The 144,179-nt window shown below is 33.0% G+C and overlaps 11 protein-coding genes and 1 pseudogene across 19 annotated transcripts in view; 6 read left to right on the plus strand and 6 right to left on the minus strand.

The window, feature by feature from the left end:
• The first annotated feature begins 2,881 nt into the window (after window positions 1-2,881).
• Window positions 2,882-7,603, plus strand: LOC128182927 (E3 ubiquitin-protein ligase TRIM39-like). Its single transcript, XM_052851706.1, has one exon. It carries the CDS (start codon window positions 2,882-2,884, stop codon window positions 4,760-4,762), a length of 1,881 nt encoding a protein of 626 aa, XP_052707666.1. The 3' UTR covers window positions 4,763-7,603.
• Window positions 7,604-13,359: 5,756 nt separating this feature from the next.
• On the plus strand, window positions 13,360-26,803 carry LOC128184041 (microtubule-associated tyrosine carboxypeptidase-like). 5 transcript variants are annotated; one of them, XM_052853342.1, is made up of 9 exons: window positions 13,360-13,455; window positions 14,575-15,050; window positions 15,450-15,600; window positions 15,905-16,073; window positions 17,750-17,917; window positions 18,172-18,899; window positions 20,096-20,143; window positions 24,636-24,670; window positions 25,904-26,803. In XM_052853342.1, exons 2-9 carry the CDS (start codon window positions 14,632-14,634, stop codon window positions 25,959-25,961), a joined length of 1,776 nt encoding a protein of 591 aa, XP_052709302.1. In that variant the 5' UTR covers window positions 13,360-13,455; window positions 14,575-14,631; the 3' UTR covers window positions 25,962-26,803. The 5 variants fall into 5 exon arrangements, with proteins under 5 accessions (XP_052709302.1, XP_052709304.1, XP_052709305.1 ...); XM_052853344.1 differs by lacking the exon at window positions 20,096-20,143; XM_052853345.1 differs by lacking the exon at window positions 25,904-26,803 and having other exon boundaries at window positions 24,636-25,033.
• A 1,076-nt stretch (window positions 26,804-27,879) lies between these two features.
• LOC128183458 (ubiquinone biosynthesis O-methyltransferase, mitochondrial-like) lies at window positions 27,880-33,849 on the minus strand. The gene is made up of 5 exons (XM_052852441.1): window positions 33,741-33,849; window positions 30,619-30,898; window positions 29,394-29,636; window positions 29,006-29,165; window positions 27,880-28,324 (listed from the first exon to the last, which is right to left on the minus strand). The coding sequence occupies exons 1-5, from the start codon at window positions 33,782-33,784 to the stop codon at window positions 28,149-28,151; spliced, it is 903 nt and encodes a 300-aa protein (XP_052708401.1). The 5' UTR covers window positions 33,785-33,849; the 3' UTR covers window positions 27,880-28,148.
• A 189-nt stretch (window positions 33,850-34,038) lies between these two features.
• LOC128183455 (arginine/serine-rich protein PNISR-like) lies at window positions 34,039-43,801 on the plus strand. 3 transcript variants are annotated; one of them, XM_052852439.1, is made up of 13 exons: window positions 34,039-34,176; window positions 36,999-37,112; window positions 37,664-37,876; window positions 38,131-38,225; window positions 38,563-38,649; window positions 38,916-39,054; window positions 39,362-39,561; window positions 39,960-40,097; window positions 40,233-40,344; window positions 40,986-41,039; window positions 41,816-41,968; window positions 42,342-43,476; window positions 43,688-43,801. In XM_052852439.1, the coding sequence occupies exons 2-13, from the start codon at window positions 37,040-37,042 to the stop codon at window positions 43,710-43,712; spliced, it is 2,424 nt and encodes an 807-aa protein (XP_052708399.1). In that variant the 5' UTR covers window positions 34,039-34,176; window positions 36,999-37,039; the 3' UTR covers window positions 43,713-43,801. The 3 variants fall into 3 exon arrangements, with proteins under 3 accessions (XP_052708399.1, XP_052708397.1, XP_052708398.1); XM_052852437.1 differs by having other exon boundaries at window positions 42,342-43,801; XM_052852438.1 differs by having other exon boundaries at window positions 37,664-37,849; window positions 42,342-43,801.
• Window positions 43,802-44,978: 1,177 nt separating this feature from the next.
• Window positions 44,979-51,813, plus strand: LOC128183457 (uncharacterized). Its single transcript, XM_052852440.1, has 6 exons — window positions 44,979-45,210; window positions 47,849-47,975; window positions 48,310-48,398; window positions 48,582-49,562; window positions 50,153-50,285; window positions 50,657-51,813. The coding sequence occupies exons 1-6, from the start codon at window positions 45,174-45,176 to the stop codon at window positions 51,435-51,437; spliced, it is 2,148 nt and encodes a 715-aa protein (XP_052708400.1). The 5' UTR covers window positions 44,979-45,173; the 3' UTR covers window positions 51,438-51,813.
• Window positions 51,814-51,923: 110 nt separating this feature from the next.
• On the minus strand, window positions 51,924-54,998 carry LOC128183459 (toll-like receptor 4). Its single transcript, XM_052852442.1, has one exon. It carries the CDS (start codon window positions 54,781-54,783, stop codon window positions 52,624-52,626), a length of 2,160 nt encoding a protein of 719 aa, XP_052708402.1. The 5' UTR covers window positions 54,784-54,998; the 3' UTR covers window positions 51,924-52,623.
• A 631-nt stretch (window positions 54,999-55,629) lies between these two features.
• LOC128183948 (low density lipoprotein receptor adapter protein 1-A-like) lies at window positions 55,630-81,697 on the plus strand. Of its 3 annotated transcripts, none has more exons than XM_052853192.1 (9): window positions 55,630-55,763; window positions 59,506-59,663; window positions 61,054-61,166; window positions 61,317-61,431; window positions 62,529-62,621; window positions 62,933-63,002; window positions 63,198-63,280; window positions 64,007-64,053; window positions 65,017-68,662. In XM_052853192.1, exons 2-9 carry the CDS (start codon window positions 59,565-59,567, stop codon window positions 65,168-65,170), a joined length of 774 nt encoding a protein of 257 aa, XP_052709152.1. In that variant the 5' UTR covers window positions 55,630-55,763; window positions 59,506-59,564; the 3' UTR covers window positions 65,171-68,662. The 3 variants fall into 3 exon arrangements, with proteins under 3 accessions (XP_052709152.1, XP_052709151.1, XP_052709149.1); XM_052853191.1 differs by lacking the exons at window positions 55,630-55,763; window positions 65,017-68,662 and adding exons at window positions 58,421-58,857; window positions 81,388-81,697; XM_052853189.1 differs by lacking the exon at window positions 55,630-55,763 and adding an exon at window positions 58,429-58,857.
• Window positions 70,460-77,020, minus strand: LOC128183947 (uncharacterized). The gene is made up of 3 exons (XM_052853188.1): window positions 76,294-77,020; window positions 75,556-75,684; window positions 70,460-71,986 (listed from the first exon to the last, which is right to left on the minus strand). Exons 1-3 carry the CDS (start codon window positions 77,018-77,020, stop codon window positions 71,595-71,597), a joined length of 1,248 nt encoding a protein of 415 aa, XP_052709148.1. The 3' UTR covers window positions 70,460-71,594.
• A 3,853-nt stretch (window positions 81,698-85,550) lies between the features above and the next one.
• On the minus strand, window positions 85,551-89,955 carry LOC128183949 (uncharacterized). The gene is made up of 3 exons (XM_052853193.1): window positions 89,221-89,955; window positions 88,130-88,258; window positions 85,551-86,557 (listed from the first exon to the last, which is right to left on the minus strand). Exons 1-3 carry the CDS (start codon window positions 89,945-89,947, stop codon window positions 86,160-86,162), a joined length of 1,254 nt encoding a protein of 417 aa, XP_052709153.1. The 5' UTR covers window positions 89,948-89,955; the 3' UTR covers window positions 85,551-86,159.
• Window positions 89,956-97,932: 7,977 nt separating this feature from the next.
• LOC128182918 (uncharacterized) lies at window positions 97,933-102,048 on the minus strand. Its single transcript, XM_052851694.1, has 3 exons — window positions 101,207-102,048; window positions 100,147-100,275; window positions 97,933-98,490 (listed from the first exon to the last, which is right to left on the minus strand). The coding sequence occupies exons 1-3, from the start codon at window positions 101,934-101,936 to the stop codon at window positions 98,096-98,098; spliced, it is 1,254 nt and encodes a 417-aa protein (XP_052707654.1). The 5' UTR covers window positions 101,937-102,048; the 3' UTR covers window positions 97,933-98,095.
• A 22,375-nt stretch (window positions 102,049-124,423) lies between these two features.
• LOC128186389 (uncharacterized) lies at window positions 124,424-126,063 on the plus strand (annotated as a pseudogene).
• A 12,252-nt stretch (window positions 126,064-138,315) lies between these two features.
• Window positions 138,316-144,179, minus strand: part of LOC128185761 (uncharacterized) — a 6,463-nt gene continuing 599 nt past the window's right edge. Inside the window, exons 1-2 of the mRNA XM_052855422.1 lie at window positions 144,158-144,179; window positions 138,316-139,095 (exon numbers count right to left, since the gene is read on the minus strand). The exon at window positions 144,158-144,179 is cut by the window's right edge and continues 599 nt beyond it. Coding sequence (XP_052711382.1) covers window positions 138,692-139,095; window positions 144,158-144,179 — 426 coding nt within the window. The 3' untranslated portion in view covers window positions 138,316-138,691. The remainder of the gene's footprint in view (window positions 139,096-144,157) is intronic.

Consider the following 144,179-nt stretch of genomic DNA (forward strand, 5'->3'; position numbering starts at 1 on the left):
CAATTATGTATTTTGTTTTAGTTAAATAGAATCATTTTAACAAGAGCTTGGACTTTTGGGTAGTTGAGTCAAACGGCAATGTGACGTAGGCCTGTCTATTTCATTGTAGGCCTCTCAGGCATGGCTCTTTGAAATCAACACGATTTGTCTGCCTTTTAAGCAAAGACTACGCAATCGGTGTATTATTTCGCTTGAATACAACGTCATTTTAACTTGACAGTGTTTTGACGTAAGAAATGGTTCGTTTCATCCTACCGAAAGTCCAAGATCTTGTTAAAATGGTTCTATTTGTACCAGACTGTATTTATGTATGACAGGTCATTTATTCTATTAATTAAAATGGTTATTATTGTTACAGCAGTACGTTAATCTCTTTGGTTGCATTGGCGAAAGGTCTTGTTTTATATGGTTGGGGATCATATTTTATTTCGTTAAAATAGTTGAATTCAGTTGTAATATCTGTATATATGCTTTTCAATTCGGCAAGGGTGTCTTATTTTATTACGATATGTTTTCTTATTGCAATAAGGCAGGGGGTTTAATGTGATTACAAACAATAGTAACTGTTACAGCTGTAAAATTTCGTTAGAGGCAGACTTTTTTGTATGGAAAGAAGCATTCCATATGAGAGAGATAAATTTCTATCATAATAAAAAGGATACCCCCCCCCCCCCCCAATTAAATCTGTGGACCAGAGCCTTCCTGATCAATTGTTGTCCGTCGGTCGTTCGTCCGTCCGTTCGTCTGTCTGTAAACTTTTCACATTTTTTACTTCTTTTGTGGATACTTATGGGAAGGGAGTTTTAAATTGTTAAAATAAAGGGCAAAACCCTTTTTCAAAAGGGAGATAATTGTGAAACGGTTGAAATAGGATGCATGTCTTATAATGTAAAATATCTTCTTCTTAAGAACTACCCCACCAGAAATGCCAATATTTACACTAAAGCTTGTATATATAGTGAGAATTCTAAAGTGTTCAAATTGTGACCCCAGACTATTACGCTATCAAATAAAGCTTTAAAACAGTAACGTCGCCAAAGCTCAAATTTTAATTCAGAATGTTTCTACATAACAGTCTTCTAATTATGATTATAAATTTTTCATTTAAAATCATTACATTCATTCTCATTCTAATTATAGAGGGGTTCTTATGATTTATCTATATGACTTGTATTCAAGAATGTCATTGTTCATTGTACATGTAAATAATAGAATAAGATTGTTTTTGAACAATTTTTGGGGGAACCCCCTCCTCTATCTCTCTCATTGCTGCGTGCCTGTCCCTCTTGCCCCCAACTCTAATCCCCTCCGGTGTTTGGGTGTACATCATGTAAACTAAGAGTAGAACTTGCGTTGTAACAGATTACACAATAAAATGTGATATAGCCAAAATGGCGTACTAGTCAAATTGAAATTCCCCCACTATTTTACATTTTACTAAGTCCAAACCTTGCGAATGTTATTGTTATTTAAGGTGGATCTTTTTACATTGAAATAGTTTCTGAAATAAAATATTTGATTGCAAAAGAAATCTTCGGACATTTTACTTCAGATATCGTCACTGTACTTACCTTTGATCTTTTAAACACAATCACCAACCCCGTAAAGTGAAGTGGTATTTATATGTAAAAATCGCGACTCTTGATTTAACATACTTCATTTCCGAAGTTGGTTAAGGTGGGTCGTGAGTTTGCTTTCGTCATCAATAGAAAAGCGTCAAAAAAGTTAATTTTTTTTATGTAATAAAGTTTAAATGCTTAAAATGAATTAAAAATGTTCATGGTATGTTTTCTCGTGAGATTTTTTGTGCGGTAAACCCGCGACCAACCTTTAGAGAAAGTGGGCAAGTAAAGTAACGATATCAGTAGTAAATTGCTTTAAGAATTTAAGAATTTGATGGTACTAATTTTTTTTAACAGAGTATGTGTGGAAATAGAGGGTTAATAAGTCCAAAACTGGCTAGCATATTTTTTGGTGCGCCGTAAACTTTTTAACACATATGGAACTGTAGCTCCCAGGTCGTCCATCCATTTTTTTTTCAGACCAGGAGCTACAAACATGCAGCCTACCCCCCCCCCTTTTTTTGCCAAGAATATATAGTATTACATGTACACTAGTATATACATGTACATCTAGTGTATATGTCCCTGATTTTTGCTTATTTGACTTATATACTTCTTGTGCATCATGCTATCTTTGATTTTCAAGTCGTTTTCTGTTGATTATAGAAACTATTTAATTAACACACTTCCGTGATTTAGCATAATATCATAGTAAAATATGACATGGGACAAAATCAATATTTGCGTATTTTAAGAATATTATCCGAACAGTTATACTTTCTCTCAAAATTTTGCAGAAACTGTGTTTATTGCGGACTTTTCTTGAGAGCAAGTCTTGTGAACTACGAGGACCACTGGATTTATTAAATAACATAGCAACTGTATATAAAGAAAACATTCGAACACATTCGTAGGGGTGTACGTACTATTGAGTACTTAATACATGTACGTTAATTGAAGTTAATTTGCTGTGTGCAATACCTGAAAAAGTGTTTAATGAATTTAAGAAGCAATTGAAACGCTTTTTATATAGCATTTCTTTTTTAATATATATACAGACATGTTTTCAAACTCTGTTATTTTTGTTGTTTTATTCAATAAATGGCTTAACAGTGATAAAATATATAAAGAAGTAAAAAAAGGTCTTCCTTAGATACCATTACTGGTCGGACCCTACTAAAATGTACACCACACAATATCTATAGGATTGTACACCAGGTGTGGCCGATTTATACCTGTAAATCGTATACACCTATAAAGTGTACGAAAGTGTTGATAAATCAAACGCAGCCATGCTGTCTACTTTCGGTTTGAACAAAATGGCTGAATCGACTAAGAAAAACTTGAACCAAAGCAAAGAGATTTCGACATGTCCAATTTGCTTTGAAACTTATAAGACTCCAAGAAACCTGCCATGTTTGCACACATTTTGCCACAATTGTTTGGCCTCGTACATTATTTCCACGTGCAAGATCAAACAGAACCCGGTGGGATTTCCATGTCCGATTTGCAGACGTTTTGTACCCGCGCCAACATTTACTGCAGAGATAGAAAAGTGGGCTGAACTCATGCCTATCAACAGAATGGTAAATATGTTAAATGAAAAATACTGCGATGCATGTAAGCGAGCAGACGAGGAGGAAGTGGCCAGTGATTGGTGCAAGTCATGTTTGGAATCCCTCTGTGGTCCCTGTGCAAAGGCTCATAAAAGAAATGTACTGTCCAAAAATCATGAACTAATTTCGGTAGAGAACTTTCAGAAAGTGTCCAAAGGAAATGAAAATTATGATTTAGTCAATGTATTCTGTCAAGAGCATAGCAATCAAGTAGAATATCTCTGTGTTGACCACGAGGAGTTATGTTGCTCTCGGTGTGTGTGCACCAAGCACAGGAAATGCAATCAAATTGATGCCATTGAAGAAGCTGCAGAAAATCTTCGAAAATCCGAGAAATTGGAAGCTTTATCTCAAGAAATATCAAAATTTGAAGGAATCCTTATTAAAGCTAAATTAGAGACAGAAACTACCATAGGATACATTGACGATACATCAGACAAAATAAGAGAAGAGTCAACAGATCTTAGAAATAAAATCGTGAACCATGTTGATGCACTGCTAGAGGACCATCTATCTGATCTGGCTAGAAATGTCAAGGGACAAAAGGATATGTTAACCAGTTTTGGAGATGCTGTGTCAGACAGGCAGCTTTTGATGGCTCAGTATTTACAAACTTTGAAATGTGCAGAGAAAACACCTCCATCTGTTCTTGTACAAGAATATTTCAAGATCAAAGGGCAATTCCGACACGTGACAAGATCAGATCTATCTAAATGTAAATTAAAATTGAATGCAGATGTTTCCAAGGACTTGACAGGTATCCTAGAGGTTACAAAGTTTGCAGATTTAAAGACAAAGACAACATCTATACCATTGAGTGGAATTGACATGACGTGTGCTACCATGAAGTTGGTTTGTGAACTGGATGATTCAAATGTTGGCGTTACCGGTGGTTGCTTTCTACAAAATGGAGATATCATTTTGGCTGATCACAACCACAGTCAATTACTACATTACAGCAATAAAAAACTTGTACATAAAACAAATCTTGGATTTCAACCACAGGATGCAGTTTGTCAAAATTCGTCTGTATTGTTTGTTTCAAAAAACATTTACAGAAGTAAAGGATATGTTGGAAAATTTAACCTGGACAGATTTGAAAATATTGAAGGTCAGATGATTACAAACAGTCATGTTAATCAATTAGCTGTAACTTCGGGGTATGTATATGCTGCTTGTTCAAGTTTTATTGTCAAATTTGATTTAGAAGGAAACATTGTTCAACGATATGATGAGGTTGAGGATTGGACCTACTCGGTAGCAGTTAACAACAGGGATGAAATTATCAGCTCAAGTTGTTTGACACAACATGTAACTGTTATGGAAAATTCTGGAAAGAAAATGTATTCATATTCTCATGAAAAACTTATTAATCCACGTGGACTTAATGTGAACTTTTCCAGAAACATATTTGTTGCAGGTCAATGGAGCCAAAATATACACGTTTTGACGCCAAAAGCTGAATTATTGAAGATTTTTGATGTTGCTTCACCCAGGTTTATCAGATTTAAAGAGAACTCTTATGTGTGTTTAGTTGGGTCTGGCAACAGTACAAAAGTGTATGAATTTCAAGAAGATTTGTAGTCATAGTTTGTGCTTCAAGCAACAAATCTTAGTTATAAATTGTAAAAGAGCATTAGCGGAATGAAACGTGATGTTTGCCAATAAAAATTATTGTGCATGTAAAACAAGAACTTTAGATGAAGTAAAAATTATATTTAATAGATATTGATACTGATATCAGGATAATGGGTGTTGTAATATTTGTTTATTAACATGATACTGATATCAGGATAATGGGTGTTGTAATATTTGTATATTAACATGAATTTGAGGTTTCGGCAAGTTTCATCTCTGTAGACTTAATCTTAAAATGTAGCCAACTACACATTCATGAGATATTTTTGCACGTTAAAAAGTTAAGTCACTTTATGAGTTAATGTAACGTTTAAGAACAAATAATTACATTGTACATCATAGTGAAATATAACCACTAATGTTATTCTTATCATTAAATGGTTTCAAACTGCTTAATCATGATCCGAAGCTTAAGTGACTTTAATCTAGTCCCTGCGGTCATAGAAGGGTCTTCTCCTCTCAAGGGTCATATGTTATAATGTGAATGAAGCAGAGGCCTATAGAAAACAAAATTAAACATGTTATAAATTACCTTAGTAACTAGTCTTTAAGTCTACTCTAACGCGGGTTACATATTTTTTCTGCAATGTCGCTACCTTCATATACCTTCATACACTTTCATATACCTTCATGCACCGCATGAATCGCCAACAAAAAAAATTATTGTTTAAGTAATCCATACAATGGTAAAGTGTTTAAATTACATGAATTAGCTTGAAAGGGGGAACAAGAAACCTTAATTCAGGCTTATCATCAAATGCATTTTGGCTAAAAACAATCATGCAAATGGTATCCAAATTGATTAAAAAATTAAGTAGGGATGTCAGTTTTATTCAGATGGTCTAGTTGATAAATCAAGGGCTTAAGATGAGCGATAGTCGAGTACTCGTTGATTTAATATTTGAAATTGCATTTCCTTTTCAAAATAAAATAAAGCTACTTTCACATACGTAGTATTATTAACCCAAAAACATCTAAAACCTATGATTAAGTGTATTTGATTTAAATTAAAGTAAATTTTTAAAAATTATTTTATTAAATATCCAATAGAAAATGTTTAGTCCTGCGACACATTATTGAGCTAAATTATACAAATCGTCCGCATCACAAATTTCTATCAACGAACTGAGTTCATAAATTAACGTGTCTTTAGAATCTATCATATACTACCTGTTCAGATTTTAAGATCAAGCTTAATTTGGAAGGAAATTTTGTTCAACGATATGATGAAATAACTTGTAGCATCTTGACCTATTTTGTAGCAATTATCAACAGGAATAATATAATCAGCGCTAACTCTTTAACAATCAGTTATGAAGAGTTCTGGAGAGAAAATACGTACATATTCATATGAGAAATTAAGGAATTTAAGAATTAATGTGAACTATTCCGGAAACATATTTGTTGTTGATCATTTGAGCAATAATATATACGTTTTGACATCCAATGCTGAATTACTTAAGATTCTTGATGGTGCTTCGCCCAGGTTTATCGAAATTCAAGAAAACTCAAATGCGTTTCTAGTTTGGTCTGACAAAAGTAAGAAAAATCTGTATGAATTTAAAGAAGATTTATGATCACATTTTGTGTATTTAATTTCAAACTCCAAATGAATAAGAGAGCAATAATAAAACAAGATGTTGATATCAAGAAAAGTCATATTGAAAAGACGTGTCCGAATACTGATATCTGAATAGTGACTGTTGTAATATTTGTATAATTATTGAAATGACTTTGATAATTCTATTGTAGGAAATCTTCATTTGTATTGTGTAGACTTTTGCATAAATAAATAACAATCAAGTACACATTCATGAGCCGTCTATTTTGGCTATCTTAAAATTATATCATCTTTTCAGTTAATACATGAAATATTTTTATTACATTGTACATCATAGTAAAGTATAGTCATTAAAGTTGATCACTACCCGCGTAAAAGGCAATGTCTGCTATATTTCGTTTTCTTCGCCGCCATCCCTATACCCGGGCCCTTATATAAAACATTTCAAAGAATTTAGCTGTTGAGGTTCCATCTGTTGGGACGTTCGCCTTACATCTCCATGTTTCATAGACACAATAAAGTTACCAAATTGTTTCGCACTTTTACCCAGCCGAAGATTTCTTACATCAGAACATCACTGTAATATCATAAAATTAATGCAAGCCAGAAAATGCACATAAAACAAGAAATAAAAGCGGAAAATCTTTGATCACGAAAAGATTACAACACGTACGGCGGCCATGAGATTCAGGTGTGTGTCATTGGAGCAATAATATGCACGTTTTGACGCCCAGAGCTGAATTATTGAAAAATTTTGATATTGCTTCGCCCAGGTTTATCAGATTTAAAAAGAACTCTTATGTATGTTTAGTTGTGTCTGACAATAGGACAAAAGTGTATGTATTTCAAGATTTGTAGTCATGTTTTAGGCTTTCATTTTCAAGCACCAAATCTTACTTATAAATGACTAAGACAGTACTTAGCGGAAAGAAAGGCCATGCTTGCCATTAGAAATTAAGGATAAAACGATATCTTGAAATCATGAAAAATCGATCATTTCAAAAGACATCAGACTTGTGAATACCGGAATCAGGATAATACCAGTAAATGTTGTAATATTTGTACATTGGCATGAATATGAGATTTCAACAACATAGTTCTGTTTTAAAGAATTTCCATTATGTAATGTATACTAATTCTTAGTTATGAAACAAAGCTCACATTCCTAAACGGTCCTTAAAATAAAATCTGTCAGTGAAATATTTTAATAACTTTGTACATTTTAGTGAATAATTGTCTTAACTTATCTGATTTACGAAGGTGTTGTATATAAGTATCTCAAATAGATCTTTTTGTTAGATTATAAGCAGTACTTGTTTATATTATCAATAACTACTTTTGATTTTGTACTCTTGATTTAAAAATAATGTAAATTCATATTTGTTCAGTCATTTAATTTCACGCTAAGTTTAGTATCACAATTAAACATATTTCCCAATCAACCAGTTACCCCCCAAAAGTTGCTGTCTTGTGGAGAGGGCCAAGATTATATTATTGGAGACAAAATGTATCAAACGTCTGCTGGTTTCCGATCCAAAGAGGTAATTTTTGATTTACCGTTTATAAAATGCAGATAATGATCAACAAAATGGTCAATCTCCGCATGAACGGTCTCTCAAAGTTAATGTATGTTAGTATATGTGTGTATAATTCAATGGTAAATGTCTTTACAAGAAGTAGTCTGTTGTCCTCAACTATGTGATTTTTCAAAAGGCGACATACCTGGTACACTATTTTAAACAATAATATTCACCATGCGAATAAAAAAAAAATATTGCTAATGAAAAGGGAACAAGACACTATGATTCAGACTTAATATCGAAGGCCGTTCGGCTCTCTGCAGTCATGCAAATAATATTCTTTTTTGGGCTTTAAATAAGGAATCATTCTTTGAGTATTATGAGGTGATAATTTTGGTCGGGGCGTGATCAAATCCAATAAAGCCCGAAGGGCTTTATGATAGATTTGATCACGCCCCGACCGAAATTATCACCTCATAATATTCAAAGAATGATTCCTTATTACTTATATTTATATAATTTTAGCCATCGTACGATTAAATATTTAAATATAAATAAACAAACCCCGCTGGCGCCTCGATTTGGCGTCATTTGTATTATGAGTTATATAGTACAAAATCGATACGTAGTGTTATCACAGACAAAGACACTGGATAATGTAAATATAATAAAGTAGATGTTCATAGATATGCATTGTGTTCCATGATTGCAAAATAAATTTTACTGCTTTTTTCATTATGACTTAATTTTTAATCATTGACAATCGTATTTTCATTGATACATTAAGCACTATATGGAATTGATTTAAATATTTTTACGTAATGTATTTAAGTTATAACATGGTCTAATCTTAACCAAACATGCATTGATGGTGCATCTGAACATACCTATGGACCTTGCAGACTTGGACGCTGAATATGAGTCATAAATCTTATGCAGATGCTGGAGTAGGTTAAGGCTTTTGAAGCAGGTTAAAGTTTCGTAGCACTTGTGCCCTGTGATTCTTAACCAAACTTGCTTGGGTTGTACACCTTTTGATATACCTGACAGGCCCGAATGCTAAATCTGAGCAATAGATTTCGAATGCTGAGGTTTTTGGAGCAGGTGCCCTTGGATGGTCCTATCCAAGTTATTATTGGTTACATATCTATATTCAGCAAACTTGTATAATAACTGATGCATCTTGTGATACTGATGCACATTACAGGCTTTAATGCTATATATGTGCTGTAGGTTTCGGATGCTGTAGGAAACTACATGTAGTTTTAAAGCAAGTTTTTACCTCACACAAACATAACATGACCTGAGGGTGTGTCATCATTTTGACCGAAGGTTATTTGTGCAAGGTAAAGGTCATTGGGAAGAAAAAGTTTATAATTTGTGTCTGCCCTATACCTTTTATATGGAGAAACATTGGTTCGTTCTTCACATAAAGATTGCTTATGACCTGAGGGTGGGTCATGATCTTTCCCAAAAGTCATTTATCAATTTAAAAAATGCATAATTCATGTCTTCGCCATATTCAGTATATTGTAATGGAAAATGATCATAAGCTTAAGCTTGACACAAACATTGTCTGTGATCTTATATATACCCTGACCTTTTGTTAATTGTACAAGTTCAAGGTCAATGGAAGAGAAATGGTGCATCCTAGAGAAATAATTGAGTAATTATATTTTCTAAGCGGGGGTGTCAATATTGTGAGCTTCCTCACAGTACCTCTGTAGTTAGTTTTATCTTTGCAAAACTTGGATTGCTGATGCATCGTTCATGCTGAAAAATTGAGTGATAGGTTACAGATGCTGCAGAAGGGTAAGGGCTTTTTTGGAGGAGGTCACACGTCAATTTAAGCTAAATAATGGTCCTTTCTTAATTAAACTTATTTGATTGACAGAAAGAATTATATTTTGTACGAATATATATAGCACAGAAGTATCCGCAGAAATATTGACCGAAATATTGATTTGGGGGGGGGGGGGGTGGATTCAAATGAAAGAAAAGGTATCGGATCCCCCCTCTTCTGAATAATGTTGTTACATCAATATGAATATATCTATACACACAAAACATTAACCTATCACTGTAAGCTACGTGATTCCTTTCCGTAATGCAGCAACCCCCCCCCCCCCCCCCCCCCGGATTAGGATTTTCCTGATTTTGGGAATTACGTTTTTTTTTTGGGGTTTTTTTTTATGTTTTGCTAGTCAAGATTTCTGAGAATTATTCAAGCCCCCCCCCCCCCCCCACTTTTAATTTGCTTCCGACGCCACTGTGAATTAACTCAGAAAATGATATTACAAATACGGGTAAATTTTCATTGGAAATTTGCTATATATTCAGTTCATATATATTAATGATTTCTCATAAGAGAAAGTATAAAATACTGAATATATGTGGAGTTATTTTCGCCCCATGTTATTTTCACCCTTCTACACAAATCATTTAATATTTATTCATTTGATGAGATATCGGCGCTTCTGATTGGTCGAAAAATTTCTTTGATACCTGCATCAATAAAATTTTGCCGGATCTACTTTTCTCAACTGTTCTGATCTAACACTATTTAGAGAACGGGAATTTCCAAGATAAACACTGTCAACAAAATGTAAAGTTGTGTCTGTTTTATTGTCAGCAAACAAAATGCAACCTTGTGAATATAAAAAAATGAAAGTTTAACCTTCAGAAATAAACAAAACACATTATTTGATTCACGAAATAGAGAATTGAGCGTCTTCTCGCGATTTCGTCGGCATAAGATCAATCAACATTTACAGCGAGGCTGGCTGTTCCTTTTCCAGGAATATTGTAACGAACATATAGGCCTATAAACTTTCACGGTAACACTTCTGTTCAAATTTGGTAACGATGATTTTTGAATTTACACACGTACACCATCTGTCATCAGAATAAGCGTCGTAAAGAAAAGATATGAGTAATGCATCAACGCAAGCGGCAGAAATACCATTTACATTTCAACTAAGTACTTATTTTTGTCTTTTGAAAAAAAAATATGATAACATGCAAAAAAATTCACACTATATTTCTTAAGAGAGTGAACATAGAATACACTAAGTATCGTGTATGTTTTATCGTAAAAATGAACAATGTCCTACGGACCCAGTTTTACGATAGAATGCGTTCCGTGTATTGTCTCTGTAGCAAAGGTGAAAAAGTGTTGAATTCTTCCATTATATAGATTCATTAATTTTCTCCAAAATCGTTCCGGAGCGATTCTGCAATTTTTTGCTACATTACGGGTATATGGGATGCAACCAACTGTAGTGAGGGCCTTTCCCGAGACACAGATTTTTCAAACTAAGGAAAGAGTAGTGAAATTAAAAACATTATTGTAGGCTTATAGCTTTGTTATGTAAATGTCAATAATACGGTGTGTCGATGTACCTATTTCGTAAATGTCCGATATGTAATGTCAACCCGTGCACGCACGGGTCAAAGTCTAGTAAAGATTAAAAATTACGATATTTTCAAATTTTCTATTCTTAACGGATTTCAAATGTTAATAATCCATATTAAACTGAGATATCGGCTTCACGTTGCAGGAAAAAGATAACTTATAAAAAGTATAGTTCTAAAAAGAATTTGTACATGTAATGCTGCGTTTTAAATTCCAAATTTTCAAATTATCGAGTTATTGAAAAAACTATTTAAAGGGGCATGGGCACGATTTTGGTCAAATTTTATTTTTCTGTTTTTATTATGTACAATGCTTAAGGAATGCATTTCTTTTGATCAAATGAAATTTGGGTGCCAGTCGATGAGTTTGAAGCAAGATACAGGGTTCACAATTCTTCGTCATGTAAACAAGGCTCATACGTGCCCTGTTTTTGTTTACATAGGTTCAATATACTAGTAAAAAATCTTTTACAAGCTGATTTGTCTATCTTCTTATTCATTTTAAGCAAAAATAAACAGTTCCTACCGTTTATCACATTCATTTTAGGTCTAAAACTGGAATTGTCCCTTCAACATTTAAAATGTAAACAAAATCTTTGTTTACATAGCAAAGAATTGTAAGCTCTCTAACTCGCTTTTAACCCAACAAATAACGCTCAAATTTTGGTTGCCTATTAAAAATGCATTACTGAAGCATTGTAAACATTAAAATCGAAAAAATAATTTTTGACCAAAATCGTGACCATGCATGCCCCTTTAACAAGAAATTATGTGGGTGCATAAGATGTGGATTCGACGGGAAAATGGGCGTGTATTTTTATTAATGATTTTACTGTTCAATGTTTTGAAGAAAATTCAAATATATTTATTTACAGAATAAAAATTTATGTGATTTCCGTTTTTGAGAGTCATGACTCGGTTGCTGCATTATGGAAAGGAATCACGTAGCTTACAGTGATAGGTTAATGTTTTGTGTGTATAGATATACATTTGTATTTATATTGATGTAACAACATTATCCAGAAAGAAGATGGGTGGATAAGGCGCGTAAAATGCCCATACGCGGTCGGCCAGGCTACTGAAAAATTAAAGTATAAAAAGATCTGATGGTTTTTTTTTAAATCATTTAAAACAATATATATTTAACAAATCATTGATTTGTAACCTGTAGGTATGTTCAATACTTGGATTATGTTGACTCAAACAGGCGTATTCGTATCAAAACCTGCAAATACTGTCATTTTTTAGAACTTCATGGCATTTTCTTTTATAGAGTTGGGTCTGTGCTCCATATTTTTCTCATAATCTATTTAAAGTCTATTGGAAAACAACCCGATTTCAATCAACAAAAACGTGGAGAGATGACCCACTATACATTAAAAATATCATTTTGTATCCCAACAATTGAACGTTTTGAAAAAATAATACAAGTCCGGTAGTTCGTGGCCTTAGTCACACATAATATTAATTTAAATAGCCCACTTCGTTGTGTCTGAAATGCGGCTCAGTGGTTAGAGTACCTGACATAAGCTAACCTTATATATCTAGGGTTTTTATGTTACGTGTTCGATACCACCAAAATTTCCGTCAATATTTTTTTTCTTATTTTTTGTTAAATATATTAAAAACTGACTATATAGTTAGAAATTTTGCTTTTGCAAAGTTGTATTATAATATATTTGAATAGATTTAATTGGGGAAAAATAAATTCAAAATTGTATTTCACTACTAAGCCGAATGGGCATTTGCGCCATCTTATTCCCCCATCTTCTTGTTTGAGAGGGGGGGGGGGGGTCCGATACCTTTTCTCTCATTTGAATCCCCCCCCCCCTTCCCCCCTTGGACCTTTTATTTTAGTTATCATGATTATTTCAGCTTATGATTTTTAATTTCTGTCACATGCTAAATATTTTTCTTTCTAGTTTTAATTTTATACAATATATTTGCGTTAAAAATAAATGCATAAACATTTCGAATATAAAAAAAATTAACCATTTGAGTTTTCTTTGGTTACCGTCCCTGAATGTGAATCTGTGACGTCATTCTACTTCCCTTAGCGACTCTGTTATTTAGATATGGCGGCAGAATTTTATCTGCAGAGTGAGCGAAAAGATCGAAGGCAATGAACGATCAACGGTAATAAGGTATGTCAGCAAAAAATAACCAAACTGTAAAGAAAAACTAGTTTACATATATAAAATCCACTAGATAATAGGCTGTAACATTTGCTTTAAATAATGTTACCCACTAGAGTCCTGCAACGAGAATATTTTTATGCTGACAGCTCTAATATTTTTAAGCGGGAAAAATAATTAGGGCTAATGCATAACTTATTTGAATTTTTGATATTTCATTATGGCATGTTGATGAATGCCAGGTTAGAAAATTTTGTTATAATGATATATCCTTTATATGAGGGGTGCAATTAAGATGTAGAATAATGACTGTGATTTGATCCTATACTCTGTCCTGAGTTTTTGCTTCCACCACTTTTTGCTTGATATTTCAATAATACGAAATACCTTTGTGCTGAAATTACGTTCATCCACTAATATAAAAAATGCCCAGATGATCTGTTTTGAAACTCCCCCTCTACCGCTTCAGGTTTCAATACACATCCCGAAATTGAAAGTCTACGGAGATTTTGCATTGCAACAGCCATTAATAAGCCCGGATGATAACGTTAAAAAATTGCGCGATGTATTCCGAGTGTATTCCGAATGGAGAAAAGATGTAAACATTCCCCATTATAAATCTCCGTAAGGAATATGTTTTCGTTCCTGTGAATTTTTCTGAGAGGAAAGGGATAATTGTTCAATGAAAATATCTTGGATATATTCCCTTTTAACGATTTCAACTGTATTTCTTTCACAGGTATGTGTAATTTTATTAAAAATCATCAAAAAGCGGTGGAAGCAATAACTTGGGACAGACTATAGGCTCTTAGCCCCAGAACTGTAGCTCCACTGTGAGGCAACTTGGGTTGACGGAATGTGGAGCTATAGTTCCATCCATACAAAAAACTGTATATTTATTGCGCACAATTTTAATACCAAAAAATTCCTGAGAGATTTTACTACTACGTACGCTGACAATTTCACTTTACAGAGCTGATGAGGGTGATTTTTTGAAAGATATTCAGAGGCAAGGAAAGTAATGATGACATAAGGGGGAAATGTCTCAGGAATTTTTGGTTATAAAATTTTCATATATAATATATATATTACTGAATATATCATTAAATAAGACCTAAAATTTTCCAGATTTTAATAAGACCAGGAGTGTGGCTGTTGATCCATCAATTTGCACTGGATTTCACAATGACTAAGAAATACCAGCAACGATCTTCGTCAGGGAGTAAAACCACCAATATAAAAAACCTCGATCAGCAGCCGGCAAAATTCGCAACCGCAATCTGTCCTCTTAACTTAGAGGAACAAAAAGAGCGGTTTTTGAAACATGGAAGGCTCCCGAAGTTTGTGATGAAAGGCTCTGAAGAAGAAATTGAACATTTGTACCTCAAAGCCAGCAACCAGATTAGGTTTGATTTATTTGGTGAAGCTGAGCACATTTTGAATGTGGTGAAAGAGAAATATGGAGATGGCCATACATACTTGGATGTTATGTATGGTGAAAAGATAACAAAAGACGAAGCGAATAATATCCTGCTTGATTACCTCAAGGAAAATAAACTAGATGGTGCTATGAGCCTCATTTGGTGTACAAACTTAGCAGCAAGGTGAGTTAATTAGTCAATAGATTTATTATTTACATTCAATACTGTATACTTTGTAGTTTCAATTGTATTGAAGCTTGTTAATAGTATCCAAGGGCATTAATACACGTAACCAGTCCATTTAGATAATAAGTACTGTAAATTTGTGGACCATTGGTCCTACCCCAGCCATTAAAATTTCTTCCTTCGATGATTTTGTTGATTTACCATATGAAAATTTACTTGTTAAAAGAATTCTATAAATTAAATTTGTGCTCAACAAAAATTATAAAACAAAAATTAGACAAATTCTTATCTTTTATAGATGTATCGGTGCACCATATGTAAATTGGTAATATTTTTTATTTATCTGACTGGCTTTTCATTTACAAATTCCCTGGGTTTTTTTTTTATATCACCCAGTGCTCGTATGATGTGGGTTGGTCCTCACGCTAAATACAACAAACCAGAGGCCAGAAGTTACTCCTTCTGGATAAAAGACACAGATGATAACAACTTTATCAGGCAATGGGGCATCAGATGTCTGGCAGATCACGAAATAGGAACTCATTTTGTATCCTATTATGTTGGCGTTTCTCAGAGAGAGAGAGAAAGAAAGATTTAGTCTTTTTTTTAAAGCTCTCAAATTATCACAACATATTTGTCATAAGTATACAATCTATGTACCGGTATTGTAAAATATTGATATAGTAATGTTTTATCTTCTGTAATTTTTTTTTCACTTTAGAGTTATTAATTTAGAGAAAAAAGTCTTTGAGTAATGATATTATAGATTAAAAGAGCTAGTTCAATCATAAGTATAATGTTATAGTTGATCAGGAGTGACGAAATTATCTATCAAATTCCTGAACGATCAGTTTCGATCTTTCAATGATGGCTTACAACCATGGTTCATGGACAGGAAGCGTTTCGGTGTGCGAGGTCTTGGAAGCCTTGAACAGCTGCGTACAGAGGAAGGGCTGGCTTGTATCAACACAGTCCTCAACGCCAAAGTCAGATACCTGTGGAGCTCTGCCCTTCAGTACTGTGAGTATAAATATTTCTGTGTTGCACACTGGGTAAATAGAGGGTTCCAAATTCTAGGATTTGGAAACTTAGGCTCTAAATATGGGTAAATAGTCACCTGCTAAATTGCTAAATGTCTTAATCATAAAATTACACAGTGTTAATTAGGTCCATAACTTTAAGGAATGAAATGATATACTATCATCTTTTATTATTACCCCGCAAACGAAGTTTAGGGGGGTATATTGGTTTCACCCTGTCCGTCCGTCCGTCTGTCCGTCTGTCTGTAGACGCAACTTTGTCCCCCCTATAGAATTTTTTATTACTGCATGGAACAGTTTGAAAATTTATACATATGTTGAACACCATCTGAAGATGTGCACCTGCAATTTTTTTGAAGATCAGACAAGATTTTATGACAGTTTTCATTTTCTTTATTCTATATATTGTACACTAATGTTGAAAAGTAAGGGAGGTAATCCTTACAGATTTTATTAATTAATTAATAGTATTAAAACACTCAAAAATATATTTATATAAATACATCCAGATGGAGGTTTTTGTCTTTATGTCTTAATTAATAAAAAAAAAATTTTTTTATAAGTATTCTATCAACTGACAATGCAAAGTTTTTGTTTGTCAATGATAAATTCTTTGGAGCTAATAAGAACATCAAAGACAAGTGTGGCTGAATTCATTTGTCCCAAGGGAGCCATTATCTGAGCCATGGTTCAGATGGAGCATGTGTTTAGGGGAAATTGATAATCTGTAAAATGGGTGATGGTTTTGGGGCTATTTTAAAACTGTTTTATGTAAACCAAAAGTTCTATCATTATAAGGAAATAAATAATATCATTATTAATAAAGAAGTTAAACTATTTTTAGAGGTTGTTTAAATTTATTTGTCAAGTAAATTGATGAAGTGACCCTATTGGGCATTAATTTAAATGAAATTCAAAATTACTGATATGATTGTAGTGTTTTGGCAATTTTAAAATTGTTTGTAATATTAAATTTTCTTTTTTACATATTTTTACATAGTATGGTAATTATGGTAATGTTTTGGGAGTTTATTAAACTTAACAAGCTCATCAAAGAAAATCATAGTCCTATGGGATCAATTTTCTGATATGGAGTTCCATTGTGCCATAGGAGAAAGTGAGAAAAATTTGAAACAACTAATTGCATCTGTCAAGACTCTTATTAGAAAGATATTGAAAGTTTTATCAACAGAAGAGCATTGCTTGGCTACTGGTATTTCCATTTACTGCAAAGGGAGGGGTTATTGTCATTTTGTTGGTTTCTCTTTAAAGCAATTAAGTTAAAAAATATATATATCATCAGATACATACATTTGTAAATGTATTACTGTTATAGGTATGTATTTACAGTGAAATTTTGACAATTTTGATTTTAATTTTTCTTTGTTAACTATTTTTTTTTTTTTTTTTACAATTCTAGAATTTTTTTTTTGTATGTGTTCCAAACCTTTATTATTCATTTCAATTATTTGTCCCTTTTTGAAATTAGCCTTGCGGGGGTATTAGTCCCATTAGGACAGTTCTAGCTTTTTTTTTTTTGGGGGGGGGGGGGGGGGGGGGGGTGGGGCGGGGGTGTGAGCGGGGGCATATGAATTTATGTCATTACATAGTACTGGAACATATTTGTACAGTGTTGTATGAATCCTTTGTGTCTAGATGCGGCCTGTAAATCAGCAGAGATGACCTTCAAGCAGCTCTTTGATCACCTCACTCTTTTTGTCAAAAGTCCCGACCACAGGTGGCGCCTCTGTATGCGAATCAAGAGAGGTCTGATCGATCCCAATGACCTCGGAGGTTATGGCAAAGATCAGTGTTACTTTGAGGGTATGACTTAAACATTCTTCGCTTCTTCAGTTTTAGGTATTAGAATATTGCTGCCATACTTAATATTGTTTGAATATCCAATTCAAAAATATGTATGAAAATTTTATGTAAATGATTGTTATTTGATTAGTTGGAAATCATTTCCTTTTCTCCCAGTCATTACAATGTTTATTTAGGGAGACAACATTGAATGTTACCCTACAAGCTTGCAATATTCAATGGCAATTTCACTTTCATCATCAATATCATTGTAGGTGCAGTGGAAATTTTACGCAACATTGACAACATAGATTTCCAGGTTCTGATGAGTGGTAAAATGTGTGTGGACGAGGTGTCCCGGTGTAAACGTCTCGCACGGCAAGACTGTATCCGACTGCCGGCTTTCATGAGAAATGAGAATAAATACAAAAAGAATCTCAGGGCAATAGCAGCTTTGAATGGTTTAAACACTGTTCGGCCATCCATACAACCTCCGCTAGCTTATATACAACGTCTTAAGAGGGGCCGAAGAATCGGCCCCGAGAACTCTCGCAAGGTGAGAAAAAAATATAGAAAGGGGAAAGGTGGTAAATTTCGGGTTAAAGGTCAAAATTCTGATAGTTTTTCATCAGAAGCTACAGAGAGTGATTGTGAAGATGGTAGTTGTACTAGTTTGCACTCTAAAGTGGAATCGGAGGATGCACGGAGTGAGCAAAAAGTGCAGAGATTCCTTATGGAGTCTCGAGTAGACAGTGGGATATCTTCCGACCACAGCCTGCCTCAACATGACGCAGGTCTGGATCCATTTGATGCTAAATCCGAACGATCGTACAACAACAATGCAGTAGGGAGCGAGTCGTCCCTCACAACTTGTTCATCCCCGCCCTTGTTGTCTGGGTCAATGTGGAGCTTGAAGTCCACCACAACAACTACCAACAGCAATGTCTGCACAACGGTGATTCATGAGGATGAGAATACGGAACAGTGGAGCAATCGGTCTGAGGTAAAGCTGCATGGTGTGCAGTCTGACAGCCGATTGTCTGGGTTTTCTTTTCTAACTGATTTTGATGTGAAAAAGTTGAAGTCAATTTACCCTGCAGCAGGCTCTGTCAATAGAAATTCAGAATCTCCAGAATTGTGCTCTAATATATGTCGCGTAGTTAAAACCGTGTGTGAATCAGGCAGAGAAAATTTCATATATCCAGAAAAGTACAACTTATTAGATAGCGAAGAAAATTTTCGATCCTCCAAATCTGCCATAGAAAATGTTTTTACTTCATGTGTTCAGTCAGTAAGGGAAGGCCTGCCTTCTCCTCCCCCTAAACTGTTAACAAGGAGGGCAAAATCTGCCTGTAACAGGCTGCCCTCAAATTTAAAGAGAAACTAAAGTGTCCATGTGCCAAAATTTGTCTTTCTTTCTTTATTGTAATGTACAATTCTGGAGAAAATGAATTGCAGAGATTCATATTCATGTTTTTTTTTTCATCAGGAGCAAATACACATTTCATGACACAAGCTCTTGGCGTTATGATTTTTTTCTTAACTTTGCTGAGCATTTTTATTTCAATTAACACTGCGTGTATGAATAATTAAAGGTCTTGAAAATTGATTGACTCATTAAATCACTTCATGTGTCATCAAAGGTGTCTTAGCTAGATTAATTATGAATGATTTTTGACACATTTTTCTGATCTAAACTAAATGTATATTGCAGATATTTTTAGTATAGATTTTGGTTATGATGTAAATCTTATTTAAGTCGTCTTAATATAATCTTAAGAAATTTTTATGAGAAAATTTTTTGTTTTAATTTACAATTTTTTTATGCTATATGCAAAGAAAAAAAAATTTGAATGACATTTAAAATTGATCCTAGAATTTTTCACCAGTTTTGTACTGTGTACAATACACATTCTGTCTAGTAAACTTAATTGGTCAAATATAAATCACAGTTAATTAAAAAGTGTCTTCTAGTGATAAACAATTATTTTTTGAGAGTGTATTAATGCATGTAATACCTTAATCTCAGTCCTAAAATAGCTAGATTTTACCAATAATTGAACATTAAAAACTTATTATTTATCTGTTTTAACTAAAAAAATTTGATTTAAAATTATATTATTGTTTGTTCTTGATTTGGATAGGTCCCATAGATGCCACATAATAGTAAATCTAAAATGTATATTGGACATATTGTAGAAAAGTTTACAAAATGTTGAGGTAAAGTCACCTAATTTTTCATCATGGGTAAGTTTCTTTTTTTTTAACATATGTGGGGGTATCTTACTTTAGGAACCAATTATCTGTGGTACGGTACTCTAGATGGTATGGGAATTTTTTTTTTGTACAGAGTAGATTATTCTTATGCAGGTTCCGCTATCTGAATTCTGAAAACTCAGTATAGAAACCAGATAGTGCTTTTATTGAAACTGTGTCATTTTTCTATTCACTCTTAGCTACAGGTGTAGGGTTTTACTAATTACACTATTTATCACCAAAAAAAAAATGATATGAATTCCATATCCATTCAATTGCAGTCTTACTTTCGGGAGTTGTCTTTCTTTTTTGAACTTTTTTCATTTTCATTCAGTTAATATGTAGAATAATTTTAATTGATATGAATATAACATTTCACATCTTTACAATCTCCATTATATCTTTGTTTAAAGAGAATTAATAATTTTGTTGGATGGAAAGGGTGGGGCACTAAAAAAAATTATAAGGGATCCACGCAGTCAGTTGAATTTGGGTTGAGTTCTATATTGGTTGCATAAATTCTTATGCACCAATTAATTAATTGTCTTTACGGTGTTGCATATATTTTCTATTATTGTCATTTATTTTATTCTTTTACTATTAATGAACCATTATTACCAGGAAAAAAACCCTATTATTTTTCATTGTGCATGAAGATACCTCTTAACTATCACTGTATAAATTGGTTAATATAATTAACTCATATGTTACATTATATGTGAATTTACTTGGATGGTTTTCAGTAATTAAGACTTTACATACCACTCTGTTCATAAATCTTCTTTGCCATGGAATACTTTTGATGTTTATTATTGTAACATTGAAGCCATTTTTTAAGTTTATTTTGATAATTCTTTAAAATTTATTATATCAGTACTGAATTTAGTTATATGTAATTTACTTCTTTATATGTGCTTTAAATCCACCTACCGCACCTTTTTTCTGTTTCATTTTTACTTTAAAAAACCCAGAAGAATTCCATTCATTGATCACAAGCAACATCTTTGTACATTGTACATGCATGGCATGTGCATATTGTTATGTTTAGCCATGTCTACGTAAGAAATTGTATGACAGGGAGGCCCCATTCCTCTTCCAAATCCAACCAATTCCAACTTTAGAATCTACCTTGGCCGATAGAAAAAATTTTTGCTTTTTTTTTTTTTAAATTTAGTGTCAATTGCTCATCATATATTCAAACATGTACAAGTCTAAATTAGATTTGTAATTATTAAACAATCTTGGAAATACATTCATCATTATTATAAATCCACAAACTTATACCCATATTTCAATGACCCCACCCTTTTCAATTTTTCTACTTTTCTATAAAGCCTCAAGGGTGTTCAAAGGGCGAATAAGATGTATATTAAATGTGCAAGTAAAATGTATCAAGATTTTTGTGTGAATCAGGTTTTAGAAGAGTGTTTTTAAATCAATTACATTTTTGGTATAAACTGTCTTTGAATATACATGTATTAATATAGTACACTGTATAAGGAATTTTAAAAAGTATTCTTGTATTAAATTGGTACAAGTGATATACTGTGTATATCAAGTGGGTGCTTTAATAAATTATCTTTAATGTGAAATAATGTGTCAGACATATTCACATTTTCCTCCTTTACAAAAAAGTTTGATTTTTTTCTTTTTCTTTTCTGAGGTTTCTATGTAAGTTTTTCAATCTGTAACATTTTAAAATTATTCACACAATAACAATTAAGTGACAAAAACAAATTGTTTTTCCTTACAAACTCAGGTTTAGTGGGTTTGTAAATTTTGTTTGGCAAAAAATTACTTATATAATTTTTTTTATTAATATGCTTATTGGTGTTATATATGTTCTGAGGATAATGCATCTTTTTCATTAATTAACAGTGTGTGTAAATGTACTCACAATTTGGAATTTGAATTAACATTTAATGTTAATTATTAGCTCACCTGAGCTGAAAGCTCAAGTGAGCTATTCTGATCACATTTTGTCTGTCGTCCGTCTGTCCGTCTGTCCGTCCGTCTGTCCGTCCGTCCGTCTGTCCGTAAACTTTTCACATTTTCAACATCTTCTCAAGAACTACTAGGCCAATTTCAACCAAACTTGGCACAAATCATCCTTAGGCAAAGAGGATTCAAAGTTGTGAACATTAAGGGTCACACCCGTTTTCAAGGGGAGATAATTAGAAATTAATGAAAAATTTCGAGAAATTTTCAAAAATCTTCTTCTCAAGAACCAGAAAGCCAGGAAAGCTGAAACTTGTGTGGAAGCATCCTCAGGTAGTGTAGATTCAAAGTTGTGAAAATCATGACCCCCGGGGGTAGGGTGGGGCCACAATGGGGGGTCGAAAGTTTACATAGGAATATATAGAGTAAATCTTTAAAAATCTTCTTCTCAGAAACTAAACAGCCAGGAAAGCTGAAACTTGTGTGGAAGCATCCTCAGGTAGTGTAGATTCAAAGTTGTGAAAATCATGACCCCCGGTGGTAGGGTGGGGCCACAATGGGGGGTCGAAGTTTTACATAGGAATATATAGAGTAAATCTTTAAAAAATCTTCTTCTTAGAAACTAATCAGCCAGGAAAGCTGAAACTTGTGTGGAAGCATCCTCAGGTAGTGTAGATTCAAATTTGTGAAAATCATGACCCCCAGGGGTAGGGTGGGGCCACAGTGGGGGGTCGAAGTTTCACATAGGAATATATAGAGTAAATCTTTAAAAATCTTCTTCTTAGAAACTAATCAGCCAGGAAAGCTGAAACTTGTGTGGAAGCATCCTCAGGTAGTGTAGATTCAAAGTTGTGAAAATCATGACCCCTGGGGTTAGGTTGGGGCCACAATGGAGTGTCGAAGTTTTACATAGGAATATATAGAGTAAATCTTTAAAAATCTTCTTCTCAGAAACTAATCAGCCAGGAAAGCTGAAACTTGTGTGGAAGCATCCTCAGGTAGTGTAGATTCAAAGTTGTGAAAATCATGATCCCTAGGGGTAGGGTGAGGCCACGTTGGGGGGGGGGGGGGTGTTAAAATTTTACATAGGAATATATAGAGTAAATCTTTAAAAATCTTCTTCTCAGAAACTAATCAGCCAGGAAAGCTGAAACTTGTGGGAAGTATCTTCAGGTAGTGTAGATTCAAAGTTGTGAAAATCATGACCCCTGGGGGTAGGGTGAGGCCACATGGGGGGGGGTGTTTAAGTTTTACATAGGAATAAAGAGTAAATCTTTAAAAATCTTCTTCTCAGAAATTAATCAGCAAGATGATTCTTTATAATTGTTAAGACTTTGGCTCCAGGACAATTCTTCGGCCTCACAAGAAGGTTCAGAGTTTGATGTAGCAAAATATCCCATATATAAACAATTGTAAAGGATCTTTTTGAGAACTGCAATACTCAACATGTGATATGACTATAAAATTGAAGCAGGCAGCTATTTTTTCATTAGAATCTTTTTGTATTACTGTTTTGGGTTATTGCCCTTGATTTATTGATTCTTGATTATTTTAATTAATGCATCCACTGTTAACCAATTATTGTGATGATTATTTTTATACAATAATAAATATTCAATGTATATAAGTTGTTTTGCATAAGTAGTTTTGGGTTAGGCTGGATTAGTTTGTTTATTTTTGATTTCCAATTTTTGGATACTATGAATTATTTTAGGCCGGCACATATATAGGGACAGTGTCTATTGCTTTGTAGCGAGCGACTGTTTGGGGTTAAACTTGAACAGGTACGGAGAGATTGAGGGTGTTAACATCCCTGGTCTATCTAATCTTCGTGTTTTTCTAACCAACGATACAGAATGTGTGGTCATTTCTGCCCTGTATCGCATTAATACAAGTGTGCGGTCATACCTGCTTGTATTGGTGGTGATTGCGGCGCCTGCGTTAGGTTGAGCTGTTGGCGCAAGTGTGCGGTCATCCCTGCTTGCGTTATCTCTGCTTGCGTTAACGTTTGTACCTGTTGAGTTGCGTAGGTGTGCGGTCATCCCTGCCTGCGTAACGTTGAGTCCCTATATATGTGCAGGAGCGGTGATTAAAGTCTGCTCTTGTAAATATTGGCAGCAATCAGGGCTATCCGAGTTCCAAGGGGGAAAAATGGATTTTATTTATACAGGATCTACATGTATTAATGTACATTGTCCAGATTGTATTATGACTCCATTAAGCTGACTTTATCATACCTGTTGTTCCTCAGGTGAGCGATGTGGCCCATGGGCCTCTTGTTACAATATATGGTAGCATAAATAAAAAATAGAAAGCTTACTAAATAGAAAGTTAATATGGTAATAAATATGTAGTGCAATGAAAAGGATTTGCTGTGCATAGGCATGTATAATTAAAATGCTTAATTGTTATGTTAATTTATAAACTTTCAAAACTAGTCATAACAGGACTCTGAGAACTTTGAATGAAAATTTTCTTCCCATTTGCACACAAAGGCACTTTCTAACAAAAATCTAAATAAAGGGCCTTTTCATTTCTTTTTCAGAAAATTAGCTGCTGGCCACTGAGATTGCTATGCAAGTAGGTGGTAGTGAAATTTTGTTACAGACTGTAGCAGCCAGACCACTGAGTGTGGTAGTGATTTTTGTTTCATCCTGTAGGAGCAAGTGCCTAGTTCTCATCACATTTTTACATATGTGTGATTTTTTTTTTCAAATGATGTTAATCACATATTCATTCTCCTGTCAATTCTTACGTGCCAAAAAAAGCCTTTTTCTGATTTTCACTGTCCTGTACATTATTATAATATAACCTTGTCTCCAGTATGTGACAAAAATAATTTCAATGTTCAATACCACATCAAAAATCATTGTAATCATAATTTCATTCACCATTTTTTCTCTTCCTTTTTATCTTTCTGTCTTTTTCTTCTTTTTTTTCGGGGGGGGGGGGGGGGGGGGGGGGGGGGGGGGGGGGGCTGAATACAAAAGTATATATCCATATTTTGTTGTAATTAAAAAAAATTATTAATTGCCACACAGTGAGGATTTTATTCTTAATCTATAATTTAAAAACAACCAATCAATAACCCAGGTTCAAGAATATATAAGTACTGATTTGTATCTGGTATTAAAAACACTCCCACCTTCATTTTACACAACAGAAGGGTATAGATTTAATTGCATTTTTTCTGTTTTTAATTTGTGTGAAAAAAAATAAATAAATCAAATTTCATTTTATATTTTAGTTCTGGTACTACTCTGGTATCACTCGTGTCTGATATGTTGAAAATTAAGCTAGCTAGACTTTGCATTCTAGTGTAAATAGAAAATTTTTCTCTATAATTCATCATACAAATTAGAACTAAAATCATACTAATTCTATTTAATTTACACTTCTATTATCTTTAACATATACAGTACATAGCAATTTAACTATATAATTAGTATCTAGTACATAATGATTTAATTTTTTTGTCATATTCTTGATTGTTTAAAAGAATTAATATTGGTCAAATTTGTACCACATTCTTTGCTTATATATATGCATAATATTGATGTATATACCCGGTAAATTCTGTTTCCAAAAGAAATTAATTGTTTAAAATCACCATTATGTGCCAAAGTTTACATAAAATTTTGTTTTTAATATATATAATTTTGTAATTTATGCAGCATTGAATATATCATAGATGTATATTTTTTGATTAAGTGATATTTTAATTATAAAAAAGTGATTGACAGATTTATATACAGATTAATGTGCCTTTATAACTGCTTAACAAATTTTGAATTATGCATTTCTTAATTATAGCCAAGAGTTACCAAAGAGTGACAAACTGCCACCGATCGGGGCGAATAACAAAAACTAAATGATTTCCCTTGTCCTTCCCGTTTTGAACGGTATATTTTTGTATTTTTTGTTTGTGTGTGCCATGACAACATTTTTTACTTTTTTCATCAAAAAGGAAAACTTGTGAAAAATTCCTATAGGAGTGGGTTTTTCTCATTATTTTTTTTTCTGTTAATTTACTCAGAAACAGAGAGTTTGTTTCAATATTGTTTGTTGTTGTTTTTCTTATTGTCAAATTGTGTGCAAATGGCATAGTGTTTGTTAATCTTATATTAGTCTAAACGTTAGTCTAATTGTAATATTAATTTATATATAGGGTTCATTTTTTCAGTCGCACTATATTTTTTTTAGTGTGTTTGTTAATGTCATATATTGTTATTTGTTGTAATTATAGTTTATTATATATACAAATTTATTTTTAATTAATAGTTATACATTTAGGGATATCAAGATACGACGAAAAATGGTTTTTATAATAACAATTGTACTTTATTTCCAGCTAGCATGTTACTAGCTATATATAGTACCCATTACAAACATGTATGTTCCATTCTCTGTGATATTTTGATATTGAACAATATATACATGTTTTGGTACATACATTACAGTACATATTTGTTAAAGGGTATCTGTAATTTTTTAGTCATCTTTGTTTTGAGAATCTATTTCCGTAAATTTTTGTTGTTGCAGATTTGAAAAATTCTACATATATAATACATGTATACGTGACAAGTTGATTATACATTTTTTGAAGACAAAATGGATGTTATAGATTTGAAAAGTCTACTTAAGGAGTTTTACATGGGTAGCAGAGTAATAAATTGAAATATTTTGACAATAAAATTTAGTGAAAGTTTTAAAGTTTGTCATTTTTCTTTACGCATTCTATAGAGTTACTCCCCTTTATAAAGACTTCAGCACATAATGGAAGGCACAATTTTAATTTGTTCTTTGAACAATTATCATATATATTACATGTAAGATCAATTTTAAAATCTTTTAAATTTTCAGTTGATAACTTTTAATTCATATATATTGAACCTCGATCAGTAAAATGGAAAATCATCCCATCATTCAGAGAGTCTGAAAGAAATCATCTGAGTGTAGTTCATAATTACTACATTTATGTTTTGTACCAAGTTGAACACTCCGTCAATAGCTATAGGTATCACACCGGTAATCAACCAATCAAATGATTTTAGTCAATTGTAGCTTCTGATTAATTTTTTTTTTCCTTGACTGCATTTTACAGAAAAAGACAATTTACTCCTATCCATCTTAAATTTAGGCAGATCGAACCAGCCCACATTGGCGATGTTACCAGATATTTCATTGGCTACAGCCAGTGATTGGTGGCACATTATATGAGTATACACTGTATATATATGTGTGTATTCTTTTTAGTATTTCTGACAGAGCAGAGACTTCTGCTATATTAAGTACATCATGTATAAACAGGTGCAATCAGAAATTTGCTAATACGCTTACCTTTCAAAAAATCAATTTTTTACACCAATTCTCATTCAAACTATATATAATAAGTTTATAGTACATGCACATAGTAGTCACAAGATGAACCAATAAATAGGATGATTGGAAAGTGAAGGATATAATTATGAACCAGTGAAATCTTTCGTTTGTTTTTAAAAAATTCTGTTGTATAATTCATGTACTGTGGAATCATTAAATTTCATGGGGGCGAATTTTCATGGATTGCCTATATTTTACAGGTTCGTGGGGACGTAATTTCGTGTATTTTCTTAAACCTACAAAGGATATATGACTTTATTACCCTAATTTATTAATTCGTGGATGCGAGGTACATGTACCCATGAATTCCACGAAAATTGAGCCACCACGAAATCTAATGATTCCACAGTAAGCTTGCTAAAAGGACTACCGGTATGCAATAAAAATTTGTACAAACAAAAAACATTTATTTCAAGATTAAGAAATAAGCAAATCAATACATACATGTATATAGCCTGTAATAAATGGAAACACTTTGGGTTTTTTTTTCATTTTTACTGTTGAACATCTAAAATTATTATGCAAGTCTTGCATATGTAGCCTGCAAAACAAATCCCAGTACATGCACTGCACTTCATTTCTCTTGATACTCCATTAAATACTTTAAGAGTATAAATAAACTGGTCCATGCAGTAGTCTTTTTACATAAATACTTTTAGTTTTCTCATCATTAAAGCTAATCACTTCTCTCAACTGAATCAGTCATGTTTTCTTTACTGGAGGTTTCGGATGTTTGTGGATGTAACTTAACGGCGTGTAATCCGTAGTTCACACTGGAGTTGCTTATCCAACTCCACCTGCGAGTCAGTGGATTGTACATCATGCCATGGATTAGGGTAGTGGAAAATCCACCTGTGAATTAAATGTATTCCATGATTATAAAAGTTTATGGAGAATCAATTTATGAAGAATCCTTTGGCACATCTATTTTTTTCCATAATTTTCTGTAAATTACCGGTAATAAATTATTTCAAAGTACAGATGTATGTATTAATCTATAACTTTCAAGGTCAGCATCCAGTTTCTTGAATCCAAAAAATTCAGAGTGCATATACCTGTAGGCTGTACCAAGTATTTTTTGAACTTCAACAGAAGATCTAGTGTTGCTCTAATTTGATTAACATATCAACTAAAACTGTCAATCAAATCAACAAAATGCAGCTCTTTCAATCAAATAACTAAACTAAGATTATTTGAAAAATACAATGTACCATATACCGGTACACTGATAAACGGTAATCAAAATAAAATATAAATCTACTCTAAACTTTAAAAATATCAGAAAAGCATTTTGGGGAATTGAACCAACTGATGTCCTTTAGCCACCTTCACCAAGACTATATTTCATATATGGTACATGTACGCTATTCAGTTTAGAAATTCATTTACAGGTGTATGCTATACTATCAATAATTAATATCATATGCTTACAGATATCGAGTTTTGTTGGGGTTTTTTCGGTGTTTCTTGTAACAATAATCTAAAAATATGTATACATATAAACAATATTTTTTTTATCATAAAAAGCCTTACATTTATCCAATAGAAACTGTAAATCTTCGGGTGAGATAAACTTTTCCCAGTCATGGGTTCCGATGGGCACGAGCCGTAAAAGATACTCGGCTGCTAATACTCCTGTCGTATAGGAGAGAGCAGTTTTGTTTATTGTGGTCAAGAAAATGGATCCACCAGGCTACAAAAGAAAGTGCCTATTGTACAATCTTAATACAATCATGCATAACTACAACAATGATTTAAAATCATCAGAGTACTGAAACCACTGATTGTCGATTTTGTTTATAAACTGCTTCATTGTTTACAAAGCGTTAACTGCCCCAATCAAGTTTATAATTATTTAAATTGGTTATCTACTGAGATCATTCAACAAAAACATAAAGTTAAAAAGGTGTCGAGATCATACCTTAATAATCTTACAACATGAAGTTAAAAAGGTGTCAATATTTGATACATGTTCCACCACTTCAGACGCCACCACCGCATCGAATGCCTCTTCATTAGTCTCCACCAGATCCTCCACTGTTGCCTGAATATACTTCACACTCCCACAGATAGATGGATCCTCTTCTAAATGGGTTTGGGCGACTCTTATATTGTCTTCCACCATGTCAACCCCAATCATATTCGCTCCCAATCTTGCAAGAGGCTAGAGTTATATGAAAAGATTATTTAGGAAGTATACATTTATGTGACTTTAAAGTACTGTAAGATTTCAAATGAAATGCAAGAAATTGATATCCATATCTGCGACACCCCTCACAGAATTTAGAATCTAGCTATTATTTTTCTGACAAATGTGAAACATATTTACATTTTTATAATGGTTTAATTAGCATATTCTCTTAATTTGATATAATATAAATGAACTGCTGAATTTAGTACTCATGTAAAAAAAAAAAAAGAAATATAGAGGTCCTGCTTAAACCATATTTTTTTAATACATGTAATAAATATTTTTAGTAAATAAATAGATATAGTGCCCCCCCCCCTTTTTCGGGCTCTTTAAAAATTGCAGAAAAAGAACAGAGTTTGGCATCCATGTTTGAAACTTTTTATTTGACAGAACATAAATAATTATATATACCGGGTATATTTTGATTAGTTGTTAGTTTTGTTGAGATTGTTTAATGAAAATTACATGTGCACGTGTAGAACTGAAAAGGAAAAGGAGGGGAAGGATGGGGTGGTTACAATAGAGGAACTACTGTAGAAGCAGATAATCAGAAATATTCGTTGGGGATTAAGTTTCATTATTTTCATTGACAGTATAAATCAACGAAATTAAATCCATGAAGAATTTTCAACCCAAGTATTAATAAATACATAGTTAATACGCGATACCGGTACATTTTAGGGATTACGGTGTGACGAAACTGAATGCAAATGCAAACGAAATTTCGTTTGGTTAAAAAACAACAAATATTCCAACCCAAGGAAAATATGTGCTTCTCCAGTAAATCAGGAAGTGTTTCATGAATGTATATTGGTATGTTTCAGTTATATTGATAATTGTGATAAGATGAAGAAAATATGTGAGCTTTTCAACACTTCTTTTCAATATTTCTTTTGGTTGAAAAGGGTAGAGTTAAAAGGGCAAAAAATATGGAGAAATAAGGAGAGAAAGATACCTCTGATAATATGCCTCCACCACTCCCTGCATCCAAAATTTGCAGACCCAACAAAGGTTTTGTGTGTAACGGAGGTGGTTGATCTTGTTTTTCTACTAATGAATTTGTTATCCATGGTACTCTTAAAGCATTAAGGGCATGAAGAGCTTGAAATTCCCCCGTCTCGTTCCACCAAGTATGTGACAATTTTTGGAATTTTTCACGTTCTTCCTCATCAATTGTACTCTGGGCTATAGGACGGGCGTGGTTTGAGTGCCATCTTTTATTCTGACTTCCTAATCTACTCAAAATAAATTATATAAGAGATGAATTGCTAAAAAAAATAGTTTATTTACCTATTAAAGAACAGTTCTTAACTGGGTTGAGATTTGGCTTGGTTCGAAACCTTCACTGACTCTCGGACCAATCCTTCACAAAGTCATGTCTCCGACTGGAAATTTGGCACAAACTCTGCTAGCATTTCATAGTTTAATGGTTTGTGGATAACTGCAAGTCTTACCTGCCTTAATATGCAGCTCAAGCATCTACTGTGGTTTCAGCAATATTCGTTGAATATTAATTTTCGTGGATTTCGTTGTTAAGTTGATCCACGAAATTAAATGTTTATTGAAGTTCAATTTCAAGTAACATTTAAATTTGTATTGATCGGATCATTGGCCACGAATTTACATATCCTTGAAACTAAGGTTTTCAGAAAATCCACAAAAATTGGTACCCACGAAAATTTACCCTACATTTCTCACCATAACAAAATGCACTGTTAATTATTAAGGTACATTTAGTGTGCTTGATTTGATTAAAGCGACCTTTTCTGTATCTTTTTAAAGATTTCCCATATAGTCATAAATGACTATTGTTAATTAGCTTCAAGCTTCCTTTAGATGATTAGCCAATATTGGGCACAAAAATCAAAACAGATCCACATGCTGGATAAATTGTGAGAGACTCTGAGTAACACTTCAATGGTTCATTAAGATGAGAAATGCAGATTTAATTGACAATAATTGCAATAAATAAGTAGATGTATGTTTGAGCTGCAAAATGGAAATAAGCAGGAGATGATAATATGGATATGTGAGAATACTCAGAATAACGAATATTTCAGAGAAAACAAACTAACCATATTAATATATATATCTCTTCAAAGCATTCTTGCAGAATTTGTCAAGCGAAGCAGCAGTAGTCATAATGTATGTAAAGTATGGAACCGTTAGAGTCATGAATGAATATTAAATATGCACTTTATATGAACTTCAAATATGAACTTTGCAAGTATGTTACAAACCATAAAACATATATTAGCAAGCATTGTGACCGCTAATGACAACATTTAACGACAATGCCTGGATGAAGAGAAAATTTAAACTACATCTCTGGTTGACATTCTAAATTTTCTGTCTTCAGAATCGTACCCATAATTCTGTGTTAATTGCATGTGGTTACCAATTTCATGTTTTCGTGAGAACTGGCAAAAATTAATTTTAAGGGCTTCATGCATCAAATAGGTAAATAAAACATTCTTCTCGGGAAAGTAAATTTTTTTAAAGAAAACTAGACGACAATAAATCTGAAATGAAATGTGATATCACAATCACTTCCTAAAATGGGTAAAGAACTCAATCTGCATACCAGATATAAACAAAATTGAAAGAAATTGTACCAGAGATGCTACTAATGATTATCCAAGTTCTCCTCATAAATTAATCAAAATATAAATCATGATCATAATAATTAAGATTGTGTTTTAAAAAAAACACAGACAAAATATGACTTTATTTTTTTTATTTTCATCAATTTTTTATCACATTGATGAATTCCTCAGTAATTTTACATTTGTTATTTTTTTTTAGTAATACAATGACTTGTAAACATGTACGCTGCGCTAGTCCCAACAATCATACTGTATAACATTTAACCACAAAAAGCAACCCAAGGTTTGAACCTAATTCCCAGACATGAATTTCGAAGGACTGTTTTGAGATTTGGTGAAGGCATAAGTCCAAATATTAAGCCAAATGTAGGACAGTTTAATTTTGGTAGAGCATACGATCCAAAAGAATGATAAATTATAATTTTCTTGTATCATCACAAACACATACAAATATGTACATATCTAAAGTTCAAACTATCACAACATATATCACACAAATGGAGCAATATCCGTTATTTAATGAGTTCTGAACCTTAATCAGATCAGCTGCAAATTCATTATTGTGATCAGGAAAAAGAACAGACAACAGATTCAACAAACAAATTTTCTACGTCTAATAATGCTCTCTAATGTTTTCACCCGTGATGCTATGCCAAAAATGGCCGACATTTAACACGTAATTTACTGTGTCTTGAGGCTTTAAGACATGTTTTGAGTACCGCACAAGCTTTATTGAGACCCAAGAGATTTGTTACATACTTCCACACCTTTATATTGAGTCGAGATACGTAACAAAGACAAAAAGGGTCATGGATGATGTCACAGTGCTCTCATTTAATATTTCCTGCAATAAATTAAGAGGTGGACCAAACATCTGTAATGCGTGTACTAGCTATTTCAATATAGACTGCGATACCTGCCTCGTTGACATATGATTTGTTTTTTATTATTTATTTTTTTGATATAGAGATTATATAAATACATGTATATACTATAGCAAGAGTCATGCTTTACTGTCATATCGATCCAATTTTAAGCTAATTAAGTGCATGCATGGTAAGCCGTTACTTGAGTATATGAGAAGGGAGGAAATAAACAATAGGACATTTCTAACTAAATAAAAAGGAACAAAGAGAAAAATTTATGCAGATATTGCATATTGTCAAACCATTAAATTTGAAAGTGGGAAATTACACACCTACAAACAGGGACCAGTCTCTCTCTCTCTCTCTCTCTCTCTCTCTCTCTCTCTCTCTCTCTCTCTCTCTCGGTAGGGGTAGGGGGTTGCGCTGTATGTATCATAACCATTAAAATTAGTACCTTTTGGCATACTTATTGTAGAGAAATTCGTAGACGTTCGTTGATACCTAAATAACACTAAGTTGACAATGATGCAAGGTATGTGTAATTCTTGCTGCGCTTTTTACAACGGCAGCACCGTAAAACATATTAAAAAGTAATGTAACCTTACCTTGAAGTCGAAATAATTCGACAAATGCACCTCTTACTAAACATTTTTTTTGTCAGTTTTGATTATAAAATAAAAAAGTACCGGAAATAAACCACTGCTCTTTAAATTTCTGAAGAACGGTCAGTCCTTCGAATTCCGCACTTAAAAAATGTCCTGTGGTTGTTCTTTAACCCTTTAAATTATCTATATTCATAATGTTTTGAATTAGAGGTTAGAAAATTGTTACTAACATAATTTGAATAATTAAATACATTCTTGGGAAATTCAGATTTCGGAATTTGAAGATCCACAGAAATGGTTCTCTAATCAAAGGGATGGACACATTTGCAATTCTTGATTACCCTCTACTGGCAATTGATAAACATGGCCGACGCAGTGGAGTTCGTGGTAGATGCATGTCCGTAGTTAGACTGTTATTCCATTTCATAGTTTTATGGTAATATAGATTTTACTGTATTGTTCTACTTTTTTAAAACAATTTCACAATTGCTTCGTGTGCAAAACAGAATTGCTAAGGAAAAGTCCTTGGAACATTTTATGTCTTTTGCATATTTATGAAAAAAAAACCAAAACAATAAGCCAAGAAATCACTCTGCAGTCTACTACAAAGTGATGAAAAATGGTTTTAAAATTTTATTTTAACTTTTATAACAAGAAAATGAGGATGAGCACCGGTTTTCTCTTTAAAGAGTTTTTCACAGGTTTGTGGATTAGCTACCACCAAATTTTTGTACATGCAGTACCAACCAGATATAACTTAACATATTCTCTTTTGAGAAGTGGACAGGCATAGCCTACATCCACTTCTCTTCGCAAGCCCTCATGTTTTGATTCTGGAAAACGTGTAAATGTCGGAACCAAAGACGGTTTACACTTCGAACCATGTTTCGACTCCAGTTTCCCTGAATTTTCGTAACAGACGTATTATTTCTATATTCTAAACCTAAATGCATCCATATATCACAAACAAATCACCACTAACCCGCTTTCAAATCATTTTCTCAACCTCTACATTCCGGGTTTAAATTATGAGATCACTCGCTATAGGTGGTTTAAAAAGTAGAAATTTTAGAGTCGGAAAAAACGGAAAATAGTGTTCCGATTGTAGACTTTAGATTAAAGGTATTGTTCTTAAAATTTACAGAGCTATATAGAACGGTTTTACAATTTAACACAAGTTAAAAAAATGCATACGATAAAATAAGTAACTTTGTCACATAAAACAATGAAAACTCTTTATTTTAATCTTTCTTGTATGCTATATTAATCAATGTTCGTTTTATTGTTTAAAAAGAGATGTAGAACAAAATTTGTCACCATAAAAGATGGTTAAAAAGGGAAGAAATACCACTTTGTAATTATCTGACTCAGTATTTGTTTGTATGTTGTAAGATTAAGTTGATTCAGTTACGTTTTTGACATTATTGTCTTAAATAGGTTTCCAATTTTATCCGAAACATAAACATTTAATCTGCGATGACCTAGATAAACATTTTGATACACAAAATTTAAACCCGGGATGTAGAAGTTGCGAAAATGATATGACAGCGGGTTAGTGTTGATTTTTTTGTGATATATGGATGCATTTATGTTTAAAATGTAGAAATAATAGGTCTGTTACGAAAATTCAGTGAAACTGGAGTCGAAACATGGCTCGAAGTGTAAACCGTCTTTGGTTCCGACATTTACACGTTTTCCAGAATCAAAACATGAGGGCTTGCGAAGAGAAGTGGATGTAGGCTATGCCTGTCCACTTCTCAAAAGAGAATAAACTTAACAGAAAGCAGGCACCAACCAAACCCATGGTCTGCTTTCTGTGTCTGCTCTGATTCTGCTAGGGCTGTCCCCAAACAAATTAGCAGACCCGGAGTAAACCCAAAGGTGATGCAGAGCAGACCCAGATTGACACAGAGAGCAGACCCTGATTTCAGAAACAGACCCTGAAAGCAGACAAGGGGTCTGGTATAACTTGGTATCGGGTGCGTTCGCCCCATCCACATGTTCGCCTTAGTCCGTTCGCTCTAGGTCCGTTCGCTCTAATTATCGTTGGCCCAAATAATCGTTCGCCTTAAACCTCGTTCGCTCCTTGTTTATAAAAAAACATTTTATAAGTTATTTCATTTACTTTAACAGTATTTTTCCTTCATCTAAAAAGAGGTAGTTGGTATAATTGTAAGATTTTATTGGCGTAAATTGTCGATAACCATCTTCTTGTTTTTATAATAATTCACTTGGTGTTTTTTAAACAATTAAAGAATTTGAGACTTTAATTGGCTCATTCAGAAGCTTAGCAGATGATTATCACCTATTCTATCTTTAAAGAATTTACATATAACACAATCCTTTGATCTGTAAATGGGATATATACGGAAATGGAACATGCAACTGTATCAAACTACATGTACTGTCAACCATGGTGATTATTATGTAGAAGTAGAAAGGGCGGTATTGTTTTTATTAATTATATATGATTGTATCTTTCAAAATGTTTAAATTGACCAGAATACACAAAAATATATAAATTAATTAATCCTATATAAAATTAAGGCGAACGGACACAGTGTGAACGGCGTCAAGAGCGAACGGACCTAGGGCGAACGAAAACTAGAGCGAACGGCGTCAAGGGCGAACGCGTTTTAAAGCGAATGAACAGCCAATCGTATAACTTACAGACCTGTCAATGAGAAAATTGCGTTGACCAACCAGATCGAGCATTGGCTAATCAAATCTCTTGTTGACAACTTATTTGTAATCTAATCATTTTACAGGGGAAATCGTCGTTTACAATTAATATTCTAGAACTTACATGTAGAGATGGTTTAATAGAGTAATTCATTCCAGAGTACTTGATATCAGTCATTAAGGAATCATCTCTAATTCGTAAAATTCAAATTTGTTTTAAGGAAAACACCAGAACATTTGATCATCTCTTTTACTTCTAAAACTATATCTGAACATTATAGAAACAGAAATAAAAGGTTTTTACAGCTTTTATGGATCTTTGCAAAGCATATTTTTTACATTAAAATCTATATCTGAACATTAAAGAAACAAAAAAATGAAAGGATTTTATAGTTTTTATTGGTATTTGCAAAGCATTTGACACTGTATGGAGAACATGACTTTTCTACAAACTTCTGTAAACTAATGACTAATGACAAAATTAGAGCATGAAAGGATTTGTTGTTTGAAAAGTTTTACATTTTCATAGTCTATTTTGCCGATTTGCTGAGATATTTTTAATTTATTTACTTTAAGGTATTTGTCATAAACATTCATTGAAAAAGGAGACCATAAAAATGTGGGCAAATCCATGGGGTGGAGGTGGTCCCATTCAGCAGTCAGCTTTTCAAGGCATGCCCAATGACCAAGGTAAGTTTAACATTTTGCTTTCAATGTTAGTATTGTCAAGCACGAGAAGAGGACAGATTACCAGTAATGTTGGTTATTTGAATGACATGTATAAAAATGTAAATTAGTGATCTTTTATCAGAACAAGGTACTTTCTAGTTATTTTCAATATTCATTGAGGGTGAAATAAGCTCATTTAGTTTGCATTCACCGATTTACAACTGATGCAAATAAGTAAATGAAATTTGGCATGCATCAAATGTCTCTGAAATTCAAAATAAATGTCACTCATCAACCAACAGAATGTTTTGAACAACACAATCTTATACATACTATTTATTTATATTTTGCATCAAGACAATGATTTATTTATCGTCATATTTCAGTTCTATTATTAACCCCCCCCCCCCCCCCCCCCACACACAATTTATAAAGATATAAAGAAAAATATGAATCCTGTGCACGAATATAGGCAAAATCAATGTAAAAACTCCAAAAGGACTGTAAGTTAATATGAAGTATCAATTTGAAATGCATATACTTGTATCAAATCAATTTTCACATCTTCACAGTTGATTGGGCTGCACTTGCAAAGCAATGGATCGCCCAGAGGGAAACTGTAGCAGAGCATCCCCCGGCCATGCCAATAGGAGGGGCTCCGCCTCCCCCACCTCCCCCCGCTAATGGTGGGCCAGGGGGTGACGACATGGACATTGAGGGGGACAATGAGAATAATTCTCAAGACTCCAACAGCTACGGTAATATGCCAGTTTATCAGAGTCAAGGTAAATTTGGTTGTCTTTTAACTTTATTTTTAATAGTAATATATTCACTGCACAGAATTTAGTAGATAATTACGTACAATGTTTCAATAATCATATTTCAAGACTCTCTTAAGTTCACTTCTGGCTTTCACCAGAGCCCCATGGATTGTTTTTAAAGAAAAATAAAACACTTATTTTTATTGTTTTATCGTATGTCACTTTCTGATTTCTGCATGATACTTCACTGGTTTTACGACATCTTTCTATTATTTCAGATTACAACTCCCAGGGCTGGGGATGGAATGGAGCTCCTAACTGGAATGTTAACATGGCAGCAGGGTGGGGAGTAAACCTAGGCGAGGGCAGCAAAGTAATCCATCTTAAATTTTTGTTCTTTAACAATGAATATTGTGGAACTCAATTGTCAGTCATTCAATTTTTTTAGAAATAAGGATATACATGTATTTCTGAGGTTTTGTCTCCTCTAAAAATTGCCAATCATAGATTCAACAAATTTGTTATGGGAATAAAATGTTGAATTATTAAATATGATGCAATATTAAATGCTTGAACACTGTTGAAAATAGATTATTACATGTATTAGAACAAGGCTATACATGTAAGTTTATGTAGAAAAAAAGGTAGTGTGCCCATATTAATCATTATTTAAAGAAATGAGGATTCAAAATGATAGTTTATTTTCACAGAATCCGCAGAGTTTTGATTATTCTCACCAAGGGAACTTTCCACCAGCCTTTGATTACAACCATGGAGGAGATCAGTTCAATTTCCAGGCATGTATACATAGATATTTGCATGTTGTTTTTTGCCAAAATTCTTTAAAATGTAATGTAAATGTAAAATTAATGTGCCAAATCCATGCAATGAGTTATGGATTATAAAACAGCTTCAATTTAGAATTAAAATATTAAATTTATTTTAGTAATGCAAGCTTGAAATCCATTGTCCTCAGTGTCAAATAAGTGCTTGCAAGACAGAAGAGGGGTTAATGCCGATGTTTTGAAATAACTATTGAGCTACTTTAATTTTTGTTTTGTAGGGAAGCGGGGGGGATTACAATCAGTACTGGGAGGGACAGGACAGTGAGGACTCTCAGCATAGCCGACCGTTCACAGGCAATCACCGCCCAAACAGATACCCCACTCCCCCGGGCACCGAGGACGAAAACAGTGGACTAGGTCAGTTAGTTGTCAACTATAACATGAGAAAGCATAGTATGCCACAAAAAAATTAATTACCTTGTTCTAAGGGCTTATGTCTGATTTAACAGTGTCTATTGGCCATTTTATCTATAAATGAATAAAAAAAATATGCTCACGTATAGGAAATGCAATGTATAACATCAGTTACTCTTCAAGGAAAAATAAACTAATCTTTATATAGATGGTCTGTGCTGAAGATGTTCTACTTAGTAGCCAACTAGAATTGTATGATGTGTTATTTTGAACACCATATTACCAACAAACCCTTATTTCTTGTTAATAGATGCAGCCAAAAGGAAAACCCTGCCTGCTTGGATCAGAGAAGGTTTAGAAAAAATGGAGAGAGAAAAGCAAAAGAAGATGGAAAGAGAGCGAATTGAACAGGAGAAGAAGGAAGCAGAAAAACGAGAACAGGCGGAGAAAGAAGCAATGGATGACATGACGAATGACGGCGAGCCTCACGTTCCAAAGAAGAGTCGATTTGTAAGTGAATGTGTTGTATCCAACTTATCGAAGAAACATTATGGTGCAATGATCACATGAATATTTGGTCACTGGTTTATATTTCATGAGGGCTACTGTGTTAATGTTTCAATGTAGGGTTGTTGGTTTTTTTTGGAGAAAAGCCAAGTCCAAATAAAAGAACGTCATTTTATTTTTTGAGGTGCAAATAAAAAAGTAACACTTCAAGGATGTTTACTGATTGAAAGAAATTTGGGATACTATATATAATAATAAATTGTAAATACACATGAAACGTAAATGAAAACATTAAGCAAGAATATTTTCCACTACTTAGATTTAGTATGATATTAAAAATGTGAGGACAAATGTTTGTGTGCATAATTCTTGTTTTTAAAGTGTTGTTATTTTAATTGAAGGATTCGGATGATGAAGAGGATCAAAGTTCATTACCTCCAACACCTGTCAAGGACAGGTCAAGGTCACCAGAACAGGTCAAAAGGAGAAGCCCTTCTCCACAGGAGTTTAAATCAGAGGAGGAAAAGCAGATGGAATTTGTGAGTATTTCAACTTAGTAAAATTTAGTGATCAAACTTAATGTGGGTTTTTTTTTTTATTTTAGTTGATCAATTCCAGGTGTACATATATGAATCATAAAACTGTATCTTTTGTGATGTTTTTTCTTCTGGCAGATGATGAAAGTGAGGAAAATGTTGACAGAGATTCTGTTGGATGTGACCAACTCTGAAATAAAAAGTGTTTGTAAAGAGGTGTACCTCAAAGAAAAAAGCAGGGCCTCCAAAGGTAGAAACGATAGAGGACTCTGTAGTCTCTATTTCATGTGGTATTTGAGTAAGGGTGAAAAGACATATTTTGGACAATATGATATAAAAACACTATTGTATATGTGCCAAATGATCCATTGGTTGAACAATGTTAATGTGTGTCTATATAAACTTGTAACAGTTAGTGTGGCACATACTTCAAATACACTGAGCCTCAAATCTGTTGAATTCAGTCAAACAATAGAGGATCTGATTTGGAGAATGTTTACTTTATTACCACTGTTGATATTAAGTCTTATTTTGAATAAATATATCTGTTTAAGTACAATACATGTATGCATTGTTAACATCTTGGCTAGGAGGGAAAAATTGATGTTGAAAAGTCATGGTTGATGACATTGAATTAATGAATGGTTTTAAGGGAAAATCAATTAAAAAAAACTATGCAGGAAAAGGAGAGGATGAGGTAGTTTATCGATGAAATTATCCTAGCCGAGGTGTTTTAACCAAATTGTTTTTCAGGAGTATTTTCACAGCGTTAAAAGAAAGAAAGAGAGCATATAAAGGGAGTTAATCCTCCCATACCCCCAGCATCTAGTTTGTGTAGATAATGATTTATATGATGAGGAACTAATCATGTTTGTATAATTGTACAAAAAGCTCCAGCAAAGCAGCTCACCAAGTCTACTGCTTTAGCATCTTTGACTGGCTTGGGTAAGTAAATCTGGAATTTTTCTTGTTGCTTGCAAGTGGTAGCAATCTGAATGTCCTTGTTTGCAATCAAACTTCCATCACTGAGTTAAACACTGAATGTAATTATAGGTCTGATCCAGGTAAATTGAAATTTTCTTGCTACCTGTGTAGTAATGTACCGGTACATCTTTTTTTTCTGTCAATCATCTTAACATGCAAAGTGATCAAAGAGTCTTCTCATACATGTGCTATCACAGTTGATTTGATTCAAAACATGCAAAGTGATCAAAGAGTCTTCTCATACATGTGCTATCACAGTTGATTTGATTCAAAGCAAAAAAAAAATTATTGCAGAGTATTTGACAATTTGAGAAAAGTGTTTAAAATTGTTTATGTAAATAGCATTTATCTTATATATATATAAAAAAGATTATATTAAGGTGTAAGCTTAAGATATATTTTAATATCAATTTAATTTGACGTCCATCTTCATAATTAAAAACAACAAAATAAATTCCACTGTAATTTAAAAGAATTTTTAAACCAGGATTAATCTACCTGATAAGCATTTATTTATCATCGAGAATGATCCAGCTGTCAGCATTTCATTTCTTGTAAAAGGGGTTTTGAGTAGTTTTCTAGAACATCATTCACACCATTTTTAATTTTCAACATGTAGTTCCTAATAATAACTCACTGTCAATCTATTTGTAATGCATCATCGAGCTTCCATGTAATTGTATCTGATAACGAGTGTCTGATTGGAACCCTGTGATGATTGGCTAGTGTTGTTGTAGGTTTGACAGGCTATGGCAGTGACAGTGATGAAGAAGAGGAGGAGGAGGAAGAGCCGGACTCGGATGAGGATCTTGAGGAGCGGATACGTCAGAAGAAGGAGGCATTTGAACGCAAAATTAAAGAAGCAGGCATTTATGATGAGGATGAACTAGGTACAGATAGATATTATTTTTAACATTAGATTTACATCTTGATAATCCCTCACAAGGAGATATATCATGACTGATTGTGTGTGTGAGGAACTGTGGATGTGTAGTGCGCTGCATAATTATGTATTTCTAATGTGTTACCTTTATTCAAAAAGTTCTTTTAGGTAAGATTGAAAGAAAACCTTAGCACATAAACTCTTAAATTTTGCATACTTCTTGATCATTCTAATCATTTAAACCCTATTCTTTAATATTTTTGTTTACAATGTTATTGGGGGAATTATTTCTCACAACGTCTTACATTAGCATGTATTTATTATTTGAATTGAATGTTTTTCTTTTACTTGTAATCGTTGCAATATTATATATATTGTAGAACCAGAAGCACCAAAAATTTTCAAGGATCCCATCTCTGACAAGCACAGCTACCCATTCCAGAACAAATATAATGGAATTCCTGGCTTGGATGTGAAATCTGAACCTGAAAGTAGTTCAAAGGATTCAAAAGGGAAGACGGAGCGACCAGCAGATAAAACTAAAAAAGCAAAGAAAAGTAGGCCGACCTCAAGCAGTAGTTCTAGTGCTTCGGGGAGTTCTAGTGAATCTGATTCTGACAGCTCGAATAGTTCATCTAGCTCTTCCAGTACTTCTTATGACTCAGATAGTTCTGTCAGTGAGAGAAAAAAAAGGGATAAGAAAAAGAAAAGGGAATTAGAAAAGTCTTCTTCTAAAACAGTGGGGAAAAGAAAGGAAAGGGAAAAAAGTGGGAGTAGTAGGACTGGGAAAAGTAAAGATCTGGAATCAGATCATAAAAAGAATAGGGAAAGAAGACAGAGTAAGGGGGAGGATTTAGGTAGGAGTTATGGTAGGGATGGGGACACACAGAGTAGTAAAGATGACAAAAGCAAAAGGAGAGATTCACGCAAAGACAGTTCTAGAGGGTCCCCCAAGAGGAGTGAGAGTAGAGACCGCAATTCAGAGAGAAAGAAGTCCAAGAGAGAGAGAAGTAGAACTAGGTCCAGGTCCAGAGATAGGTACAGAAGTAGGTCAAGGGATAGGGGGAAAAATAGGAGTGTAAGTAGGGAAAGGGAGAAAAGATACAGAAGCCGTTCAAGGGACAGAAGTAGGTCAAGGGAAAAGAGACGTAGTAGAAGTAGGTCAAGGGACAGGAGACGAAGTAAAAGTAGGTCAAGGGAAAGGCGGCGCAGTAGGTCAAGGGAAAGGAAAAGAAAGAGTAGAAGTAGGTCAAGAGGAAGGGATAGTCGTAGGCGCAGTGACAAATATCAAGATGATAAGAAGGAAAAACTCCGTCACTCAACGGACTCTAAGAGTAGTAAATCTAAGTCGAAGAAACGTAAAAGGTCAAAGTCCCAATCAGACAGTGATGATGGACACAGGAGCAAGCAGAAGAAATCGGGGAAGAACCGGTCTAGGAGTCGATCTGGTGAACCCAAATCCAAAAAATCTGGTGGCGGTAAGAAGTCCAGACACAGGTCTAGCTCCAGCTCAAGGTGGGAAAACCTCTTCTTATTTAATTCTCTCTCTCTTTCCACAGTTGGTCTAATAGATATATAGTACTTAATATGTTATTGTCTATATGATGTACATTATTTTTGCAGGAATATTTATTGATATAACCTGTTTATTTTTGATAACTTACTGGTAAACGATAACGTCTGTTCATTACCCTATATTCATTAGTTTGGGTTTTCTGCATTTCAGGTCCCTGTCTCCAAAGAGAAAGTAGAGTGCATCCAGATATTTAGCAGTTTTCCTACACCATGTGATTTTTCTGTTATAATTCTTACAAAAATAAAATTTGAGTCTATAAACATTTGCTGTTGTTTTGTTCATATTAAGGAGGTGCAAAATTCCCAAAATAAAGCATGGCAACGGTGTATTAGAGATATATGACTAAAGATGAATTTGTTTACGAAAGAGTAGAGTATATATGCTGGCTTTGAGGTGAAGTAGTTAACATGAACCCTCCTCAGTGCTGGATTGGACAATCCATACACTCTATATACAGATGAAGAAATTATGTAGTACAGCTGCTGGTGATACATGTAATTGTCATAGGAAATATTGTTGATGGCGTGTTTGTGAAAAACAATTCATTGATCTGCAATCGTTCAAAAGGTCTTCGTGAATTGTAAGAAATTAATATGATCTGCTGTAACTTAAAAGTAACTGATGATCATAAATGTATTTAATCTTGCTTATAACTAATACATGTATTGGTATATTGTGTGATATGCACAAAGAAAAGAAAGATCTCAGCTAAGATGCGATGTAGTCCGGAATATATGGCTTTTTTTCTAACTTTTTTAAATAACGATTTTGATATTTTATGTAAAATAATTTTAAAGCATTAATATTTTATCAATTAGGACCAAGCTACAATTTATATTCGCGGAAATTTAACAAATACTGCCTTTGCTGGGGTTTCTGGCATACGAATCATACGTTGAGTCATCGTTCTACGTTTTAGTTCATGAATGTTTTACTTTTAAAGTGATATTTTAAATTAGCAAAGATTAAATCGCCGAAACACGAAACCTTTAATAATACATGATTAGAAACAGCCAGACTGAAATCTACCCGCCCTGTTTATCGATTGGTCGAAATCTACAGCGGCTGAAACTGACAAGAAACTGACAGGACTAAAAATTGACACGCCCTCTATCGATTGGTCGAAACCTACAGCGACCTAAGAAAAATCACGGATTGCACGAAATAATCCTCAATCCTTTAAGAAGTCCCACAGGAGACGATTTGGCTGTTTCTTTTAGCTAACGTAGTTATGTACACTAACATTTATTTAGTGAATTTTACTTTCTTTTCATGATAAATTTATTAATTAACTGAAAGAAAGATATTAATATAATAATTACAGTTTGGCATTTAACCCCCCCCCCCCCCCCCGTAATAAACAATAAACCCCATAGGAGGCAGTCGGGCCCCCACCAACAGTTTTCTAAAACGTTCGAGTCTCTATAGAAGAAGTAGCATTTCCAGTGTTGACAATAAAATATGATTATAATTTGTACTGTCATGATTTTAGAATGAAATGAATTTAAAAATTCCTTATTCCGGAAACTAAGGTTCCGTCCTGGCGGATTTTGATATCCGATTTACACACTTTGTGATGACGCGACTTTCGTCTGCGGAAAAGTAGAAAAAGTGGCAGGTTTCAAAATAAAGAAGAATGCCGACTCCACCCACCAAGAAAAGAAAAGAAAAGGGTACACATAGCTAGAATACTCTGTGAATATTGATCTTAAGATATGTATATTTATATATACGAAGCGGATTTGAACCTTTTCCTGTTGAATAACCTCGGAATATTGTTTCCAGCATGGAAGCAATATATAAACAAAGCAAAGGGAGAGGGGTCGAAAAATTGTGTTCAGAACACGCTGGCCAGCAATATCTTAAAGCTTAGTTATGTAGTTTAATTATAAACTTTATCCAAGTTTGTTCAGAGTATGACTTTCCGGATATCAACATTATCATATAGAGGCTCGAAGGAAAGGGGATCGTTCGAGTTCGTAATCGTGATAAGCTTTTTTAAAATGTTATAATGTAATCAAAGATAACCTAAAGGCCCAATGAACAGTGTGGCATAAAATGTACAACATTTTAGTACAAATAAATGATTTGTATTATACGTACAGCACACTTGTGCATAAATTGCACATGCTATACATGACTACAGTCTGTCCCAAGATATTTTTGCCGCATATTTTCTTAAATTATTCAATATTTATAAATACCTCTTGGTTCAGACGATTTTCATTCAATAGTATGAAAAAATCCCAAGATTTCCCCTTTTAAACGCCCCCTCTAGCTTGTCGGGTATCAGTACACGGCTAAAAATAAAAAGTCTACGAGGTTTTTCCATCGCCAAGGAGATGAAGACGCCCGAATAATAACGTTGAAAAATTGCACGAGGTGTCCCGAGTATTTCCGAATGGAGAAAAGATGTCAACATTCCCCATTATAAATCTCCGTAGGAAATCTGTTTTCGTTCCTGTGAATTTTTACGAGGGAAAAATGATAATTTATGAATGAAGTTATCTTGGGAATTTTCCCTTTCATCGATTTTAATTGCACTTCAGTCACAGGTATGTTTATTTTTATTAAAAATCGTTCAAATATGCAGCATAAATATCTTGGGACAGACTATACATGTATATAAATTATTTCTTTCACTTACTTTTTAAAATATATGGCTTATATCTGCCAGCTGAACTTTTTACATGACTTTAAAGAGAAAGAAATTGACAAATATTAACAAGCCAAAAAACATGATCTGAGCGAATTTTACATTACCATGAATTGTGAGCCCGTAGTTCGCTTATAACTTGACAGCCGATACTCAGACTTTGATTGACTGTTAGAAATCTAATGCCTTACTGTAGCATTGTACACAGTAATAAATGGAAAATTTGACCAAAACCGTGACCATGCGTGATTTTTCTTAGGTCGCTGTAGGTTTGGACCAATCGATAAAGGGGCGTGTAGATTTCAGTCCTGTCAGTTTCAGTCGCTGTAGGTTTCGACCAAATGATAAACTGGGCACGTGGTCTCTGGATACTGGATATCAGTCTCGTAAAGTCGTTATACTACTGTAGTTTGTCCCAAGTTATTGGTTATATCACTTGTTGATATTTACATATCAGTGTCACACCAGTGAAAGAAATACAATAGAAATCGATGAAAGGGAAATTATCCAAGATATTTTCATTGACTCATTATAATTTTTTATTCATAAAAGTTCACAGGAACGGAAACAAATATCTTAAGGATATTTGACATCTTTTCTCCATTCGGAACTCACTCGGAATACCTCGCACAATTTTTCAACGTGTTATTCAGGGCTGTTGCATTGCAATATCCCCGTATACTTTCTATTTTTTATCTAGCATTGTAAATAATGACAAATAGAGTATAATAAGATAACTGTTTGACCAAAATCATGACCATGCCCCTTTAAGGTCAGACAACAGTCACGACACGTTCCTCGATTTTAGATAACTTTTTCTAGAAATTTGTCATTGATTTCCTACTACTTTGACAAGCTTTCTTGCAAAAGATTACGGTACTTTTATTACCAGGCATTTTTGCAAGATACTAGAGTTGGCAATTTTCTATGTAATCTTATTGAAAATGCACTTGAATTGCTGATATAAAACTTTTTGGCATATACATATATATTTATAAAATTTTAATCATTTTCAAAAATGATAATAATATTTTTATTTGTTATATCATCTGGCTGTTTTGAAATTTTGAAAATTAATTATCATTTTTCGAGGAACGTGTCGCCTGACCTTAACTTAGGTTTGCCATTTTTACCTCTAAATCTGTTTTCATTTGTAACGGGATTCCGATAGGAGAAATAGTGACAAAACAGACCGGGGTTCGAACTCGGGCCCTCTTAATATCTTGTCAGGTGCTCTATCCACTGAGCTATTCTAGCCCTAAAAAGGTACCGTACTTGGAGTATTTTATAATTTTTATAATTGTTGGACATTTTTAATTTACAATATAAATACGAAATGCACGGACTGACCCCACACCTCCAAATATGCCCATATATGGATAAAAAATAATGATTAAATGCTTAAATATCTATGTTTGAGAATGGCAAAACGTTAAGAATCATAAATATAACTGTGTTTTTACGTTTACTTTTTCTATAATAAACGACATGATCTGATTATAGATACATTATGCGTTAAAAATGCAAATGTTCCTCTACTGTCACTTATTCTGGTTTTTGCACAGATTTTCGAAACATTAATTGAATAAATTAAAAGTTATTTTAGCATGTATGCCTGTTACTACAATGCATGTGTGAAAATTACTCTTATACAGATCAACATGAGGATAAGAAGGAACCCCCTGTCAGCCCTTTGAGTGCTTTTATGCTTTATGCCAATGACGCCAGGCCACGACTAGAATTGGAACACCCCAATATAAAGGCCGTGGAACTGAGTGCGAAGTGAGTTTCCATATAAATGCAGTTTCATATTTTTAGTAAAGTATTCATGTTTGAACTTAGTTTGAACATAAAGCCCCATTTAGTAACTGTTCTATTTTAGAAAAACAAGTTTATGTAATTGTTTTTAGCTCACCTGAGTTCGTTGAACATTGTTCCTCGGGTAAGCGATGTAGGCAATCATGGAAGTTTTGCATATACACATATTTAAAAACTGACACAAAACTACAAATTTTTTATGCTTTTTTAGAAAAAGGTGCTTCATACCTATCTAAAATTGACATATTTACCTTCATATGCATTATGATGATACAACTTTTAGGCTCTCCAATTTCAGATTAGTAGAATCCTGGAATGATTTGCCAGAGGAAGAAAAAAGGATTTACCATAATCGCTCCGATGAGTTGCAAAGAAAACCGGGTCCAGGTAAGGAGAAAAGACGGATCTGTGTATGTACATAAATATTCTCATATTCATTACCACGGCTTTGTATAGTTGTGGTGCTTCGATGGATTGATTTTGCATTTCTTGTAACAATGATGTCTAATGCAGTTTCTAAACCTACAGTATTTATGTAAATGAATTAGACCATTCATTTTTAAAATACAGATTTTGGGCGGAAATCACATGCAACACACAGACAAAAAGAAGAGCAGAAGTCAAAACGAAAGGGCCCCGACCGACCAGAACATTGCATAATTGTACCCAATGGTAAAATGAAACTTATAGACTCTCCATTTATTCAGAAGTCGAAGCGAAGAAGGTATGAACTGCCGTACAAGTATCCCCGAAGCTCGGAGTACCACCAACCACGACCCAAACCTCCAAAACTCAACCCCATGAAAAGGCCGCCCGCGCCCCGCCCCCTCATCCGCAGTTATCCCACATACAAGGAGCGGATCCAAATGATGGAGCGTGGACTGTTTCACAAACAGGCGCCGCCCCACATCGGCGTCTTCAAACGAAGTGAAGACAACCCAGACTTGCTTATTGTGGACGATTCAGGACAGACCACAATAACGTTTCCAAGCCTGGAAAAACAGAACGGCTATTCAAAGGGCTACAGTTATGGGCCTCAAGTTCCTGGTCTGAACGGTAACAATTTCTTCCATCCGAGAATCATCGGAGCCGGGCCTCACTTTGCTCAGTATCGAATGGCGTCGTCCCCAGTGAACTTTATTCCGGGGATTTATCCCCAGCCGTACCAAGCCTACCGTTACCCTTACCTACCTAATGTTCACGGGCCGTACGTTCAGGCCCCTCAGATTTACCAACAAGCCATCCCCATCCCCACATCTCGGACCATGTTCTCGGAAATCGAGTGTTCCCCGACCACCACCGGCTCCATCACCGTCCGGTACGAACCCGTGGCCACGGAATCGTTCGAGAATTTCGAGATCTCGGACGAGGACTACTTGGACCACGACCCGTTTCTTAACCTCGATTTGAATGAGGACGACCTTCAGATAGAGGGGGACGAGGTGGAGTTTGACATGATGGGGCTGGACTCTGACCAGGAGGGACAGAAAGAAGAGGAAGTCTGCGACGATCTGGACGACATTAACCCGACCATCGCTCCGTTTGAAGAAGGTGTGGTAAAATTTATAACTGTAAGCAGTAGTATGCGGACATCGTCGGAAATCCACAATTATAACGTTTTATAACAGTTTTCCGTTGATGGTTTTAACGTTTTAAAGCGGAAACTTGCCATGGGTTTCCGATGATGGTATTAAGGTGCTAGGTTGTAGATATCTTACTTCTGTAATTAAGGTGGTATAGAACACCTCTCGATATTAATGTAGATAAAAGTACAACTTATAAAAACCCCAGCAGGATTCGAACTTGTGATTTCTACTTAATTAACGCTTTATCCCATTGCGCTACGCTGTTAGGTAACAATTTAGTGAAAGAAAAAAGTTTATAAAATTTTGCTAGATTTTATTTTTTATTTCGATTGGAATATACGTCACAATTTGAAAATGGAGGTGTCCCATACCACTTTAAGTTATATTATGACATGCATTTAAAAATAAACAGTCTGTACGAAAAATGTACGATGTAGTTAATGCAGATTAACCTCTATATCTCTTGGTGAATGTTTCACTTTAAATTTAGAAGCAATTTTCAAGCAAGTGTGTGAACTGTCCCGCGAAATAACTATTTTCTCTAATTGTCTGAAGGTATCGACCAGTACTTGTCTGTGGATGGACAGCCCTACGTGATGATACCCGTGGACATGGATGTGGCCAAAAAACTAGGATGGCCGATCCACATGCTGCCCTCTGTCCCTCAGTGGCTGTCCAAGCTTACGGAGTAAGTCCCAATTTATCTTTTGTAATCAATTGAATGGCTCTTAGAATCTTGGGCCATTTTAACAAGAGCTTGGTCTTTCGTTGGGGTAGAACTACATGTATCTAGATTTGCTCATCAAATTTTTCTGATTTGCTAAGAGAAGCTCATCAATATTCAGATTGTCAAAATTGGCTAAGATTATGAAATTTTCTTTTCTAAGAAATATTTTATAATTGAAAATATAATTTCAAAAAATTTTAAGGTATTTAAGGTAGATATATGATTTGTTGACTACCAAGTCTTCTTAAGCTGATAATGTAGTGTTCGACATAAACCTTAAAATCCTCTTCATAACACGGTTACTTCTAAAGTTGAAGCATTTTGTGTTTCAGCAATGAAGTGACATCATCTGGTATTTCCAGTTCAGAACTACTTTTTGACAGCCTACCCCAATTGGATTCTACCTCACCACAGCCACAAAATAACCTCATTTTGAACGATTTCGAACCTCAACAAGAAACTGATATAGCAAGAGAAACAATTAGAGAGGAAATGTTGGGATCGCAATCACAATCTCCAAAGAGCCATTTCGAAAAAATGGACTCCTCCGAGTCCAATATGGATCAGGATCAGTTCGACGTCGAATCGATGCTCAGAAACGACGCTACGTGTCGACTCAATGTCTGCCAAGAGGAGAAGATGCTGCCGACAGCCACGGGAGAAATGATGGACTGCTGTGGCGATAGCAAAGCTGAATTCGTGTCGGCGATACCCGACGAGCGGGGAGACCAAGGAAGGCCCGTTCTGACCAGTACTCCAAACCAAAGCCCAGGGAGAAACACGGCCTCCTTAACGAAGCCGTCCGACATTGAACATTCCCCTGTGAAATCTTGCCACTCGCCATCCTGCTCCTCCATTGAATCGCCTGATCAAGGCAGCCAGCGTAGACGCAGGAAGCAAGAGGAGGAGGCCCAGCATTTTAAAGACGTTATCCGACAAGAAACGCACTTTGATTCCAACGGTGTGAAATCTGTGAGCTGTGGCTCCGCGACGAGGAAACCGTCCGTCATTCTGGAGAGTCTGCTAGAGAATTCCGACACGGAAATGGAATGTGGAAGCGGTGCTGACGGTAAACGGGAGGGGTTCATGGAGAAACAAGATTGTCCCAAATAGATTGTGTTTATGTGCTTTAAAGTCGCCATGATTGTCGAAAAGGTACATACATGTATATTAAGTCACTGTGATAATGAAAATGTGTAACAAATCTGTGAATCATTTTGAACAATGTTTATAATCCAAGATTATACAATTGGGATTTTTTTTAAACGTAAACATTTAATTGATACATGTAAATACATGTATATTTGATCGTTTTACGCTTGATCCTAAATATATTTTTTCCTGTAGTACTACTTATAAATGTAAAGTGTGATAAAAGTAGAAAACAATAGAACATACTTGTCTAATAAAGATAAAAACTGCAGCTATCCAAAAAAGCGTATGCAATGAATTCAACAATAGTTTGTATTTATTCAAAAACTTAATTAAATAAATGAAAGATGTTGTTGTGTTGTCCTTTGAACTCAAAAAGGGAGACATAATCTTTTATGCAAATACGTCTTAACTGATAACTAATATGGTTTAACACAGTGTTAACATTGACAATAGTAAAATGTACTATCAAGTATCATAAATCACAATACTTTCAAATATGTTGAATATAACCACCAAGATAATAAAACGTCAGGAGAAGTGTAGTTGAAGGACTCTCGATGAATTATATAAGAAAACGAAATTCTAGTTTAATCATATCGGAAGACGGTAATTATTATGGAAACGCGGCACTTGTTTAACATACATGTACTGCTAAGACAAAAGCGGTACTTTTAAAAAAAACCAACTCGATCCACATGAGCATTCAATGTTTATTAGGATGGTTTAAATAATTTTAAAAACAAAACAAAAAAATAAAATTTGTAAAACGTGTTTGAAAGAAATGTTTAACTAGAGGGTGAAACTTATCATATTCAATTCTAGTAGGATTTTTTATTTGATGTACTAGTACGAATACTAGAAATAATGAGTTTCGGATAAGCACGCCATTTTTTGATTAAGGAGAATGATGTATTGTCAGTCTTTGCAAGCTATCAAAAATGGAAGTTTTCTTGCTTAATTTCTAAACAAGCAACTGAATGTTCATAAGATTCTCAGTTAACCTGCCACATATGATACTCATGCATACAATTCGATATGCATGATACACATGATTATTAGATGATTCTCATATAAAAGGTAATCCATTTGAGAATCATATGTGGTCAAAAGTGCCGATGTGTATGGAACAGAAACCAACATTATGTTAATCCTGGGCGTTCTCTTGTAAAGCACTACAAAGCCTTTGCCAGAACTCCTCGTATCCATCAGGGTCGTCAGGGTATTCAATGAAGCAGTCTCTCTTTAAGAAATCCGAAATCTTCTTAGGATAGCCACCGCTACAAACCTCGGGAAGAAGAATAAGAATGACGTATCTCATGGATTTCCTGACCTCCACTCCTTCTACTCTAGCCATGTTCAGTTCATAGTCCCTCCAAGCGGATTTCAGGTATCGTTTTGAGACGACACATATCGTTTTTCTGCTCTCTTGGATGGAGCGCACGATCTGTTGGCATTTGAATTCACCTGGTATGAAGGACCGATCTCGGATAAGAAGTTGAACGCCGTTGTCTTGTTCTAATTTCTGAATCATGTCTTTTATCACGAAGTCCCTGTCTTTGCTAGTGTAGGATACGAACGCATCGTACAGGAACAAATCGTCGGATGACGAGGACAGCAAGTGGCTGTCTCTAGCTCGCTGGAACAGGGTGTATCTCATGTACCGAATTTTCCATCGGTTGCGGTAAAGAGCTACACCAAAAATGACACTCAGAAAGCAAGTCCCTGTTACCGATATGATTATGTAGTAAAGGGTATACGATTTGCATTTCTCTTTTAGCTGGCTGATAGACTTGCTGAATTGTTTAAAATTAATGTTCATGTAATCTTTTTGAGCGTTAGAGCACGTGTATAGATCAATATTTTTGAAATGGGCTCTGTTTACGAACATCCATTCCAGGAAATTTAAATTCTCACAAGTACAGAGTAATTTGTTGTTCCTCAAATTGATAGATAAGTTACCTCTTGCAAGAACCAAATCTAGTTCCGCCATTCCTCGCGGCGATATTGTTCCGATTCTGTTTTTGGATAAATCAAGTGTCGTTAAGTTAACCATGTGTCCCATTGCAATACACCAGTCAGACAACAGATTATTGGAAACATACAAGTGATTAATACTCCTCAGATTTTTGAAAAACGGAAATGGTAACGCTTGTAATCTATTGTACGAAATGTCTAAAAACTGAAGTTGACGTAAGTTTCTAAATATTTTTCCAGTTAAGTCAAACTGAAATCGCGGACCAAGGGCATTTTCTGCTAATTTAAGTGTCAGTAAACCAGTTAGATTTACACCTACGTCTTTACCGATGTTCGCACAAAAGTTCTTTGACATATCTAATACGGTTATGTTTTCAACACCATGCATAGGCCCAATCCACGAATGAATGATATTGTCTTGAAGATACACTTGCCTAACTACGTTTGGCAAGATCCGAAATTTGACCACCGTTGAAAAAATTTTGCTCGAGTTTACGTACAATGTGCGAAGAGAAGGGGGCGCTGAAACGGAAATAAGCCGCCCCGATGTGTTGGACCATAAAGGATATTGCAGATCATTTTGACAATTACCGGGATGATAAACTGTGTCGTTTTTTAAAATGTCCAAGTTTTCTTTACATCCAGAAATGGTCCTCAGAAACGGAAAAGGGCTGTTCCTTAGACTGGCGTTAATAACTTCAACATTAACGAGTGAATGATACTCCAGAACATACGCCGCGGCTATCAAGCGGTTCCTTGCGATAGAGAGCCTCTTGATGGATTTTGGTAAGCGGGACAGCACGCACGGTTCTAGTGTTTCAATGCGATTAGTGGCGATACTTAGTTCTAGAAGAGACGTGTTGTCCAGGTGTGAAAGATGATGTCGTTGGAGAATGTTGCTTCTTCCGCCAGGACACGATATCTGGTCAACCTTCAACACTTTGATGTTTGTCTGGTTTAACCCGTTTGTTACATTTGGTAACACGGCTAATCCAAGATGTTCGTTATTGGAGATGTCCAGGTACTCGAGTTTTCGTAAACTCGCGAAAGCGCCATTGTCAACAGTTTTCAGAATGTTGGATGATAAATCCATATAAAACAGGTTATCTAATCCCTCAATTTTGTTAACATATGTAAGCATGTTACCCGACAAGTCAATGCAGTCCACGTTCGGATGAAGAGACTCTGGAAACGTCTTACGCTCGCACCCAGAATAGTTAGCCAAAAAACTGCAATTAATTGAAGGCTTTATCTCCGTGTAACAGAAAACACTAAGAACCACAGTTTCCAGCCAGATCAGAAATATCCAAAACCCGAGAATACATCTCATCTTGAATGTTATTGTACAGGTTGGAGGCTCGAGGTCAGTAGTGTTGTTGGTTTGTTTTTTCTTTTTTTAAATACACAGATAAGACGAGTGTTTGTCCCTGGGACGGGTTTCCGTTGATAAGCTGTATCAGTGCTTAGTATGGGGGGAAAACATTAAGCAAATAGTTTTAGCAATCTGCGTCACTATGTTCTAAAAACCAAAAGAAGGACACGTAAGGAAGTTTTTAAGGGAAATGATGTGTTGGGATTTAAAAAAAAATATCAGATATATACTTTTTTTGTTCCTAATTCTATTCGAAACTTGTGAACATATTGTTCATGAGTATGCTGTATTATTTGCATGACACTAGATACTTGCATGTATTTAATGATCAACGTTTTACTTCCGATACCGATGTTTAAGCCCTTAAGATTATGATGTAATTGAAAGTTCGTCCAGGTTTAGTCATGATATGAAGTTTGTATTTATACTGATAAAGTGTAATGACATACTCGTGCACAACTGATGAAACTCGAATTGTATTCGGCCTCGCTAAGGGTATAAACTACTAACGAAAAAAGGGGAATTTCGAAAATATTATTTACGGAAGATAATCAAATAGTTTTCACTTATATTCTCTATGCCACGTAAAAGTAATTGATATTTGGGAACTGACATCGTGCGTAACGTAACTTCTGCATAAGCTGTTGAAAGAAATGTAACGGATAGAAAACCCGTGGGTTCTGACAATGTATAGAATGCCGAACCAAAGTACATTCCATGATGCTAATACATAATTATATATCTGTAGTTGTGTTTGATCTCTCCGTATTTTTTCCGCATGCACTCGTCATTTAATTTGATCCTGACTGACCGTTTGAAATGTAATTATATACGTGCACCTTGCCAGCTACTAGTATCTTCAAAAGAGCAGGCACATTCTGCTGTCGGGACATTCGTGTCCCCGTAAAGGGAGGCTTTTTCACCCAGAACTCGAAAAAGTAATAGAATGTCCATTGCTATATTCCTCAGAAAGAATCGGTGAGCATTTGAATTGCGTAGTATGTTCGTTTTCTATTACATATACACTTTGATTGACATGTTGGTTTTAAAATCAACTATCTTTTGTGTATAGAATTTTTCTTCGTTTTATAGCTCACCTGAGCCGAAAGCCCAAGTGAGCTATTCGGATCACTTTTTATTCGGTGTCAGTCTATTCGTATGTCTGTAAACTTTTGTATTTTCGACTTTTTCCCCAAACCACAGGCTAATTTCAACCAAACCTGGCACAAAGCATCCTCAAGTAAAGTGGATCCAAATATTTGTTAAAATAGAGCGTCACGTATCGAGATAATCAAGAATTTTTGAGAATTTGTTAGTATCTTTAAAAAATTTTCCCCAAAAAAACCAATTGGCTAGAAAAGATTTAACTTATGTGGAAATATCATCAGGTATAGTGCAAATTCAAGATTGTTCTCTTGGTGTAGAGTGGGGCCATATGTGGGTGTCGAATTTTACAAAGGAATATATTTGGAAAAAAAAACTTTGAAAATCTTCTCAAAACCATTTGCATAAAAAACTTTAACCTGTGTTAAAGCATCCTCAGGTAGACTAGTGTAGATTCAAGTTTGTTCAAATCACTATCTCAGGAGGTAGGGCGGGCCATAATGGGGGGGTTGAATTTTACATAAGAATAAATATAGACAAAGCTGAAACTTGTTTGAAGGCTTTTCCGGGTTGTGCATATTCATGTAGTTTAAATCAAATAATGATCCCTGGGTACAAGATGGAACCACATTGGGAGTAGGGGACAGTGTGGTTTACAAAGGGATAGAAAAAATCTGCTGTACTAAATTGTCAAGATATTTTGAATTTGATACTGTAATGCTGATTTGATCGGCTATTGTTGCTCGGGTGAGCGATGTGGCTCCTGGGCCTCTTGATTTTAATTTGAAATGAGAGGCATGAGTGCGCCTTTGAATTTTCGGGAAAAAAATGAAATATCAGTTGATCTTTAATAATTAACTGGTTCAATTAAAAAATAAATATGGTGTTTAATTTCCATTTTCCTTTTTCGCCGAAGAATTTGTATTGTTTTATATCATTCAGATGCATGTATAAATATGTCTACTTACTCTCTGAAACCCATGGCGAGTGTCGTTTACTCTATGGCCACGTGTTTGAGTTGTTTTTATTTTCGTTTATCAAGTTTTATACCTGTATACTTTCTTATAAAAGATTCTAAATTTAATAAATAAGAAAAAAAAATTAACGGACCTCTGAATCTCTGTCATTTCTTGATCAAAATTCAGAGACCTGTAGGAAAGTATAATGCGAGTAGATCTCAGTTAACTTTTACTTGAAAAAAACCTGAAAAAGACACTTAGGAGATTTTTTTAAAAAAATCCCATTTTGTGCATAGACGAATCATTCAAAACGCAATTATATAATATGAATCCCTTACGTTTCCTTGCACTAGCTAAAACTATTACGCTACATTTATATACATGTACATTTGATTCACGCCACTTAAATTAGAGTGGACATGTAAGTGTTAAGTTCTCTCGAGCAGGGTACACCCAAACTCAATTAAAAATTTTAAAAGTGCATTTTTTAGACAATTTGTACACAGAATAAGTAATATAAAACGGCTTTTTTTTAAAATTCACACTTTAATAATCACATGTATCACGTACAATTAACTAATTATAATTGCTATTTTTACCTCTAAATGCTTTTTGGTCATGTATTTTCGATGTGTACTCCATCCCCTGATCCAAATGCATGTGAGTGCAGATGATTATACATGTATATGACCGCCTCATGGGTTTCATCATAATCATGGGGGGGGATGCTTCCCCCCCCCCCCCCCCCCCCGAGGTAGATGTCCAATTTAAACCTACCACAACACAAGGTTTTCATTTAACTCCATACCTAAGCCAATTTGAAAAAGCTACCTCATATGCAGGGTTTAGGAAATTTTCCGCCGGGGGGGGGGGGGGGTAATTTTTGGTTGGAATGGCCTAGCTTTTTTCGGTAATGTGAATTTTAATATAAATAATAGTTTGATTTTTCCAACTTGTGAGGGTCTCCATTGTAAACCAGCGCCGCTCTGTGATGGTTATCCCCTAATTTGAAACCACTGTCCACTTGAAATGACCATAGAGTCATGATTGATATTTTGGTATGGATACATTGCCTATACACACTGTCGTATTTATAGCACTTACAGCACTAACTTTGCTTGCGAGATGCTCATTTGCACGTATTTAAGCCCCGCCCTAGCAAACGATAACTTAGTTTACATATTGGTTATAAAGGCTCCTTTGCTTATCATGAATATTTATACGCAGATTTAATTCATACGCAGATTTAATTTTCTTTTTGATGTCAAGAAAAAGATAATTTAAATTTCATCGCAATTGTGTTGGATCATCAGTCCCCTCTAAATAAAAAAAAATATATGTTTTAATTAAGCACAACTGTTGATTACTAAGTCCAGACAATTAGGGTGTTCACTGTTTGAGATGCAGCTGAAAATAGCGGACGAGAAGGATGACGGACAACCAATGACATCTTAGTGACTCATTTATGGTAGGCTACCTTCATCATATTCAGTTATAAAATGTGTTGTGAGCCAAGGTCATATTATACAACACACAGTGAGTTTACTGTCACAAATTCAATATACGTTACACACTAACATTTTACAATTAATGTAATAAATCGTATCAAGAAGCTGCAGCTGCTGTAAAGGGATGAAACAGTAGCTTAGCGGTTGCCGTAAGTATTTGCTCTGACCGAATTCCAACTTAATTGCATCGGGATCGAGTGTCTTGGTTTACTCATGTCTTTAAAACTCTTTGGCAAGCCAAGCTTAGCAATCAAAGCGTCAAGTGTCTGTTGGAAGCATTTTGTGTGTCATTCGGGTCTCGGGAGATAGCCTGATACGGGCCGTCACATTTTCGGTGATTTAACATTAATTTCATGAATGGGAACCCTGTTATGATTGTGCTGTGAAAGAAGTAAACATGGAGAAGCTTAGAAAGGCCATGGGGCGTAGCCCAAACACAACCAAGGAAAGCAGACACGAAAGTAAGAAACCGCCGGCTGAACTTAGACAGTGTTAGACTCAGAGGACAGTTGTTCTTTCGAAAGTAGTAACATTTATATCTCGTTTGTACAGTACTGTTTTGTTACAGTTGATCATATCGTGACTGGATTTTTGATTATGTCTTTGATTTCAGGTTTTTTTAGTCATGTGGGGAGCCTTTTGAAACTTTAGTCTTGTTTAAGCCACTCCCAAAAACTCACCTTTTGATATTGTAGTTGTTTGATCCTTAGGAACTGAGGATATAAACCTGGGTTGATAAATGAGAAAGCAAAGGAATAGAAAAACAGGGGTCTTGGGTTCAATTCCTGGTCTAGCCACTAGCTTTCCTTTATTGCGATTGACCTGTTCCATGGGTCATTTAACTTACTTATACATACATATATATGTAAATAGGTAATTTGCTACAATGGTCAAGCAGTTGAAAAAAAGAAGTAGAAAATAGTAAAGGGAATTAAAAATTTTAAGTAAAAGAAGTAAGTAATACACATGTAGGATTGTCATAGCCATATTTTTTTTATCCCCCCCCCCCCAAAAAGACAAAAATGTAAAGGTTTAATAAATAAAATCTGAAGAAACATATTTTAATTAAAAACAGTTTTAAAAATATCTATATCAAAATATGATTGCAGAGTTGGGAGAAGGCTGGAATGAAAACAAGGAGGCGGTGAAAGACGGAATTACCTTCCACATGAAATATCTTGGATCCACCCTTGTAGAAGAGGAAGAAGACAGTCATAGCTATGGAGATGGTGTCATCACGAAAGCACTGCAAAGCGTCATTGCAATGGTAAATGCTTTTTTGAAGTGCTTGGTTTTCCATGAAATAACACAGAGTTAAAACAAACTGGCCTATGTATTCAAGTATACAGTTAATGAAGTGATTTTTCATTATCTGTTTTGACTTTTGAGTATGACTGTTATAAAGTGATTGAAAACTTTTATGTAAAAAGGTAAAGCAAACCTTAATATTTTTTCTACTAGTATATTGATTACAAGATTATTATGGATCAGTACAAGAATATTTTCTAATTTTTTTTTGTAATCCGCCATTCCAGAAAAGTAAATATTATTTGCCTCCTGGTGTAGAAAAAAATTGATAACAACATTTTCCAAATTCTAAAAGTTTGATGCAAGTATTCTTTTTGCAAGTTATTGAAATATATTGTTTGAATATATATTTACACTATATTGTACCTCATATCAATTCATTTAATTGTCCTTATTTTCTAACTACAGTATATTTAGTGGGTTTTTTTTTAAATTTCACATCAATGGACACACTTGTAGTGTAAAAATTGGAAAAGACAACTAAGAAACAGAGAAGAAATTATAGCCAATGAAATTCATTGGGTCAAAGCAGAAACCTTTTCTTAGATTTATTTTAGATTTAAATTCCTTTAATGAGCATGGATCAGGGTGGTTTAATCTACCAGATATACTGTATTCAGCATTGTAGTAAATTCATCTTAAATGTATATGTGTTTTATTTGGGGATGGATTTCTTTGTGTATGTGAGAAGAGTACCAGTAATTGTGAGCAGTTTTGCTAGGTTAAGTGCTTAAAATCTCATAAAGTTGTTATTATAGATATGAAAGTTGAATAAAAATACTTCAGATTTTACAAGAATAACAAATAGTGTCCGTGCATGTATCATACTTCCTTTTTGAAAAATTACTTGCAGTACTGTTCTCTACTTATGAAAGCTAATACATGTACCACATACATTTAGAATTCTTTTCCTCAAAAACAATCAAACCGGCTCCACTTTGAGCATTCCCCTCCTCCCAATTTCTTATTTTCAGGCTTTTTTTTCAAACACCACAGCCAGGTTATGGAAATTGTTAACTTTTTTTTTAAAGTTAGGAATGAAAGATTTTTACAAATGTTATTCATTCAACAACAAACAATCCTGATATTTTAGTCCATTAAATTTCATATTAGATAACTGAATCATTAGATTTGTTGTGCAGACCTTGTGAAAATGTGATAATGTGTAATTTTAATGGTTATAAACTTTTATATTGTTTTATTTATTTCCAGCTATTTACCTGATATTAAAATATTTTATTTCTGAATTTAATTATTTAAAGTTTATAACCATTAAAATAACACATTATCACAAAAAATTTCAAAACTATGAATTTAAAAATTAAGTCTCCGGATTTTGATTGGTACAGGCAAAATCTTCAGGGAAAAAATTACCGAAAGTCGCACTGACTGTCTCTGCGAAAGGAATACAGATCTGTGATATGAGCAATAAACAGGTGCTTGATGAGATATCCATATATAGGTCAGTGCAGTGCCTTGCATTGTGGAAAAACATCATACAATTAGTGCCATTTAATAAATTAAGCTCAATTTGATTCATTGTCTTTGAAAATCATAGAACTATTTTTAAAAATAATAGATGATTTTGATTAAAATTCTGTATTTTTTTCAGGATTTCTTTCTGTTCTGCTGATAAAAACTTTGACAAAGTGTTTGCTTTCATGGCCAGAAATTCTGTGAATGAGACCATGGAATGCCATGCCTATCTCTGTGATAAACCCAAAATAGTGAGTAGAACTTCATTACTGCTAGAAAGAATAATCCTACTGTGACCAGGCTATGCTCAGGTCACAGTGGGTCCGTATGAAATCTGTCATTTTAACGATTGAACATTCTATCTACATTAATTACTGCCACCAGAGCATGTTTAATATTTTTGGTAATGCAATCTCACAGTATATTGATATAAGATATGCAGCCTGGAAGAAAGATACAAGATTCATATTTATTTGATGTTTTTGGAAAATACTAGTAAGTCAAAGGTTGAAGTAAACTACCAGAGTTTAAATTTGGTACCTTATCGATGTTTTTAAGCAATATGTGGCTTGAAGTCATCAAGGACACTTTGCCATGAAGTGAAATATCGCTGGTTCAACGCCCACTGTGATTACATGTACTTAGTATTGTGTGTTGTTGTGTCTTTAAATGAAGGAATAAATAGTATTTATATCTGCATCATTTCAGTTCATTAATTTAACTGAAAATGAATACCAGCTTATGAGTGAACATGCAATGGACAAGTTTCCTATACACGGGAGTGTCCATGACTCATTCTTATAATTAATGGCATCACAGTAACTGAAATAAAAGGATTGAACTTGCCTTACATATAATATTTTTTGTTCATATGGTGAATCATTCATATACATATTAAGAAAAGTTTCCTTTTACCAATTCTTGTGCATTCAAGTACACTGTAAAGGAGATGTATTATCAATATGCATGGTTTAAAGAGTTTTTTTTTTATATTTATCAGAAAAAAGTTGATTTTAGTTTTTGCAAATTTATTACTGTTTAAAAAGCATGTAAAAATATGTGCCAAGAGATCTTTATCTTTGCTGTAATGAAGTATAAAGGAAGTAAAAGAAGGAAGCCAGATGGTTGTGCAAGTGGTTGATAAGATTCTTGGTGACTAAGATTATCATGAAGAGGTATGACTAATAACAGGAAAAAAAAAGGAAAACAATACTTCTAGCTTCAATAGATATTGGAATGGTGCTCTGATATGAATTAATTTTCATATTCTTTTTAGAATGATAAAACTAGAGATTAGATTTTAATTGATGTCAGACTTTGTATTGCTTTAATTTTTTTTTTTTACCAGGCACAAGCGGTTACTCTGACAGTGTCAAAAGCATTTGAACTGGCAACTGATTTACATAACGAGAAAGCCATTACTAGTCCAAACAAAGAAACTGTTAGTATTTAAGAATAATTTTTTTAGTGATAGATTTACATTCCTTTAGACTATTTAATTTAGATCCTTGCCAGGAGAATGGATATCAAAACTCAAGAATAAAACATATTTTTTAAAGTTTTTTAGGAAAGCTACCTGGTATTATTGATAGGTTGTTTTTACAGCTTCTAATTATCATAAGTATGAACTGTGTTTAAAAAGATTATTTATTATTTATTTATTGTTTTTATTTAAAGAATAATTATTAATATTAATATTTTCAAGAATAAACAATCTTTGTATATTTATAATGAATGTTTTTTCTTTTGTAGAATAAAGATGCTGATAAAACTGTTGCAAAGTCAAACAATGTTAAGAATTCAGAGAATAAAAATTCAACAGGTAAGACAAATAAATTTCAATTTTTTTCAGGTATTAATAGCCTAAGGACTAGATACATGACAAAGAAACATATTTTGTTGCAATAATTGATTTAAAGATTTACCGTCTAACAACAGTGTAAATATTGCACTGATTTTTAGCATATCATAAATTATCATTTTCACCAAATATGAGTATTGTTTTTGTTTTCTGCAGTAAATCAACCAATCCCTCGACTCTCTAGTCCCAAAGCCAGTCAAGATATCCTTAGTAGCAAATCACATCATAGTTCAAAATGGGTAAGACACTTAAAAAAACATAAAGCCGTTAGGCCCTCAAAATAATCTTATTGGTTCTTGGGCACTGCTGCATGAATTCAAATGTTGCCCCGATATTATTTATTGTCATTCTAAAAAGGGAATAACTCAATTACTTTCATGAAAGGAACTGCAAACCAAAATTGAGTTTTTCCACATTTCAATTTTGTGATGAAAAAAAACTGAACTTCACGCCTGCAGTTTTGTATTTAAAAAATTTTTGGCCTAAGAACCAAAGCATTTTGTTGTACAATCAAAAGATTTAGTTAGCATGTCCCATCCGATGATTGTTTAACTTCCACAACAGAGAGTGGTTAATATACACTTACAAATGATCTCATTGTTTTAAGACTACAATAATATTTAACCACATCCAAACTAAATATTTTGATAATCAACAAACTGTTATGACCATTCCTTCCATTCTGTGAAAGATTTAACAAAGAAATACTTTATGACAATGTCAGTATGTTTATTCAATCACAATGATTAATAATATATATTTATATGTTATATGCAAAAAATGTTTGTTAAACCTCAAAGTTTGTTAATGAAACATTTTTCTCAACTATGGAATGTACCTTCTTTTTGACTTCAATAATGTAGTATATGTTCATTTAGAAAAATATTTATATATTTTTTTATATGAGCCACATCAAGTAGGGCTTGGAATGTTATGTACTATATATATATTTTTGAATTTTTTAGCAAAGTTTTGAAGATGAGAATTTGGATGAAGATGATTGTTTTTCTATGTAAGTATTTCTGAATTCATGACCAGAACTTTTTCCTCTTCTGTAGCAACAAACAAAAATATTTATCTTATCCATTTCACATCAAGTGGTTTGCTATTGTGAAATTGTTAACATATATTTCAGAAAGTACAGATTATGATTCATAATTAAATAGAATTGTTTCCAAATTTTCAAATGTCAAATAAATTAGCCGCTATAAAGTAAACAGCAAATTTTTGGATTTGATTCAGATTTCAAGGAAGTGGAAATATCCTTTGAGTCCTTTTTTTAGAATTATTATTTTGTTTAACGTGCTTTGTTCAATTTAGTCTGAAGGTTATCATTTCTGAAGAAAAAAAACTGATTAAAAAACCCCCATATAAATCAAGTTTTATAAGATAAAGAAATCCATGTATTTTTACGTCATTTTAATCAGATCAGATATCACAGATAAATAAAAAAAAAACCAGTAAAATATATTGTGTTAACTTCTACCCTGGTAAAATTAAAATGGACAGTTTATGAATTTACTAATGTAAATATAAGAATAAGAGTGTAAAGGAATTTTCTTAAATGATTTTGGCAAAATTTTGTTATTTTTTCCCCTTGGTCAAACAGTCCCCTTAATCAGGATTTAAAAGACCAACTGTTTTATTTCACATTTAAAGCATATAAAAACTCAAAAAATATCTTTTTTTTTGGCATCAGAGTAGAATAAAATAAAAAGCAAATCAAATACTCAACCATTATTGCAAAGTGTTTTCATGCTGCAGCTTTGTCAGTAGATCTAAACTTTTAAAATATTTTGTTTAAATCTACTGATGAGGCCTGAGAGCAAAAGTGGTTTAGATAAACATTTGAGCCTTGGATTTGTGTTTTGACCTAAACAACACAATATATAGTACATGTATATATTATAAGCACTTGTATCCAATCTTTAAGAGAACTGATGGACTGATATTTCACTATTTACTTAACAAACAGGCTAGCTGTGGGGAGGAGCAAGGGCCTGCAGGGATTCAGAACTGACCTCAGACAGGAAGATATAGACGATGGCGTCAGCCAGTACATGAATGGTAACAGTTCTCAACTGTCTAGTTCAAAGACATCGTCTATGGAGGACTTGATGTGTCTGTGAAGTCTTTATGTACATTAGGAATCTCTTCCTCTTCTAAATCTTCTGTTGTTCTTGATAATGGGTTTGAAAAATGACATTAAAATACCAGGGTAAAAATGCCATTGTGTATGTATGTGAACAATATCACTTTGAAGAGAATCTTTGATAATTACACATCAAACAACTCTTAGAACTGAGAAGATAGCAGGCAGTTAAAGTGTCTTTATTCAGTGAGAGAAGAGATGCATTGATTATTCTGCGGTATATGTGAAGGTTAAACTTTGTCTGCTGCCCATTTGTTACTGCTTTCATTATGTCAAACATGATGTTCTTGTATTTATTTTGAGATGATGTCTGCCATTTAGTTTTACACTTCAGCCCGTAATTTGTGGATGTATTTTCACTGAAAGTTTTATGTCATAGGAGTAAACAGTAATGTTTATCATCACAGTTTTAAAAGCTACACGATAAGCGTCTAAATCTCACACTATGATTTTTTCTCTTTTTGTTCATTTTTGCTGGCCAATTAAGGACATATTATCACATATGGTTAACAAAGATTATTTTGTATTGTTTAAAATGGCACCTCAATCTGTATACAAATTTATTCGTAGATGTAGACTATTGTTTGCTCTGAGACTACATCGATATCTGTAAAATTCAGATCAATTTATTATTGCATTGTGTAAAATAATGTACACCAAGCAAAATGTTTCTTTTCTTTTTGATAGATATTAACATACAGTTATTGCTTACTAATCCCCTACTGGTAAAACCAGGGGGACTATAGTCCAATCCACACTTTGCAAAAGTTGTTTCCCTTTGTGGGGTCAACCCAAAGGTCAGAAGGGAAAAATCTAATTTCCCCTTCTTTATGCAACCAAATATTTGGACACCCTGTGATGAAATCTGTTTGAGTTTGAATTATCACTTTAATGTGTGGGTTGCCACATTTTTCATGTTAAACTTCAAAGTTGCTAACCTCTGAACTACATAGACTACTGTAAAAAATCTGTGGGTTTTCCCCCAAACACTATAAGGTTTTCCCCAAAGATGGCAGCCAAGGGACATATCTTTTCTTAAGTGTGAATTGGTCTATAGCCTTCTTTCAGTTATTCCACCCCAGCCTGGTTTTCCAGACTTTTTTTTTGGTTTTGGTTTGGAGAATTGATTTGAAGCTTTCCATGTAGCTTCATAACGAGAAACTACAAACCAAGTTGAAGTTTTATTAAGATTGACAACTTTATAATTGTGAAAACCATCACTACAGGTGATTAAGAAATTAATCTTAAATGTCTCATTTTTTCTAATCGGGTTCTTCCTTAAAAACGATCTTTATTTTCATTTTCTCAAAGACAGCTGAATTTTTTAAATGTGACCACATTTCTACATTTCTGTACACTTGTGGCCACTATGAGTTTGAGTGTTGTTTATTGAATGTTTAAGACATAAGTATTGTTTTCCAACTCCATGAGATTTCCACTCCAAACTCTGATTTGTATGTATTCTACAGTTGACATGAAATGTTTGAAATGTGATTACACCCTTTATATATTCAGTTAAGTATTAAACTGTATATTTTTGAGGTACAAGTTGCTTTTGTGTGAATGAATTCATTGATTACTTTAAAAAATAAATAATGAAATAGATAAAGAAATAGATTAAAAATAAAAGTGGTAATATTAGGCACTGTTACATCAGGTCAAATTCTGCCGATGATTAATTTAATTGCCATATTGAAATGTGAAATAATTCAAATTTTTTAATTCTTAGTTGAGATGTGGAAATGAAGTCATTTCACCTTTGCAAATCTTATGATAAAATAAAAATACCTTCCTGCCATATAATATTCTAAAACATTGGTCTGAGAACCAAGTGATTAAACTTTTTTTTGCCTAAAATAAATTCAAACAGATTAAACATATTCGGAATATTAGTATTTTGTCAACACTTCTGATTTTTTATTTCAATTTGATTGCAGTGCTATTATGTATTGTCTATTGATAAATATATGTAATATCCTTTTAATCATAAAGCTAAAGATTTTAATTGAATATTTATTAATTAGTGATGATGGTTTATTTTCTTGCAGTAATTTGAATTCAGTTATTAGAATTTTAAAAAAGCATATTTGTTACATTCTGCTCAGTACTGGGCTAAGTTTGATCTAAAAGAATTTATATTTAATTTCTTTCAGTTTCATTAACTTATTACCATGAAGCTCCTTAACTTTGACAAGAAAAAGCAAATTATTGGGCAATTTTATTTAAAATGCTCACTTATAAATAATGGGCATCAATTTTTATTTAAAAGCATAATAAAACATTTAGATATGAAATTTGACAGATGATACCTGCTGGTGCTAAATGCTTAGAAATTTTATTTAATTTTTTTAAGATAGAACAACTCAAGTATGTTCTCTTTTTTACTAGTACATATATGTACTTTTACAGAATATGTCTTATGTTGTGAATAAAATTTATATTTTTTGTATAAACATGCTTGCAAAATGTCTTAGTCCGGCACCACTTGAATTTTAAATAATTTTTTCTAGAATGACCAGAAAATGAACTATATCAAAGCATTGACAAATTTGGTAGGATAGATTCAAGTATCAAATTGTTAAGATCATTGCTACAAGTAATTATGTTATACACGTACATAAATTAAGCGTGCATATAATTTCTACCTCATTATCTAACCTCCCGTAGACACTTGTATTTCAAGTTGATGTTTCAACTCATGGATCTACATGTATAGAGCAATAATTACTAGGAAGATATTTTTGTAGCATCCAGTCTTTTTAAAGTTTAAATCCTTCATTTGATCTCAAATAAAACTCATTTTATATAGTAGGGCATTTACCAAACGCATGAAGGATTTGATATTTGTTGAATTTGGCATTTTTTTTAGTTACGGTAATTGCATGAGTTATGTAACCCTAGATGATAGAATTCAGATTATGAATACGACAAATTATATATTGTTGTGATAATTACGTCCAATGAATAGTGCTATGTGACCTTCTGAAAGTTTCCTCGACAGCATATACTTGTCATATATAGCTACACGAATGTGAGAAATACTGATTATTCAAACAAATAACAATTTCACAAACTATTAAATTCATGTTTTATGAATGGCACCAATAACGTTTGATAGTTGAATTCAGACAACCATATGCAAAGCTTACGGTACAGTTGAGATACATAAACACCGATATTTAATTTAACTCTTATAATTCTTTTATAATTCTGATGTAGATTTGATAGCTGTACATGTTGATGGGCATTTTATATTCTTGCTCATTCAATGTAAAAAATTTTGTATGATCATCTTTTAACAAAAATTACAGAAAATGCGTTTTCTCGTGTATCGATACTGTATCTATTATGTTATCTATTTTGAATTATTATGCTGAATGCTTAGTATAATAATTCATAAGCATGCCTTTTTTGCAGTAAAGATGTTGAATAAACTTGTTTTCAAACAGATAAAAAATGAATTGCTTATTTTTGTGTTTTGGGATTTTTTTTTTATAAATATTTAATAAATGATGATAATATTTGGGTATAAATTTGATCTTATCTTAATTAAAATATTATTTTGGTATAATATAATTTAGTCCCAATTTCATTAATATATTGCACTAATGTTTATGAAAGTATACAGATTAATGCACGCTAGAACGTTTGTCTGTTGTGGTTACCATAATGAAATAAACTGTTTTTAAATTCATTTTATACAGTTTGTCAAGTGTTTAAATGGGTCAGGGATTTGTTTATTCTTGCGTTATAATGTTAACAACCCCACGGAAGAGCAGGGCTTGTCTTGTGTAAAATTCTACAGTATACTACAGAAAATTATAACTTCTGACATCAATATGTAAACCAAAGAGCATGATACGTTAAAGTAGAATATAAATTACATCAGTTTAATAATTTAAAAACAATGCTCAACCTGAGAGAACTAATTGTTGGTATTTAATTAAACACTCTTACTTGCACACATACATGTACGATGTAGTCATTGTTTTACATCGTAATCTTGATATATTTCAATAAACAGACTAAGTCCTCTTGTCCGACTTATTTGGAATGAGCATGCATTTAGAAGATAAAAGATTCCTATTGTATCATACGACTGCCGTTGTAAGTAAACATGTAATCCTGTTGATTTGCACATATTTTCTTGCATTATATATAACAATGGGATTTGGCACATGTAATAAAAACTTATTTCGCCCTCTCCCTACCTGATGGACAACAAATACAATGTGATTACAGATGCGTCTCAGTTTGTACTTTTATAATAATAACTTACACCAATACTTAGATATTTGATAGTAAAAGTCAATGTTATTTAATATTAGTCTAACATGTATGCAAAGGTGAATAAGATGAATAAAGATATATAAGCAAGATGTTATCAACAAAAATACTTTTGTGATTTGTGATTATTCAAATCTGCCAGTGCCTTAAATATAAATTTGAACGTTTAAAAAAAGGGTATTTATTTTCATCCACATTGAGTGAATCGTCTCCCTAAAGTAAGGAACGAGAGTCAAGAATACGATTTTTGCCAAATCTAAGAAATTTATTTAAAAATTCTTCCCTAACAGTAGAATACTTAGGACAAGAGAAAAAGAAGTGATGTGAGTCGTCAATCTCTCCATATTAGCAAAGAGGGCTTGATATAAACTTGCATCTCTAAAGATCTATGTTTAGCGCACAATTTTGATCAAGTTTTGTGTGTAAAAAGTTAGTACGTCTTTTCCCATAACTGAAATAAGGTGGAGCTACTGTTAGAAATTTAGAAATTTTGTTTTTAAATAAAGATAACGAACACGAAACCCTGGTATCCCGAGGTAAGGAATCCAACCCAATAATAACCATTCAATGCCTATATTTATATTTTCATACTGATGTCTATTTGTATGAAATATATTGTGTATCGCCGCTATAGAGCCATTAATTGTGCTCTTAGTCAGGGATATGAAACATACATGGAACAGCCATATTAACAAGTTATTTAGTTAGCTTTCGCGATAAAATATTTAGTGCCAGAAACTTTGTGGAGAAAAATCTGTTTTATATAGGAGTAGATATATATTAATGATTGTTTTTCAAAAGTAAATACATGTATCAAATTGGTTATGTAAGATTGAAAGTTTCATTTACTCTTACAAAAATAAATATACTCAGAACACGTGAAGACGATTGTATCTGTGCTCAGGGCGCATGGATTACCAAAGTGTATTCATAGAAAATTAAATGTTGCAGATTTCCAATGCAAACATAAGGAGAAATATACACTGAATGTAAATTTATTATGATTCAGAAAATATTGAATAGGTTTGACACATTTTGATGAATACTGCAAACAGTTATCATAAGTAAACAATATACAAAATCTTGTTACAGCATTTACATGAATTAGAAATAGCAGTGGTCTAAGTACAGAGCCTTGAGGTACACCGGCATGAATTGGTGCCGTAGAAGAAAATATATTTTTATACATAACTCGTTGTGTCCGATTTGCTAAGTAGATTTTTAGCCAAATATACATCTTTCCATCAATGCCATACATTTTTAATTTATATAAAAGTTCTTTGTGCCAAACAAATCAGGAAATACCACACAACATGATTTCCCTTCAACAATTCTCCAAACAATATCATCATATGTTTGTAATAATTGAAAAACAGTTGAATGACCTTGTAAAAATCCGGCTTGTTATTTAAAAAACATAATATTTCTGTGAATAAAGTAATATAAATGCTTAAATACAATACGTTCCGGCCATGAATTTACCAATACAACTTAAAAAGCAAAACTGGTCAATAGTTGGAAAAAACAGAAGGGTCGTCTGTTTTTAAAAAGTGGAGTAACGTTAGCATGTTTCCACATAATAGGAAAAACAGATTCTGTAAGTGAGCGGTTAAACAATAGAAATATTGGTTGGACAATGGTAAATTTAGTAGCTTTCAACATTTTGTGACACATAAGGTGTGCACCTATGGCTTTGTTTACAGAAAGAATAGATTATATATCAATGATTTTTTGTTCATTAATACACATTCTCACACATACAGTGATACATAAATATTTCTTGAGGTAATACAGAGTTATCATCATCAAGTAGTACTGTTCCGATTATATATAACTTGTTCTAAATATTAGTTTTAAAAAATTTATTACATAGATACAAAAATTATATTTCATTTAAGCAATGACACTGTGTTTTTTAATAACATAATAAAACGTTTTCAAAGTGATGTTCGCTTTATAATTGTACTTTTTAAATTCAAATCATGTTGGTATTAAAGCAGTTTTTAACCACCAGATAAAAGCTTAAGCGAACTATTCGCACAATGTATGGCAAATTGATTGAATATCTCAATATTCACTGGGATAACTCTTTATCTACCTTTTTAATGAATATATTAGAAAAGAAATCCTGAAAACGTGGTTATAGGACCGTCAATATAATAACCCTGACCAGAGTAGCGTTTCACCCACACTCTGTCTCCCTTCTGTAGAGTTAACACCACCAGGTTAGGTCCTGCTTCGTAATAATCACTACCTCCATGCGCCATTGTTCGGACCTTAGTTACTCCATTCAACACGACGTCTACATATATGGTTTGGGTATTGTAACTCTGCACATTGACGAAGAAGACATATTCCCCCGCTGTGGGGGCGGTAAATACCCCGGTACTTGGGTTGTATCCGTTCCCGACGTTTGTGATGACCACAGGAAATACCAGAGTAGCGCTGTTCCAGGTAGAACTAGCAGACGATATAGTAGCAGTAAAACCTACTCTTTTGGATACATCTACAATAATGTTAAAATGTTGAATGATGAAGAATTATATCATATAGCTAAATGTTTTTGTTTATTTTCCTTGAAATATCTTTTATTTAAAAAAAAACCAATTAATATATGTTTAATAAACGTAATTTTTTATGCAGCCAATAGACACTTCACTTATCTGAGCACCAATGTCTTGCTGTAATTATAATGACAAATTGTTTCAATATAGTTAATATGAGGAAAATAAACTTTTTCGTATAATCTTATTATCATGTATTCTACCATGCAGCTTTTATATTCCTCAAATGAACTTTTTCTGTATATTATTAAAAATGCATAGCGTAGAACTCAAAGTATAGGGAAAAAACATGTTAATGTTCTTGAAAACATGTTAGAGTTGCTAAGATGATGGCAATAATGGTTACAATTTTAAGAACTGTCATAACGATACATGTGCCCTTTTGTGAGCTCTGTCTGAAACCAAAGATTAAAAGATCATTCATAAATCAGATCTTAATAGATTTTTTTTCTTTTGAGTAAGGGAGAAAATCCTCAAACTGTCCATTCTGTGAGAGAAAGAACTGTTCGAGGTCCGAAGGTCCAAGAACAGTTCTTTCTCTCACAGAATGGACAGTTTGAGGATTTTATCCTACTTAAAACATTTTCTCTATTGTTAACTTAATAAACTGTCTCAGGTGTTGGCTTGAATGATTGCTAAGATTACGTAACACTATTTATTGTGCATTTAAAAACAGCAAAAGCGGTGAAAATAATGGTGTATTGTTGAACTTAATGGACAGTGTCAGGTAAGTTTATATTTATATGATACCTAAGGTGACTTCTGACTACTCTGTAGGTAAAACAAAAAGAGAAAAGATGTCTTCATCAGCTGGAGAAAGTATATTTTTGACCCAATCACAATTCAGAAATCCAGAAGAAAGTGTAAAACGGATGGCATTTTGAGTGATTAAGTTAAGAATCGACAGTGTTTTCCACTTAATGTACAGCTACAGGTAACTTAATGTACAGGTTTTAAAACTCCAAATATATTACGCTATATAATGTACCAAAAAACAAAGGATTACATAACAAAAATGTTTTAAATATTGTGAGATTGTTGCTGATATAAAAAGTACTTTATTTTCGTTAATGTTTTTTCCTACAAGGCTAGGTTTTCTAGTGGGTCGTTGGGAATAAAGAACACAAGACAATAGGCCCAAACACTGTCAATTTAACACTCTGCGATCATGCTGAAAATAACTTAAAATACTATGGACAGCAGGTTGGTAGCATGTTATAGTGGGTTGGGTCAATCTTGAAAATATTTCTTTATCGGGAATGGGTTCACTATCTAGAAAAGTTGACGATATTTTTTTTTTAGATTTAATAACACCGTTTTGCCCTCTGGTGTCCTTCATTTATGAATAATAACATCTATTGCTTTTTCTGTGAAATGCAAAGAAACTAAATATTTTTGTGCTGATCCATTTGTTTTCTTTATAACTGGATTTATTTACTTTTAAACGCCGTAGTTTTTCAAAAGTTCATATTCTCATATAGGTGAGAAAAAATTTGTAGAAATCGTGTGAAAATTCCATGTTTAGTAAATAATCGGTTTGTGTTTAACCATGTCTTTCCAAAGTGGAATTCTACAATGTATACCTAAATTTTATTTCGTGGATCGCTAAAGTATTATCTCCGAAACATGATTTTGTTGTTCAAAAAAGCATACTTGCCTTAATTATTTTATACATATTTTTGTAAAAAGTGAAAAATCTGTTTTGGCTGCATGTAACAAATTAAAGAGTTTAAAATGTGCTTGAATAAATCCATATTACATGTAATATCTAGAAATAAACCGGATAATCTGAACAATTCACAACATAAAATGTTAGCTTCGTTTTAAAGAAATCGATACACTTTTCAAATAGCTAGCTATAGATGAAAGGAAATTTAATGATTCAATATCTAGCAACTTGTTAAAACCGCACAAATAATTAGCTACGAAATAAAAATAACTATGCTTCAAGTAGCTGAAAAGCAATAACTGGATACAAGGAATACAATCAGATCATTCAATACTGAAAATGACATAACATAACTTTTTGAATGGATAAACAATGAGTTTATAGACAGTTAACAATGCAGTTCTTTAAGTTTCAAAATTTGGCTCTTTAAGTATTATGTTTTAAGAATTGTAATATAAGTCTGCTTACTATAATTTTAGAAAAAAAATAATTTTAATTAAATAATTAACAGATAGATTGTTGACTAATGAAATCAAAATTTGCATGAACTTGGGTTAGGGAATTTTTTTATCGGCATTGTTACGGCATACTTCGAAAAAATACGCACTTTGAATTTGAAAAGTGCATTAAAATTGAAGCCGATATCATAGCGCTTCGAAAAAAATATATAATGTAAGATCATGTCAATATTTTTTGGACCCTCGAAAATGATACACGTACTTGTTTAATACTGGTTCAGCTCGACGGAACATTGACAAGGTAATCAATGAGATTGTTTGCTATCCTTAATAACAAATTTTGCAATGAAAAGGCAGAATTGTCAATAAGATTATTAAATTAACAATTTGAACATGAAAAACAAAGGTTCAAGAGTTTATTAGTTTATTGAGATTCGCCTTTTTACTTTGTAAATGCTAATATATGTAGAAACTTTCATGGTAAACGATAGCAGACCTATATTTATAATAGCGTTTATAAGCTTACAATAAAAAAATGGCAAAGTATATCAAATACATTACTTTTATAATATTTATTGAAAATAATGCAAAAATTAAATTGCATATTGCTTTAACGACTGTAACTATTTTACTTTTTATTTCAAAATAATTCATTTGGCTTGAATTTGAGAAGTTAAGTTATGCTTAGAGACCACCAAATGTGGCATTAAACCATGGGAAAACGTTTCATTGGTCCGATTTTATATCACTTTACTTTGTTTTTTAAGTTAATGAAATTGATATGATATTTGGGGAAAAATATGCAGGTGCATTCATCAAGTTATCATTTTGAATAATATATTGGACTGTATCTTTGATTGTCCCCTTGCCGTTTCCAATGATGATAGACCATAATTAACACTGTTTACGATAAATATAAACACTTAATTTGTGTAAGTACGAAATTGGTTTAGAACGAACTCAATATTTTTTCTCTTATTTTCTTCAAAAATACGTCAAGGGCCTTGATGAAAAAATATGTTGATGTATATCAAATACTTTTATACTTTCTTATTAAAGTGCGTTGCATGTTTTGGTCCCATTTTTTTAAAATTTCACACAGTTAAAAACATACTAAACAAATTAATAACTTTGCTACTGAAAGCTGATATCATTTTTTTTAAAATTGCCATAAAAAAGTGGGATAGCGATTTTTTAAGGGTTTTAACTTCACTGAACAGTGATCGTTAAATAAAATATCGACATTTTTTACGTTTTCTTTTCATTTGTCATTCTTTAAATAAAATTTTCTTTAAAAATATCCTTTATTCCTAGGCATGCAAAACATAACTATACTTAATGAAATATAAGTGCATAAATAATCTAAAAAATTAAGGCAACTTACCACATCTTGATTTGGACATGTTCATTTGGGCAACTTCCAGGGATGACACGGTAGAGGACAGTTTAAGACGCTCATACTCTGACGTTTTGAACTGGGTTTCAAACTTGGTGACTGTTCTATTGAGGTTTTCTAAAAATATATTATATTGGATCGTAAACCTTTGACTAGTAAAAATGGTGAAGCCCGAAGGGACTTTTAAGATTTCATCACCTCTGTTCTACGTTTAAATCCCTTGATTATTTGACATTACTTTTTAAATATATAATAACGTAAGATATAGCTAGAGATGGTCAGTTCATGAGCTCATGCGTTGATTATTGTGCTATCATTATTATTGATGATAAATGTAACTTACTGACCCGATAGAAGTTTTACAAAGATTTTACTTCATATTAGGATTTTTTTAATGAACAATTAATTATATAAGTATATCCAAGAAATTTCGCAGCTCGCAAAAACGTAATTTTTAGACGCCTTAATAGCCATTTCAACGAATAAATTTGTACAAATATAAGTACGATTAAATGTCTTACTTGAAATATATATATAAAAAATTGCAACAAAATTATCACATTTTTAACTTTAAACCCCCCTCCCTTTTTTATACTAAATTCATATAAATATCTAAAGTCATTTCCGACATCAATTATTAAGACTAACCTTTTATTGTTTTTATATCGCATGGACGCCATAAATTTTCTTGTGATGATTTCAAGTGTATACATTCGATGTTCTTACCTGTAAATTCTCCATTCATCTCCGTTTGAAAATCTTGTACATTTTGAATTAGTTCTGTGAGATTACTCAATCTGCTCTTGGTTTGAAAGTTTTTAGTTTTCAACTCATCAACTGTGATATTAAAATAATATTCAAGTTCTTCATACTTTTTATCTCTCGACTCAGTTTCCATATCAGTGTGTTCCTTGAAGTCAAACAAGGTAACCGAAAGATATCTTAGCTCTATTTTGATATCGGAAATGCCACTGTTGGTTTTGTTGAACATTTCCTGTCTTTTTTGGTCTGATTCCATCTGATTGACGTTTACCTTGTCATATAAAGAAGAAACACTTTCATTTAATGTCTGTATTCTTGTTTCAAACTCCATCATTTTGGCCTTGCTGATTATGCTACTATTCTTAAGTTCGCTGTTTTCCTTTTGAAGAGAGTATACCAGAGTGTTTAAGGCTTCTATTGCCTGCTGTAATCCTGATACTGTTGTTTCACTTGCCGCAGAACCTTTTTTCATAAGGTTAACATCGTTTACAAGTGCATGGACGTTCTTGACCAACGCAAGTCGGATGACGGTCTCTTGGTTAATCATCTGCCGTAGGATGCTCAAATCGTTCCATTCCTGGTCTTTGCTTTCCAATGATGTTGAAGTCGTGTTTTCTCCATCTGTTAACGACGAAATGGTATCTGCATGCGCAAAACTTAAAAATATCGCTAATATACAAACCAGCATCATTGTTAGGATTTGTAAAGAAGAATGTTCCAAACCAGAATCAAAAACCAATTTATTTAAAAATAAAATATCACGTGTTCACTTAAAACTGGATGGTATCCATGGTTGGATACAGAATTTAATGTAAAGTTTCAATTTAAACTGGTGGGATTCTTTGCGTCTTTTAATAATTTTTTATCATTGCTTGCAATGGTATTCAAATGAATTTCTTTATACCTCGATGAAAGATACAGTGTATAAAGTAATGATTGTTTCTTGTTTCGTGGGAAAGTTGTTTTTAAATTGGTTCTTCTGCATTTTGCGATAATTCTTATTCATAGCATTTTTGTCACATTGCTGAGGCAATTTAATAATATTTGTTTTAATAAAAGAATTACCCAACCCTTGTAAAATATATTACATAATAATAAATGTTTACATCAAAATTGAATTATCAAACATGATATTGTTCACTTACTCACCCATTCCTAATCATATCATGAAGAAAATAAAAGTATATCTTTAATAAGAATCATTTTACATGAAAGATAATGTATCAATTCAATGCAGAATATCTCAGATGTACGGCGTCATGTTTTAGATGGTCTGATAAGGTGAAACATGTTTTCAAAATTACTTAATGCTACATTTTTCAGATTGCATTTTTAATAAAAAAGATCAAATAGCCGATACCTGTAAAGAAGTTTTAATTCTGTGTTGATAATAGTTATGCAACTCTTTTTTATTATGATCTCAAACAAAACCGCTTGCGCATACGTTACCAGAAGTGTTTGTTGTTTTGCTGTTAGAATTAATTGCTCAATTGAAAACAATGGTCTCTAATGTCTAGCTGAAGGTTAGTATCTATTGGGTTCCTGCAAAACAAAATGCAAATTGGTTCTAACTTCATAAATACATGTCATACATAAGTGTTATTTAGCTTTTCCTTAGTTCATCTATTTTGTAAATCATTTTCATAAATAATTTTGTATTTTTCTGTTTCCGGTAGAGAATAACTTTTTTTCAATACCCGTTATCATCGAGATTTCTTAAAGTTTTTTATTACCGGAGTTTAAAATGCATGATCTTTATGGATCATATCGATCGATTTTGTTACAGTTCTCAACTTCTTGCTAAATTCACTTTCTCTGGCTTCATTATATACGAATCATAAAGAAATACAAACAAATGTAATAGGATAATTTAAAATCGTCAAAGTGTTTATCCAATTGCTCGATCATTTTAAGATAGCTTTAACACCATAAAAAAATAATAACCTCGAGTTTGGCAGAAACGTTTCAGAAATAATGGTTTTTAATTGATTTGATTACTTATATGCATTTCATCAGACCGATCCTGTCAGAACCAGCTGCGTTACCATTTTTAGCTAGATGATTATATCATTTAAAGATGATTTCCTCAATATACTAGACATGAATAATGGTATCGTTCTGTTTTTAACCTTTGTTTAGAAGTTTTTAAAACTTTGATTACTTATTCAATTTCTCGGAGTGGTGTACTTTAATATGAATACAGATACTGGTATCAGTTATGTACCAGTTTTCACTTCAATATGTCCATAACTCTGCAAACTTTTCATTGATACAATTGATACAAGAGTTAAGCTTGTTAATGATGCTTCAATGATACGTTCTAAAGTTGTATATTTGTATTTGTTTTTCATGTATAATGTTTTTTGTTAACATAAATATGTTTGAGAAACAAAGGCATATATAAAACTGGCGTGAGAAAAGCCATTAACAGAAGTGCTATAAAAAGTATTGTTGAAACCTGTTAAGTTCTCCCTCCATCTTGGTAAAATAATGATATATCTCTTTATTATTGATGGCTTAATGAAATTCATTTACTGGCACATAATTTCGTGTATGTAACTAGATAAAATGTAATAACGGATCCAAATGGAAACTTATGAGAATTTTGACTGTAGTGGTTTTATCGAGATGATTTCAGTTTATCGTTATATATTTACATCTACCAAGTATTATTCCCTCTATTTCTTACAGAAACTTATAGTTAATTCATAGCTCTATAGAAACAACCAGACTGAAATCTACACACCCCGTTTATCGATTGGTCCAAACCTACAGCGACCTAAAAATAACTTCACGAACTGCACGAAATAATCATGACGATGTCAGACGCAAAGTCTCACAGGAGACGATTTGGCTGTTTCTTTTAGCTAACGTACTTACGTACATTAACAGTAGATTACTGAATTTTACTTACTTTTCATAATCAACTTATTGATTAGTTAATTAGTTAATTAATTTCTTTAATGATTCATTCTGATTATGAAGTTAGCGAGTTATGTATTTTTTCTGCAATGTCGCTACCTTCATATCCCGAATGAATCCCCAATGAAAGCATTTCATTGTTTAAATGTTCACGGTTATTTCACTTGAAATTTTCTTAACCACTGTATCCTACAAAAATATCATATTCACCATACGACTTCGAGGCAATAAGTAACAATCGTTGTACTACAACTGCAGTGTATATGTAAAACCAAAAAAATGATGGGAGTATAAGTGTTACGGAACTATTCCCCGAGGTAATTATTATTTATAAATGTTGAGTGAAAGTGGTGCTATGAGAGGTTTGATAATGTTGCAAGTATGCATAGGCGTCGTAGTCGTGTTTTCTAAGAATTTTGTTATAGCTAGTTAGGAAAGTGAGAAAGAGCAAGCATGATTTTATCATTTGAAAATTAATATGTGTAGTTGCCATATGTTTATTGTGCATGATAGAGTTCTGAGAGATGACAGGGAGTAATTGATTCAGTTATTAAAAGGGCCTGAGGAGTAGGATATTATTGGCCGTACCCAGGGAGATAGTAGAGAATTACTGTAAAAGTATGATTTTGACTGTGTGTTCTATTAAACGTTTTTGGAGAAATGCGGCTACCGCTTAATAAAGTACATGTAAATCGCTAAATGCCACGCATATATGTATAAGAATTGCCCCATTCAGGAATACGCTAATTAAAACCCGCGCTTACTTGTTAAGAAAATAAATTCCGCCAAATATTGTACACACCATATATAATACGTTTACAGTAGTTTGAATGTCATTGAGTGAAGACGTACTTTATGTCTGCGACGATATTTCCTGTGTTTCATATATTGTGTTCGTTGTTAATATGTGAATAAACTTGTAAATATAAACAATAGATATCGGTGTCGGTGACAGGTTTGGTCTCGGTCACATAAGGTATATTTCATTTGATGATAAATGGATTCAATTTGATGTAGCTGTGGTCTGGTGCTTTGATAATAAGCGTCAATATCTTAAAGTACATTTAAAACGTGATAAAAATTGTGCGAAATTATCATATAATATAGATATTTAATACTGTTGTAACCCTTAAACTTATAATTGATCATATCATCTTTTTCTCTATTCATATCAGCCATGCAAGTTTTATTTACTTCCCCATGCTTACAGATATGAACTGATTGATCGCATATCATTGTATATTGATGACTTACAAACAAACAATAATCTTTCCTGCAAGAAAAAGTGGGGGGAGGGCTGAACCCTCTATCATGCTATGTTTCTAATGGTTAGGTATAACTTTGCAAAAAAAGTGGGGGGGGGGGGGGGGCTAAGCCCCCCTAGCCCCCCCCCCCCCGGTTCCGACGCCTATGAGAAGTAAGCAGTTCCTAAACTAAGATATCCTTGATTTATCGCTAAACCTGTACTTATTGACATGGCTAATGAGCCGGGGACATCGTACATGCGAGAGTCCGACAGTTTGGACATTGTCGATCAGGTGGTTGACGACGATGCAGGTCAGGACGACGAACGCAAAGTGCACATGCACACGACGCAATCCAAGTCAAAAGTGTCCACGAACGGTATGTTTGACAGGAGTTGAGATCGCAAAGTCAAGGGGAGACATCGAGAAAATGCGGGCCGAGTATGAGTACTTATAGTTCGCATCCCCCTGTTAAGAAAGCAAAAGTGAAACAGAGCAAAAGCTGTAATCGATCGTTTCACGAACAAGTCAAACTTCACCTTCCAGGAGAGTCTCGTTTAATTTTATAATTATAAAGGAACTTTTAAAGTATCTGTGCCTGGATTTCAGTCTGTCTTCTTTCGTCGTATTGGATATTCCTTGTCAGTGCAGCTGTTGCTATATTAATTTGTTCAAAACGCGTTTCTACGCGTCTTTTCGTCCAATGTAACGTGTTTGGTTGTATGAAATAGCTAAATGCAGTGAAGCATGAATCGTGCTCTCGGCCTTATATAGGGGATGTGTAGCGAAGCAATGAGCAGAACAATATAAATCGATAACAAATATGGCGGTTGTCGGAGATAAAAGGGAAATAATGCGTATTTATGAATTCATGTCAGCTTTAACAATTCAGGCTAGCAGTGGGGAGTGGCAAGGACCTGCAAGGATACAGAAATGACCTCAGGCAGGAAGATATAGATGACGGGGTCAGCCAGTAAATGAATGGTAACAGCTCTCAACTGTCTAGTTCAAAGACATCGTCTATGGAGGACCTGATGTGTCTGTGAAGTCTCTATTTACATTAGGAATCTCTTCTTCTTCTGAATCTTCTGTTGTTCTTGATAATGGGTTTGAAAATGACATCAAAATACAAGGGTAAAAATGCCAAATGTTATATATGTATGTGAACAATGACGTCTGATATCACCTTGAAGTGAATTTTGATAATTACACATCAAACAACTCTTAGAACTAAGAAGATATCAAGCTTGTAAAGTGTCTTTATTCAGTGAGAGAAGAGAGGCATTGATTATTCTGCGGTATATGTGAAGGTTAAACTTTGTGTGATGCCTATTTGTTATTGCTTTCATTGTGTCAAACATGATGTTCTTGTATTTATTTTGAGATGAGTCTGCTATTTAGTTTTACATTTCGGCCCATATTAATTTGTAGATGTAATTTCACTGAAAGTTTTATATCTTAGGAGTAAACAGTAACGATAATCATCTTTTATCATTTTTAAAAGCTACATGATAAGCGTCAACATCTCAGACTGGTTTTTGCTCTTTTTGTTCATCTTAGCTGGCCAATTTTAAAAGGGCATATTATTACATATGGTTAACAAAGATTATTTTGTCTTGTTTAAAATGGCACCTTCATACAGATTGATTCGTAAATGTAGACTATTGTTTGCTCTGAGACTACTTCGATATCTGTAAAATTCAGATCAATTTATTATTCCATTGTGTAAAATATTGTCAACTAAGCAAAATGTTTCCTTTCTTCTTGATAGATATTAACATACAGTTATTGCTTACTAGTCCCCTACTGGTAAAACCAGGGGGACTAAAATCCAATCCACACTTTGCAAAAGTTGTTTCCCTTTTTGGGGTCAACCCAAAGGTCAAAAGGGAAAAAATCAAATTTCCCCTTCTTTATGCAACCAAATATTTGGACATCCTGTGAGAAATCTATGGGGTTTCCCCTAAAATCTATGAGGTTTTCCCAAAAGATGGCGGCCAAGGAACATACCTTTCCTTATATAGTTCTTATTGCTGTCCTTCTGTTGGTCATTCTATCCGAGCTTGGTTTTCCAGACTTTTTTTTCATTTTGGTTAATAGAATTGATTTGAAACTTTCCATGTAGCTTCATGATGAGAAACTACAAACCAAGTTTAAGTTTTATTAAGATTGACACACAGGTTATAAAGAACTGAATTAATGAATTCTAATCGGGTTCTTCCTTAAAAAACGATCTTTATTTTCATTTTCTCAAAGACAGCTGAATTTTTAAATGTGAACCACATTTCTGTACAGTTGTGGCCACTATGAGTTTAAGTGTTGTTTATTGAATGTCTAAGACATAAGTATTGTTTTCCAACTCCTTGAGATTTCCACTACAAACTCTGATTTGTATGTATCTACAGTTGACATGAAATGTTTGAAATGTGATTACCCCTTTATATATTCAGTTACTAGTATTTAACTGTATATTTTTTGAGGTACAAGTTGCTTTTGAGTGAATCAATACATTGATAACTTTAGGCAAATAAATAAACAGATTAATAAATAAACTAAAAATGAAAGTGGTCATTTTCAGGCACTGCTACATCAGGTCAAATGCTGCCGATGATTTATTTTATTGCCATATTGAAATGTGAAATAATTCAAATTTTTCAATTCTAAGTTAAGATGTGGAAATTGAGTCATTCCACCTTTGCAAATCTTATGATAATCTAAAAATTCCTTCCTGCAATATAATATTCTGAAATATTGTTCTGAGAACCAAGAGATTAAACCTTTTTGCCTAAAATAAATTTAAACAGATTAAACATATTCAGAATATTAGTATTTTGTCAACACTTTTGATTTTTTATTTCAATTTAATTGCAGTGCTATTATGTATAGTCTATTGATAAATTTATGTAATATCCTTCAAATCATAAAGCTTAAAATTTTAATTAAATATTGATTAAATATTGATGATGGTTTATTGTCTTGCAGTAATTTGAATTCAGTAATTAGAATTTTAAAAAAAGCATACTTGTTATATTCTGCTCAATACTGTGCAAAGTTTGATCTAAAACATTTATCTTTAATTTCTCTCAGTTTCATTAACTTATTACCGTGACGCTCCTTAACTTTGACAAAAACAAACAAATTATTGGGCAATTTTATTTAAAATGATCATTTATAAATAATGGGCATCAATTTCTATTTAAAGCATAATATAACATATAGATATACAATTTGGTCTCTGAAAACAGATGATACCTACTTGTGCTATTTCGTTGAAATTATTTTATTGTGGTTTTTAAAAAATAATTTCAATTTTTTTGTAAAAAAGGTGTAGTTAAGTCTGTTCTCTTTTTTACTAGTAAGAAATTTTACAGAATATGCCTTATGTTGTGACTGAAGTTTATATTTTGTGTATAAACATGGTTGTAAAATGTCTTGGTCTCGATACCAATTGAATTACGATTCTTTTTTCTAGAATAACCGGAAAATGAATTATATCAAAGCAATGAAACATTTGGTAGAGTAGATACAAGTTTTTAATTGTTTAGATCATTGCAACATGTAGTTATGTTATACATGTACTTAAGTAAGCATGCATATAATTTCTACCTCATTATCTAACCCCCGTAGACACTTATTTCAAGTTGATGTTTCAACTAATGGAACTACACATAAAGAGCAATAAATACTGGGACGATGTTTTGTAGTATCCAGTCTTTTTAAAGTTTAAATCCTTCGTTTGATCTCAAACAAAACTCATTTTATATAGTAGGGCATTTACAAAACACATGAAGGATTTGATTTTTGTTGAATTTGACGTTTTTGTAGTTACGGTAATTGCATGAGTTATGTAACCCTAGGTGATAGAATTCAGATTATTTATACGACAAATTATATATTGTTGTGATAATTACGTCTTATGTGACCTTCTGGAAGTTTCCTCGACAACATATACCTGTCATAAATAGCTACACGAATGTGAGAAATACTGATTATTCAAACAAGAAACAAATTACTAGATTCATGTTTTATGTTATTTTAAATTAAGACAAAAGTTATGCAAAACTTGAGGTACAGTTGAGGAACAGAAACACCGATGTTTTAATTAACTCTTATAATTCTTTTCTAATTCTGATGTAGATTTGATAGCTGTTCATTATGATTGGCACTGTACTTCATTCGCATTCAATGTTTAATTTTATGTATGATCATCTTTAAAAAACGAAATTACAGAAAATGCATTTTCACGTGTATCTTTACTATAAATATTATGTTATCTATTTTGAATTATTATGCTAAATGCTTAGTATTATTATTCATAAGCATGCCTTTTTTGCAGTAAAGGTCTTGAATAAACTTGTTTTCAAACACATATAGAACGATTTGCCTATTTTTGTGTTTTTGATTTTTTTTAATCATTCAATAAATGATGACAATCTCTGGGTATAGATTTGACCGTAGAAAAGCTTAATTAAAATATTATTCTGGCAAAATATAACATGTTCTTTTATTCGTTCACATATTGCACTAATGTTAACGTTCATTTAAATATATAGGTTAATAATGCTCCCTAGAAAGTTTGTCTGTTGTGCCTGCCATTTTACCATCATACTTATTTTAATTCTTGCGTTAATATTCAATTCGGCATGGTCAAGCAGAGCTAGCCATGTTTTACAAAGTTTGACTGATTTTATGATAATGATACATTTTGTAGATATACTACAGAAAATTATAACTTTCATTTTCAACATTTAAAATAATTTAAAGTAGTTTATAAATGTGTATTCTTTAGTTTCAGTTCGTTAATATAACAAAAAGTTCAATCTAAGAGCAGTAATTTTTGGTATATAATTAAACACTCTTGCTTGCACACATACGATGTAATCATTGCTTTACATCATAATCTATATTATATTGCAACAAACAAACCATGTCCTCTTGTCCGACCAGTTTGGAATGAACATGCATTTAGAAGCCACAAAACTGTTATTGTACCATACGACGACTGTTGTACATATACATTTAACACTGTTCCGATTATATATAACTAGTTTTAAATATTAGTTCTAAAACTGTATTTCATTAATACACACATTATATTTCATTTTAAAAAACGTGACACTGTGTTTTTAATCAAGTAACAACAAGTATTCAAAGTCATGTTTGCTTTATAAATGTAGTTTTTAAAATCAAACCATGTTTGTATTTAAGGTGGAATAACACACCCTGAAAAAGTCACTTAAATTAATAGGAAATTTTTTGATAATGAAAGATATAATGATAAATAAACTGTACAAATGTCAAATAAGCGAAAAATTTGCAGTTTGGGGATAAAAATTGAATATCTTAAATAATTATTCCAGTAAGTAACAACAACAGCCCCTGCGGGATTCGAACTCGGAATGTACGGATCAAAAACTCGAGACTTTATCCACTTGGCTATGGAGTAAGCTACATGTATCAGTCCATGAATCCTTTTAATAAAACGAAATGTCGTATAGATCAGCGGTCAACCATTTTGTGATGATGTGTTATTCCACCTTAAGTAGTTTTTAACCACCAGATTAAAGCTTATACGAACTATTCCACGTAATTGATAAACTAGTTGAAGATCCGAATAATCAGTGGGGCTATTCTTTATCCAACCTCAATTATTGAAAGATCACTTCAAAGGAGAAATCCGGAAAACGTGGTTATATGACTGCCGTCACTATAACCTTTACCAGAGTAATGTTTGACCCACACTCTGTCTCCTTTCTGTAGAGTCAACACCGCCAAGTTAGGTCCTGCATCGTAATAATCACCATTTCCAGTACTATACGCCATTGTTCGGACCTTAGTTGCTCCATTCAGCACGACGTCTGTATAAATGCTATTGGTACTGTAACTCTGTACATTAACAAAGAAGACATATTCCCCCGCTGTGGGAGCGGTAAATACCCCGGTACTTGGGTTATATCCATTCGCGACGTTTGTGATGACCACAGGAAATACCAGAGTACCGCTGTTCCAGGTACTGCTAGAAGACGATACTGTAGCAGTAAATCCTATTCTTTTGGATACATCTACAATAATGTAAAAATGTTGAATGATGAATAATTACATCATATAGCTAATTTTTTTGGTTTATTTTCTTTGAAATATATTTTATTTAAAAAAACAATAACATATGTATATATACTACTATATTAAAATAACAGATTGGAATTTTTGGGCTTTAATACCGAGAAATCGGAAGAGTACTGTCTTTTGTTTTATATATTTTAAACATCATTGGTACTTGAAGAATACCAATTTGTTTTTATTTTTTCTTAATCAAGCTTATATTATTCTAACTAAGCAGAGTGTAGTGAAATTAATAGCATTTCGTAAATGTCTGATATCATATGCAATGACAATCCGTGCACGTGCGGGTCAAAGTCTAGTATGTAATATAAAGGTTTTTTTTTTTTAACACTGGACACTGTTCATTCAACAATCTGCCACAATGCTTCAAAAATCATAAAATAACAGCAGGTTGATTATCTATATCAGGTTATCTATATCTACGATCTAGAAAAGTTGATGATATTGATTTTTTTTTTCAAATTTAATAACACAGTGTGTATTTTTTTTTTCAAATTGCGCTGTTGCAATGCATTCATACTAAACTAGGAAATGCAACGAGTTCGATAGAAATGTTTTATTACCGTTATTCGAGCTACATGTAACAAATCAAAATTGTTTATGCAAATTTTCGTAAGCAGATTGAACTGAATTTAAATGTAAATCCTTATTATTCTTAATATACTATTTTCATTCTAAACAGTACATGTATATGAAAGATTAAACATTTTTCTATTACTTTGCGTTATAACGTATGTGAATATTTTTCCAATGATTTTATTTAATTCCATACAATTCGAAACCTACTGTGCAAATTAACGACTTCAAAACGTATCATTTTTTTGTGCAACCTAAAATAAAAAGTAGGACATCTAATTTTTTAAAGGGTTATCGCCTCGTTTAATCATGATCGTCAATTAAAGTATCGACATTTTTTAAAAAGTTTTCTTTTACTAAACAATAAAATGGTTTCTTTCGTGATTCCTGCTGAATAGGAAGGTGGCGACATTTCAGAAAAGAAACAGCTTTAGCAGGTAATGTAAAATGTATTTGCAATGATCGCTACCTTCATAACCCGCTTGAATCATCAAAGGAAGCATTTATTATTTATATTTACGTCTTTCTTTTAACAAATTGATAAACTGATTGTAAAAAGTAAGAAAAATTCATTAAATTACTGTGAATGTAGTTAACTTAAAGAAATAGCCTAATCGTCTCCTATGGGAATTTAAGTCTGACATCACCATGATCATTTCGTGCGGTCCGTCATTTTTTGTTAGGTCGCTGTAAGTTTCATCCAATCGATTAACGGGGCGTGCCGATTTCAGTCTGTCTGTTTCTGTAATGCTATGATTTAACTATAATTTTCCGTAAGAAATAGAGGGAATTATTCTCAGTAGATGTAAATATTTATCATTAAACTGTCTTAATATAAAATTCCTTTAAAAAATTTCATTTATTTCAAAGCATGTAGCACAGATACTTAGGTAAATACAAGTGCATAAACAATCTGAAATATTATTCTAACTTACCACATCTTGATTTTGACATGTTCATCTGGGCAACTTCCAGAGATGACACAGAGGAGGAAAGTTTTAGACGCTCATACTCTGATGTTTGAAACTGTGTTTCAAACTTGGTGACTGTTCTATTAAGGGTTTCTGAAAATATGTAATATTGGACTGTAAACTTTTGCCCAGTAAAATAGTGAAACCGGGAAGGGCTTCTTTAAAGATTTCATCTCTTCGCCATTAATATCCTCCACACCTCTGAGAAAAGTTCTGCATAGAGGCCCGAACTTTAAAATTACTAAAGATATGGATTTCTAGCATGTGTTTGACTTGAAAATAACAGAAAAATCAATTTTTGGTAAAAAAAAAAAAATGAAAAGAAAAACAAAAAACAAACTTTTAAAATGTTACCGCTACAGTATTCGAACCTGTGGGTCAATAGAGCGGAGCTCCATCCATTGCACTACAGAGGTGGACACCAATAATTGGTGATACATAAATTGTTTCAAAATGGGTTAAAATCGCCATGTTGTGACGTACTGTCATAAAAAGTAGTCGACGGGGTGTCGAGGATACTTAAGTTTTAAATCCTTAGATCATTTGACATTGCTTTTTAAAGATATATTAACGTTTGAGACAGACATTTCACAAGCTCGTGCCTTTTTTTTCTAATAATCAATGTGACTTATTGACCCGCAAGAAGGTTTACACATTTTTTTGGCACATTAAAGTTTTATGAATTGACAAATAAGTAAGTATATCTAAGAAATTTGAAATATCGGTGTTACGTTTTTATGAACAAGTAAAAAGTTCAGAGCTCGTAGAGAATTGAATATTGGACGCCCTCTTCGCTTTTATAGCGCATAAATACGAACGAAAATAGGTACAAGTAAATGTTTTACTTAAAATATATCAACATTGTTGCAACAAAAATCATTTTCATTTCAAATGCCTTAATTTTTTTAAATTAAATTTCAAAAAAAAATATACTATGTTATTACTGACATCATTTACTAAGACTAAGCTTTTATTGATCTTATAACGCATTCTAGACGCCACTTCTTTATTGGAATGCTATCAAGTATATACATTCAAGAAGTACATCTACTTACCTGTAAGTTCTCTTTTCATCTCCGTTTGAGAATCTTCTACACTTTGAATTTGTGCTGTGATATTACTTAACCCGCTCTTGGTTTTAAAGGTTTCAGTTTTTAACTCATCAACTGAGGTATTGAAATGATGTTCAAGATTTTCATATTTTTTGTCTCTCGACTCAGTTTCCAAATCTGTGTGTTCCTTGAAGTCAAACAAGGTAACCGAGAGATATCTTAGCACTATTTTCATATCGCCAATGACACTGTTGGTTTTGTTGAACATTTCCCGTCTTTTTTCGTCTGATTCCATCTGATTGATGTCTAACTTGTCATGTAGAGAAGAAACACTTTCATTTAATGTTTGTATTCTTGTTTCAAACTCCATCATTCTGGTCTGGCTGATTATGCTACTGTTCTTAAGTTCGCTGTTTTCCTTTTGAAGAGAGTATACCAGAGTGCTCAAGGCTTCAATCGTCTGCTGTAATCCTGATATTGTTGTTTCACTTGCCGCAAAACTTTTCTTCATTAGGCTAACGTCGCTAACAAGTGCATGGACGTTCTTGACCAAAGCGAGGCGGATAACCGTCTCTTGGTTCACCATCTGTCGTAGGATGCTCAAGTCGTTCCATTCATGGTCTTTGACTTCCAATGATGTTGAAGTCTTATTTTCTCCATCTGTTAACGATGAAGTGGTATCGGCACTTGTAAAACGTAGAAAAATGGCTAACATACAAACGAACCTCATTTTAAGGATTTATATTGTAGAATAACCGACAGTAAACTGAGTAATCAAATATTTATAAGACAGTGTCACGTGTCCACATATTACTGCAACCTTGACTTGTATCATAAAGAATTACGTCTAAACTAAACTGGTTCGTGTATCTCAAACCTTGACATATATATCTTTTAAGAAGGCAGTCTTTGTTAATTCATTAAATCACAACATTTAATGAAATGTCTACTTGTTTGAATTTTCTCCTGATAAATAATAAAATGACGTCAAAATGTAAACAAGAGTACAAAAGATATACTGATGTGTTTCTGGAAAATACCGTTATCATCGTTTCGTCTGAATCTGAAGATAATTTAATGTTATCTGCACGAAAACCGATACAACTGCATGGCTGTTTTCATGATTTTGATAAATGAGTGTTAATCATAATATTTAAATGTTTTCAAAACAAAACTTACTTGTCTTAAATGTAGGTATTCAATGACACACCCATCAATATCCTCGTAACATAAACGAAATTTATCTTTGAAAAGTACATTCGACCCATTCTTATTGAATTTTAAAAATGTTATTTTAAGGTGGAATAACACATCATCACAAAATGGCTGACCTCTGATCGATACGACATTTCGTTTTATTAAAAGGATTTTATCGACGATAATATGTCACTTACTCCATAGCCGAGTGGATAAAGTGTCGGGCTTGTGATCCGTACATCCCGAGTTCGAATTCCGGAGGTGCTTTTGCTTTTACTTACTGAATTAAATATTTTTAGATACTGGGGTTTCATTAATTTTCGTGGGTATCAATTTTCGTGGATTTTCTGAAAACCACAGTTTCAAGGATACGTAATTTCGTGGCCAATGATCCTATCAATACAAAATGTTAGTTGAAATTGCACTTCAATGAACATTTAATTTCGTGGATCAACTTAATAACGAAATCCACGAAAATTGGTATTCAACGAATATTGATAAAACCACAGTATTCATTTTTTATCCCCAAACTAGAAATTTTTCGCTTATTTGACATGTACAGTTTGTTTGATTAAATCTTTCATAATCAAATAATGTAATGTTAATTTGATTGACTTTTTCAGGTGTGTTATTTCACCTTAATTCGTTTTTAAGAGGGTATAAAAATGGTCCTGTTATGCAAAACTACCTTATGACTAAGATCTGTCTTATGAAGAAAATTTTATTTGTCATTAGATCTCATCAAAACTATTTCACAAAACTGTCAAATCTTATGATTATTTTATTGTGGATGTGCAGCCATGTTGTAAAAAATGCATTGTTTAGTTATTGTATGCGTAATTTGCTTTCGAAACAACATGTAAAATTTCATATTTATTGCGTTTTTATCTCTTGACAACAGTTTTAGTCAGAAACAAACCAGTTTAAGAAATGTTTACATTTGATTCTTAAATGTACAAGATGATCGCACCTCCGTTAAGATATGTCATAATTTTTTGAAAAACACAAATTAAAAACATGTCTACGTCCAGTCTATAAATAGATACAGCCTCAATTTTGGTTAAATAGTAGGTCGAGTATAATTCGAGTGCGCCAGGCTTTGTACGACTCTTTATTTGAGATGTCGTAGGTGAAAAATTAAAATTTTCTTAAAATAAACATTATTCGTAATATTTACATGTTATAAAATTTAAGACATTGATTAGGTAAAATGCTAAAATGGCGGTTAAGACAGAAGAAAAAAAGAAGGTTTCTTATGACTCGCTTGCATACTGAAGGTTGCAGTTGACCTTTCCCCCCGAAGAACTGATTGCAAGGGCATCAAAATAAACATGTGAAACAAACACTTTATAAGTTTAAAAAAAAAACACCCGGAATATGCATTTTTGGACAATTTCTATCAAATTCAAATAGGACATAATGGTAAAATTTGATAACTCTAAAGACGACACCAAGGAAATCGGAATGGTTAATGTCTATCTTAAAGATAAAATAATAGTAAAATTTCATGCAAGAAATTTCATCAAGAAAATTTTTAGAGTAAAATATACTTCGACCTCGTTAGTAAAGGAACGGGTATTTAGAGATAAAAACAACTTTTTGGACTGTGTATTACTAAATGATTTATTGCAAATCTACTCTTGAACTCGTATTTGTTCGACTTTATGCTGTCCTCCAAATAAATGTTGACCGGTACGGAGAACAAAATAAAGAAATATTAACTATATGAATGAACTGGAATGTGCATCATTATTTCTATTGCAAATATAATGCAAACATTATTGATAAGTTGCTTGAAGATGATGATAATGCTTCTGTGACCGTGCTTGAGTCTAAGACATAAACCCCTGCCTTCAACTCTTGAATTTGACGTTTCCCCAAAGGCACTTTTTTCTCGTCAATTCGTCTTAAGCTAGCCTTCGGTGGTAAAATTCCCCCTCCTGTCTTCTTATTTTCTCCACTATTCAGAGGCCATTTTTTCCTACTCTTATGCTACTCAGATATGTCCACTTTTCATCTGCCAACCTTGCATTCCCTGTTACATTTACTACACTAACTTTTGACGCTATCTCTTTCCATATCTACTTTTCTTCTTCAAAGCAACTGAGGCAGAGGAATTCTGTTTTGAAAATACCATTTTTCATTTTTTCATTTCTTCCAACCTCGTATGTTAAATTAGACACAGCGCTACGTAGACATCTTTACACCATGTTTGACAATGTAAGGCCGCATCGACTTCTAAATGTGTACGTGTACCTACTGAATGGTCACAACTGAATGCATTCGAACAAAATTAGTATTTGTACAGACGCAAAGGCAGTGGAACATTGCGTAATACTAGGACTGCAATATATTTCATAAAAATACTTTTTATATCTTAGGTTATATATTCAAAATCTAATATTTATTTTATTTATATTTAAGGTTTTTACGATATATTTTTTTTATTTTTCAGACAGCTTCATTTAGTAATGACACCCTTCCCGGTAAATGATATTCAGTGAGTGCAAAATCAAATATTCTTTCAAAGCATTAATCTGATTAAAATTTGTAATATACACTATATAAAATATTATAATATAAGCAAAAAGGAAACAGCCACCGTGGAAGTATAGTTCTTCTTATAGAATTTGTAATGAAAATATATGCAAGCATGACGTGTGTTTTAGATCTTAAGACTTCTGACACTCAAATCTTGCGAAACAGATATTATAGATTTAACAGTGTAGGAACGAAAGTGTACAGTTTTTTTGGTAGCGAGAGAACAAATAGCGCTGCGTACAATATTTTAATTGTAGATGGAAAATACGTAATTAAATAATATATATCTGAAGGGTCAATATATCGATTTTATACGGTAGTAAACTAGAATAAGTTTATTCTTGTGATATCAATTTTAAAATCTTGAACTTTCTATGTACAAAAATTCTCATTGGATCAAAAATTCAATACGAAATTGAATCACAATATCAAGAAAAGCGTTTCTTATTTTCTTTAAAAAAATGTCTCTTGTTGTGAAAATATGTACCTAATGAGTTGACTTTCAGACAAAAATAATTGTTATTTAAAGGAGCAATGCATTTGCTGAATTTTAGGGTTTTTTTTATCCATGTCTCGATATTGTTTATCGTGCGCGTGTAGCTATTACAAGTATGTCCGTGTAGTTCTGATTTGCTGCAGTTTGTATGATTTTTTTCAATCCAACCTTTCGCTGAAATATACAATTAAAATATTCGTAAAATATACATATCTAAATACATGTTCCATTACTTCACTTTTATATCTCATTAATCAAAAACCTATTAAGTTGTTAGTTGTTTTCAATTTAGCACTCATTTACATATGACAACTATGTCAATTTAGCACTCATTTACATATGATAACTATGTCAATTTATCACTCATTTACATATGACAACTATGTAAAAGGATGTAAACAGCCGACTTAAAAACACTAGTTACAAAAATGATTAAAATGTTATAGAGATTACTAAAGATAATTTAATAAATCCAGTTGATCCGTGTTAAATTGAGAACACAAACACATAAATGTCATCGGACAATATGTATAAAACCTTATGTCATTCATTTATATAAATACTTAAAGTTACTTTATAAAAACCAATGAGATTATAAAAGTCGCTGAGACTTGAAATTTCTATTTTGGCAAAATCTGTAATGATGAATACAGTTTTTTTATTTATATAAACATAGAATTTTTTGTCTGGAGAACAATACTCTGTAATCAACAGTTTTCTGAAATACACACTTAGGGTGGAAGTTGCATAGTAGGCATTTTGTTGTGTCGCAGGAGATTGAAAGATAAGTTGAAGTTAAAATAATAATGTTTATGGGTCATAGGACATCACCATTAGAATTTTAAGACGTTTGATCACTTTGGGACACAAGCACATAGCAAAGGAGATCCTAATTTTTTTCTTAAATCCATCTTTAGAAAATTCGTAGATCCAACAGGAATTACCTACCCCCCCCCTCTCCATTTTGAGAAGGATGCTACCTACTATGATAAAAAAAAATAATTGTAATTGATTGAATCCCTCTCCCCATTCAACAAAGGAGTATTGTAATGAATATTAATCCATTATTAACTTTGTTTTCGTAACATTGAAAATACATGTGAATTATATTTATCATTCATTATCTAAGATATCAAATGACATAACATAAGGTAGCAAGGGACAGTTTCGAATAAAGTACCCGTCAATATTTTTGTAAAATTGAGAGTTGCTGTACTTGAAGGCGTATGAGTGTTGCTAAAATTCATGAAATGATTTTTAATGATTATCATTAGTTAGAAGGGTGTCTGTTGTTGAAATTGATATGCAATATGTAGTCCCCTTATGTTAGGTACATGAGAATCAGAAGTAAAATGCGAAACCGGCGGCTATGACTGTTGTGCTGACTTTACACAGTGAAATTGCAAGTTACAGACGGGAGGTAAAATAACACGAAAAGTAGGTGGATGGGACATTGTAAACTATACACCGGTAAGTTTCTGACATGTGATAGTGCAACATGCACGCGGTACGGAAGGTCAACCCTCTGCAAGGAATTAGCTGGGGGAGGTCTAAGAAGCTAAAAAATCATGAAAAATTAGCAAAATATGAAAGGGTCAAAATCTAATAAAAACCAGTATGTAGAGAATTTTACAGGTTTTGACTAATAATTTTCTTCAGAAAATGGTGATTGGCCTTATAAAGAGTAAATTAAAGGTATTTGTGCTGAATGGGGACTGGGGAAATTCTAGTTACAGAGTTCCGAAGACATGCATCCCTTGGCTACAACGAATTGTATAAAAAAAAAAGTCCCCTGCCACCTAAGTATAAACCTTTTACATCAGTATCTTAACCTGCAACGCGTAAGGATGTCAAAACGGAATTTTTGTAAAGATTCACTCCAAAACATACCCAATGTGACAGAGGAAAATCGTTTCCGAATTCACCCCTATAATGAAAGGCGATTCTGCCTGCAACAAGATTTAAATTCAATAGATTTTAAAAAAAAGTTTTTGACATCCAGCATCTCCGTCACTAACATTTTGAATTTATTCGACTATTTCATTTATTATAATTAGAGAGATATTTTTGTACTCAACAGCATCCAGTCTTTTTAAGTGTAATTCCTTTGTTTGATCTCAAACAAAACTTATCATATATATATATATATATATATATATATATATATATATATATATATATATATATATATATATATATATTGACTCTTGTTGAATTTTTGATTATTTTTAGTTACAAGAATTGGATGATCTATGTAACCCTAGTGAGCAAAAATCAGACTGTGAATACGATGCAATATTGTTTAATGGATAGTACTCTGTGATCTTCTGGATGTTTCCTTGACAACCTATACTAGTAGTCATAAATAGCTATGTGAGAAATACTGATTTTTCAAACAAATAACAAACTCTTTAATTCATGTTTTATGAATGACATCAATAAACTTAGTTAGCTTCAGAAAAAAGGTATGCAAAACTTAAGGTACAGTTGAAGTACAGATACACATGTTTAAATTAACTCTTATAATTCTTTTCTAATTGTAATGTAGATTTCAAATATGTTCATGTTGATTGGCACTTTACTTCACGCTCATTCAATGTGTAGTTTTTTGTATGATCATTTTTGAAACACGAAATTAACAGAAAATGCGTTTTTTCATGTATCAATACTGTAGCTATAATGTTATCTATTTTAATTTTTATGCGAAATGCTTAGTATTATCATTCATAAGCATGTCTTTTTTGCAGTAATGGTCTTGAATAAACTTGTTTTCAAACAGAAAAAAATAATTCGCTTATTTTTGTGTTTTGGAATTTTTTGTTATAAATATTTGATAAATTAAGATAATATTTGGATATAGATTTGACCGTAGAAAAATCTTAATAAAAATATTATTCTGGCAAAATAAAACATTTTCTTTAATTCGTTCTCATATTGCACTAATGTTAACTTTCATTGAAATATATAGGTTAATGCTCGCTAGAAAGTTTGTCGTGCTTACCATAACAAAGTAAAAAAAATATAAATTCACCTTATACCGTTTGCCAAGTGTTTTTGTTTTAAATTCCAAGAGTCAAATGGGGTATGATTTTAATTCTTGCGTTAATATTTTAAAATTCCTCATGGAAAAGCAGGGCTAGGCATGTTTTACAAATTTTGACTGATTTCATGACAATTATACATTTTGTCGATATTCTAGAGAAAATTATAACTTTCAATTTCAACATTTAAAATAATTTAAAGTAGTTTATAAATGTGTGTTCTTTAGAATCATTTTAATAATATAACAAAAGGTTCAATCTAAGAGCAGTAATTTTGGTATATAATTAAACATTCTTACTTGCACACATACGATCTAATCATTGCTTTACATCATATTACATTCGAGATATCCCATGTTCGAGATACCGATATTTACCTGTATATATTATATTGCAACAAACAAACCAAGTCCTCTTGTCCGACTAGTTTGGAATGAACATGCATTTAGAAGTCACAAAATTGTTATTGTATCATACGACGACTGTTGTTCTCTTTCATATTCATGTAGTGCTGTTCCGATTGTATACAATTAGTTTTAAATTCTAAAACTGTTTTTCGTTAATACACAAATTACATTAATTTTCAATTAAAAAAGGTCACACTGTGTTTTTTAATAAATAACAAAAAGTATTCAAAGTGATATTTGCTTTATAAATCTCCTTTTAAAAATCAAATCATGGTTGAATTAAAGTAGTTTTTAATCACCAGATTTAACATTATACGTATTACTCGCACATGTATCACAAATTAGTTGAAGATCCCAATATAAATTCACCTTATACCGTTTGCCAAGTGTTTTTGTTTTAAATTCCAAGAGTCAAATGGGGTATGATTTTAATTCTTGCGTTAATATTTTAAAATTCCTCATGGAAAAGCAGGGCTAGGCATGTTTTACAAATTTTGACTGATTTCATGACAATTATACATTTTGTCGATATTCTAGAGAAAATTATAACTTTCAATTTCAACATTTAAAATAATTTAAAGTAGTTTATAAATGTGTGTTCTTTAGAATCATTTTAATAATATAACAAAAGGTTCAATCTAAGAGCAGTAATTTTGGTATATAATTAAACATTCTTACTTGCACACATACGATCTAATCATTGCTTTACATCATATTACATTCGAGATATCCCATGTTCGAGATACCGATATTTACCTGTATATATTATATTGCAACAAACAAACCAAGTCCTCTTGTCCGACTAGTTTGGAATGAACATGCATTTAGAAGTCACAAAATTGTTATTGTATCATACGACGACTGTTGTTCTCTTTCATATTCATGTAGTGCTGTTCCGATTGTATACAATTAGTTTTAAATTCTAAAACTGTTTTTCGTTAATACACAAATTACATTAATTTTCAATTAAAAAAGGTCACACTGTGTTTTTTAATAAATAACAAAAAGTATTCAAAGTGATATTTGCTTTATAAATCTCCTTTTAAAAATCAAATCATGGTTGAATTAAAGTAGTTTTTAATCACCAGATTTAACATTATACGTATTACTCGCACATGTATCACAAATTAGTTGAAGATCCCAATAATCGGTGAGGCAATTCTTTATCCAACTCAGTTATTTAATGATCACTTTAATTAGAGAAGAAATCCTGAAAACGTGGTTATAGGACCGTCAATATAAAAACCTGTGCCAGAGTAATTTTTGATCCACACTTTGTCTTCTTTCTGTACAGTCAACACTGCCAGGTTAGGTCCTGCTTCGTAAGCCTCATCACCTCTATTATACGCCATTGTTCGGACCTTAAGAAGTCCGTTTAGCACGACGTCTACATAAATGGTTTTAGTACTGTAACTCTGTACATTGACGAAGAAGACATATTCCCCCGCTGTAGGAGCGGTAAATACCCCGGTACTTGGGTTGTATCCGTTCCCGACGTTTGTGATGACCACATCAAATACCAGAGTACCGCTGCTCCAGGAAGTACTGGTATACGATACTGTAGCAGTAAATCCTATTCTTTTGGATAAATCTACAATTATTGTGTTAAAATGTTGAAAGATGAATAATTATATCATATAGCTAGATGTTTTTTTGTGTTTATTTTCATTGAAATATATTTTATTAAAAAAACAATTACCTATGTATATGTAATATATAGGTTATTTTTTATGTGGCCAATGAGCACTGTTCATTCAACAATCTGCCACAATGCTTCAAAGATGATAAAATAACAGCAGGTTGGTTATCTATAGCGGGTTATCTATATCTACGATCTAGACAAGTTGATGATATTGATTTTTTTTTTTTAAATTAAATAACACAGTGTGTATTTTTTTCAAATTGCGCTGTCACAATGCATTCATGAATACAAAATAAGAAAATTCAACGAGTTCGATAGAAATGTTTTACTACCATTATTCGAGCTGCATGTAACAAATCAAATTTGTTTATGCAATTTTCTTGAGCGAATTTAACTAAATATATTTACATTTTCCAGTGTCTTTGCCTGTGATAACACTACGAATCGATTTTGTACTATATAACCCATAATACAAATGACGCCAAATTGAGGCGTCAGCGGGGTTTGCTTAGTCATATTTAAATATACAATCGTACGATGGCTTAAAATTATATAAATATAAATAAAAAGGAATCATTCTTTGAATATTATGAGGTAATAATTTCGGTCTGGGCGTGATCAAATCTATCATAAAGCCCTTCGGGCTTTATTGGATTTGATCACGCCCCGACCGAAATTATCACCTCATAATACTAAAAAAATGATTCCTTATTCCTTATTTAAATGTGAATTTGCTTATTATTCTTAATATGCTATTTTTATATTAAACAGTGTGAAAGATATATTACTTTGCGTTATAACGTATGTGAGTATTTGTCAAATGATTTTATTTAATTACATACAGTTCAAAACCTACTGTGCAAATTAACAACTTCGCTAAGGAACACGTATCATTTTTTTGCCACCTAAAAAAAAGAAGGACATCTAATTTTTAAAAGGGTTATCACCTCATTTAATTATGATCGTTAATTAAAATATTGACATTTTAAAAAGGTTTTCTTTTACTTTAACAATAAAATGGTTTCCTTGGTGATTAATTCCTGCTGAATATGAAGGTGGCGACATTGCAGAAAAAATATAAAAACTGTGTTAGCAGGTTATGTAAAAATTTCTTTGCAATGATCGCTACCTTTATAACCCGCATGAATCATCAAAGAAAGCATTTTATTGTTTCTAGATATGCCTTTCTTTTAACAAATCAATAAACTGATCGTAAAAAGTAAGAAAAATTCAATAAATTACTGTTAATGTACATCAGCACGTTAACTTAAAGAAATAGCCAAATCGTCTCCTATGGGAATTTGAGTCTGACATCACCATGATTATTTCGTGCGGTCCGTGATTTTTCGTTAGGTCGCTGTAAGTTTCATCCAATCGATTAACGGGGCGTGCCAATTTTAGTCTGTATGTTTCTGTAATGCTATGATTTAACTATACTTTTCCGTAAGAAATGGAGGGAATTATTCTATGAAGATGTAAATATTTAACACCAAACTGTCTTAATATAAAATTCCCTTAAAAAATTTCATTTATATCAAAGCATGTAGCACAGATACTTAGGTAAATACAAGTACATAAACAATCTAAAATATTATTCTAACTTACCACATCTTGATTTAGACATGTTCATCTTGGCAACTTCCAGAGATGACACAGAGGAGGAAAGTTTACGACGCTCATACTCTGATGTTTGAAACTGTGTTTCAAACTTGGTGACTGTTCTATTAAGGGCTTCTGAAAATATATATATTTGGACTGTAAACTTTTGCACAGTAAAAATAGTGAAACCGGGAAGGGCTTCATTAAAGATTTCATCACTTCGCCATTAATATCCTCCACACCTCTGAGAAAAGTTCTGCATAGAGGCCCGAACTTTAAAAGTACTAAAGATATGGATTTCTAGCATGTGTTTGACTTGAAAATAACAGAAAAAAAATCAATTTTTGGTAAAAAAACAAAAAACCAAACTTTTAAAATGTTATCGCTACAGTATTCGAACCTGCTGGTCAATAGAGCGGAGCTCCATCCATTGCACTACAGAGGTGGACACCAATAATTGGCGATACATAAACTGTTTCAAAATGAGTTAAAATCACCATGTTATAACGTACTGTCATAAAAAGTAGTCGACGGGGTGTCGAGGATACTTAAGTTTAAATCCCTTGATCATTTGACATTGCTTTTTAAAGATATATTTACGTTAGAGACAGACATTTCACAAGCTCGTGCCTTGGTTATTTTTTAATAATCAATGTGACTTATTGACCCGCTAGAAGGTTTACACATATTTTTTTGCACATTAAAGTTTTATAAATTAGCAAATAAGTAAGTATATCTAAGACATTTGGAATATCGGTGTTACATTTTAATGAACAAGTAAAAAGTTCAGAGCTCGCAGAAAATTGAATTTTGGACGCCTTACTAGCTTTTAAAGCGCATAAATAAGAACGAAAATAGGTACAAGTAAATGTTTTACTTAAAATATATCAACATGTAAATGTTGCAACAAAAATTATTTTCATTTTAAATGCCTTAAAAAAATATGCTATGTTACTACTGACATAAATTACTAAGACTAAGTTTTATTGATTTTAAAACGCATACTAGACGCCATTTTTATTGGAATTCTATCAAGTATATACATCCAAGAAGTACATCTACTTACCTGTAAGTTCTCCTTTCATCTCCGTTTGAGAATCTTCCACATTTTGAATTTGTGCTGTGATATTACTTAACCCGCTCTTGGTTTTAAAGTATTCAGTTTTTAAATCATTAACTGAGGTATTGAAATGATGTTCAAGTTTTTCATATCTTTTATCTCTCGACTCTGTTTCCACATCCGCGTGTTCCTTGAAGTCAAACAAGGTAACCGAGAGATATCTTAGCTCTATTTTGATATCGGCAATGACACTGTTAGTTTTGTTGAACATTTCTTGCCTTTTTTCGTCTGATTCCATCTGATCGACGGTTATCTTATCATGTAAAGAAGTAACACTTTCGTTTAATGTCTGCAGTCTTGTTTCAAACTCCATCATTCTGGTCTGGCTGATTATGCTACTGTTCTTAAGTTCGCTATTTTCCTTTTGAAGAGAGTATACCAGAGTGTTCAAGGCGTCAACCGCCTGCTGTAATCCTGATATTGTAGTTTCACTTGCCGCAAAACTTTTCTTCATTAGGTTAACGTCGCTAACAAGTACATGGACGTTCTTGACCAAAGCGAGGCGGATGACGGTCTCTTGGTTAATCATCTGTCGTAGGATGCTCAAATCGTTCCATTCCTGGTCATTGATTTCCAATGATGTTGAAGTCTTGTTCTCCCCATCTGTTAAGATTGATGATATGGTATCTGCACGCGCAAAACTTATACATATCGCTAATATACAAACCAACCTCATTGTTAGGATTTGTAAAGTAGAATATTTGAAACCAGACCGAATAATCCTATATTTATAAGACAGTGTCACGTGGTCATATGTTACTGCAACCTTGACCTGTATAAAAAAAGGAAATCCGAATATAGTTTTATTCATTAAAATAAAAACTGAAGATGTATTAATTCGTGTCTCTTAAATCTTGAGTGTTGTTAATAGTCTTTTGTGAAGTTTTGAATTAACTTCTCAGCCAACATATCACTTCACAAGTTGTTCAGAAACACTTGCGTGTTTCTTTTGCTGATAACCTGATAAAAAGTCAAATTTCAACATTTAAGTCAGACAACCCAATGTGAATTTCAGCATTAAAGTCAGAAAAATTAAAGTTGCAGGTTTGTAAACAACGTTATCGCATCTTCTTCATTTTAAGATATACAGGTAACTCTCGATGGCTCGAACTTCGATCGCTCGAAGTTCTTGATCGCTCGAAGTGAGCCTAGGGTCCCGATTTTTTCCCCTATATAACTAAGCAAATTTACTCTTGATTTCTCGAACTCTTGATCTCTCGAAACCCTTGATTCCTCGAAGTCAAACTGCAGTCCCGTTGTTCATAATCTATAGTATTTTACTCTCGATACCTCGAAGTCGCTGTGTATCTCGAAGCGCTATACCTAATTAACACCTACCTGGTCATTTAAATGGCTCCAGGCGTTAGACGAGGGACCCGTGTCACAGGTTGTTTATTCAGGCGACACTCGTCATGCAAGGTGGTAATTGTTTAATGATTGACCATACCGATACCTGAACCATTAATACCAACCGTTTTACGATAATTGGGAGACGTAATGAAAATGAAAAATTATTTGAGACGAAACGATAATATTTAGCAATAGTCAAATTTTAGAATTATAAAACTGTAAAAATTATGCTTATCAGCATCATTGTCATTATAATGATTATTGCCGAAAAAGTTCTTGCAGCTTGCGAAGGACCCGTAAGTGGGAACAATGGGTGATACTCAGTTATCACATTTATGACATATCGATCGTCTCGCATGCAGTCCAGTAGTGCTGAGCAATCTGGTCTTGATATAATGCATAAAATTAAAAATTATTATGAATTTATTCGATAGTTGTTTGTATTGAGTTTTATTAACATCAAATTCTGTATATTTTACTGGAAAGAAAACGTTGTATAAGCACGTGCGTAAGGTTAGCACTAAATAAATGGCTTAATCATAACATCCGGTAAAAATAATTTTAAAACCCGTCGGTCAACCCGGAAAATTCCAAACTCTTGAACACTCGAACTCTTGAAACCTCGAAGTTTTTCCTTGGTCCCAGGGACTTCGAGCTATCGAGAGTTACCTGTATATATAAATATATATATATATATATATATATATATATATATATATATATATATATATATATATATATATATATATATATGGTTTTCTGATACAATTGTGCGGTTGTTTCTTCATCTTTGAAAATGGTTTATTACACAAAAAGATAAGGTCTAAAATAGATTGCTTGATGTTTCATTAGATATGATTTGCGTCTTAGGAATTTTCATCGTCCTATCGCTGATTTCCTTAGATAAAATTCACTTCTCGCTGCTCTTTGACTACCAGCAACAGCATTTTTTCTAAAAATCAATTTCAATTAGAACAATCTGTGTGTTGTAAATGATTTCTGTTCAACAAAGCAATACACAATATATCTCCTCGGCATTTGGACATAAAATGCTATTAATATATTCTGAATTTAAATTCTAAATATTATCTGGTTTTATGAATAAATATAATTATTAGAATAAAATAATGATTTTATGACATTATCATTTACGAATTTCTAACGTTTTTTCTGCAGCTTTGAATTTTTATTAATTCTTAAATATACAATTTATTACTTATTTGTTTTTTTCAAATTATTTGAGATAATAAGGAGCTATATTTATCAAATTTTTTGATGATACTTTGGTTGACGGTCTGTTATTGTCCTTTTTTCATAGATACTTTCACATTCTTAAAGCCTTGTATTCATTTATACCAGAGAATACTAGCTGTTCACATAATGTGCTTTTGGCCCAATAAATGTCAGAGGAAAATAAAAAAAAATGCATGAAATTGGTTAATTCTGAAATTCGACTACAGTAAAACACGGTTATAGCGAACACGCTTATAATGAATTGACGCTCACAGCGAAGTGAATCTCATTCCCCAAGACTCTATTTCATGTTGTAAAATTGACGGATATAACGAATTACGCTTATAACGAAGTTCAATTGGCCGTCCCTGGGAGTTCGTTATAAGCGTGTATTATGTTTGTGTGTAATGATCTTTATTAAGATCGACAACAGTGTTTCAGTGGCAAGGTTTAAAAAAAAACCTAGATGTTGTCATTAAACAGCAATATCCGTACTAAGTGTTTGCCTCTTAATAACAATCTCTTGTACCAGTATTAGTCAAAAAGGTCACATGGATTTTCTAGTACTTTTTAAAAACTATAATTTTCATGAAGGATGAAATCCACCCCATAATACACATGAGTGGCCCTTTATATACAATAATGAGTTGAACTGTTTGCATGTGAATTTTAAATTTATTAATAATCTTAACATTTAATGTTATATAAAAAGTTTGATATATAAAATTATCCCAAATAAAATTAAACGATGCCCCCCTTTCGACGGGTTTCGGTGCTAGATTTGCTTTTGTGTGCCAACTTCGTGTGCCAGATTCACAGAAATGGTTAGGGTGGGGGTCCAAACTCCCCTTGAAAAATTCATTTATATAGTGAAATTACCAAAAATAAACCTAGGACCCCCATACCCCATCCCTGCAAACACAATTTATACTCCGACCCCAACCCCCACTCCCCATGGAAAAACTGAATCGTTCTTAATCCGTACATGTGCCGCTACTGTCCCGGAGATAAATAAACATCAACATATTTTGATTAAAATGAAAGCCTGTACATGTAGTTGCAACAAAGAAGATTCATTTGTAAACAGTGCAAAATAAATGACACATTGCACAATCCTTTTGTAACGTGGATGAGCCAGGCGTTCTCCAAATAACAGTTAAGACAACTTAGGTTTACAAAAGAACAAATGAAATATATATACAATAACACTTTCACACCCATACTCGCTCACACCCCATACTCATTCAATTTGCAGTAATTAATAACCCGACTTTAACAAACTTTAAAAACCCTTTTGACGGACAGACGAACCGGTATATAATAGTTATCTTTAAGTTCTAAATATGGTTGCCACAATTCCATAATTACTTATTCACAACTGAAACTGTATAACAGATCTCAATCACTAAACTTTCTATCACTGATGTTCCTGTCTAATAATAATAAATAATAACCTTTATTTATACAGGATTACAAGATTCTCTGTAGCTAGTTTTCATCGTGGTCCTGCATATATATTACAATCATACACATTATAATGATACAATTAGCATCTAAATATAAACACACACATATCTAAGAAATACAAGCACATTACTGTCTAAGTACATGGTAATAAACATGTTACTGTTTCAATATACATGTATTAAAAAGTGAGTTATAAAAGGACTATAATAGCTAAATATTAGATCTGTAAAATTACTCCCGAAGATACACAGATTTAAAATTACTTACTGAAGTAGAGTTTCGGATATTTTGAGAAAGTTTGTTCCAAAAAAATGCCGACGAGTAACTATAAGAACGTCTGTAATTTTCTGTTTTGGGACGTGGTAAATATAAAAGGTTTGACATAAAATCATTTGATCTGGTTTGGCGACAATTAACATCTCTTGTATATCGAAACACACTAAGATAAGCGGGTATTTGGTTGTGTAAAACCTTGTACAAAAAAAATCACTTGTCTAAACATAAAATAATCCTTAATTGGCATCCATGATAAACAAGACAATAAAAAACTGGTAGGAGTTAAAATATCACGTACATTTAACAATATTCTGGCGGCCTTTTTCTGCAGTTTTGACAACTTATCTAAATACAGTTGGTTGTTTACATTACACCAGACAGTACAACAATAAGAAGTAAAATGTGGAAACACAATGCTATTAAAAACCTTTTGTAATGCATTTGGTGGCATAAAATAGCTCATTCTCCTTAACACAGCAAGTTTTTCTAAAAATTTCTTTGAAATAAAATCGATGTGAACTTTCCAGGATAAGGTATTATCTATATAAACCCCCAATAATTTAGCCTGTTTCACAAATTCAATTTGCACACCACTAAAATTTATGTTCAAATTTCTACATTTTTGCAACCTTTTGGATGAGCCTATAAGCATACACTGCGTCTTTTGAAGATTTATTCTAAGTTTATTTTTAATCATCCATTCCGTTACTAGCTCGAGGTCTCCTCGGAGTTTTTTTTATCGTATCTATAGATTTGTCACTTACGTCCTGTGATGTGTCGTCTGCATACATTGTAACCGAAGAGTGTTTGAGATATTTTGAATAGTCATTTATATATAGAATAAAAAATAATGGTCCTAAAATTGACCCCTGAGGGACTCCTAAAGATATCTTTCTCATGAGATAACACACCTCTCCAACTAACACATTGCTTTCGATTTGTAAGATAAGACTGAAACCAATTAAAAGTATTTTGACAAATTCCAAAAGAAGCAAGCTTGTGTAAAAGCACATTATGATTGACTCTATCAAAAGCCTTGCGCAGGTCAATGAACAAAACTCCAGTAAGTTAACCATCGTCCATATTTTTGAACCACTTCTCTGTGAGACAATTAAGCACAGTTTCACATGAATGACTTGGTCGAAAACCAGATTGACTTTTGTTAATTAAATTATTCATGGATAAATATTCATAAAAAGAATAAAAACATGACATTCAATAATTTTGCTAATAACTGGCAAAATAGACACAGGTCTGTAATTGTTTACCAGATGTTCATCACCCGCTTTGTACAATGGAACTACTCTAGCTCTTTTTCATGCATCAACAAATTTACATGAAGATATAGACTCATTAAATATAAAATGTAAAATATCACCGATATGATTAAATGACAACTTTAAAAGTTTAACCATCAGTACCTGTGGCCTTTGATGCTGCCATTTTGATAATTTCATTTACAATAAACTCGATTGTAATTTCTGGAATTTTAAATGAACCTGGTAAAGAGGAATAACATTGTTTACCAATTTCATGCCCTATGCTGCAGAAGAAATAATTAAAACAGTTAGCCATGGATTCACGATTCTCGATCACTTATCTCGACTCCGATCATAGATCATCTCACTATCTGAATTCCTCGCTGATGTGATGAGGTAGACTTTATTTTCTCCCTTAAATCCACCGTGGATATATATTCAAATTTTGACCATGTGGTTTTATTTTACCCTTTCAGTTTCGCAGTAACAATCGTACCTCGTGTATATACAGTATGAAGTCTATTTCACATTATCTAGGTTCTTGTAGTCAAATATCAGATCTAGAGGTTTATTGATTTTAAACTTTATCTTCATTAATTGGTGAATAAAATATGTTCTAGAAATAAATGTGACTATACAAAGATAAGTTTTTGTCTGCTGTTGCAACAACTAACATGCTTAAAAGAGAACCCTCCTGAGGATTAATTTTCGATCCGCGCCTAACCAAGTAATAACATCAAAAGTGAGACAGACTATACCATTTTATGCATAATGTTCCTTGATAATGGCTCGATATACTAAGTTTTAATGCAAAACAGAGACCCATCATTTTTCTTAAAAACATGGCATTGCACACCACAACATTTAACATGGCTATGATTTTATTAGGCAACCCAATGTTTATATTTTCAACCACTCTACAGGTGGTTAAACACGAACGATAACTCTGTTCTGAATATTATCGTTTAATATAAATAACTGTTAGATGGTGAAATAAGAGATACATCTCGAGAGTTTTTCCCATTTTAACATAAATCAAAAGTAGAATATGATATGAAAAACGACCAGTACTTACGTATTTTGAGAATATTTTCCGAACACTTTTACTTCCGCTCGAAATTTCACAGGAACTGAACAAATCTCGGTGAAGTCTCGTGAACTTTCATTCAAGCACCTCTGGATTTATTACGTACTTAGCAACGATAAAGAAAACATTCCGAACACATTCGCAGGGGTGTTTTATCTAATACAAAAAATACGCATAGCTATACAATTCTACTACAAGGCTTTATCGATAATATAAAACTGTTATTTAAACTTCCACGCAAAAAATACGCTCGACTCCTCACACAGGTAAGTTTAACAGGTGAACGCTGGCCAAGGTTATATTTAGCTCAAAAACAAGAATTACTTGTCGAATACACAAAAATACTGAATAAAACTGATAACATATACTTACCACGGTCTGCTATCCGTGCCCACTTATTAACATGGTTCATGCACAATGCATACTGCAATATCACTCAGTACAGCAAACAAGAGCTGCCCTCAAAATCGTGTCTTGTCACACGGCAGCCAACCCGGGAATGACCACGTGTGAGCGGTTCTACCTGACTGTGCATTTGCAAAGAATTTTGAGTAACCCGTCTTACAAAATCAAAGGGCCACGAAGATAGCCTGGTGCTAGTATACAAGTGATTGTTACACCTTTTTACTGCACGAATGTAAATACAGAAGATACAACTAGATACGATCTCGTAACGAGTAACGAGTAGGTCTTCCGGTCGATTTCTGTTTTAAATGATACCGTGAATAATCGATACAATTTCAGAATTAACCCCCTTTCAGAAAATGTAAAAAAAAATCCTTTATAACCTATCAAATGGGTGTGGAAATGAGTTTGCCTGATAGATATGATCAACAACTTTGCTTCTATAATGCATAACAAAATCTTAATTGTTTTTAAGTTATTTGTAATCGATTTTACGAGTCTATTGACCCCTTAATAAAGGGGCCAGCCCCTTTTTCTTGATTTTGTTAGAAAGAACTTTTCATACTCTACCACTTTTGTTATATACATCTTAACAAAATATCAACTGATAAAAAGATACCGACCGAAACGTCCAAAATTTTTATTCTAAATTCGTACCCAATTTTCATGCCTAGCTGAGCTCCAAAAAACAGGGCCACTGGCTTTAAACAAAATAATAGTTCACAACTTCAAACTATGGTTTACCTATCCTGAAAATTTCAAAGTCATATCTCTGATAGTTTCTGAGATCAGCAATGCACAAAACAGGTCGTAAACAATTACAAATTTAAATTGGCCGTAAATCAGGACCGGAGGTGACGACAACAAAAAAAATCAAATCAAATATATAACCCAGATAATGTCCCATCATCTGTTTTCACTACAGCGGTGAGGACCGGAAATTACGGTTGACAAAATAAAAGCAGGTAAACACATTTTCTATTAAATTAATATCTATCTAAGTTTCGTGTAGTGATCGCTTGATTTTCTGAAATCTTGTGGGTTAAACATTGTTTTAAAAAGGCTATCTGAGATATTAGAGATATCTCACCGAAAGTGGAATTATTTTAATTATTTAACATCGGATAGATGACATATGTAAGAATTAATACTTATAATTTAAATATATATGAAATAAATAATTTTTGAAATGCTTCCGGTGACGACTGGATGTTATGACGAACAAAACGAAAAAGTTTAAAGACAGACATCTACAACTATAAGATCTATAATCTTACAAAGTCTGAATGCTAAAGTTCTTATCCTTTTTGAGATCTCAATGCCACAAGCTTTTTGTCGCGGGATAGGAAACGGACGACAGGAAATGAACTTTGGAAAAAATAAGATAAATTCCTGAAGATATAATATTTTTCTTTCACTCCTGTAAATTTCAAGAAAATCTATTAAGCCATTTCAGAGAAATCTTGTAGACAAAAAAGGGGAACAAAATTTGTACCCAATTTTCGAGCCATACAGAGCTCTTAAGAAAGGCGCCACTGGCGTAATACAAAAACAATAGGCTCAACTTCAGACTCATGTCTACCTATCTGAAAATTACACATGAAGAAAATGGCCGATAAATTGGTACCGGAAGTGACGACAAACAATTCTTAAAAATGTATAACGGTCATATCAAGTCCAATCATCTGTGAAAAAATTGTGGAAATCGGTCGAATTGTTTTCGAGAAATCGCGTGCACAAAATTTGTGGATAAAAGAAAAATAATAAAAATTGGTACCCAATTTTTGGACCAAGGTTAGCTCCAAGTAATGGCGTTGCTGGCGTAAAACAAAAACAATAGGCACAGCTTGAAAATGCAGTCTTGGTATCCTGAAAATCATAATTTTATCTCTGATAGTCTATAGTCTAGTTTATGCGTGCACAAACTTGGTCGTATAAAAATTGCAAAATCGGCCGTAAATCCGGACTGGAAGTGCCGACAACAAAAATTTCAATAAATTTAAAATTCGAACAATGTCCCATTTTCTGTGAAAAAATGGTCGAAATCGGTCAAATAGTTTTCGAAAAATCGCGTGCACAAAATTTGGAGGAAAAAAAGAAGAAAAACTAGATACGACCTCGTCACGAGAAACGAGTAGGTCTTCCGTTCAATATTTTTTGTTTATTTAAAATGATACCACGAAATATCGATACGATTTCAAAATTTACCCCCTTCCCCCCCCCCCCCTAAAAAAATTGAAGATAATGAATAAAAAAACCCTATTACGTCAAACATGGGCCTGACGATGACTTTTTCCCACCGATAATGTGGTGATCAACAACTTTGATTCTATATTGCATAACAAAATATTTATCGTTTTTAAGTTATTCGTAATAGACTTCACGAGTCTCTTGGTCCCTAACTAAACGGGCCAGCCCCTTTTTTTTGATTTTTTTTTATAGAACTTTTGATTCTTTGAATATTTTAGGGGCCACCCCTCTAGATCCTTAATGGGGACGGAAATTCGTGTTTTGATAAGTGGAATAGATTTAAATCATAAATTCAAACATTTTCTCTTCTATGATGTTTAACAAAATATTTCTACTTTTCTAGTTATATTGCGTTAAAGTTTAAGTACTCTGGCCCCTAAAAATCCTTAATTACGTAATAAATGGGCGTGGCAATGATTTTTTCTAATAGATATGGGTACGATCAACAACTTTGCTTCTATAATGCATTACAAAATCTTTATCGTTTTTAAGTTATTCGTAATAGAGTTTAATAATGCCTTGGCCCCTAAATAAAGGGGCCAGCCCCTTTTTCTTGATTTTGTTGGAAAGAACTTTTAATTATCTACCACTTTTGTTCTATATGCCTTTACAAAATATCAAATGATAAAAAGATACTGATCAAAACATTTGAAAATTTTGATTCGAAATCTGTACCCCATTTCCGTGCCTAAGCGAGCTCCAAAGAATAGCGCCACTGGTGCAAAACAACTACAAAGTCCACAACTTCAAACCATGCTCTACCTATCCTGAAAATTTCAAAGTCATATCTTTTATAGTTTCTGAGATCAGCTCTGCACAAAATTGGTCGTAAAAATTACAACATCGACCGTAAATCCGGACCGGAAGAGACGACGACAAAAAATTCAAAAACATATAAAATTCAGATAATGTCCCATCATCTGTGAAAAACTTGTCGAGATCGGTTGATTAGTTTTCGAGAAATCGCGTGCACAAAATTTGGGGGGAAAAAATAATAAACAGTACGAAAACAAAAAGGTCTTCCGTTTGAAACGGAAGGCCTTAATAAACAGTACGAATACAATAAGGTCTTCCGTTGGAAACGGAATACCTTAATTATTCACGGTATTATGGGACACATGTCGATACTAATGTGAATAAAAATAAGTTATAATCAATTCTTTCACCATTTTAGAATTTTACAACATTTGGCCAAAATAGTAAGGTTTTTTTTTTACATTTTTGGAAACTTAATTACGGTAAAAATTAGAAAAGGCCCGTCAAAATTCGAACTCTTACTTACAGACAAGTAGTTAACGCTCTAACCCAATTTGTGTTTCGCTGTTAGAAAACATAATTTTATATCTATACTTTAGTGTTTATTTTGATAGGGTGTGCGTCACAATAGGCAGGTGTCCCATACTATGATATGCGTGCTTTACATGGTTGATTAACTAATTTATAAAAAGTGCAAGCGGTTTTAATGAATAAAATTGTAAAAACACATGCACGTTTATTTGAATAAATAATCTTTGCTAAAAGTAACGTACACAACTCAGGTCTAAAGGTTGCATTAGCGGGTTCTTGTTATACCCAGCTCTTTTGGTTAGATTGGATTCACGTGGTGTACATGTACATATTTGTTTTGGATATGCAGAACAGGATTAATTAACATGCATTGCCATTTCGTTTGTTGTGATCAGATATAAGAATTCATATTGTTCTCTATTTGGATTGTCGTTATGATGTTGACAAATACAAGCAAGTATGATACATGTAGTAGAGCAATATTTAAAGAATTTTTCAGAATTTAAAATATGCTTCATACTATTATTAGTCCCGATCAAACAGGTTTCATACCAGGAAGATATATTGGTGAAAATACTAGACTGATATATGATCTTATGCAATATGCAGAGGAAAATGACATCCCTGGTGTATTGTTAATGATTGATTTTGAATAAATTCTGTTTCATAAGAATACAAAAATAGGTCTGCTAACAATGGGGCTTAATTGGTACCCATTGGAATTCCAAGAAATTGTTTGAGATTTGATTCCCAAAAACTACATAGATGTTTTCTATCAGAAACTCAAGCATCTTTTTAATATCAACTTTACTTGTATGTGCAATCAGAATGGTTCTTAATTAACAAAATAATTTTTTAGATTTCCAGTGACAAGGTAAGCATTTTTACGACTTACATTTCTATTAAAGAAACAAATGTCGATAATATCAAAATGCCTAGATTTTATATGCATGTAAATAAATTAAGCATGGTTATAATTTCTACCTCATTATCTTACGTCCCTTAGACACTTGTATTTCTAGTTGATGTTTCAACTAATGGGAATACATGTATAGAGCAATAATTACTGGGGTGTTATTTTTATAATATTCAGTCTTTTTAAAGTTTAAATCCTTCGTTTGATCTCAAACGAAACTCATTTTATATAGTAAGACATTTACCAAACATATTAAGTGACCTTCGATAATAGAACTCAATACGACAAATGATATATTGTTGTGATAATTATGTCCAATGATTAGTGCTGTATGACCATCTAGAAGTTACCTTGACAACGTATACGAGTAGTTATATATATATATATATATATATATATATATATATATATATATATATATATATATATATATATATATATATACAGTAAAACTCGTTTAGTACGAACATGGATTAGCGAATTCTCGGATATAACGAAGTTTTTTGAATCCCCGGTAAAATTCACGGTTAAAACGAATTCGGACATAACGAACTTACGGATATAGCGAACTCATTTTGAGTCCCGTAGGAGTAAATAATAACGAAATGTAACACTTTTTATAACGAACTTCTTTACAGTTAAAAAGGTTTGCACTACCATTTAACGTAATAGTTTAAATGAATTTATTTTTATAAATAGTTTTTAATTCATAATCCGATTATCAAAGGTATCAAAGAAATGTAATTTATTTTTAAGCCTCAATTAACAAAAATTACATTCTAGTGAAAGAAAACATGTATATAGTGAATTCTCTATAGTTATTATTACGAACTCGTTACACGAATATAAGGAATTACGGATATAACGAAGTAAATCGATTGGTCCCTAGAACTTCGCTATAACCGAGTTTAACTGTATATATATATATATATATATATATATATATATATATATATATATATATATATATATATATATATATATATATATATATATATATATATATATATATATATATATATATATATACGTATGTGAGAAATGCTGATTATTCAAGCAAATAACAAACTATTAAATTCATGTTTAATGAATGACATCAAAAAATTTCTTATAAATTTATAATATACAGGCATTCAGAAGTTGGAGTTCTATTCGTTTTTTGCTATTCACTATTCGAATAGCGAATAGAATTCTGTGGTCGGTTCGCTATTCAAATTACTGCAAACATGCTAATAAAAAATCCATAAAAAATCCATAAAAAGTTCCTTTTATTTATATAGTAAAAATTAAGACTTGCTGACCTGTCATGAACATTGGCATGATTAGCTAGTCTGGCATGAAGTAAGACAATCATCATATTCTGTTGTATTGGGGATATCTGTAAAGGGGCTGGCTAACACCCTGTATCCCATATTTGGGTCTTCATATTTGGTGGGAATGGGGCCCCGGGATTGCCCAGTCGACCTTCAAAAGGAATTGGGTTTACACGGCCATTAACAGGATGAGCTAGCGTGGCGAAAATAGGAAATTTCGTATAATACAATTATAATGGGATATCTTTCAAGGGGCTGGCTAGCACCCTGTATCCCATATTTGGGCCTTCGTATGTGGTGGGGATGGGGCCCCGGGACAGCCCTGTGTTTTGTTGTTATAGAGATTAATAATTAATTGAAATAAATTATATACACTTTATTTTACTCGTCGCTTTGTAATTTGAAATCCATTTGTTTCATTCATATGTCTGATTATTTCTTTTGTCTTTGCTAATATGCGAGATGTTCATTCATATTAAACTTAAGGTAACTCCGTACCTATAAAATTATGGGTTCAAAGTTAAAAAAACTTAACTTTTTTTAACTTATTGGACTTGAATTTCATCAAAAAATAAATAAAATGTATATGTATCCATACTATTTAAGATGTAAGGTAATAAAAACCAAAGGCTGAAATTATCATCTGAAAATCATACTTTTTCTTGTTTAAGAATTAAATATATACTTGTTTATATATTTAAATTTTATTGCTTACTATGCCAGAAATCTAAAATTAATTAAAAAAGAAAAGAAAAAAATGTTTACATAAGAAAAATTATAGCATTTAGATATATCACTTAGAGAAAAATAGAAAAGAGTTATTTCCCTTTGTTATTATTGAATTTTGTCGAATATAATGATGACAAACGCTTATAAAATATCTCCAAGTAAACAATAATTTGAGTTTTTGATGTGCACCTATAATAACTTAGAAATTACAATTCTACTTGCAAGAATTTTAATGAATTCATGGTTTATGTAAAATGTATGACGTCACAGGAGGGTGGATTTACTTTAAGGTTGAAAAGGAGAGAGTTTTTTTTATCTGTGGAGGAAATGTAAAGCAGATACTGGTCGTATTTCTGTTTTAATTTTCAGCGGATTTTTAAATTGGATTAAACTGGTTTAAATGTAGGGGAGACATGGCCAGGACTCATTTTAGACATTGCAAAATAAGAAATGTACAAGTTACAAAAAACATTTACTTAAATTGCCATAGTCGATCTCAAAAGTTTTTTAAGATTTGTCCCTTATTCGCTGTTTTTAATATTTGTAGTCCCATTATACTCTCCAATCCCCGGTAATTCCCATACACTACGACAGGATTTTCAGTTATATCCATGTAAATATTCAAGAATTGATTTGAAATAATACACGTTCCCTCCGAGTGAGATATCATGTTCTGACCCCCTCCCTTTCCATTATAAAATCGAAAGGCCAATTTTGAACCCTAAAACCCAATAACTTCATAAAACACAAAATGGGCGAGTCTTATAGCATAACCGAAAAACGATATTGGCTGCGCCGCGTAGTAATATATAAATAGTGCCTGTTTAGGAGGGTAACTGTTGAAATGGACACCCCGAGATAACCATTGTCAACCGACGCGAAGCAGAGGTTGACAATGGTTTTTGAGGGGTGTCAATTTCAACAGTTACTCTCCCAAACGGGCACTATTTATTTTATTATACTGAATGTCTTATTTTAAAAAAATTTACTACTTTTATATAGAAATGATGCGAACCGTACGCGTATAATTTACGCGCATGTAACACTTCGTTGTGTTACCCGTTGCCAAGTGTGTTGCTTATGCTGAGGGTAATAGAATGGATTACCAACTGCGTCTAAACCAATCAGATTTCAGTATTTAATATGAAAGTATAATAAAACACATTGTTTGTTATCGATTTTAAACACTATGAAAACCAAAAACGTGCTACATGTACATGCATGCAAATGTTATTACATGTAATACCCAAAACTATTAACCTCTATTCACTTTAAGAGAGATAGCGCTGACTTTTGATATTTAATTTCAAAAAGTGTTAAGATTACTGTTGTGATACTTGTATGATGTGAATGTCCATAAACTTGTATACAATCAGTACAATAATTCCTTCTTAAATGTCCATTGATGTCACCATGCAAGTACCACATTTTGACAAAAGAAGATATGGATATATAAGTCACTTCCTCTAATAGTTTTCCCATATAGCAATTTACATGATATTTTGCCACTTCAAATAGCTATTTATACATATGTCTGTAAGTCATGTAAACCAACTGGACAGCCAATATTCCATTTATAACTGTGTCATACTAATTTCTATTTTCGCCAGGGTGGCTACACCTGTTAATGGCCGTGTAAACCCAATTCCTTTTGATGGTCGACTTGCCAATGTTCATATCAGGTCAGCAGGTCTTAATTTTTACTATATAAATGTTTCTACAATTTAAAGGAACTTTTTATGGATTTTTGAATTTACGTTTATTTGCATGTTAACGGTAATTTGAATATTCTATTCGCTATTCGAATAGTGAATAGCGAAAAGCGAATAGAACTCCGACTTCTGAATGCCGGATAAGAATTGTTTACGGGTTAAAATGATCAGCTTTTTTTCGGTTGAAAAATGATTAATAATATTATGATGTTACATGTAACTTATTTGCTCGGAACAAACACTATCTTTTTTCTCATTGCTTTGCTTTTTGAATAAAACAATGGAAAGGGGATCTTAATCTAGGCTTGGGCTTGTACTTTACCTGGTATAAATTATCGCAGGTACATATTGATATTATACATTTGTTCTATAATCCATTTCCCATAAGATTCGATGTAGCGCTCGCCCCTTGAAATACAAACTAAGAAGTACAAATGTCGAACGGATTATGAATTAACAATTTACCAAAACCCGAAATCTTATAATTTCAAATGACGATCTATTAAATAAATGGTTATTAACAATATTCGAACCTCAATAACTGAGTAACAATTAACATTTTACGGCGGCGTGGAAGGGCCAGATGAGAAAAAATATTAATCTTATTCGTTCGGACGAATTAGCTATTTGTTCGGACGAATTAGGATTTGTTCGGACGACTTAGGATTCGTTCGGACAAATAAATTATTTGTTCGGACGAATTAAGATTTGTTCGGACTATTTAGCTATTTGTTCGGACAAATAAGTTATTTGTTCGGACGAATTATGATTTGTTCGGACAAACAAGTTATTTGTTCGGACGAATTAGCTATTTGTTCGGACAAATAACTTATTTGTTCGGACAAATAACTTATTTGTTCGAACAAATAACTTATTTGTTCGGACGTACTAGGAGTTGTTCGGACGAACTAGGAGTTGTTCGGACAAATAAGTTATTTGTTCGGACGAATTATGATTTGTTCGGACAAATAAGTTATTTGTTCGGACTAATTAGCTATTTGTTCGGACTAATTAGCTATTTGTTATTTGTTCGGACGAATTAGGATTTGTTCGGACGAATAAGTTATTAATAGTGGTACATGTATGAGAGAGAGAGAGAGAGAGAGAGAGAGAGAGAGAGAAAGAGAGAGATGTCATAATCATGGATACATTAAATGTGAAAAGTCTAATCAGTTTACATGATCATGCGCGGATCCAGAAAAATTTACCGGGGTGGTGGGGGTCTGATAGATAGTTTTGTTTGCAGGATGGGGGTGCAAGGCCCCCCGACCACCCCGGCTCTAGGTCCGCGTATAGATGTATGCCAACTGTAGGCAGCGCAGGTTTTTTCTTTGCTAACTATAAGTTTTATTTCGCGCAATGCCAGAAGAAATGATTCCAATAGTCATAATTATATGATTCCGCAGGTGGATTTCTATTGTCGATGTTTATATTGAAAATGTAGTCATTCTCCTGTTTACTTGGGACACTGGACATACGAAATTATCCTTCGCCTTAACTTTATACATATACATGTATACGATCAAAGTTAACTGATATACTTCGTGGAATTGTAATAATCGCACAGTTACTTAAGTGACTTATAAAACAAACTAATTTTTACTTATACTAATTTTTATTTATTGTCAAATACTTTGAAGATGCTACTTGATACTCCGATATGCCGAAGGCTGGATGAAAAGAATGTCCCCCTCATCCAAGCATTCCCCCGGATGTGATGGATGAGGGGCATTCTTGAAAGACAGCCTGAGGCTGAGGAGTATCAAGGTTCCCTCCCTGTATGGGTTTTGAGAATTGTTTATCCCACCTCAAATAAAAATACATATTTGACAATAAATCTGCTTTAAAATTATGAGTGTTTATCACAATGGAAGCACTATTTATGCGGTATGTGACGTCACTTCCAGGTAGGTTTTTGGCTTTTTTTGAAGGGCGATCCGGAGCATAATAGCCAGGAAATAATTCCAAACAGTGATCAATTTAATTCTCTAATATTTTATGAATCAGTTCGTCTTTCAAAAAATTCATGATTCTCCAAGATTTTAAGCTTCTTTCTTCCAAACTTCTCAACATGCACAACTTCGACTGTAAAATGTAATATAAATAAATGTAATGTAGACAATCATCTTTTCTGTGACAATAACTTGAAAGCACCATATATTACTATTTTACTATGAGCACTACCTTTTGTAAATTGTAGGTCGTAAACCAATTATCTCCAGTATCAGTCAGCAGTTAAGAGAAATTCCATTTTAATTCGTCCGAACAAATAACTTATTTGTCCGAACAAATAAGAATTTTTAATTTTTTCATCTGGCCATTCCACGCCGCCGTAACTGATTAGACTTTTCACATTTATGTATTCATGATTATGACATCTCTCTCTCTCTCTCTCTCTCTCTCTCTCTCTCTCTCTCTCTCATACAAGTACCACTATTAATGACTTATTCGTCCGAACAAATCCTAATTCGTCCGAACAAATCCTAATTCGTCCGAACAAATAAGTTATTTGTCCGAACAAATATCTAATTTGTCCGAACAAATATCTAATTTGTCCGAACAAATCCTAATTCGTCCGAACAAATCCTAATTCGTCCGAAAAATCGTAATTCGTCCGAACAAATAACTTATTCGTCCGAACAAATCGTAATTCGTCCGAACAAATCGTAATTCGTCCGAACAAATCCTAATTCGTCCGATCAAATCGTAATTCGTCCGAACAAATCCTAATTCGTCCGAACAAATAAGTTATTTGTCCGAACAAATAAGTCATTTGTCCGAACAAATATCTAATTCGTCCGAACAAATCATAATTCGTCCGAATAAATCCTAAATCGTCCGAACAAATAACTTATTTGTCCGAACAAATCCTAATTCGTCCGAACAAATCCTAATTCGTCCGAACAAATATCTAATTCGTCCGAACTAATCGTAATTCGTCCGAACAAATAACTTATTCGTCCGAACAAATACTAATTCGTCCGAACAAAATCGTAATTCGTCCGAACAAATCATAATTCGTCCGAACAAATAACTTATTTGTCCGAACAAATCATAATTCGTCCGAACAAATCCTAACTCGTCCGAACAAATATCTAATTTGTCCGAACCAATCCTAATTCGTCCGAACAAATATCTAATTCGTCCGAACAAATCGTAATTCGTCCGAACAAATAACCTATTCGTCCGAACAAATTGTAATTCATCCGAACAAATCCTAATTCGTCCGAACAAATCGTAATTCGTCCGAACAAATAACTTATTCGTCCGAACAAATCGTAATTCGTCCGAACAAATTACTTATTTGTCCGAACAAATAAGAATTTTTTTATTTTTTCATCTGGCCCTTCCACGCCGCCGTAACATTTACATGAAGCGAATTACGCATTTAGAAAACACAAATACATAATTGCATAGATAAAATATTGAACCCTTTGACTTTCCATAAATCATATATCTCGATTTCAATATCTAAACAAAACAACATGATACGTTAAAGTAGATTATAAATTTGAATTCTTTAGTTTCGTTTTATTAATATAAAAGTATATGTTCAATCTAAGAGAAGATTTTTTTTGTATTTAATTAAGCAATCATACTCGCGCACTTACGATGTAATCATTGCTTTACATCATAATTTTGATGTATTGCTATAAAGCAAGTCCTCTTCTCCGACTAGCTTGGAATGGACATGCGTTCAGAAGCCACAATGTTAATGTGTCATACGACGACTGTTGTACATATACATGTAGTACTGTTCAAATTATAAATATTAAATAGTTTTAAATATTGATTCTGAAAATTGTATTTCATTAATAGAGCTCATACATTTTAAAATTTTAAACAATGTGACATTGTGTTTTTCAAGACTTAACAAAAAAGTATTTAAAGTGATGTTTGCTTTAAAATTGTACACTGTACTTTTAATAATCATGATGGTAATAAAATAGTTTTTTCACTAATAGATGAAGCTTATACGATTTACTCGCATATGTTTGACAAATTTGTTGAAGATCCCAATATTCTGTGAGAAAACTGTTTATCATACCTAATAATATTCAATGATTACATTAGAGGAGAAATCCGGAAAACGTGGTTATAATACCATCAGTATAATAACCCTGACCGTAGCGATATTTGATCCACACTTTGTCTTCTTTCTGTAGGGTCAACACTACCAGGATAGGACCTGCTTCATTATACTCGCCGTTTGAACTTTTTGCCATTGTCCGGACCTTAGTTACTCCATTCAGCACGACGACTACATCAATGTTCTGAGAACCGTAGCTCTGTACATTGACAAAGAAGACATATTCCCCGGATGTGGGAGCGGTAAATACCCCGGTTCTTGGGTTGTATCCATTCCTGACGTTTGCAATGACCACATCAAATACCAGGGTACATGTACCACTGTTCCAAGTACCACTAGAAGACGACACTGAAGCAGTAAATCCTATTTTTTGGAGACATCTACAAGGTTTATTTATTTTTAATATGCATTAAATGTACATTTTTGCAATAAATAAATTGGTTTATTAAACAGAATAACAAACTACAAAAACTATTCACGTTGTAAAAAATATTATTTACAATTTAAACAGCTCATCATCATTTAATTAAATAACAATATTTAACTACAATCTAGATTACTTACAACTGTAATCTTGATACAGAAAAAGTGTGTTTTTTTTTCGTGTCAACTTAAAAGGAATCTTTTAATTGGTCTGAAGATAAGATTTTATAAAATTTATTTTTCTGTTTTCTTCAAAATTTTATATCTTTGACCTGTTGCAATAATATTTCGTTAAAAAATAGATAATGTAATAAATAAGTAAAAGTTTATTATTTGCCATGATCAATGTATATTATAAAACATGCTTTAAATATGGTACAATTTTAGTCTGGTATCATGCTTACTTGCAATATGGTCGTGGACGTCACTTATCCCCTCTTCAAGCCGTTGAATTATTGATCCGTTTAATTCTTCGGTCATAGAATGCACGTCCAACAACGACAGACTCGTGTATCGCACTTGAACCTTTATGTCATCTAAAATCCTGAGAAGTCGTTGAGTCTCATTTTGTAGAAAATGTATTGAAGACTTATCTGTTTCAGAATGCTGTTTGAGTTCTCCACTCAGGTTAAGAAGCGGTTGAGTTGTCTTAAAAAGATGTTGAGTCTCATTCTGTAGTAATTGTATTGAATATCTATCATTTGCTGACTGTTCATTGAGTTCTTCAATTTGCTTCAAAAGATGTTGTGTTGTTGACATGTCTTTTAGTTTTAAGTCATCTAGAGCTTGAACAGCATCGTTTAATCTTTGTGATCAGTTTTTATCAATAGCCTCATTAGCCGCCAAATTTTGTGTTAACTGGTTCATGCTTATTAAGTACGTTGAAAATTCCTGGCTGGAAGGTAGTTTAGATACGTTCAATGTGTTCAGTTCTGCTTCCAGGGAGAATACTCGGTTCTGTAGTGACTGTATGATCTATCGGTCATTGGCAAATTGTTTTTTCAGGTTTCCTATCTCTGCAGTCTTTTGTTTCAAATGTTCTATCTCTGCCGTCTGCTGTTTCAAATTTTCTATTGGCAATTTCTAAACCAATTTTGAATTATAGCTTGAAAACGGTAGATTACTTGCTACATTATTCATTCTATATAAAATAGATAATTGAGAAGCATTTAAATAACAATCATGATATTTGCATAAAATAATCCGACAACTTTATGTCTAAGAGGTATTGTTTTGAAAAAGATGGCATCAATTTTACGTTACCCCTACCGACCCCAACCCCGATCAAGGCTAGAGACAACAGGCTGACAAGGATAAACTTTTAAAATATATTCATATCTTAGGCATGAAAATATAACTAATCATTTAATTTAAGGTGGAATAACACACCTGGAAAAAGTCACTCAAATTAACAGAAATTTGTTTGATAATGAAAGATATAATGATAAATAAACTGTAAAATGTCAAATAAGCGAAAAATTTGCAGTTTGGGGATAAAAAATGAATATCTTAAATAATCATTCAAGTAAGTAACAACAAAAGCCCCAGCAGGATTCGAACTCGGGATATTCGGATCACAAGACCGGCTATTAACTTGGCTATGGAGTAAGTTACGTAGATCAGTCCATAAAATCGTTTTAATAAAACGAAATGTCGTTTCCATCAGCGGTCAGCCATTTTGTGATGATGTGTTAATCCACCTTAACGCAAACTTGATGACGCTCAAACTCTCACCCACTTGCTTTTAAACCAAGGAGTTAATTACGATATTAACCAAAAGAGTATATTCGGATGAAATATTAAGTTATGACACAGTTAACTGTACCATGTGGTCCCACTGTAAGTGAGGTCAACACCGGGTATTGATGGAGTCACATCCAGTGAAAGGGTGTTACAGAATGGGACATGTAATAGTTAGACTCAGGTACATGCCTCCACCATGCAACATTTAAACCAGGTAGCACTGCAGGAGACAGGATGAGAAGGACAGATACCCGATTTGGAAAGCTGGTGATCGTTCAGGATTGTGCAATGATGCTCAATGATGCTCGCTAGATTGTCCCTAACATGTGTATTTAAACTGGACCTCTGGTTGGCACACCACCTTTTCCACAAAAAATTCATGCGGCAAAATTCTTTTAATTACATTTTAATAATTATAAAAGAGTTCATATCTATATAATGTCCTCTAGTTATGTATTAACAGTTATTAGCCGTGATGGGATACGCTGGTTTATATTTTAAAAGTTGAAGAGTCATTTTGGATGAATTCTAGTGTTAAAAAATGATTACTTTAGCCTTGTTTAGCTCAGTAAGATACTTTGATTAAAAAGAAAAAATTTAAAGGATTCAAAGCTAAGTTAATACACAGTTTCTCTGTGACTGGGTTTTTTCCTCATAAGCTCACATAGTTGAACAATTTACAAATTAAGAACAACTCGTCAGATCTGTATTATCCATATAGGACATAGTTACATCGCTTAGCAGCTCTCCGTTCTTTGCTTCAATTTTTACCTTGTTAATATGTATGCAGCAAATTTATTCCTATAAAGAGGTTCGCTCCTCTGTTTTGGGGTAACTATTTTTATGTTACCACTTATCCGAAGATTTTGCATCATATAGTAATTCTATTTGTATTTTTATATATAACAATGCCAAATAAACCATATTTAATAAAACTGTTAACAGAAAATTATATATTTACAGAGTTTAGTAAGAGACTATATGGTTGAAGGTCCTATAGTCGTGCGTGCCCTGTAGTCGTGCGCCATCTTGTTTGTTTTATTTGGTCACGTGCCAAAATATTACGTCATAAACGGCTGATTTTGAAAGGTTGATATCAAGTGCGTATAAACAGAAACGAAGAGTTAAATATGCGGAATAAACAGGTAGGAAATTATAGAAACATATATTTTATGTATAATATCCGCCATTTTGTTAATACCAAATTTACTATTTATAAAAATGCATGTTTACCGGGTTGAAGCTTACATTCCAAAAATGAAAGGCACATGGCTAATTAGCATATCTAAATGTAGAGGTCACAATGTGTATCGATTGTTTCTACAGGCCAAACATTTTAATTGTTGGGTTATGAAAATGTTCATATTCCTTACATTTTTTGTAGACGTAATTATAACGCAGGAACAAATTTAATTAAGAAAGGGGCTAAAAACAATAGTTTTAACTGAGGGAAAAACACTTTTATACCTTTAATTTGAATTTAAAAATATTTGAATTTTTATTTACTATGCAAAAAAAAAATTATTTGAATGAATTTACATTTTAATCAGGAAATATTTGTCCAGTTTAAATCTATAAGAAATGTTCAATATTCTATTCATTAAATAAAATAATTCCTTTGTATTAAGAAGAAAAATTAAAAAGTCAAATTAAAGATCCCTTTTCATATTTTTAGACCCCAAAGAAAAAAACCAAAAGTAAATTCAGACAGTACAGTCCAACTCGACTCATAAATGCATATCTAGCTGTCAAAGAAAAGGGGACAAGTGTTCGCAAAGCTGCAATGCAGTATAATGTTCCAACCCAAACTCTTCGCGACCGGGTCAAAGGGAAGGTAGACCTGGAGAAGGTAACTATGGGGCCAGCACCATTGCTTGGACAAGATGAGGAGGCTATGCTTGTTTCGCATCTGAAAGCAATGGCCTCATTTGGTTATGGGTATACCCGAAAAGAGGTGACCAATATGGCATCTGACTATGCCATTCAGCTACGCAAGAGAACCAAGCAGCAGAAACCTCTCACATTAAAATGGTTTGGAGGGTTCATGAAGCGTTGGCCAGATCTGAAGGTTGTTAAGCCACGGGCATTGGAGTATCAACGCGCAAAATCATCAAATCCAGGAAATGTACAACGATACTTTGTTGAACTGTCGTCGATTCTCACAAAGTACAACTTATTTGATAAGCCCCATAGAATTTTTAATGTGGACGAGAAGGGGATCACACTCAACCATGCACCTCCTCATGTAGTATCCGGCACTGGAGACGCGCCACAAGCTGTAACAACAGGAAAGTCCTCTACGGTTACCATACTGGGATGTGGTAGTGCCTCTGGGGTTGCCATTCCACCATATTTTGTCTTTCCTGGCATGCGGATGAGGTCCGAGTTGATGGAAGGCTCAACACCTGGAGCAGCTGGTGATGTCACAGAGAGTGGATGGTCAAACTCTGTTATACTTCTTCAGTATTTACAGAGCCACTTTGTTCATTATGTTCCTGGTGGACTCGATGAACCAGTTCTACTGCTATTAGATGGGCATAGGTCTCACGTTTCAGTTGCAGCTGTTGAATGGGCAAAGGAACACAATATCGTGTTGCATGTTTTGCCAGCGCACACTAGTCATATTCTTCAGCCCATGGATGTTGGTTGCTATGGCCCTTTACAGAAAATTTATAACAATTTGTGCCACCAAAAGATGAGAGCAACATCAACAGTAATCACCAAACAGGATATTTGTGCCCTAGCATGCCAGGCATACAGCAAAGCTTTATCAGCTCAAAATCTTCAGTCTGCCTTCCGCAAGTGTGGAATTTATCCTTATAATGCTGATGTGGTGTCAGCAGAAGCTCTTGCCCCTTTATCGGTATTGACTCAAAGGAACGAGGAAGAAGACAAGAGCGACTCTGATTTGGATGCAGATGAAAACAACAACAGTCAGGATTTTTTGGCAGAGCGAACTAGAGAGCTTGTTCGTATAAAATCCGAGGGATTAAAGGCCAAAAAAGAACGCAAAACCTTGAGCAAGATTACATCAGGCAGAGCAATTACTGAGCCGGGGGTATCAGCAAAAATTATGGAGCATGTTTCAGCAGCAGCAGCCCCAAAACAGAGAAAAAACATTAAAAAATCAGACACTCCCTACCACCTCTACGAAGAATGGTAAAAGTCCAAAGTGTGGAAACAAGAAGAGGAAAACATCTCCTCAAACAAAAGGTCATTCACAGGAACCTGGACCCTCCAATGTGCAGCCAATTGACAACACATCTTCAGGGCAATACTTCCTATCCGAAGACTCTGAGGGCGTCTCTATTTCTGAGGAAGAATTGTGTTGTATCTGTAAAATGTTCACCCCACATGCTGTTTGAAATAGCACATCCCTTATTTTTGTAAAGTGGGTACAGTGTGACAAATGTAGACATTGGGTGCACTTAAATTACTGCACTGACATCAGAGTAGTCCAGATAGGGGATCACTATCTATGCCCTCACTGTAAATAGAGTAGAATTTGAGTTTCAAATTTGTGTATACCTTGATCTTGATAAATTAATGTGATTCTTAAGATAGCATCAAATATCTGTTATCCTGAAATACAAATTAACCTGTATATGACTGTATCATAAGTTGGGAAATGATGAAATTCACCAAGATTATGAAACATGATTTATTTAACTTATTGTTAACTTTTCATAGCATTTGTTGGAATAATGTTGATATTTAAGAATATATTTGATATGTTATTTGTGACATCAAAATGAAAAAGTTACCAACTACACAAAATTTACTTTTCTTGGCCTCATTTTTTGCTTACATATCCGGGTGCACGACTACTGGTTCCAAACAAAGATGGCGACCATAATTCCTCGCTTCGTTTCGGCCTCGATAATAAGCTGTTTTAAGCACTTTAATGTATTTTAGATACACAGAAAATCAGAATACAGTTCAGTAAGTTTAATTATCTTGACAAATAATCCTTAACTTAATTTAACCGCTCAATAAATCAGATTATTTCTTAAGCGCACGACTACTGGGCACACGAGGATATTTTATAGCGGAAGGTTTTGAAAAAAAAAAACCTTTTTTATAACTCAATAGTTTTAGAGTACTTTTACTTTAGCCTCCTAATTTTCAGCGTAGACTCGACTTCCAGATTATTGATAATTTATGTTAAACGATACATTCATGTTGTTCTGGAAAACATTTTTAACAATATTTTGATATTTGTATCGATATATTTTTGGCTCATTTAGCTTATATTTCATAGAATCAATAAAAAACTAACTCGAATTTTTGCCTAAAATTAGCTATTTCATATCACATCTCAATTTTTTGAGATGTGACCCCTACTTTTTTACTTTTATATACGAGACATTAAATGTATGCCTATTTGTATGCAAAGTTTTGGGGAAATGACATTACTTTTTTTTTTTTATTTGCGTTTTAATTTAATTACTCTAAAATTTTGTAGCTATCTTTACATTTGCTGTTATGTTCATTATGCACTGGCATTTGAAGCTGTGATGAAGTTGAATTCAGTTCATTTCAGTTTTGTATTTTGTTTGGGTAAATAGTTGTAATTTTGGACCAAGTTGTGTTCCATATTTGTCAATCGAGAGTGTTCGGTATAAGGGCTATTTTTAGTATAACCGGTTTGGTGAGTGAGAGCCGTGGCTGCTTGTCAAGTGTGCGGCCACGTTGTTGAATTCGTCCTCCAGTTTGTTAATTTTGGCAAATTCCAGAAGTTAGTCTGGCAGAATGGTAGCAATAAATTACTGTGAATCTGTTTGGGCATTTGCTTTTCTCCAGCCGTGCAGGGATAGTTATGTTAAAGCCGGTGGGTCAATGGTGAAACGTCAGATGAAGGTTTGGCGTAGCATATGTGGGTCAGGACTAGAACCGAGAGTCATTAACGGAGCAGAGCGTGACGCAAGTGGGACGCACGGGAGCTCGTGTTTGATGGACGTTTGTGGTTAGGAGGCCCTGTGTTGATAGTTTTCCAGTGAGAGACCTTCGAGTCCGGAACTGGAGACGGAACGTTTTGTTTGTGTTTTGCGTGCTATGGAGGCCCAGTGGTGACTATTTTAGGGTGGCTGTTGCAATTATTTGAAGCTAAACTTTCAATTCTATTTAATGATTTATCAGTTTACCTAGAGATAAAAATTGATTGTTTAATTACAGATAACATTACAATTTACTTTTTCTGTGAAATTACATATAACAGTATTGGTAATTTTGATTTGTTGGTTTATTCCTTTACATACTGTTATAGCTATATTTAGCCAGCGTTTAAAGCATTTATTTGTTTCATATTGATACTGACTCTAAGTAGTTATTATAAATCTGCTGAAATAAAAATACCAAAATCTTCTCAAATCTTGCAGAGCTAACGAATGGGGACATATCTTCAGAGATAAGAAACAGTTGTAACTTGCTCTCATTTGGATGAATGCTCACATTTATTTTATTCACTAAATTTACGGTAATTTTCAGGAACGTGTCACGGTGTGACATTCAGTCTTTCGGACTATTCTTAATTATTGTGTAAATTAACTTTTTCGGACTTTGTGTTAATTGTTACAAAAACTTTTCATCTATTTCGACAACTGTTTTAAAAAAAATTAAATTCCGCGCAGCCTTAATCCCACCTAAGGCACAATCAGTGATGGACAGATAATCTTTTAATTGACTGTTTATGTTTATTGACACTTAAGCTTCTTTCATCTTATTAATCTTTTTATGTATATGCTAAAATGACCCGAGTGACTCAATAGCTGTTTGATAATTGATTTATTTACATCTGTACTTATAATGTTAATCCTTCATTGTGTTATTTCATTGTTCATTATATATAATTCAAAATTGTAAACTATCGTCAGTTGGAATCAGACTTGCGGTGCTGATGCATACCAAAATCACGTAAAAGTATATCTCATGTCAAGTCTATATAAAAGTCTGAAAACTAAAACGCGTATAAAAGTCTGAAAACTAAAACGCGTGTTGGCTTGTTGGAGGTTTCATGAGGCTTGGTCCAACAACAAGAGAAAAAGCTCAAGGTTGGCCCAGTATTAGTCCGGTACGGGAAAAAGCGCCCCGTGATAAACGTTTTAAAAGGGGGGTGGAAGAATCATTTTAAAAAATCTTCACAAGCAAAAGGAATAAGAAATTCTCAAAATCAGGAAAATTCTAATCCGGGTGAGAAATGGGGAGTACATAGTATGCCTTTAGCTGCTCAATGGTATCTTATATGATAAGTCAATTTTTTACATGTAAGGTCAAGAAAAATGTCTGCTGCAAGAAAAGAGGTAATAAAATAAACTGCAATGAACATTATGTTAAAATCTTTATTATTCAACAACATTGTTTCTGAGATAAATTCTATTCATTGATAAATAACAAATCTTATAAATTAATAATAATGAATATTTACTGTAAAAAAATAGGTATGTTTATTTTATTTTGCATTCAAATTCATTTACGTTACGTTGTTACTTTTCTTTTTATTGATTTATCATAATTCATTAGCCTATTTGATCACATGCTTCGCTCGCCCCAACGGTCGCACCGTAAAACATATTATTTATGTAAAATTCTTTTATTAAGATATAAAGATATTAGATAAAATAGCTATAGTAAATGTTACTTTGTATGACACTTAGTGTGGTTCCCTAAATCAACAGTCACGTGATATGTGCTGAAATACTACCGAATGAAGGTCATATACAATATTCAATATCGCATGATAATGCCCAGTTGCATATTCAAGCAATTTAACCCACATTTAAACTAGTTTTTATGAATCTTGCTGCACAGTGAATAACAGCACACACCATCGCATGTACTTCCCTTTCGTTTTCAATTCAGCCGGTTCAGATTTCAACTCTCTATGTGTTTAATCCATTAAAATCAGCTCTGCTCAGCTGAAGGGGCATCCATTTGGAATATTGTTGCTATTGTTGTTTTGTATTCATACGCACCACTTCGTTTACATTATTTACATTTTTGATCAATGACACTTCACATTTTATGATTTGAAAATGTTTTATTAAATGATAAATAACTGAATGTATCATCAATTTCTCTGTATTACGTATAATTATCATTGATGACGTGTTTATTAGAGAAGATCAATGTCGGAAGACAAATCATCGGAATGCAGTGTAAACAATGCCGAAATAAGACTTATTTAATACAGATACCCAAGATTTAGATGACTGTCAGTTAGTATATATTCAAGATAATACAGGCATGGGTATTTTGTGTTATTAGCGAGGGTAATAAGGTTAGCAGGGTGCGTCTTTTTACCCCAAATGAACCCGAATGATACCCCAATGAACCCCAATGATACCCCCAATGGACCCCAATGATACCCCAATGAACCCCAATGATACCCCTATGAACTTTAAATAACCCAATGATACTAAGTATGTTCATAATTGATACACTTATTGAATTTTATGTAACAATATGTTCCACAAATGAATGAAAGATCAATTACGCGCCGTTTTTTTCACCGATTGATTACCCAGTGAACCCATTGAAATTCCAGCCAAATTTCATTGATACCCTCACGAACCACAATAAACTTTAAATGAGCTATGTGCAATGATTCATTCACCAATAAATTTTAATTTTCCAAATTGTACAGAAACAAATCTCATTGATACAAGAATATACATGTACTTAATGAACAATTAAGTCCCAACCAGACCCCAAATAACATTAACTTAATAATACCTAGGCATCATTTAAAAGCATATTTTTAACCCCCACCCCTAAACAAAATTTTTTTTGGGGGGGGGGGGAGGGGAGGGAGGGTTATAGGAATCACCTTGTCAATCCGTCTGTCTGTGCAAAATTTGTATCTGGTTAATATCTTAATACTTATGAAAAAACACCGAAAGATCTTACTTCACACAAACATTGCTTATGACCTGAGTGTGTGTCATGAACTTGCCAAAAGTTCATTAAGGAAGGGTCACTGGCGGGAAATTTGCAAAATCGTTCCCGATCCATATCTTTTTTATGGAGAAACATTGAAAGTTCTTACTTAAAATAAAAATTGCTTTTGACCTAAGGGTGTATCATGACCTTGACGCACGGTCATTTTTGTAAGTCCATGTTCTTTGGAAAAAAAAGTTGTACTTTGTGTCTGCTTCATACTCTTCTGATGCAGAAACATAAGAAGTTTTTTATTTCTTATAAAGATTGCTTACGACCAGGGGATATGTCATGAAATTAACCTAGGGTTAGTTGTGCAAGTTCAAGGCCATTGTTTAAAAAAATGCTTAATCCTTATATAACTTTATTGGTAACGACCGGAGGGGTTCGCTCCGAACGCATGTTCGCACCGAGAGGTTTCGCGTCCAATTTAATAAAGATTATTCGTTCATGGAAAAAAAACCTAAAATTGAGTAACGTCTTGTGTGACTTAAGATATTTTTTAAAAATATCATTTGAATCGTGCATCTGGTAATCTATAGGTTCACCTTACATTTCTCCTACAGGAAATATTGACAATCACGTCATATATAGTTACACTGACAAAATCTAATTAATGCTACAAAAGAGTTGCAATAACAAATTCCCGAAGATTGAAAATTAGGGTCTAACTCTGATACACAAATGAAATTAAACTAATGTTTGCACATCTGTACAAGAAATACTTCTTTTTCGGTGCATCTTTTATCCACAATGAACCGCAATGAACCACAATGATACCACAATGAACTATATTATGATAATAAATGTTATTCAAAAGGTATAAAATCTAACTAAAGTTTATCGGTAATATAAGGTCAGACACGACCTATCATTGTTATTTTCAACTTTTTCTATCTCCGCAATGTGAAAATTTACATTTCTGTAATTCCAAATTTACATATTCAAGTTTTTTTTTTTTTTAAATTTTCCATAATTTATTTCAAATTTCAACAGAAATATAATATCAAATATAGCTTAAACATTAGTATTACAAGATATAATGTATATATACAATCTTTTCCACAAAGACAAGAGACAAGGGATTCACACACATGGTCCACTCCGTAGTCCTTTGAACCCCTTGTCTTCCAACTGGAGGACTGCAACCCCCAGAATGTGGAATAAAAATTGATGAATGCATAAAGTTACATAATATAATTACTTAAAGTATAGTACATATCATCAGAACATGTAATACTTCCAGCTTTTTTAAGAACACAATTTTCCACAATTAAGTTATTTTTCACAAAATATTTTAAATTTTCTTTTGACATTCTTTCTTGATTTATTCTACAAGACATTTTGTATTTATAAATTAAAAAGCAGATAAATGACAAAATATTATTCAACCTTCTAGTTTTGACATTATTTTCATAATGGAACCCTAATACTATTATCTTCCATGATATTCCAAAATTAAAGAAATTTCCCACCTCTTGCCATATATGTTTTACTAATTTACAACTAAATAAAAGATGTTCACAGTCTTCGACTGTTTGACAACATTCACATTCGGCTGATACATCTTTGTTCCACTTACTAACACTTAAATTATTGTTAAGTACACTGTTTAATAACTTATAATTGAATTCAGCAACTTTCTTATCATACATGCATTTTATTTTTTGATTATATATATTTTTCCAAATAATTCCAGCCGACATACCAAACAATTTGTTCCATCTGTTTTCATATACAGATCTCTTAAATTTCATATTTACAAAAATAGAATAATAAAAGTTACTCTTTAAACATTCTATATTTCTTCTAAGGCCATCATTAAAGATAAACCTAGTATTTTGTTGTATATTAATGTATTTTGCATAAGAACAATCAAATATTTCTATGTAATTCTTAAAACACGTTCTAAGCATAATATACTCACAAAAAATATTATTTTTTTTTTTCATGATGCTAGAAAAATAATTTATGTCATACAAATTCCCATCTGCATCAAAAATATCTTTCACATATAAAATACCACTTTTTATCCAATTTTCAAAGCACAATGGTTTTGATTTGTAAGTAAAAAGATTATTATTCCAGATAAATTCTGTTAAGAATTCATCTCTCTTCAGATGATTTACATGTCTCAATTTTTTACATTTGTTTAGAGCAATAAAAACTTCAACATAAAAGTGTGGAAGTTTTGTCATTATAAAAAAGTCTGATTTGCTATGTTTACAATCACTTGTTTTTAACACATCATAGATTGAGAGATTTGTTTTATCAAGAATATCAGACAGGGTTCTGAATGTAATGCTTCTGTCGTCTAAAATACGTGAAATCCAAGATGCCTTAGCAGCTAGAAATTTACTCTCTATAGGCCTATCTACAATCCCAATACCCCCTTCTTCAATTTCGCCAATAAGGGTGTTTCTTTTAATTCTATCTTTTTTCTTCCACAAAAAATTGAAAATGAGTTTTGTCACATCTTTAAAAAATCCAGTATCTGGGTTAGATAGTATAAAGGCATTATATACAAGTTTTGATATTGCTAATGTGTTAACAACTGTGCATTTACCAAATATTGTTAAATTTCTTCTTTTCCAAACGCTTAGAATTCGTTCTAACTTTTCTAATTTGCTGGTCCAATTTTTTTCATAGCATTCTTTATAGTTATGACCAAGATATATTCCCAAAGACTTAACACAATTTTTATTAATTTTAACTCCATGTATTGAATTATCATTCGAATATATTTCAATAAAAGACCCTGTTAAAAGACATTCCGTTTTTCCTAAGTTTAATTTCGGTCCAGCCATTTTACTGAAATCATTAATTATTTCTATTGCATTTTTAAGAGAATTTGTATCTTTCAACATATGTGTGCAGTCGTCAGCGTGTTGAACTATTTTAATTATCTTACCACTATTTTCATTAAATGTCAGACCATTTATATCTTCACATTTTCTAATCTGAACAGCTAATATTTCAATAACAATTACAAACATACATATTCAAGTTATTTGATAATTTTCTATAAAAATAAAGTGTATAGTTTATGTTGAAAATGTCAATGACATTATCAATAAGCATTCAATTGCATTTTGCATGCTATTAAACGACAAAATCAAAAGGATACTGTACAATGTTAACTCTCTCTTTCTCTCTCTCTCTCTCTCTCTCTCTCTCTCTCTCTCTCTCTCTACCATCCTATTAATTGTGTGTATTATAAACCCAATAAGCCACATGGCTACTTTGGTCAATAAAAAATAGAATACTTCAGAATGTTAACGAATTGACATTACTAAAAATATTAATTATGTTGTCAATGGTAATAAAATTTCATGACATTTATGAAAACCCCCAAAAATATCAGAATAAATTTTCAAAAGTAATTAAGTGACCAAAGACAATCAATGTATAAGTACTATTTTTGGATAGAGTGTATTCTTTCCATTTGCCCCTATTTGAATACACGCATAAGCATTCTCTGAATAACTGCCAATTTTTGTTAAGCTTTTTTAAAATCTATTGTTTATGGTTTTTGGAGAGAAAAAAATCATGTCAAACGTGGCTTACTTTCCAGTTTAAAACCTATGAACACTATAAGTGCTCATATTCCAGAAAAAATTAATTCGGCAAAGTGTCCAACAGAAACATGCAATAACAAAGTTGGTTATTCTAGCTAGTGTTTTAAAGACTCTTCCATGTTTTTATGGCTATCTTTTTTAAAAACTACATTTACATCATACCATTAAACTTGATTTTTTAAAACTGATTAGTGTGCAGCCATTCGTAAAAATATTTCTAATATTTCTGCAAGGCAAAGGGTTTGATAAGATTACTGCATCTCTCAAATCTACAAACATGTCAACATAAAAAATGTTGCATGTCGACATATTTGACAGACAAATAACTTGCACACAAGGGGCAGAGATATGACACCATACACAAATGTCAAAATTTGAAAACTTTATTTTCACCCTACAAATCCCTAGAATTCAGGAGCTTTCAGGGGCGAATCTAAAAATCTTTAAAAATTCTAAATACTTTTATTACTTTTAAGTATAATCACCAAAAAAAAATTCAAAAAGTAAAAAATTCGAAGACTTCATTTTCCCTTTAAAAATCTCTAGAATCCAGGAGATTACGGCCTCAAGGCGGCCACAGACCCCCTGCGTAAAACTGACGCCCCCTCTAACTTCAAATCCTGGATCTGCCATGCCCTGCAAGTTGACGTCGACTTTAATTATTATTTGACGACATAGTCGAGGATTGGAGTTTAAACGTCGCATACCGAACTGTACGTCATTATAGCTGATGCTTAGCGGAAAGGGGTGTGTAATAACAATTGAAAATTGTCGGAGGGGTATGTATTGAATTTTATGATCGCAGGTTGCTAATCAACATCAAGACAAAAAGTGTAAGGCGAGTTAACAATTGGGATACTTTGGATCTAGCAAGGAGTGGTTTAAAGTATGCAAATAAATAAGCATACGCTAGCGTTTTTTAGTTTCATTTTTATAACACGACAGATTGGTAGTTGATACCTATATTATATAAGTTAATACATGTCCTTGTACTTTATTTGAAGGTAAACAATGAACAGATTGTGTTCTACGTCTATAAATAAATGATAAATGCAGAAAACGGAAAAGTTAAAAGGGAGAACCCCTCACTCCCCAGTTGCTTTTTAAAATTGCTCCCCAATTGCTTTAAATTCTTATTTGGGACAGTAATAAAAAGTTTAAGAGAAATTTGACCTTGGAACAAAATTGTATTATAGAGCCCTGCTCGCTCCTCTAAATATTCAGTAGGGGTATTGGTTTTTTAAAGATTTTAAAGAATACTTAAAAAAAGGAACCCCCCATAATATTAATGTGTAAACGGTGTTTATTCACAGCCTTGCGCGGAATATGTTAACTACATGACTGTATGCACATATTTGGTATCATTGTGGTATTTAAAGTTCATTAGGGTGTCATTGGGGTTCATTGGGATATCATTTGGTATAATGGGGTATCATTAGGTATCATTGGGGTTCATTGGGGTATCATTGGGGTTCATTGGGGTAAAAAGACGCACCGCTATAGACATTTATATGAATTGACCGGCTTTACTCTGTCAGTGTGTACAGAAAAGGCAAAAGTGTAACACTACCCAGATTGTAATGAAAGATGAATTTGGCAAATATCAGAAACACTTGACAAGTGCTGCTAGAATCCTGTGCTTTGTTGCTGTTAATGAAAAATACGTAGTATTTTCAATAAAATTGAAGAAATTGAGGGGGGGGGTCCGAAAAAAAGACAATATTTATTTTATTTGAATAACAATGGGAGTAATACTAATAAAGATGAACTAATTGCCGATTGAATTATTGTATCATACATACGAATGAACTTCAAGGTAGTGTTACATTTTTAGCTCACCTGAGCCGAAAGCTCCAGTGAGCTATTCTGATCACATTTTGTCTGTCTGTCCGTCTGTCTGTAAATTTTTCACGTTTTCAACATCTCCTCCTCTGAGATAATTTCAACCAAACTTGGCACAAGGCATCCTGAGGCAAAGGACATTCAAAGTTGTGAAAATTAAGGACCACGACTTTTTTTCAAGGGGAGATAATTAAGAATTATTTTTAAAAAATTTGAGAACTTTTCAAAAATCTTTTTCTCAAGAACCAGTCGGCCAGAAAAGCTGAAACTTGTGTGGAAGCGTCCTTAGGTAGTGTAGATTCAAAGTTGTGAAAATCATGGTCACCAAGGTTAGGATGGGCCACAATGGGGGTCGAATTTTTACATACAAATTATACGGGTAAATCCTTAAAAATCTTCTTCTAATAAACTAATCGGCCAGGGAAGCATCCTTGGGTAGTATAAATCCAATGTTGAGAAAATCATGATCCCAATGGGTAGGGTGGGGCCACAAACGGGCGTGGAACTATGACAGGAATATAAATAATTAATCTTTAAAAATCTTTTCAGAAACCAATTGGCTAGAAAAGCTGAACCTTGTGTGTAAGCATCCTTGGGTAGTATAGATTCAAAGTTGTGAAAATCGTGACCCCCTTTGGTAGGGTGGGGCCACAATTAGGGATCAAATTCTAATCAAGGAATATATATAGAATAAATATTTTAAAATCTTCTTCTCAGAAACTAATCAGCCAAGAAAGATGAAGCTACAGTGGAAGCATCCTCAGGTAGTGTAGATTCAAAGTTGTGTAAATCATAATCCCCGGGTGTAGGGTGGGGCCACAGAGGGGGGGGGGTCAATTTCTTACATACGAATATATATGGGAAAATCTTTAAAAATCTGTTTCTCAGAAACTAATCGGCCAGGAAAGCTGAAACTTGTGTGGAAGCTTCTTTAGGTAGTGTAGATTTAAGTTGTGAAAATTATGATCCTTAGAGGTAGGATGAAGCCACAAACGGGGGTCAAACTGTTACATAGGTATATATAGAATAAATCTTTTAAAAACCTTCTCCTCAGAAACCAATTAACCAGAAAAGATAAAACTTAAGTGGAGCATCTTCAGGAAGTGAAGATTCAAAGATGTGAAAATCATGATTCCCGGAGGAAGGGTGGTGCCACAATGGGGGGTCGAATTTTTACATACAAATGTACAGGAATTTTTTTTAATCTACCCCAAAGGGTAGGACGGGGTCACAACGTGGGGGGGGGGGATTTAAGAATTAAAGGGGAAAGTACTTTTCTATAAAACCATATGCCTAGAAAAGCTATAACTTTAGTGAAAGCAACCTCAGAGAATGTAGATTCAAATGTGTTCAAATCAAAATCTTGAGGAGTAGGGTGGGCCATATTGGGGATTTACAAAGAAAAACATTTTAAATATTTACAAAAGCTGAAATGTTATAATATCTATACTACTATATTAAAATAATAGACTCGAATTTTTGGGCTTTAATACCGGGGAATCGGAAGAGTACTGTTTTTGTATGATATATTTTAAACATTGTGTTGAATTCTTCCAGTCGCTGATTCTTCATTAATATGAATTAAATTTTGGAGTGAAAGGTATTTACAGCCTCAAAATGGTTTGTTATAAATAATTTGACTGTTATTTTCAATGCATCTTCATTAATTTTCTCCAAAATCGTTTTGCAATTTCTTGCTACAATATGGGTATATGGGAGGCATTTTAAATGTAGTGAAGGCCTGTGCCGAAACACAGTTAGATTATTCTAACTACGCAGAGTGTAGTGAAATTAATAGTATTATCGTAGGCTTAAAGCTTAGTTATGTAAAAGTCAACAATACGGTGTGTCGATGTATCTATTTCATAAATGTTCTACATCATACGCACGTTCACGTACGGGTCAAAGTCTAGTATACTTTTATTTATATGCAATCATCTTGACATATTGCTGATTCTTTAAAATTGTTTAGACTTTGGCTCCTGGGCAATTCTTGGTCCTTTCAAGGGGCTTAGAGTTTGATGAAGGTTTATATCCCATATATAAACAATTGTTTAGGATCTTATTAAGAACTGCAATGCTTAACATGTGATTTGACTGTAAAATCACCCTGTTAGAAAAGGGACTTATGATAATAAACATTAGAATATCCAGGGAGGAATGGATTTTTATTTATACAGGATCCACATGTGGTATACTACATTGTCCAGATAGTTTGTATTATGACTCCATTAAGCTGATGTTATCTTTCCTTTTGTTCCTTGGTTGAGCGATGTGGCCCATGGGCCTCTTGTTTATTTTTTGTTAAGGTAAAAAAAAGTGATTTATTTTTAACTGTCACGTGATACCATGGCACGGCAGCCTCAAGGATCGAGTCGATTCCAAAGTAGAAGATAAGTATCTTGGTGAACACCTTCACTTGTTACTGATATTTAGCTCTGTTTACATAAAAATAAACAGCTTTTAAATTTATTTTTATTTTGACGGTCATTAAACTCGCAGTCGCTTTAACCTTTTAATTTCGCCTTGTTTGAATTTAATTCTGGAGAAGAAACCCTGAAAAGGTGGTTATATGACCGCTGTCACTATGATAACCTTGACCAGTGTAATATTGTATCCACACTCTGTCCTCTTTTTGTAGAGTTAACACTGCCAGGTTTGGACCTGCGTTGTAAGTATTGTAAGAATCACCAGACGCAAATGTTCTGACTTGAATTACTCCATTCAGCACGACGTCTACATAAATGGTATAGGAACTGTAAGCCTGCACATTGACAAAGAAGACATATTCCCCCGTTATGGGCGCGGTAAATACCCCGGTACGTGAGTTGTATCCGTTCCCAAAATTTGTGATGACCACAGGAAATACCAGAGTTCCGCTTTTCCAAGTTGAACTAGCAGACGAAATTGATGCTGTAAATCCTATTTTTTTAGACACATCTGCAAGAGGTTTGAATAATAATTAGATTTTGTTATCATGAATCATAAGTTTCATAGAAAATTAAATAGTGAATTATCAACGTAAAAATAAATTACACCACAGAAATTAAAAAAGGAGGTTTCCTTTAACCACAAACATCACTCATATAGCAGTCTTTAATAATAAAAAGCAGTTATAAAATAAAGTTGCGTTACTGATCAGAATCTTGACTATTAATAATATAACTTTATCAATAAAAAAAAATTAATGTACATGAATAATTTTTAATGCCACAATTTCAAAATCATGTCATTTTTTGTCAAAATTACATCCACTAATGAAAGGAGAAAAAACATTAAAAGAAATTGTTGACTTTTATTTTTATTGCATTTAGGGATGGACTGCAACCGTTAATGATATAACAGTTATGTATGAAATAGTACTGTTTTAGATTTGCATGTTTGCATTTTTGCATTTGCCTCTGTTTAATTATCTTTCTCTTGGCTAAGAGGAGTATAAGATAAATTATTCAGTTCAAGTTTCTACTTGGCTTTACCAATTCTTTTGGTATAAACTTAAGGTTTTAAGTTTTAGTCACAAGCTTATATGAACCACTACTTTTAACGAGTATGCATACTCAATTACGTATACTACAAGGTTAATTGAATATTGTAGAATTAACAAATATGATAAAAATTTGTTTTAGATCGTTTTGCCTCTTATTTTGAGAATTAATTAGTCCCTATTTTGCATTTTTCTGAGCTAAAATACGCAAATATTTTTTACCTCAAATATCCATAAATGAGGTATGGAGAAGGAGTAATACTAGTAGTGAAGACAATCTAGTAAACTAAAACTAAACTCGTCATTAATCAAAATAGGAGCTGCGTAAGTATGTAAAATAGCGTGTTTGTTATACTCATGTACTTAATATAATAAACCTGAAATCAATAGAGAATTGAAAGCTACAGATAAAACCGATTGCATAATTTATTAAAACTCTTTACAGTTACATTTAACATGGAAATAGGCAGATTGGCGTGCAAAAATGCATGTTTGCAAAACAATGCTATTCATCATTCATAATAATAGTAATTGTTTCATTAATGGTCAAAGCCCATGGAAAACTCTCTAATGACACAGTATCCTTTAATTACATTTTGTTGCGTTTGTGGTCTGAATCCTGACATTTAATGATAATTATTACTTTAACCTACTAGTTGATGAACAAAACGGATTTCGGAGCGAAAGATCATGTTTGGATCACGTGTTTACTCTGAACAGCATAGTTTAAAATAGAAACTCCACATTTGTTACCTTTTTAGATTTACAAAAGGCATTCGATATGGTTGACAGAGAGTTGATGGAATTTTGTTTACTTAAAAACGGAGTGGATGGACAATTTTACCAAGCGTTAAAATCTCTGTATTGTGATACCGAATCATTTGTACGCCTGGGTGATCATTACACAGACTGGTTTCTATGTATATCGGGTGTTCGACAAGGAGACAATCTCTAACCAACACTTTTTGCCTTGTTTATTAACGACCTCGCCATGCAACTGAAACATCTCAGTAGTGGGATTCAAATTGGCCCCAAAAAACTTAACGTCCTTCTGTACGCAGACGATATTGCATTAATTGCAGAAAACGAGGGTGACATGGATGCAATGCTCGATGTTGTGTCTGGCTGGTGTAGGAAATGGCGGCTACGGATAAACTCTCTCAAATCTAAAGTAATACATTTTCGTAAGCGTCAGCGAAAGAGAAGTGATCATGTATTTTGCATTGGGGGGGAATGTCTTGACTATACAACATCCTATAAATATCTTGGTGTTCTTTTCGATGAATTTGCTACATTTAAAAATAATACAGAAAACCTCGCCAAATCCGGAGGACGTGCATTAGGAGGTCTTATTTCGAAAATACATTCAAACAAATCGATAGGATTTTACACTTACTATCACCGGGGAAAATATGGTGTTTCTATATATCCGGCGACAATAAGACTAAACTGCTCTAGATGGTAAAAAGCACTTTATTTGAACTTTTAGGTCGGTAGGGTGAATTCTGGAAATCAAAAAACCACACCCGAACAATCCGAAGCCTAATTCTTGACTGATGGTAATAATGAACAAATGATATAAATAAGAATAGTAAACAATAGTAATTAGCACTATAACCATGAGTGACAGATGACACGGAGTAAAACTTCAAATTGAGTGAGTCAATTATATCAAGTCCACAAAGTTAAGAGTTAATTTAAAACGATTAAGCAATAATTATTACGCCTTACGTAAACAAGTGTTTTGGGATTAATGTTTTGAAAGACAAAATGCGATAAAGATATTATAGCAATTTGATAACAAATAAAGGAATGTGAATTTGAAGTTTTATACAAAATGTCTTGAATTATAGTTCATTGAAATTTCACCCCATGATATTACCAAAAGATGTTTTTAAGTGGAGTTGTGCCAATTCTTGACTACTGCAGTGGAGTGTGGGGGCACACAAAACATTACAACATCGAATCCGTACAGCTGCGGGCGCTGCGATACTTTCTAGGGGTGCACCGGTTTACTCCGATTTTAGCTATTCAAGGAGATAGTGGCTGGTTTTCTTCATTCTATCGCCATCAACTTAACATGCTACGATTGTGGAACCATCTTGTTACTATGAGTGACGACAGACTTACAAAATTAGTTTTTATGTGGGACTTAAAAAAATCAAATAACCAAAACTGGTCACATCATGTTAAACTTTTATTATAATCTATCGTTATGTCAACATGTTTCTTAAATCGGGAGGTGTGTAACTTGAACGTAGCCGAGATCAAACTTCAACAGAAATTCGTGAATGACTGGCAAAATGAACTACAAAGTGTTTCAAAACTAAGAACTTACAGGTCTTTCAAAAGTGATTTTAATTTAGAAAAATACGTTACAATGGACATACCCAAACCTCATAGATCTATATTAGCACAATTTAGGTATAGTGTTCTTCCTATCAGAATAGAAACAGGGCGATTTAGGGGGGAGGAAGTAAACGATAGGCTATGTATTATATGTTCTGTAGAAGCAATAGAAGACGAATTTCATTTTTTATTACATTGTACATCTTATTCAAAACTTAGAACCGAATTCTTGACTAGTATTGGCTTTAATAATCGATCATTAAACATGTCAGACTCAGACTGCACTGGTTTTCTCTTATCTAGCTTTCCTAGACAAACGGCAAAATTTGTATATTCAGCTTTTATGTGCAGACAATCTATCCTGTATAAAAAATAACAATGCGTAAACTTATTATTTGTATATTCATGTTTATAAAGTGACATATAGGTCCGATGGGCCGGGTGTTTATTCATTAGGGTATTAAATCATATACATGTATCTTTATTTGTTTATAAAACACATGTCACTATAATAAATCATTTACTTACTTACTTACTTACTTACTTACTTACTTACTTTATCATTAACATACCCGTCCAATAATGATACAAATTCAAAATTATATCACTAATAGTCGAATTACAGATAAATTTAAGATATGAAATAACGCGAAATGAATACATCGTTGACTATTTATGATATATTTTCATTGTACCAGTGGATGGACTTAAATCATTTATGATACGATTATTATGAAATAGTACTGTTTTGAACAAGTTATGGACAAATCGTGCTTTTTTGGATACCCCTTTGCCTACATCTCTGGCTAAGGAGAATGTACTAGATATATTATAAACAAAGAGACAGATAAAATAAGTACATCGTTGACAAATAATGATCTTAGTCTTTATTTGAATAACGCCTACTGGATGGTATAATATTGTGGATGGACAAATCGTGTTTTACGTGACACTTTAAATTTCTTTTCCTTCAGCCTTTTCTTCTAAATAAAGATTTTCTGCACATGCTCTTATGTACATGCACAAAAATAAGTGTAATTTTCTCTCAAATATAATGTTTAATTCACATTGATGAATTATTCAACACAGTATGAATGATTGAATTAGTGACAATAGCGTGTGCTTCGCTAATCTAAGTGATTTACTCGCCCTCTCTGGTGAGGCCCCTGGCTGTGGATATTCTCTTTCGATACTTTTTCATGATCACCAAGAGTGCACTCGCCCCGATTACGTAAAAAACGGTTTGTGAAGCGATCTTAATTTTTTGGGGCATGGTCAAAAAGTATTTTTTCGTTTTAATGTTTACACTGCTTAAGCAAAGCATTTTTAGTTGTCAATCAGAACTTGACTGTCAGTCGTCGTGTTTTAAGCGAGTACAGAGGTAACAACTCTCTGATATGAAAACAAAGCTTACGTCATGTTTTTGTTTACGTTTTGAATGTGATAGATGTTGGGAACTGTCTATTTAAACTTCACACGAATTAGAAGAAAAAAAACAGCTTATAAATGAACTTTAACTGGTATATTGAACAACATAAACAGGGCACGAGCCTTGTTTACATATCAAAGAATTGTGAGCCCTGTATCTTGCTTATACACGTGCCTCTACGACTGACTCTTAACTTTAGATTAATCATTAGAAATGCATTTCTAAAGCAATAAAAACAATGAAAATAGAAAAGTAAAATTTAATCAAAATGGTGCTAATGCCCATTTAAATCTAAATTAAAATCTAAATGAAAATTAACGGTGTGGAATGATTGCATAAAATCGCTTATCTAAATAAAGGATACGGGGAAGTTTGAAAATAGCATGATTTAAATTACGACTTCTAACGCTATAAAAGAGTTTAAACCACAACAAGAAATCATCACCCCTATCTTTGATTGTGTATAAAATACTTATTCTCTTACATTGAAAACAATTGTTCCAAAAATATACAGATTGAATATAAAAATAATATTTTTTTGTTAAAAAACAATTATGCAAACAAATTACAAATAAGTATCTATTATTCCTAGAGAATTTCTTATTGAATTTGAATAAAATTATTAGTCAATTGAAAAAGTAACTAATTTGTCCGAACGAATGAATATTACAAGTAGAATACCCGCTTTAGAAAGGTATCAGTGATGAAATTGAACAACTTATGTTTAATGGCATACTTACTTTTAATGTGTTCGGTTACTCT

The sequence above is a fragment of the Crassostrea angulata genome, chromosome 5 (genome assembly GCF_025612915.1).
Source record: "Crassostrea angulata isolate pt1a10 chromosome 5, ASM2561291v2, whole genome shotgun sequence".
NCBI lineage: Eukaryota > Metazoa > Mollusca > Bivalvia > Ostreida > Ostreidae > Magallana > Magallana angulata.

Excerpts from the sequence above, each read along its gene's own strand:
- LOC128182927 (XM_052851706.1), top strand. The coding sequence starts at position 2,882 with ATGGCTGAATCGACTAAGAAAAACTTGAACCAAAGCAAAGAGATTTCG.
- LOC128184041 (XM_052853341.1), top strand. The coding sequence starts at position 14,632 with ATGACTAAGAAATACCAGCAACGATCTTCGTCAGGGAGTAAAACCACC. Across the intron at positions 15,601-15,904 it reads ACGAAATAGGAACTCATTTT|TTTCGATCTTTCAATGATGG; the intron begins GTATCCTATTAT and ends CTGAACGATCAG. Across the intron at positions 17,918-18,171 it reads AGATCAGTGTTACTTTGAGG|GTGCAGTGGAAATTTTACGC; the intron begins GTATGACTTAAA and ends ATATCATTGTAG.
- LOC128183458 (XM_052852441.1), bottom strand. The coding sequence starts at position 33,784 with ATGTTTAGTAAGAGGTGCATTTGTCGAATTATTTCGACTTCAAG. Across the intron at positions 30,899-33,740 it reads CGAATTATTTCGACTTCAAG|ATTAGGAAGTCAGAATAAAA; the intron begins GTAAGGTTACAT and ends TATTTTGAGTAG. Across the intron at positions 29,166-29,393 it reads CATGTTGTAAGATTATTAAG|CCTGGTGGATCCATTTTCTT; the intron begins GTATGATCTCGA and ends TTTCTTTTGTAG.
- LOC128183455 (XM_052852437.1), top strand. The coding sequence starts at position 37,040 with ATGTGGGCAAATCCATGGGGTGGAGGTGGTCCCATTCAGCAGTCAGCT. Across the intron at positions 39,562-39,959 it reads TTCCAAAGAAGAGTCGATTT|GATTCGGATGATGAAGAGGA; the intron begins GTAAGTGAATGT and ends TTTTAATTGAAG. Across the intron at positions 40,345-40,985 it reads AAAAAGCAGGGCCTCCAAAG|CTCCAGCAAAGCAGCTCACC; the intron begins GTAGAAACGATA and ends TTGTACAAAAAG.
- LOC128183457 (XM_052852440.1), top strand. The coding sequence starts at position 45,174 with ATGCCGACTCCACCCACCAAGAAAAGAAAAGAAAAGG. Across the intron at positions 45,211-47,848 it reads CAAGAAAAGAAAAGAAAAGG|ATCAACATGAGGATAAGAAG; the intron begins GTACACATAGCT and ends ACTCTTATACAG. Across the intron at positions 50,286-50,656 it reads TGGCTGTCCAAGCTTACGGA|CAATGAAGTGACATCATCTG; the intron begins GTAAGTCCCAAT and ends TTTGTGTTTCAG.
- LOC128183459 (XM_052852442.1), bottom strand. The coding sequence starts at position 54,783 with ATGAGATGTATTCTCGGGTTTTGGATATTTCTGATCTGGCTGGAAACT.
- LOC128183948 (XM_052853189.1), top strand. The coding sequence starts at position 58,794 with ATGGAGAAGCTTAGAAAGGCCATGGGGCGTAGCCCAAACACAACCAAG. Across the intron at positions 62,622-62,932 it reads CTAGTCCAAACAAAGAAACT|AATAAAGATGCTGATAAAAC; the intron begins GTTAGTATTTAA and ends TTTCTTTTGTAG. Across the intron at positions 63,003-63,197 it reads AGAGAATAAAAATTCAACAG|TAAATCAACCAATCCCTCGA; the intron begins GTAAGACAAATA and ends TGTTTTCTGCAG.
- LOC128183947 (XM_052853188.1), bottom strand. The coding sequence starts at position 77,020 with ATGATGCTGGTTTGTATATTAGCGATATTTTTAAGTTTTGCGCATGCA. Across the intron at positions 75,685-76,293 it reads GATGAATGGAGAATTTACAG|AAAACCTCAATAGAACAGTC; the intron begins GTAAGAACATCG and ends ATATATTTTTAG. Across the intron at positions 71,987-75,555 it reads CATGTCCAAATCAAGATGTG|ATGTATCCAAAAGAGTAGGT; the intron begins GTAAGTTGCCTT and ends ACATTATTGTAG.
- LOC128183949 (XM_052853193.1), bottom strand. The coding sequence starts at position 89,947 with ATGAGGTTCGTTTGTATGTTAGCCATTTTTCTACGTTTTACAAGTGCC. Across the intron at positions 88,259-89,220 it reads GATGAAAAGAGAACTTACAG|AAACCCTTAATAGAACAGTC; the intron begins GTAAGTAGATGT and ends ACATATTTTCAG. Across the intron at positions 86,558-88,129 it reads CATGTCAAAATCAAGATGTG|ATGTATCCAAAAGAATAGGA; the intron begins GTAAGTTAGAAT and ends ACATTATTGTAG.
- LOC128182918 (XM_052851694.1), bottom strand. The coding sequence starts at position 101,936 with ATGAGGTTGGTTTGTATATTAGCGATATGTATAAGTTTTGCGCGTGCA. Across the intron at positions 100,276-101,206 it reads GATGAAAGGAGAACTTACAG|AAGCCCTTAATAGAACAGTC; the intron begins GTAAGTAGATGT and ends ATATATTTTCAG. Across the intron at positions 98,491-100,146 it reads CATGTCTAAATCAAGATGTG|ATTTATCCAAAAGAATAGGA; the intron begins GTAAGTTAGAAT and ends CAATAATTGTAG.